Source organism: Onychostruthus taczanowskii, unplaced genomic scaffold, assembly GCF_017590055.1.
Source record: "Onychostruthus taczanowskii isolate IOZ18803 unplaced genomic scaffold, ASM1759005v1 scaffold2, whole genome shotgun sequence".
Classification (NCBI taxonomy): domain Eukaryota; kingdom Metazoa; phylum Chordata; class Aves; order Passeriformes; family Passeridae; genus Onychostruthus; species Onychostruthus taczanowskii.
In genome coordinates this window covers 12,966,187-13,110,365 of record NW_024499239.1, presented here as the reverse complement: position 1 = coordinate 13,110,365, position 144,179 = coordinate 12,966,187, and the positions used below count along the sequence as shown (strand labels likewise).

General features: G+C 37.7%; 1 long non-coding RNA gene across 2 annotated transcripts; it reads right to left on the bottom strand.

Annotated features, from left to right (window-relative positions):
- Nucleotides 1-57,058: 57,058 nt before the first annotated feature.
- On the bottom strand, nt 57,059-121,437 carry LOC121335153. 2 transcript variants are annotated; one of them, XR_005952521.1, is made up of 4 exons: nt 121,366-121,437; nt 63,251-63,317; nt 60,202-60,283; nt 57,059-57,124 (listed from the first exon to the last, which is right to left on the bottom strand). It is a non-coding gene; the product is annotated as an uncharacterized LOC121335153 (long non-coding RNA). The 2 variants fall into 2 exon arrangements; XR_005952520.1 differs by having other exon boundaries at nt 57,070-57,127.
- Between the last annotated feature and the right edge of the window lie 22,742 nt (nt 121,438-144,179).

Here is a 144,179-nt window from a genome sequence, read left to right as displayed (position 1 = left end):
CACAGCTCGGAAGATCACATTAGTTTGGCTTTGAAACATTTTTCATTTATGTGTGCCTTTGAATCAGCGCACTACTATCTCTGTTGATTTAGTCCAGTCAAGATGTATGTATAGTTTTGAAGCACTGTTTATGTAAGGCTCTTATATCACTGTACAGCACAGCTACCATCCAACAACTTGGCATTGAAAATTAGAAACTGAATGCCACTGGAATAAAATTCAATTCCTTTCAAAATTATTATGATAAAACATATACCAGCAGTTTGTGGCTGATATGAAAAGATTAAAGCAAATAGCTATCTATTAATTTCAGGAGTATCAGAAGTGTAAATAAGAACCTGACACACCAATTCCTTTTTGAATGCTAGCTTGTTTCTGCCACCCAACACTCTGCTGGATAAAATACTCTTTTGCAATCTGCATTTCCAAGTTTGCATATTTGCACTTGAAAGCCAACTTTGCTCTGCTTTTTTTTTCTTTTTCTTTATTTTTTATACTGAACCTTATGGGTTTAATAATTTTTTTTTTTTCTTATTTTGGCACATGCAGTAAAGCTCATATTGTAAAAGTGAAAAGTCTGTTCCTGAGGAAGGACAGCAATAGATTGATGTTTGTAGATAGTTTGTATATAACACCCAGGGTAATACTAATCCAAATATAGAAAGTAATTACCCTGACCTTGGTATCTGTCATCATTATCTTGCTTATTGCACAAATGTTTTGCTAAGAATGTCATCAAAACCACAGTTTTAGATCTATTTCCAGTAAGAAACTCCTTGTAATCATTTCTCTCCAAGTATTGTGGTTCTAAAGATACAAAAGTATCAGTGTATCTAATTGCCATAATTGTTCCAAGAAATAATAATGATAAACCTCCTTAACAGACTTCATTCCAATGGCTTTTATGTACTACTGGCAGTGCCAAAGCATTTCAAAACACTCTGTAGAAGATTATCTTGTACCTGGGGAAAAAGAAAGGAGAACAAAAAGAATGATTTTAGGGAGTTAAAACACCTGAAGTGCACTTGATTCTTTCATAGGAAAATACGTCAAAAATTGACAAAACACCCCAATGTTTCCCAACTTGTAGGAAACATTTCTAGTATACAGGGCACATACCAGCAGCTAAATGTAACACTAGCCCCTGAGAAACAAGAGGCTCATACATCCACACAAAGAGAATAATACAGAGTAATTCTCAGTCTTCTGAGAACAGCAGTGGACTACTGGGCTTATTTCATGATGATAAAGGCCTCATAATCTATGATTGCTGCAAGCAGAAGTGATTTATTGGAGTGCTCTCACATATGTGAGATAAAACTATAACTTGCTGGCAGCTATTATTTTTAAAGGAGGGTATTAAAGGAAGGGGCAACAGCTTGCTTACTTCATAGCCTCAGAAAGTGATGTTTTACAGCTCCAAAATATCAGTTTTGTTGAATAGTTGTGGTGAAATTATAAACACTGTTTAACAATGAGATAAACTTTCACCTCCATGAGGAAAATATAGACTACAAAATCTGATTGTAAACAATCAATGTTTTATATTCTTCCCTAACTGAGCAATTTTTGAATTTATGCCAGTCCGACAAATGCATTAATAATCTTTAGCCACTAGGTATTTGTGAAAGAAATTGGAAATTATGTTTAATTTGCTAGTGTGGTGAAGCAATAAGACACTGATTCAGGAAGGAGGAAGAAATGGTAGTATGTGTTTGCTATTTTCGTAAGAAAATACAGAAACATGCATACAAGTGTGCGTCCTTTTACATATATACACATTCTCCCACACAAAGCAAGTAGAGTGAATAGAGAGAAGAAACCATAATCAGTTGCTAAATAACAAGGAAGGAAAGTATCTCAAAAGCAGAAGAGTCTCTAATGAGTTATGAAGCTCATTTCCTAAGTATCAAAGACATTTTAAAGATTAAATTTATACTTGATATATAATTTTAATTAGTATTACTTTATGTTATTATTGAGTTTTCTTCAACTTTTTCATCTATAAAATATAGTGTAAACCACACAGCCTATTTGCTCTGTATAATCCATGGGAGGAGGTCTGGGAGAGGAATTTATTAAGGAATTAAAGAAAATGGTGAGCTGCATTTTAAAAGCTTTGTCCTGTTCACCTTGATTTCAAAATCAGTGCAAGAATCCCATGCAACAGGAACAAGGAAGATAATAATAATAACAATAATAAAGAAAAGAAAATCAAATTATCTACAGACAACTGCTTGAACAGGACTCTTGGTTTTGCCAAACTTAAACACAAGAAGCAATGTGTTACACTACTCATCTGAGAGCCACAAAAATTCTTCATGTGGAAAATTTAAACTGCTTTGAGATGCCTTATTTTAGTGTAAATAAGTCTATAACCTGACATGCATGAGTACTTATTGCCAGTTTAAATCCCTCCTGTTAAAAAGGCAGGATACCATGTAGCTGTGGAGCATAGGTAATCTGGGGACTGAAATTAAACAGGAGGCATTCTTGAGTTCTAAGTCCCCAAAGACAGTCTCTTTGAAAGAAAGAGTGGTGAGTATGAAACAAATGAAAAGCCAAGCAAGAGCTCTGAGTAAGGTTTATGCATTGAGTAGTAGTACTTAAATGATCATATATATGAAGCAGACGAGTTATATAAATGGAAATCTAATCTGCATTAAAGTAGAATGTGAATGGGCAACAAGCTTGTGTGTGGAAGCACTCATTGCTCCTCAGGTGTGTGACTGGTTTCTCCAGTGCCAAGGCTGGGCAGGTTGTCCTACCTTTTTAATAAGAAAAGGGGGAAAAAGTTGTCTCTCTTGTTCCTTTCAGAGTCCTTCAAACTTTTGGTACCTTAGAGAGCATATGTTCATTTGTTATGAGATCTGTCACAATTCTCCTACTCACAAATATAATGCAGAATACCTGTTTGTTCTTTGATGCTCTGTTCCAAGCATATAGCATTTGCAAGTGATTCAGCTGCTTTAACAGAGGTATCTAATATTATCTTGAGTTACTAACAATATCTTTCTGGAAGTGGCAGATGAGACCCTGGACTCACAGCAGACTTTTCTACACTGACAGTTAGAAACCACCTGAAATGCCATTGTATGCCTATGTTTGCACAAATTCTTTTTTATCATGGGTGTTCAAATTCATCTGGATTCACTGTGGATTTTTTGTTTGTTTGTTTGTTTGTCTGTGTTTGTTTTTCATTAATTGAACAAGATTTGGTGCTCTTTTATGTAGACTGATTGGTTTCAACATTTACCAAGGGAATCTGAAAGCTCAATGGTCCCTTCTACATTATAGGTATTGAATTCATGTAATTCTTCCCGGAGGACAATGCAGACAATAAAGATATTTAGGATAGGAGAACTCACAAAGCTTCCTCCTCTACCACACACAGAAACTTTAGGATTTGGTTTTATGTTGTGAGAGAGCAGGGAGAGGGTGGTTGAGGGCCCCAGGCTGCAGGGGTAGGTGGAGCCTTTCCTGCCAGTTCAAAACCTGTGTCTCCACCAAATACAGAAATGGTCCTGGGAGCAGGATCCTCATCCATAGCTCTTCAGCTCATCCCAGCAGATCTGCTTCCCCAGACACGGCTCTCAGCCTTCAGCTTTAGCTCACACAGTGGCTGCATGCCAAGGTGGAGAAAGAAGAATGGAAGAAGCAATTTTGAAAAGTGCCTTTATCACCTTTTTGTGAATCTTCAGATTAATATTTTGTGTCAGAAAAGTCTTGTTCAACTTTCACATGAATGTATTGGTTTCAGTGCAGTGCTCTTTGTGAAGGATTTCCTCAGACACTATTGCTGGTGTGAAGCAATGTGTCCTAGAATAGGCCGTTACTTACTAGAGACATCATTAACTCTTCATCTGTATTAATTGCAGGATGAATTGGAACTTCTGCATTACTATATCCAGGAAAATACCTTAACCACAAATTCTTCTGATATTGGCATTTTTAGCTTTTCCCACCTGATGCTGTTCTTCTTGATATGATTGACTGAGTTTTCACTGTGAAGGAAGAACTAAGACTAGACTAGAGTGTACAACACTCAGACAGTGGTAAATGACATCAGGAGTACTGGAGAATCACCTCAAACTGAGGAGTTGCATGTATGATTCTGTAGGTTATTCCAGGACACCTTGATCTTTGACATTTTGAAAGGTATTTGAAATGTCTTTGTTCTATCTGAATGCAGAATTTGACTATTGTCTTAATTCCCTCTCCTTTTTTTTTTTTTCTTTTTTGGAGGGGGGGGGTGGAAATATGTCTGATACATCTCAAATTATTGGTATAAATGAAAATTACTATTTTTCACCCATGGATCAAACCCTTTGGTTTACTCCATAAAAGAATTTAGAGCTCTGCATAAAACAAAATTAACGATAAGGAAAACAGAAAATGGAAATACTACAAAATTTGATTAAAAGGTGAAAACGAAATGATTTCTAATAATTAAAGGTCGATATTGTATATAAACCAAAAGAAAATTAGACATTTCATTCTTAGGTCGAATCAGGCAAATCATTAAACAGTAAAACAAGGTGAAAATTAAATGAAAACTAGAGAGTGACTGAATTACATGTTTTCTAAAGATGCCATGAAATTTGATCTTCAGTCTGATTTACTATCTGATGTAATTTGACTTTTTTGTTACTTAGTCTCTTACTATTCTGTCATTTGATTTCAAAGCTTTTATGACTTCCAAATAAATTATTTTAAAATAAATTTAATCACAGGCAAGTTAAATAAAACATTTGTTAGTTTATTCTTGTTTTATGCTCAGATGCTTTAGCTTAATTTTTATCAAAGCACAGGATCATATTCTATGAATAGAGAATCCCTCACAGCCATCTATTGCCCTTTCTTTTGGTCAGAAACCAAAAATAAGATTAATTATGTAAGCTTCCAAAGAGAGATTTCCAGTAACACTTTAAATGAAATGCTCCCCCCTTAAAAGGATTTAACTCAGACTTAATGAGAAAGTTATTGTATGTTAATTAAATACACACTGATTACTATGAATATTTATCGAAGTGTAACAATAATTTGCATGAAGATAGATGTTGAACAACTGAATTTCAGTAAATATGTTTCTAATAATTATTTAACATTCACTAAATTATGCAACTAAATGATTTTTTGGCAAAGATATTGAGTATTTATTATATATTATAAGCCCAATTGTATCATTACCTACACAGGTGCAATCCCATTTAATTAAAGGGGAAGTTGTTGTCACATAACTGAGGGCAAGATGCAATCATATGTACCAGCTGATTGCTGAGCATATTTAATGACACTGAACAGCAGTTCTGAGATCTAGAGAAGCCATTCTGTTCATTTTTTTTCAAAAACTTATTGAAAATTAAGCTGAATGATCCAGCCAGAATCTTTCATTTGTAATACACCATGTACCCTTCAACCAGTTCTAGTTTTAGGGTCTTTGCAGTCTGTGGAATTTCTTGCCTGCTCACTTTTGTATCCTGTTTTTTAAAGCTTTTACAGCCTGTTTGGTTATACATGTATGCTACCTGTACTGCAGCACTGAGCCCTCATAAAAAGTGCAAGGGAAAATTACCCTAACTCTGTTCTTTTCTAATGCTTCTCCTCTATGGAAGGCTCTTTGTGTCCTAATCTAATTTTCCTATGGAAATATTCAAAGCTTATTTTGTGAATTACTAGTCTTCCCCCTTCTAGATGCAGTATAGATGTTATACATGGCATCCTTAGTTTCATAGTCCAGCATCTGCTATCCTTCTCAGCTGGAGGAGTTTTGAGATAATTTCTACAATTTCTTAGGAGAAAGGAACAATCTTCAGGCTACTGTCAGGACTGCCATTTTCTGTGCCTCTTGTTCAAGCCAGTTTAGTCAATGATTCAGGAACTGAGATTAAGCATAAGAGACAACCTGTTTCTGTAGGTCAGTGGTGACAATGTTCTGTTGGGACAGGAGAGATTCCTGCCCCTAATATAATTTTGAATTTCTCTCTAGTGTCCCTTAAATGCTTACTCAGTACTTGAATCCTTTATCAGGAGAGAGATTCTTCATCCTTAGGCTTGTTTGTAAACAACAGAGAGAAGAAATGACACAGATGTTTTTGCAGGAATGGCTTAATTCAGAGCAATTTGGGAGCTTGCTGCATACCACTAATACTAAAAGTTTCAAAGTAAATCAAACAGGACAGAGATAATAAAGCCTGTAGTTATGCCTTTTGCACTAATTTGTCAGTCCACGTCTATATTTACTTCTCATGCCACATCTTTTGAATCAGCACAGTGTCATAAATTCTCTCCCGTACATGTGACAGTGAAGCATTGGAATGGGGTTTGGGATTTGCATGCTCGCTGCACATGCAGTGCACTTCAACCAGAGGTGGGAAGGGAAGACAGAACTTCTGAGGGAAAAATCTGTCAGTCATGGTGCAGTGGTCGTCCATCTCTTTCCTTGCTATCTGTCAGTACTACAAGATACGTGGAAATAGATTGTGTCTTTGAAACCTCAAGGTCTTTCTAAGAGCTGTTGGAACACAAAAGGCTCATATTCTTAGCTTGAAAGTCCATCTGGAATTTTCTTCTCCCTCCAGTGCCAAATTCTTCAAATGGCTTATTCACTTAAGAGTAAGAAATTAATACTATCAAGCAATCCTGTTTTAGAGCTCAAGAAATTGCCTTGCTTTCTGACCTGAGTCTAATTCTTAAAAAGCTAAAAATGGAAAATATAGGTGTAAGTTTCATTAGAATGTGACATGTAGAGGAATGACCCTGATATTTAAAAAAGCTAATGGCATTATCCACTGGATGGAAAGAAAAATAGAGTTATGAAAAGGGTTGCATAAGAATATTACCTGTGTTTAAGAAGTCTTCTACAATGTTAGGATTTAATTGTACTATCATCAGTGTAGATGACAAATGATGATATAGCTGATGATGTTTCATGTGTGGTTTTTGTAAACAATAAAAATTAGAAATTCTATATGTGACCATATCTGAGTTAGGACTGCGTGAGAAAAAAAATGAGTCTCTGAAGCAAATATGATAGAACAAAAAGGTAAACTTAAAAAAGTACTTATTCAGAATATTCTTAATTTTTGTTACCAGCACTAGGCTACTTTATTTTTCTTGGTAGCAATAGAAGCATAAACAAACTTTTAAGTATAAACACAAATAACAAACTCTAGTCAGCCTTGTCTCCCAGGATGTTTTCATGAAACATTTCAATAATAAATAGTGGTAAAAGCAAGCTAATGTCAGTGGCTGACTGCTTTTAATTTTTTTTTTTTAAATTAAATGTTTAGTGATAATCCTAGGAAAAGTATCTACCATTAGTTACTAGTAACTAGTTAGATTCTGATACATGATTTGTCAGTCAGCAACTTTCATCAGAGCTGTGCAATAAATAAGAGGAAGGCACAAGAAACTACGAGCTCTGTCAGACTCCTTGCTGTTACCCTCTCAACTGTACTTTCCACACACCAAATCCCGACTCCAGGCATTACTGACAGCCTCTCACTCCTCAGATTTTTGACATTTTTTTGGCACAAAAGAAAATCTTTCAAGCATAACCCTTAATTGTTTGCTTCCTAGCCCAGGAAGATGAAAGGTGTCATAGTTTCCATCCAAGAGTTCCCAGAAGGGTTATTAGCTAATGTCCATTTCTATTATAACCTCCAGTACTGTAAACCCTCCAAGTGGGAGGAAACCTCTTTCCGACTGATATCATGCAGCCTCTCAAGTCCTCATAAGAATACCCCTGTTATTGATAAATTCTATAGAAAGGTGATTTCAGCGATACTTTTTCTAAGTAGCTGAACATGTCAGGCTTCTATTTTAGGTATTTTTTCAAGAGGGAAATGTTAATTGTCCATATTCCTGCAAGGGTCTTCCTGCACTCTCCAAGTGGGGATGCAGAGAGAAACAGAAAAGAGGAAAGAAAGGTTTCAGTCAAGAACTGAAGTGTTTTGAGCTGTGCTACCATCCTGCACATCCTACCTTCTTTTTCTTTTTGGTTAGGATTTATAGGCATAGTAGTCATTCTGTACCACCTCTGCATGGTGACTGACAAAATGTTTCTTGGATAAAGATATCCTCCTTCTTGGGTAAAGATATCTTTCCTTTTGGATACAGGTATGCTCAGAGATAAGCAAAGCTGCAGTGTGGGGCAGTACAGCCGTGTGTGTAAAAGCTCCTGGAGTGGGGCTTAGGATGAGGTTGGGCCTCCAAACAGAATTGCAGAAAAGGCAAACACATACTCCTAATTTTCCTAGTTTTGGGAGACACAGAACCTTACAAGCACTGATGGATGTATTGGCTAGGGACTAAACAGATGCAAATACAATGGTCTTAGACGGTGTTGTATCATGTTGTACACATTAGAGGGACTAAGGACTTCTTGGGGCATCTTAGCAATAATTTTGCAACTTCAGAGGAACAGAAACAGAGAAAAAAATTACTGAGTGGTGACTACAAGAGAGATTTAAGCCTGTAGATCTATTTCTTTCTTTCCACCACCATCCCCACTCCTCATGCCCCTTTATTGTAACCTACTTGATATTTTATAAATGTGGAGAGGTGTTTTATAAATGGAGATGTAATGGAAGAATCTTTCTCTGTCAAGACCAATTCTTCCCTGTGTTTTGTTCAAGAAAGAGCACCAGGCTTTGCCTCCCAGGGGCATATGATTCTCTGTGGCTGTAAGCAAGGGTTTTGTGTCAAGAGCTGATTCTCTCCCCCGTGTACTGGAGTCTACTGAAGAGGATCCAGACACATAAATCCTTTTATGGATTTGACCTTAACCTTGTCAAGTTCTGCATCTTAGTTTTTGTCAGCTCCCAGACAAAGAGGACATGTTTAGATGTGTTTATTCTCTTTATATCTTTTTTCTATGTAAGACTTCTCTTCTAAATCAGACAATTTTGGAGATGTTTACTTTATGTTGTCATTTCCTGGAAGAGAGAGGCTGGGTGCTTACCTGATCCTGGACTTGCTGAGTTGTCTAACTGAATAGAAAGATCCCAAGTACTTAGCAATTTTGTCACTAGTCTGCAGAGAGAAGACCAGAGATGTCCAGGGCAAGAATTCTGGTCCCAGAAGGTTGATGGCCAGGTGTCTGAGACTGATTGGAAAAACCTTACTGCAGTCAAAAACAAGGCTAAAGGTGCAATTAACTCAGAAACTGCTGCAATTTGTATTTCATTATAAGTTGTAAATCAATACAAATAGTCTTGCCAGACAGAGTCAATTGCATTTTTAATAAAATAAAATTAGTAATGAAAGAGAATGCAGAATGTGTGACAAATATATGTTAGGGAAATTTTTCATAGTGTCTCATGAAACCTTAGCCTGACAGGAGTTACAGAAAAAATAAAATAAAAGGCTTTCCTTACATTTTTCTATACTTAGATAAAGTAGAGCTTCCATACCAATAACTGATGTGTGCAGTGAGTAGTATAGTTTAATTTTAACATGATATTCCTAGTGTGCATTAGACTTCATGAAAATCTGGAGCAGAAAAGAATCTGTACTGAGAACAGCAATTAATAAAAGATCCCAGTAGAGTCAGATCATTGCAGGGATCTCCCAAGCTCATAAACTACACACTGAGTAAGAAGAAAGAAAAGGCAAGCAGCTGGAGGGACCATCCATTTATACTCTGTTTGATTTCCTGGATAAGAACCTCGGTGCTCAGGAATGAGAGGGTACTTATTCTTATGCATTGTGATCAATCATTTTAGCCAAAAATCTGCTGGCATTCAACCAAGAAGATAGTCATAACATTAGATTTTAAATGTCCTTGATATGGAGTAATGTTAGACAAAGTATTTCTTCTCATAAAATGCCCTGGAGTTTTATGTTCTTAAAATAGCCGTTAAAAAATTAAATAAAATAGCAAAATATTTTAATCACTTTTAAAGTCTTTTTAATGTCAATCTCCATCACTACAGTGGAACATTATTTCAGGATGCTGCCATGGCTGTAACATAGCCCAGGGCAGGATGGAGGTAGGATTGTCCCTCTGGTGAAGCATCTGCAGCTGGGATTTGTGACACAGAGGGAGAAAAATCCCATTGATTGGGTGGAGCCTTGATGTCTGCCCTGTGTAAGCTGTCCAATGCAAGTACTAGAAACACCCAGGGCAAGGAACATATACATACTGTGAATGACAGAAACAAGTTAAGAGATGAAATAGGAGAAGAACCTGAGCAACGAAGCAGCTATGGATGCTCTGGAAGGAGCCCAGACAGTGCTAAAGCTATTTAGAAGCACCCCTTTGTATTCCAAAATTACAGAAGATATTTTGTTCTTTTATCCCTTGAGGCCTGCATGCATAAAAGTAATTAAAGATCACGTTTACCTTTCTTTATCCTGCTCTACCTTAGTCATTGCAAGGGATTTTTTTTTTTTCTTTTTTATTGTAGAAGTGTAAATTTCTGCAGGGTTGAAATAAGTTTATGAATACAGTGCTGATGTTCATAAACATTGAAAAACCACCCAGAGTTTGTTACTGCCATTGTGAAAGATGTCTCACTCTACTATTATCTTAGCTTTATGATATCATGTTTTGTGTAGGATGAGCATTTGCGCATATATTAAAGAAACAAAGACAATAATTATTGAATCAGCACACCAAGAGCAAGGGTGGTTCTTTAATCACACTCTATTCCATGAATACTGAGTGGAATACTACAGTAAAAAACGTTGATATTTTGACTGAGACATAGCAGAGCTTTAGTGCTCATAATACTCTACTTTTATGGGGTCATATTTCTGTCTCAGATATATTAGTAGATTGTGCCAAGATTTAGGCTGTGCAGCTGCAGGAACTTGAAAAGTTGCCTCTAGTGTATCTGATACAAAACACGCAACATTAAATTTTGTGAACTATTGCAGTTAGCTAAGTGTATGATGTCTCTTTAAGGAAGGAGATTCAAATCAGGTTTCAACTAGGGCCCACTGAAACAACTGCAGATTTTGGTTGGTTGTAAAATGACCAGAGTTTCAGGTCTTTACCAGAAGAATGACAACAAGAACAAGATAAATCATTTGATGCTCATTCCCAGATGTTCAATGGAAGAAGATACTGCCACAGAAAAGATGACCTCTGTCTAAAGAGAATTAACAAGATAGAAGCCTATTAAGATTGTAGATATCAGCTGTTGGTATAACTTCTATACCATATGGTAAAAGGGATTATTAAGGAAAAAAAATGAAAGGATTATTTGGTGTTTTAATGGGATATATTAGAAAGCTGATTTAACTCAACTTGATATTTGTAGTTTTATTCTGATATCTTTTGGTAGCTAATAGGAGACCTAACAGGCAGAGATGGGCTATAATGCAGAATTTAAAATGCCCATGTACTCACTGTGCTTGTTTTCTTATAAATTGAGGTCAAAGAGTTTAGAAATTATCTGGGGATGCTGTAGGCAGTCATACAATAATAAAACTGTTTGGGTTGGGGAAAATCTTCAAGATCATCAAGTCTAACCATAAACCAAATATTGCCAAATCTGCCAGAGCTGTGTCCCTATGCACATCATCTACACATCTTTTAAATCCCTCCAAGGATGGTCACTCGGCCACTTCCCTGGGCAGCTTGTTCCAGTGCTTGATAACTCTTTAAATTAAGAAATTTTTCCTAATATCCAGTCTGAACCTCCCCTGCTGCAACTTGAGGCTATTCCCTCTCAAATAATCACTTGCTATATGGGAAAAGAGTAATTCCACTAATTTACGGTTTTACTAATAGCATGCATTTCTTCTTTTTGTAAGGATGACAGATACATATTTGGATAGCAACACATAGGAAAGGAATTTTCATTTGCAAAAGAAGTGTACAGAAGGTACCATGTTCCAATGGTATTTTAAGACCACATCTCCTTAAACTCTTTTTAAAATAGGCACCTAGAATTTTATAGAAATTCTGATATTATTACTGATACCATGTGTTCCAATACCAAGGGCCAAATATGTTCAGTCCATTTTACTTTTCTTATGCAGTTTGTAGAATGCATTAATTCCTTTTGCCTAGGTCACTTAGGTGAAGTTTTCCACTTGCATCCATAGTGTGAGGAGGATATGAGCACATAGCATTTCATTATCCATGGTTTTGGTAAGTGTGATTCCCAGGAAATTACTGGAGCCAAAAAAGTCCTGAGAAGTGGAGTAAAAACCTAAGAAACAGGACAAGATACAAAATATTTGCTCAGTTAATAGGAAGGTGCATTTGGGGGAATAATAAGTGATTTGGTCTAAGGGCAGGTCGGTCCTCTGGAAAGCGATACTAAAGTACTCAATAAAAAACACTGTATGGAGAACAGATCATAGGTGAATATTGCCTTTTTGTGCTGTTTGTTGGGTAGGTTCTACCAATCTTTACATCTTCTTTCCAACTTTACACTGTAGTGGATGCTAGTTATGCAGGATAAATTCAAAGAGCTGTCAATATCATTTGGCAAGAGGCAAACATCCAACGTCAGATGGAACATGTATGGGTTGTAAATAACAGGATCAATATTTTAAAGTCCTGATTCTTCAACTCCACTTCATTTCTTATACAACAAACAGTTCATATACCTTCACATTTGGCTAACTCTTCTTGGCATAAGCAGATAAAATGGTTGAGAACCTACTACACAATCATGGTATGCTCCAGAGAGCAGTGGTATTTCTGAATGTGGTAAATAATGCAGAAAGGGCACAAGATGCAGAGAGGAGATAAATATTTAGTTTGAGATTGTCAAAGCACGAGGGAATTAGAGCCCTAAATCCCAATAAAATTTAACAGGAGTTGGAGACCTTAATTCCCTTAGGTGCCTTTGAAAATCTCATTTGTATTTTCATTTTAAGCTACAACAATGATTCTATGTAATATCAATTTCACTAAGACACCAGTCTATTTTCCACACTTTTAATTTCAAAAAGTATGATTTCCAGCATTGTAAACATACCATATCCAGCTGGTCAGTGAGTCAAAATTTGACTTGAAGTGTCAGGTTACTTTCTGTACTGATTTATCCAGTGAATAGCCATACTGTTTTTTGCTTTGCTTTTGTTAACTAGCTGTGTTTAGACTATTCCCCTGATATTTCCTACTCAATCACTTTAATTATGAGATAAGGACTTACTATTTCCAGCTTTGATAGGAATTGCTCACCTCTGAACTAAGTTGGAGTTAACGATGTTTTTCTCTATTTTCACATTAATAGTCTTTCTTTATTAATTCCTTGGTTTAGTGCATTTCAGTGCATTGAGAAAAAATAAAATTAAATTAGGTAAAAAGAGCTATACTGTACTAAACCAAAACCAAAAATCCTCAGTGTTATCTAGCAAGTCCATAATTATTCCTATCCCTGAAACCTTATTTAGTGTAGCATTTGCTGTATTTTTTCTATTCAAATCCTGTACTTTTCTGATTTATAAAGTAGAAATTGTTGCATTAGTTAAAAATTTAAAGAAATATTGGTTCTTTTATAAAGGAGAACCAGGTCTTTCCTCTTCCCCCTTCCATGTTTGCTTTAATTTTAGTTTCCTGGGTTGTTTCACTCACCAATATATTCCCCCAAACTGGGAAAGCAGTAGTTTAAACTTATTTGGCCTTGGTGGATAATCCATCCCTCTGACTCTTAGCTTCTTTCTGTATGTTTTCAGACATGGTTACTGAAAAAACCCAGTGCTATTAGACAATACTTTTGGGGATGCAGCTGCGTACTAATTACCTTTCCAGCTTACCAGCATAAAAATGAAAGCAATATAGTGTAGTACATTAATTTTACAAACATTGGGGCAGATCTTCAACTGATGTAAGTGGACATATCTGATGGATTTACTCCTGCTGGGGATAAGGCTTCCTTTATTGACTTTTCAAAGCATTTCCAGATTTCAGGCCAAGCATTGCAGTACATTTTGATTATTTTCTCTTAGCTTGTGTAGATCTTGCCCATCTTGTCTGTTGTGGAGATTATACTCATCCTCTATCTGAAGTGTAAGGTTCCTATTGTATTTTATTTGCTGTGTTCTGTAAAGCTCCTCAATGATTTTTAATCCATGAATCATTCTTATTTAGCATTACAAGTAGATTTTCAGGATCTTAACACAATAATTCCAAAAATAATGAACTACTGTCAGCTGCAAGCTTTTCAGTGTAATAGTAAAATAATCCTGTATTTTTTTATTTCAAACAATACTGGATAACCTTAGATTTTGTTATGATGGAAAGCATGGTCTTCTTTTTAATGTTATTTGTGTGACTGCTGAGAATATTGAACAGTTCTTGGACACATTCAAACCTTGTCTTTCTCCTTTTCTCTTTCCCTTAGCTGTAATGAGCTAATCTCTGTACACTATGGGCTGAATGCAAAGTATGAGGAGGAAGGTTTGCAGAAAGAAAAGGAATAATATTCATTGTTGATGTTTGCTAATTTGGAGTTGCATGAAATCTGTAACTTGAAAGTGCTTTTTAAATAGTGTTAAATTGAATATGTTTCTCAGAAAGAAAGTGAAATTCAAAGGAACCTGGACCAGCAGGGATACTGCCTGTAGTAGAACTATTGTGAAGAACTATTTGATAAGCCCACCCTGAAAAAGCTCCGCTGTGAAACCCAAGGGCAACATTTCTCATCCACATGGTGCCACAAAGTCACCAGACTCCAATCTGTGTTCAGGAAAGAGGAATGGGGCATTTTGTATCAAGCCACATGAGGGATAATCTAGAAAGGCCTTGTCACCAGAAGAGGCAGTGGCAAGCTGAAGCACAATGGCTGTCCACAAACATTCTCTGCTCTGAAATGGAGATGATCCATAAAGGAGAGGAGTCACTTCAAAGATTCTCAGAAAAATCACATGAATCTTTCCCAAACTGTCCCCAAAGTCACCTCTTTAACTGAGCACCATAGACAACTACCTCACCTGGCCTAAAGAGCAGCCTGGAAAAAAGGTGGAAGGAAGATAGGAGGCAGCAAAAGAAGCAGAAAGTAACTGCTTCATTAAATATTAAAACAAAAAAAAAAATCTCTTATTTCATGCCCAGGAAAGGAAGAGCAAGAGAATTTTTTGTACCTGTAAATTTCATAGAAACGGCAAATCTTATTTCTTAGATTATTCTTTTAAAATGAAAAAAAAAGAGATCCATTCAAACAGATAACGTATATTAAATAGCCATGGAAATCCAAAACAAATGCACTGCCTAACCAAGATGAAAGACCAAGAATACTTCTGATGTTTCAATCTGAAAAACAAACAGTTCAGTATATTGATAGGGCTTAATTATATCCTTTCTTACTTAAATGACTTTCTATATTAGTACTGTAGATATTAAATTATGCTAAAGTAAAATATTTTTTATCATAATTTAAATTTATTTTATATTTGTGAAACTTTTGTGAGGTTAGTTCATAAATCTACATCAAGCATTTTAATACAAAGACTGTTGACTTAAACTCATCATCTGCTTAATCAACAGTTTTAGTTTATTATCAGAAAGCATCAGTAACCTTGATGCACTTTATCTTAATTTATGCTTTCATCAAATAGAGAGAGAACTAAATAAAGGGATCACATTAGAAATGCATTGGAAAATGTACACCAGGAAAAGAATTCAAGAACATTTGACAGCAATTACTATCTCCATGCAACTAAATGCTGGCAATATCATTACACATTCCTTATCAGAGCCTTCTTCTGTGCAGGTCTTGAAACATGTATTCCATCTCCAATTATGACTATAATTCATATACACTGGCAGTACCACTAGGTTATATTTGACTCCCAAAGTCAGTACTATCATTCTGAGGCATCTTTTCATGAAGACACCCTTCCCAGAACCTTCTCTGAGTCCTTTTGTATAGAACCTTGTATATAGTCCTTGTGACTAGGAGGCAGTTTTTGAAGTGCTCTGCAGCACATCAGTCAGATGATCTTGAAGACACATTCAGATTTATATTGGCATGCCTGAAGAAAACACCCCTGTGCTAGCACTGGGCAAGTGCCGAAGGCAAAATATAAGGGCTACCCTACTAGCATGCTCCCATGGAATAAAGAATTATTAAGTGGTGTTTGTTTGTAGTTTTCATTTTTCTTTTTTAGCTGCAATCTTCCCAAAGAAGGGTTTGTAAGGGAAAACTGCAACAAGCATTCACAGGATGTCTATTAAAGATGCCTTCTCTACAATGTTAATACAATAGTTAAAAATATCCAAACCAGTGAATTAAGTGTGAAAAGCGTGGGCTTTTTTTCCCCCACATAACTACACAGAACAGAAACACAGGGGACCATTAGCTTACATGGTAACTTGTTTGCCTACTTTAAACCCACTATTCATTCTTATAAAATATTGAACATACCAAAACCCAGGGGATGTTATAACAAGCACCACACTGGTTTTCCATTCTCTCTCAGACATGGTTGTGGCAGAAGCAAATCCTGGGGGCATGGGTTGTATTTGAGATTTCTCAGCCACTTTGCATGTTCTGAAAGCCACTTCTCATAAATGTGTTTCAAAAACTCATATACTTCAAACAAAACATTTAAAAAGTCCATAATCACTGCATCCTCCATTGTCAAGAATGCATCATGGTGTGGCAATTATTTCCAAGGAAATTATTTAAATAAATATATGGAGTAAACGTGTATTTTTCCAAAAGCATCAGACATTTAACAATTTTTTCCAAAGTTGGACATTTTCTAGAACTCACAACTTATTTTCTGCCATTTTTTAATTGTCTAGACTTCTACATCACTGATAGTGTCCTTAGTTTTGTCCTTCTGCTTTAATTTTCCCTATTCCATTGATATTTTTCTTTATCAGTTTCCCTGATGAAAAGCAAAGAGTCATTTACAAAAAAAAAAAAAAAAAAAAAAAAGTTGTAAATATCATTACAATTATTAGAGAAAAAAAGGTATAAATTAATGGAAGGAAGAAAGGTCAGATGATATTCTGGACTCAAGTAAGACAGAGAGTCAGATCTGATGTTTACTTAGAGTAAAACAAATTTCCAGGCACAGAGAACTCACAACCCAAATGTTTTCAGCCAGAATTGGGTTTCTCGAGATCATTTGGTAAAACTGCCTATTGGGGACCTTCACTTACTCATGTAAGTGAAAACAGTTTGTATGTAATATTAATTCATATTATCATTACATGGAGATGAATAATTAGATGTTTTCATGATCATTCCACAAAGGCTGCTTATGCTTTTTATAGAATAAAAGCCAAATGAAGAATTCAGCCAAAAACAAGCAGTAGATTGCAATTTACCCATGTTCAAGCTTTAGAGCATCCCAGCCAGGGGCTGGAAGAAACAAATGGAAACAAACGTATCGGCTGAATATTGGATGTCCAGCTCTTTTAGAAGTCAGATGCTTCTGTTCTGAAATTAAACTCAAACTAAAAAATTGATTCTCTTCTGCTCTGAAGTGAATTGTAAGGTAACTTCATGCCTGTGATATTTGTTTAATGTGGCCTTTGCCTTTACAATACCTTTTACACTCTTGGATAGTGAACTCTGTGGCTTTGAACAGATTATTAATTTTTTGTGCCATTCCCAAAAGAATAAAGTATTGGTCTTGGGTTTTGTGTGTTGTACTTGATGAATGTGTCTTTCTCCATGTTATTGTCTTTTGCACTGAGAACATTTTCAGTAAAAATCTTGCTTAGGAACCACATGAAACTGACACAAAGCATATGCATCCCCAGATTTATTTGTCTTTTTGCAAAGTGAGTTTCTATTACCATGTGCACCCTTTTAAAAGCTGCTGAAGTATAAAAGCTTTTACCATTTGGTGAGTAGCTATTTTGCATTACTACTTTATGGAGTCACATCATAATCCGTCAAACTCCCCTTTATAATTATTAGTGAATTCTAAATGACAGAATCATTCCTCAACACCTTGTATGACAGTGAAAAATAAGGTTTTTCACGTAAGTTCCTTGCAATGTAGACTAATTGGTGTACTAATTGACTTTTACTATAATTTAAGTTTGTTGTTTATTGCTTTTAGATGATTAGCTGACATTCATTTTTCTACTAGAACACAGTAGATATTGTTTTTGTAAAGGCAAATATGCTTTAATTGTACTATACCAGTGAGATATCCGGGTTTTCTTTTTGAACAACCTGTCTGTACCTAAGATGATTTTCTTCCATGAGTTTTGTCTCCAGTAAAGAACAAATTGTATTTTAGTCTGGTATATGATCAACAGAGTATATTGTCATTATACAGGTAAAGAAATTAGTATAGACCAGATTTTGCACTTTCTGCTGAATGTCCAGTCTAAACTGAGCTAGCATTATTCAACTGTCAGGAGCTTTTACATTCCAAGTCACCATCATTAGTGTGTGTAGTTGTGGCCCTTCAGATCAGGTTTACCAGGTTAATTAGATTTGGTTCCTTCTTTAATACCAAAATGAGTTTAAGTAACATTAAGGATCTGTTCTAGGCCAAGAAACAGGAAAAAATTGTAAATCAAGCTTGGAGCAGTCCTTTGTAGACATATGCAGATGAGAAAAAGACTTGGTAACATGACTTAGAATCAGTCTTAGGTTTATATCTATATTTTTAGATTTTACAATGCTGACATAGATAACTGGCTACATTTTATTAAAAGCAACTTAATAGTTATGATTTATACATATACTCTGTCAAGGGATCTAGATTGGTGCATTCAAATGCCTCTAAAAAGTAGCACAGATTTTTGTATTATGTACTAATTTTCAGGATGTACTACTGACCATTGCCTGGGCTCTATTTAGATTTTTCATCAAGAAAGACTTGCATTTCTTTGACACCATCAATAAAATTAGCCTATTTCATTTAAAGCATGCTTTGTTCTGTGGTGTACACAAGTATTACATCATCTTTACTTTTTAAAGATCTATTTTACAATAATGTTATTACCCATAATAAGTTTTATACTGATAGCGCTGACTGCACTGAATGTTCTCCTTTCTTCATGTACACAGGCAAGCAAAGTTAATTTTCTCAAAATTCAGTCCAATTTTAGTATCATGCAGAGAGCAACCATGATTTGAGCCACATTTTATACATATGTGTCTAGGTATCCAACAGTAAATTACAGTGATTTTTATTATATAATAATAGGGAGTAGGTTTCTTGATTGTTCCAGGAAAAAATTTCATCATTTCTATGAACAAGATGCAGATTTCACAAATGCTTCAACAACTTGTGGAAGATTTAAGTGTGATAAAAGAAAATGTAAGTTAACTTCAGAACATGACAAATAAGAAAAAGGGTAACTTTCCTGTTTAGATTTTGAATATTTAATCAAGAAACATTCATTCCAACTTGTGGACATATATCTTGCTATTCATTTTTTTTAAGCACTAACAATCAAAAATTTTTAAGTGGAAAAAGAGTCAAGGCATAGATGGACAGAGTACTTTTAGAAATGTTAAATGGAACCTCACTTAAGAAATTATTGACATTGCCAGAGAAATTTGTTGCTCAGAACTAGTCGTTTTGTCATCTAGTTAAACCTGGGAAAGCAGCAGGCAAAGACAGACTTGACAAGGAAATGCTGAAAACTAGTTATGATAATACTCCCAGTAAAATTTCCCAAAGTTTCAGTGAAAGAAGGAACCAAAAGAAAACTCAGGACAAGATGTAAGTCGTACCACATGGCTGCTGAAGTATTACAGTATTACTTTAGAGGACAGACAAAGTCCCCTGTATTGTCACATTAAGCAGGATAAAAGCAGGAGAAACTATGAGAGAATAAAGATACGGACGGTTCATTTAATAAAACAAATCCTTAACAAATGCCAAAACAAAGATTTGCAAAGTTTGTGCAGACAGAAGACAGAAATATGTCTGGCAAGTGTCCAGTATCTGCCACAACAATCATGCCATCGTGCCTAGGCTGCTGGTAAAGCAGGGAGCAGCTAACTCAAAGATGTGAACCATCTGAAGTGTTTTGAGTGAAGTTTGGTTTCATTAGTACTCCAGTTGGGAAGAGATATTCACAGAAATCATTGCTGTAACAGGGCTGGAGGCCTCCCACTGTGGCTGAGTTCAGTGGACTGTCTCTCAAAAAGACATTTTACATTATAGTGAAGTTACTTGGATAAATCAACCTTTTAATTTAACTGAATAATCAATGAATTGGGGTCACTTTTAAGACTGCAGAAGCAGAAACAAATCTTTTGCTCTATGCTACTACAAATTAGAAAAAAATATTGTCTTATAATCAAAGACATGTAGACCTTCAAATATTCTGAAGACAATGAAGCATTATTATCAACTTTTCTGCTCTTTCAAAACATATAGTATCAGAGAAAAAATAGTTTAGTAAAACATGTATTTTTTACTATCTGCATATCTGAGTCACTCTTACTTGCTAAAGTTGGCTATTTTACTGTGAAATCCTTAATTCTCACCCTGTGAATTATAGTTTTTTCACCACAGTGTAGAATGGGAGCAGCCTGGCCTAAGAGGTGAGGTATGGAGTTGTTGAGGAGCAGAAAAATGTCAGCATGCAGAAAAAGCTCTTAGTGGTACATGTCAGCTCCTGGGAGTCCCAGGGAGAAGGAGAGGCAGCAACAAACTGCACAGGTGAAGCACCTGCTGCCAGTGGGGAAACTGAGGAAAGCAGAGGGGCAGCTGAGGCACCTTGTCAGGTGTCAGTGAGGCAGATCTGATGTGGAGGACGACTGAAAGCAGGAGGTCACTGAGAGAGGAGCAGTGGGACCAGGAAACATGAAGAGAGAGAAAGACTTTCCAAAGAGGAGAGAGGAAAACTTCAGAGTCCTGGCAGACAAAGTTACAGAAGTGGGTGGATGGTGATGGAATGTGAGGCACAGGAAGAGACGAAAACTGATTTCACAGGACTTCAGGACATGGCACACAGAGGTGTCAGAAGGATTAAAATGAAATTCAGAGATGCTGAATAGCAGGAAGGAAGTATAATATGAGTGAGGCTGGGATTCGTGATGATGTTTTAGGGCCAAGCAAAAATATTTGAAGGGGAAGAAAAGATTGTCTCCCTTTCAGGAGGAAGAATGAGTTAAAAGGTTTGGAGGTCAGAGGGGACACAAGCAGATAGAGAAAATTCTAAGGAAGGAAAGAATATTGAATGTACAAAAAAGAGAAAGTGATGCATGAGGGAATTCTGAGTGGAATTCTTGAGGGCAAATGGGTAAGGTATAAGTGAGTCAAGAAAGATGTTGATAGGGAAAATATATCTTGTCTCTCTTCAGATATCACAGACTACATAAATTTCTGTCTTCTGTTCAAATAAATAGAAAATTACCCACTGACTGCAGTGAGGAAATCAGTTCAGCTGTATGGATGTGGATTCTGAGTAAAATGTCAGCCTAGGGAACATGAAGAGGAGAGATATTTTTCCAAGAATTATATTCTATTTGGACATATTCTAAGTTTATGAAGGTAATTTGCTTAGGGAGAGTGTGGGTGTGTTTGTGGGTGTGTAATTCACCAGTTTTCTGTGTGGCCATACAAAAAAGGAGAGATGAATCCTCATGAGAGCTCATCTCTTCCAAGTTCAATACCTTGATTACTCACTTAAACTGATTATTCCTTACAATCCTAATTTGTCCCATTGCAGAAGTCTGTGTCAGGATTTAAATTTCACCTTTTAGAACTTAATTTTGGTGTAATAAAATATCTCTTGTTAATGTTAATTGACGTTTGCTATCTGAATCCTTGGACTACAACTTCAGATTTTATTCTCAGTTTTTAGTCCTGACTTACCATTTTAGTCCTGACTTACCAAGCTCACTGTGAAAGCTACCTCAGGTTGTCAGGCAAATACTCTTTCTAATTAATTAAACCTTAAAAATTCTCTTTTGTTACATACCCAGAGGCATACTTATTTAGAAAAATGCCCCACTGTGTTTATAGGATATATGAATCATTGAGTGTCAGCTACAGAATAGTTCCACTCTGAGATACCACTCATGAGTGGTCTACTTGCCTTTCTTAAACCTTCATTAACCTTTTACCATTCATCTTCTAATTTCCAGACTTAATTATCATGGCAACTTTCTGGACTAATTAATAATTCCTCCTGCCTTGGGACACTAATAAAGAACAAGAACACATTTTATTTTTTTTCCTTCTGTTTCGATCCCACACATTTGCTTATAACAACTGAAATCCTTCGAGAACTGCTATGTATTTTTGAAATTAATTCTTCCTCCAAACATAATACTTGAATACTTTGTTGAGGTTTTGGTGCAAATTCTAGTTCCCTCAAGCACAGGCTAAATGCCTGTAACCCCTGTGCACTTGCAGTGTAAAATATTTAAAAATTCTTCTGACTTTGGATAATTTTTTTCCCATACTTTTTCATCTAGCTTGTACAATTTCCCTCTATAAATCTCTTTAATCCTACTTTTGCTATCTCTAGTTTTAGATTTTTTCAGTCTTTTTTACCCTCAACACACCCTTGGCATTGAATGAACTTGTTACAGGCTTTATGGAGGACTCTATTGTCAGCTGAAAGACTTCTCTGAATTGCCAGGTACTGACAATTTCAAAAATTGGTTTTAAATTTATTTTTGCTGCCTTTATGTTTGCCCTCATTAGTCATAGATCAGGATTTTCATGGTCTCTCTTTTGAGCTGCTATCTCCTTTCTGACATGCTCTGTCTCTGATTTCTGAATCATCTCCATTGTTCTTAAATTTTTTTTCACTTTTGTCCTAATCATGCTTCTTAAAAAAACGAATTACTTAGCTGGGACAAGAACTGTCCCAGCTGTAGAGGTAACACACTTTTATAATATACTATACTGATCCCCTTTTGGATGTCATGTTTTAGTACCACACTCAGAGTGGTTTACATTGACTGTACAAATGGTGTACTTGCTCTCAAAATTTTCACTTTACTGCCGGGTTAGTGATGGCAGCATTTCATTAATATCAGAATGTATCAGAGTGTTCTAACAGAGTCTCTAATTTTACTGAAAATACTTACAAAATTGAATCAGTACAAACGTCTTCAGATTTTCGCTGACTAGAAGTGGTGAGCCATATGTCACAAATGTTTATCTAGGCATTCTGTACTCTGCTCACACAACATGGTATGTAAAACAAGCATTTCAAATGCCTGGCTTACATAGTCCAGAAGCATAAGGCTAAAAATAATAATAATAATAATATATCTAATATAAAATTACTTTCTCATTGTTTTGGTTATTAATCCTTCCTATCTGATATTAATAACATACTTTCTTCTTTATTTCCCTCTATGCATTTCTTTATAGTCCACCTCAATGATATTCAGCTTTTATAACAAAAGTCTTGAATATGCTTTGAAGATTCAAAATGTCTGCTCTTAATTTTCAGGGTTCTGCCAACAAAATAATTTAACCTAAACATTCATTTCACACTGCTGAGCCCTAGGTTTGCAGCTTCATTTGCAGTCACTCTTCTGTCTGAATACATCTCTTCAGTTCCACCATTTCATCATTTTCTTCTCCCTGTCCCACTTCATTTGTGCTCATTTCATGAGGCATAGCGTATCTTGTAATGCAGTATATATTCTCTGCCTCGACTTGTTTTGTGGTAAGCATGCAAATGCACTGGTATTGGTAAGGTTTCTTGATATCTTTTCTATCATTGCAGTTGTGATCTAGTCAATATATATTTGCAGAAATTTAAAGGTTAAGGAATCAAAACTTCTGGGTATTTTGTAATTTAATGGAAACCAGTAATTTTACCGAAACGGGCAAGCGATATGTTTCCATGTAAACTCAATTTATTTCCTTAACACTGGCAGTAATTTCTTACTGGAACACATTTCACAGCCATGATTATTTTGGTTTGTGAAGGCTTCTATGTCACAGAGAGTATTTGTAGTAACTTTTTTGTAAACATCTATCGAATTATATCTACTTAAGCACATTTGGATAAAATTGCCTATTTTCTTTTTCATTCTTGGTAGGAAGAGGTATGTATTTGCTTAGTCTTGAGGATGAATCCTTTGAAAGCATGCTGGTGTGATTTAGGCTTATGAAGGGGCAATTATTACCAGTGAGCTGCCATTTGACCCAGGTGTGGGTTTATGTACAGAAAAAAAAAATTGTTATTCTCTCTTCCTTCAGTTTGAATGAATGAATTCTCCCATGTTATTTTTCCCTTTGTTTCAATAGTGCCTTTTTTGTACTTTTTTTTTTTTTGAGACTCAGCTGCAACATACCAACATCTTTCTTTGTGCCCACATTCTGTTTCATTTCCTTGTCCCCTCTAAGTTACCAGTTTTTAACAAACCTGTACAAATTTTTCTAAAGGTTTACTTGTCCCACAGGAATTTAGCTTTCATTTTGCTTTCTCTAATACATGTTTCATACCTTGTCACTTCAGTTCCATTAGGGCCTGTCATTTATATTATAATAAGTCATTCCTGAGTTAATCAACATTCCTACTTACAATGCTTATTAATGTGACACGTTGTGGTGTTCCTTCTTCTGTGACCACTAAATTTTAAACTTCTCTCATAACTCTCCCTCTTTGAAAGTGATTTTTTTGTATTTTACTCTTAGTTTTTTTCTTTTTCCCACCCTCAATGACATTTTAATTTTCTTTACCTTGCATATCCTTTTCAAATAAGCCTAATATCATGGTAGTTGCTTTCCATTTTTCTTTTTTTTCTTTGCAAATAATTTTCTCAGATGCCTAAAAGTTCATTTATCCTAATGGCATCAATAATTATTTGTATGAAAGTAAAGCCTGTGGGACCCAGTCAAGTGAACTCCTATTATACTGAGTGCTGTGCAAATAAGTCTCTTTGCCAGAGGTCAATGGGACACAAAGTTATGATTTCAGTAGCACATTTAATTTAAGAAAATAGGCAATAAAGTATAACAACAAAGGGCAGGATAAGGAGAGTGAAGGACACCCCACGCCAGAGCAGTAGATACACTTTGTCCTGATCTCATTAATTTTCCACTCCTCTGTGGGACATTCAGTTGAGTCCAGTTACCCCAAGAGCCTGCAGAGCCTACAGAGAAACCCACTGGAATTTGGGAGCTATCCTCAGTGTGCTCCTATTGCCAACATGACTCAACTTACTTCAACAACTCAGAACACCCAGAAATCCTGGAAATTTACACTCAGACTTCATATAACTTGGTGCCTCAGTATATGTGCATCAAACCCATGCCAAAATTCCTTTTCTGTTGCTAGTACCCATTGCCATTTGTAAAAACTCTTTGTCAGTATAGATTGAACAAATCTGACACAAAGGTAGGAAACACCAGTTACTCAGTGCTCCCATAGTCTTGACTGAGATATGCAATGAGAAGAGTGGTGTTTGTCATGTTTTCCTTGTCCTTACAACAAAGAATTGTGCTCAAGTCTCATTTTAGGCTTAATTTTAAAGGCAAATTGTTGAGTTTTTTATCATTTCTTGTGGAGGATCATTGTCAGGATTATTGCCTAATACTGAGATGAAACATTTGCCTGAATTATCTTGTGAACATACACAACTGTGGAGTCTGCCACCTAAAATAAATATTCTATGTTTTTCTTCTACCAGTGTTCTTCAAACATTAGCGGAATATCAACACATCTTTTCTACAATTTACTTCTGTATCTCAGTACACAAAAGTATACTTTGTGGTTATAATATTGCATGCCTTTTTACCTTCTTCCTGGAGAAGTGACAAGAAATTTCTATTTTGATTCCCACTTAACCTAAGTGTTCAAACCACACCAGTGCAACAACTTGCAAACCCTATTAGCTAGGGAGTAAAATACCATGACCACACCTACGTAGTTCTTTCTTCACAGGTCAGTCCATCCACGTTACTGGTATCTTGTTACTTGTCTCTCAAATGTCAGCAACTTAGTGACAAAATTTTTATAATGCAACGCTTATAAATAAACATATTTTGAGCTTATAAAAATTCACAGAAGATGTAGTTGCATTTGCCTTTTTACTGACATATACTGTAGATTTGTCTACTTGACTTGTTTCTACAGAAAAAAGTCTGTCCTTGAAAGTTATATTGCTACAGTTTGGATGGTCTTGTGATTTAAAAATAATGCGCACTACATGCACTAATATATTCACTAATAATGTGAACAGAAGAGCGCAGATGTACTTTATATAGAGATTGCTTAACTCCCATATGTGTGGGATATTTATACCTTATATAGCACCGCTGTGTCTGTGTGATCATGAGTACTCAAAGAAGATTGAACAATTTTTTATATATATCTTATTGTGGGAGAATTTGCTGTTTAAGATGAGCTTCTTTGGTTCTTCTAGTCACCCAGACCTTTTTCAACCTTAAAGCCATCCGAGTTTTTCCTTCTAGCTAAATATTTGTATTGCAGATCATTTTTTCCCCTGCAGTATATTAGCTTGCATTTTTCCCATGTTAAATCTTGTGGGTAATTAGCCAACTTCATTATTGCTCCTTCTATGGCAGCTTTAACCCTCCCTTCACCACCTGCTTTCTGAACTCTTCCTGTTAGAACCAAAACAAAGTCTGGAATATAAATACACACAACTAAGTACATTTTAAATTCCTAAATGTGCTTCTTTTTCCCACTGAAAACTGGGAATACCTTTGCTTTCTTCATAGCTTTACCAAAGTAATATTTCTATAAAATTGCTTAATGTGAGTGAAGAGTCAGGCATCATGGTCCTGATTTGAAGTCTTTGGTTGAAAAGGCCCCTATTGACTGCAGTAGGCTTGAGATTCAGCCATAAATCTCTAAGACCAAGTGAAAGGGTCAATGGTTTTGTACTCTGTAAAATTTCACTTAATAAATAAATGCAAAATTTCATCAAAAATGTCCCCATAAATTTATACCTCTCTTTTCTCATTCTTTAAATCAATATAGATGAAACACAAGGAATGTATCAGTGTCAAGATATCAATAGCTCTGCCACTGCTTTCTGTTGGTTTATATGTTTTTCCCTTTAAAGCTAGGAATATAAATATCTCTATGTTGTTCATTTTTTATAACTATATAAATTCAAATTCATAATTTTTTTTCTGGTTTCATTTCAAATACAGCTTAAAAAAAAAAAAACAAACCAAAAGCGACCAAAGTAAAAAGCTCTCACTGAGAGAAAAATAATCTGTCTGCTAAATTTTAACCCAATGTGATGTGACTTAATGAAAGAACGGTGTTAGAAACCCAGAGAAAGGAAGCTCTGTAGCAGCAGCAATGACAGTGTTAATGGTGCTACTCTGTCATACAGAGTCTGCAGAGGGCATATAGACCTTCTTCAGAAAGATACAGAAAGATGTTGATGGATCTCATAAAGCTGACAGGTCATTGCTATCCATTGTCTTGCAGAACAGATTAATAGATTCATTGGTTCTTACTAGACAAAACTGCTCACAGAAGACAGAATTTATCCTGAAAAGTTGCTGCATTTCTGCTTGCTGGTACAAAATGCTCTTTGGCTTTCCATCTTTCAGTTGTTGGCAGGTACTTAAATAAGAAACACAGAGAACCCATTTACAGTTATGGGTCTCTGTCCTCACTCATAATTATAGTTATTAAATAGATCTTAAAAGCTCGTTTTGTCAAGAATAGAATTCTACATAGACTCTGGTGGCACAATTAGTCACCCTCTAGATATGTCAGCAGCATGATACAAGAATTGGTAAATTTAATACTATTTTTTTGTGTTGGATGGAAATCAAAAGGGAACTATTTGGCAATATGCCTCAGATCATTAAAAAGTTGTCAGTGTGGCACTCCAACCTTGACAGCCACAGATCAGCTCTGGAGGGAATTAGCAGAGCCAAAGGGAACCTGTAAAATCAAACTGATCTGCATTCTGTTATCCTGAATATTTTCACCTGATGCATTTGCTTTAAAAATAAAGGGGAAATGGAAAACTCTAATGTCTTTTACATCAATGAAGCAAATAGAACAGTAAATTGATGAATACAAATATTGGTGAAAGGCCATTTGTGTGAGCATTCCCTTTGATGGGAGTGAGTGATGGGTCATAAAGAGCACGTAGGTGTTATGGTCTGGCTCTACATGATCTTGGAACTGGTCAAACTGTTTCATCACAATCTATGTATCCACTTTCAAACTGCACGCAAAGAAACTGCAAAATCCAAAATGATGACAGCAAATATTCCTAGTTTATACCCTGCTGTTATAAAACAAATGTCAGAAGAATATATGTTGGCTCAAAAGTTAATGCTTTTTACAAGTGTGACTTTATATATGACTCATTCCAGAATACTGGGAAAGGTCTGTGCTAACTCTCACACAGTATTGCCAGTCTTGCACTGTTATTTGAGACAATGCCTGAAGTAGGCTTGATTACTGTGATTGCTTCTTCTTATTTGAGCAGTATCTGTACCTCCTTTCATTTAACAGAAGAGTGTTTGCAAGCTGGAGTCTGAAACTGTTTCACCATATATTTTTCTTTGATCCTTGACTAGCAAGGATGCCACAGTTGGGTTAAGCCTCCTCTTTTCAGGTCCCAACGAGTCATGAACAGAGATGCTCCTTGGTTGAAGAGAAGCCAAAACAGTGCCAGCTGTATTTCATTGTCTTTCCCAAACTAAAGCAGAAACCAGCAGATATTTGCAAAAACAAAATAGTATTCTGATTGCTGGGCTCTATTGCCTACACAAATGACATCCATGGACATCATATGGGAAAGCTAGATCTTGTACTGATTACAGCAAATAGAAAGGTTTTGTGACAAAACTACATCAAAAACTGTCGAGTCTATGGATTTTCTGGGAAAAAAAAAAAAAAAGAACATTCATCTCGATTCATCATTAAATTCTCCTAAGGCTATTGGCAGGTGACTAGCTAAGTGGTTGTAAACCAGGGTGAAAAATGGATTCTGTGGAGGCAGAAGGTACTTTTGATGTACTTTGTCTCTCTTGAGTAGTTCCATTTTGATGCATTTTGATTGCTTTGAGCAATTTTTAAATGCTGTTTCTTTTTTAGTGAGAGATCATGGTCAAACTATGGCCATGGATCAATGAATTGGAATACAGTGTACAAAATTTATGAAGACAGAAGATTTTCAGACTGCCTTTTTCTATTTTTCTTGTAGGTGGTGGGTGTGAAGAAAGTAAGACGTCCTTATTCATGAGAGGTTGGGATAGAGCTAAGAGTGTCACAGTTGTGTACCTCCTTGTCTTCTATATTAAGACATATATGCCTACATTACAAAAAATTGAATGGGAGTATCCCTATGATACATAAGTGTATTGCAATACTAAATTATGATAGTCTGTACTGAAGTGCCATAGATGAGGGACAAATCAATAGCAATAAGGTATGAGGGTGGGGTAGAATTTCTAACTGAGGCGTTTGATGCCATTTTAAGTTTTAGGTCAAGCAGGCTCCAATACATACACACTCACTCTCCAGTCTGCCACTTCTGACCACTGTGCATTTTCCTCATCAAAACACACAGCACCATGGCTAGTCAGAGTTCTAGGATTACCTTAGGCTAACCTTAGGCTTTAGTGCTAGTTTTTTTTCCACTCCCTGAGCTGCATCTTGCTCTCTACCATTAGAAAAAGTGAATATATGATAATCAGTTTGCTGTTTCAGAAGCAGAGGGGAAAAAAGGGAAAGGATGACTGTTCCGTGGGGCTTCTCTAGTTCCTTCTCCTACCCAGAAACATTAATCTTTTAAACAAACAGAAATGCCCGAGTTTCTAACACTGGAGGGTAGCACCTCTCAAAAGGTCTTACACTGTCCAAAATATATTTTTAGTTTGAATGTTTAAATTTAAAAAAGAAATGTAAAATCTCCTTATTCCTGTACTTTAGCCCTCAAATTACTGTACAATAGCTCGATTTCATGTAAGTGTTTCAGGCAGTTTAAAGGGATCTAAGTGCTCTTTGGCATAGCTTGTCCATCAGCAGGCTACGTACCTCAGCCTCTCTAATTCAGGTTCAGGGAATGCAGAATGGCTAATTCTTCCCATTTCTTCACTTTCTTCCTTTTCAGTCTATAAGGTGTATATAAGGTATCAGCAAGGCTGTACTTTGTTAAATATCTGTTGGGTGAAGGCTTTAATGATCCCACCTTGTCCATTATAACTCTTCTACCAGAAAATATTCCCATTGGATCGACTTCTTATGACCCTCACCCATTTTGGTCATAGCAAGTCAGATAAGTGAGGCCTGCTGTTTAAATAGTGTGAACCAGTCTGGCTCATCTTCAAAGAAACACATTAGGCAGTGATTAAATGAGCAACAGAGTCGGGTGATGGGGGGGCTGAGTTGAGGGGGAGGGAGGAGGAGAAGGAGGAGGAGGAGGAATACGAACAATAATCTCTAGGTCAGGAGGGAGCTGCTGTGGACACAGTGGTTGCACTGGCATAGCTGGGGCTGAACAGCTGCAGCCATCCAGTCCTCAGAGGTCACTGTGCAGAGAGGGGAGACAAAAGATGTAGAATAGGTACAGGGGGATACCAAAGCAATTAACAGCACCCCTGGTTTTGATGCCAGGTAATTCAGGGAAGGTCCTGTAGTATGCCTCAACTCAGCTGGCAAGAACATGCTGTGAGGGCTGGTGGAGCCAGCTGTGCAGCCAGGCAGGGAGGCTTTAGCTTGCTGCCTGCAGTGGCAGCTTGCCTCAGCTGCCTGCTCCTGGTGCTCTGGCAGGGAGGCTGCTGCTCACAGCACACCAGAGGGAAGGGCCTTTGTGCATGTTACTGATGCACTTTGCAAAAAAGGGACATTTAAGCCCAACCAGTTGACTTTGCACTGAAGTATGTAAGAAATGCCTGCTGTTGCTGCTAGGAGACTTGTATTCTCCTCTAGATATAAAAGAACAGGAAGTGGCTTTTTGAATGTCCTGCTGGTTTTTGTTGGTTTTTTTTTTTCAGTGAACAGCTGAATAAAGCTTGACCCATTTATTTCTAAACTTCTTCCCTGCCACCAGTGCAGTGGTGCAGCTCTTTGGTGCAGAAAAACCCAAACTGATCTTTATGGCATTGACTGCTGCACTTTAGAGAAGACTCTTTCTAGAAAGAACTGGAAGGCAACTGAGGTGCTGGCAGATTTGCCAATGTCATGCAAAATATGCTTTTGCAGAGGGTGATGTGAAATGAAAGCACTTGCTCAGAGAAGTTGTATTTCAGTCCTCTGTGCTTCCTAGTGCCAAAAGGTGAGCAAACATATTGCAGGCCTTTGGCTGGGTCGAATCTCAGGCAGGTGGAGACTCAGATGATTCTCTGGATGAGCCACAATGTTCTTGCACTATGAACAAGGTATTGCAATGCCAGGAGTGTGACTACAGTATGCCAGTGTTTGAGATTTTATTTTCTTTAAAGAGTGAATAAAAGGAAATAAAACTCTTTCATTCTCTCCACGTCTCTCCCCTTTCCAATATTTGTAAGTATAGAAAAAAAAATCAAAGCATTTCAATGTATTAAAATATGCGACATTGAAAATATGTGACACTGAAGATATGAATTTTTGTCTCATTTTCTTCAAATTTTCCCTTTGCCATATTTGTGCCCTTTTATTAGTGTTCCCTTTGCTTCCTAATTTCTTCATAAGTCCATCATTCTCTTTTCTCTCTTGCTTCTTTTCTTGTCTTTGACACATAACCTTTCTATCTTCCTTTTCCTCTCAATGTATGAAATTCCACTTTTCTGCAAAATTTCTCATATTACAGGAGTACTGCCTAAATGCAAATATATAAGAAAAGACAAAAGAAAATTTTTTTTCTCACCAAAGTGTAAATTCATTTGGCTTCTATATTAAGACAATAGCAGCTAGCAAAACACCTAATAGTAAATCTTACTAGAATTTTTTTTTAAAATTACTAAATTTTGATCAAAAAAGAAAGTTTTAGTTTGTATCTCCCTTATGAATTTTCTTTTTCTTATTGCTTAAGGGAATATATTTTAATATTATATGTATTCAAAAAGTGCCCGATGAGACCACAGTAAAATACAAATCATCCATCTGTGAAGCCTCACTCGATCAGTAGGCTTGGAACGCCAAAGCTCCCATTGTCTCCTCCTCTACAGAGCCCTCTGTTCAGAAATTTATTTATATCACCTGCTTATGAAATGCATTCAAAACAAAAACATCATAATTAAGCCTTTATGCCAGAATTTCAAGATAATTAAAATTCAACTCTTCTCTATAATTTTAATCTGGCTAAAATCAGAGGTAATTGCAGAGCTGAAAGAGGGGGTTTTTTTTGATCCTATGATCTGCTTTTGTTGAACCCTTTGATAATATCATGTGAGATGAGCTGATTTTATAAAGAGATTTCCAATACAGGACTGGTAGTGACAGTGATAGGCACCTGGAATTATCTATGATAGATGGACAGAGAGGTAGGATAAGCATTTTTAAATCAGTTTTGTTTTCTAGGAAATGAAATCCTTCACTCCTACAATTTCCAGAGTAGTTTAATTTAGTTTCCTCTGAGCAACTCATCTCCAACAACACCCTTTACTTCATGGGCTGAGATTTAGGCAGCAAGCATTTTCATGGGAAGGAGTGACACCCTTACCACTTGCATTTACAGAACTCCTCTGGCACCCCAGCCTGGCTGCACTTGGCTCTCACTCCATGCTCAGCTCAGGCAATCACAGCCCTCAGGGTTCAGAAGAGCACTTCTCCTGTGGCAGCCTCCTGCCTTGCTGCCACACCTTCTCCCTAACTATATGCCATTACTCTTTGGGCAGGTGCTTCTGAATGGCTTCCCAGGCCGCAGCAGTGCCACAGAAGCATCTGTGCAGCACAAAGATCACACTGTGCTAGGAAACTCACAACCTACCCAAGGGCTTTCTGCACTCCAGCAATATATCCAGGCTCCAAAAGTTCAGTGGGTAAATTGGAGATGATTGTCTCTAAAGGGACAAATCTTTCATGTTTCACTCCACCTTTGACTAGTGGGCTTACTTTTGCAAGAGTACTTCACAGCGCTTGCCTTCTCACATTCTTTCAGTTTGGAGAGTGTGATGGTCCCATTTGAAAGATAATGACCCAAGGCAAAACTGCACCATCTCAAAAATTGCACCTACCTTGGTGAAGTCATCTGTCTTGGCCAGTGGTTCCTTGGCTACAGGCTGAGTGACAGACTGTACACTTCACATTGCCCTGATTTAGCTTCCTCTAGAACAGGGGATTAACCAATGATCCCTTGTACCCTTTTGGTTGCACGTGCTGGCCTTAATGCATACATCTCTTTTTTGTCTCTTTTTCACTTAAAATTGCCTAAACCTAAGAACTGTCACAGCTCACTAGAGTGATGTTTCTGGCATGCCCGCAGTATTTCTGTTCCCAGGCGTTAGATTTATTTCCTTAGACATTCTACATGGATAAATTTGCAATATTTTGTAAAAAGGTACGAGGCAAACTCAGTGCTTGTCTACATGGCCTGCAGTAAACTGCCGCTTGAGGGAAGCTCTCTTTTGTTTCACCTAAATTGGATCTTAAAGAAAAAATATTGAATTAGTCCCAAGGAGTAATGCAAGGGCAAAATAACACAGACAAGCAGTGTTTGTTGATGATCAGTGGCCCAGGAGCTGTGAGTGAAAGCCAAGTCATTTGAAAGTGTAGCTGCAATGCAGATATGCAAGACACTTTATTTCTGTGATTCTCAATGGGAACCTTAATCTACATAAGGATGTTGGTTTAAATTGTCTAAAGCAGTGGGCAAGTTAACCTGCTCTTCATGTGCAAGACGTGACTTAGAATCACTACCTAGCTGAAGATCTGGGGTTTATGCTATTTCATTGGAAATTATAGGTCAAAGATCAGGTTCAGTGTTCTGGTGTTCTGCATGATGATTTGCAATACTAAAGCTGGCAAGAACTTGAGGGCTGTGCCAAAATGTCATCTAAGCACATGCACTGAAAATATCAGTCTCACTTGTATTTCTGATGGACCACAAGCACTTGTTTCCTGCTTTTCTCTTCTCATTATGTCTATTTGAAATGCAGGCAGACCAGGACAAAGAAAGCAGCATAAGGCTGGAGTACTGCCTGGCATCTTCCCAGACTGACACACTATGACTACTATCATCTTGGACTGTCAACCTGGGATGCTTAGACCATCACTGAGATTTTGAGACCCTTTCTGGGAGAAGTATTCTCATAAAAAAAGAAATTTCCTTCAGTTGAAACTTGGAGACTGTGGAGTTAAGCAAATGCTTAGGGCAGTGGAGGGGAGAAAAAAACTAAGTCTAGTCCTACTTTGCCAGTTAGTCACTCTAAGTATATGTCATCAACACATGTACTTGAATTATGGTCACAAAGTGTTGCAGCATTTTACCCACTGGTGGACAGGGTAGAAGCCAACAAATCTGTATTTTAAGCATATCCTAAATCAATAAAAAGTTGCTGAAAAAGTACATTCACAAGTGAAAAAACCAAACATAAGTGGGCTGACCTCAGGATATCATTATTTATTGAAACATTTTTCTCTTCCTTACGGTTTTAGAAACAAATGGCAGGTGCAAACAAAGAATAAATTTAGTCATCATTAGTTCTTCAGAGTATTTTTAATCATGCAGCTGAGATCTGGATAAATAATTCAGATTTTTCTCTGTAAATATAAACCCAAAATCCATTTATAAACTGAGAATTCTTATTACTCTGTAGCTCTCAGCTTAAAAGTTTTTGTCAATTACCCAAGTAGTCTTGCATAGCTGATAACCACAATTCATGTTTCAGTTCCTTGGTACAAAAGCAAAAGGTAGAAACATACAATTTGTCTGTTTCGTACTAATCAACTTCTTTATTAGATTATTTGAGAAAATGACAAGCTGGGGGCTGAGTTGAGACAATTTTCCTTTTAAGACCAGCAGACTTTCAGGGTTTGGTATATCTTTCCTGATACCTGGTCTGCTGTTTGAGGCTGGCCAACACTTCCAAATGCTGCCTCATAATTCAGAACCTAGTTTTTGACTTCTATTTTAATTTCTGGCAAGTTCTCACATTTTAGAACTTCATAACACCTGAAGGTGTTGGGATTTAAGTGAACTGTACAGTCTCAGCTGTGTCAACCTGGAAGTCATTGGAGACCACTGTGAGTGTCTGATTCAGGTATTTTTGACTGGGGAGACACACCTTAACAGTGATATGACATGCTGTGCTGAGCTCAGCAGCTCTTTCCTCCTCTTTGTGATATATTTATTCCTCCTTCAGAGGTGATGAGGGGATGGCATGGGGATATCCACAGGTCAGGTAGAATAGACAAAGGCATTGGATGCACAGCCACACCCAAAGCCACTCATGATCCTCTCTGCTTGGGTTTGGTGAGGACCGCACCTTCAGAGCAGCATGCTTGGTCCCACTGTCTCCTCTCAGCACTTGAAAGCCTCTCCTCTTTCCAGCTGCATATCCAGGAGCTTCCTCCAAGTCCTGATGCCTTGACATAGATCAAGTTAAGCTTCACAGACAAGCACCATTTGCTGATTTGCTGAGCTATTTAAATGAACCAAAATGAGCTGCTGAGCTGCTGAGAAAAAGCAAGCCAGTGAGAATGTAGCCCACTGACAGAACCAATAAGTAGTAACTAATAATATTTATGATAAATAGATTTACATGCAAACAATTTTCCTTGGTAACTTCTGTATAACCTTTAAATTCTTTCTCAACATATCTTTTACCATGAAATTTGCTCTTGGCTTTAATACTTCAAGTAAGCGAAATGCCACCAATTGGCAAAGTATTTCACAGCCCAATAAGTCTTGTGGTTAAAAAAAGCATGCACTAACTCTTCTTTGTATCCCCTTTGCTGCCAGTCAGAATGAGCACCTTTGCATGACATTTTGTGCTTCATTTCTAAAGATCAGAAATAACACTTCTCCTTTTATATATTTGTCTAACACAGGTAAGTCACCAGTTCATCTGAACACAGAAGATGGGCTAAGCTTCCGTAATTCTCTGCTAAATATTTTGTATTTAAGCTCTTTGAGTACTTTTTGTTTCAAACCTTAATGTATGAGTCTCTGTTAGCCTCTCAGTTCTGTCTGAAGTTTGGGCCTAGGTACCAAAGCACTCACAGTAAGAAGAGTAAGGAATTATATTTTCATTGGCAATAGCACTTCCTATTACAAGCTGCTTGTACTCTGCTTGTCTACCCAAAAGCCACATTCTTAGGAGCTTACAGCTTGCCTCATCAGTTTCAGTTTTACCATCAAACCATTACTTGGAAATCCCACCATTAAAGATGCAGTACTACCTGCAGGTAATGTATAAATACACGGAAGAACACCAGAATTAATATGGAAATGGTCTTTAAATTAGATATTCAAAGAGGTTTTGGGTGTTTTGAGGAATGATGGACCAGGAAGCCTTATGGGTGAACACTATGAATTAGCTGAAATAATAATTTAAAACAAAGTAGCAAAACACTTGGGACACCATGACCAAGTAGGGGCCAATCAGCACAGTTCCTGCAGAGGGAAATATTGTTGTGCTAATCTCCTAGAACTCCTTGAATATGTTAATAAAGAAGAGCAGCTAGCGTAATTTATTCTAACCTCTCTGGGCCACTGACAAAATTCTTTGCAAGAAGCTATGAAGGAAGCTAAGTAGTGATGGATCAAGAAGTGGTGGGGAAAAGGAGGTGAAGGGCAGGATTAAATGGTCAATTTCATCACGTCAAAGGATAACAGCAGTGGGCCCCAAGGTTCCTGCTCATCCACTTATTTATTAATCGTCTAGGAAGAGGGAATTGCTGTGAGGCAGCAAAATTTGCAAGGGATAAAAAATAGTTCAGTGTAAGTTCAGAGATGTTTGTGTGCAAGTTCTGAAACAAACAGAACTGTGTGACCTACTCACTCTGACAAATGAATTATCAACAAAAGCAAAGGAAGGTATACCAGGTGGAAAAAATATTAATTACTCAACACCTCACAGAGCTCTAAATTAGCGTACCAGCTTTAGAAAGGGACCTAGTTATCCTTGTAAATTACTTCAGTAAAGACTTCTGCTTAATGTGCAGCTATACAAGATAAGCAAACATATTAAGATGCATAAAGAATGAGAACTAATAGAGAAAGGATTAAACTGCCAATGCTATAGTCTGATCTGAAATACTCTGTGCAGTACCAGTGACTCCATCTTATAAACAATAATGCTGATTTAGAGAGGGTTCAGTGAAGGACAATGGGAATGATCAAGAGCATTAAAAAGTGCTCTTATGAAAAAAGATGGAAGTCACTGGGGCTGTTGACCATGAAAAAATGTATGTCAAATTTACAAACTGTAATGAAGGCTAAAGTGAATGTATGTCTTATAGAACACACACAGAAAAGGAGGGACAAGGCAACTAGAAAGAAGAAAATGGACAAAAGTTTCATACTCTGCAGTAAGAATCTGAAATTAGAAAACTTTGGGGCCAAGAATTGAAGTGGATTCATAAAGAGAGTGCTAGACAGGCATAGAGGTTTCCAGAATTTCAGGGGTAACAACAGATAGAACCAGCCTTTATTTCAGCCAAACTCCATTAGGGAGGGCTATTGTGTCACAGATTTTCAGACATCCCTACCCTTAAGTTTCTCTGAGCACCTCCCTCATAATCATACTAGAATCCTGGAGAATACAAAGTATCACATAAGATTAATTCCAGATGATTTCTAAAGTTCGATGCAATAGTTACAAATGCCTTCATTTTATATTGGATCCCACTTGTAATTCCTAACTGTGCTTTATGCATTAGGAGATTTTTAACCTATTTCATTAGTTTCTTACACTGATCTGTACTGAGTCTATACAGTGCTATTTTTAAAATTTGTAATGTAACAAATGTGGTGAAATTAATCACAGAAATCTAAGTATATTATGTCAACAATTTATCACCCAGACTTAGCTGATCTTATGAAAAAATGTTAGCACATTTTCTTGAAAATATCTATTTTCCATAAAAACATATTATTTATGCTAAAATCAGAACTTTTTACTGGTTGTGTCCCATACAAGACCTTCCATGGTTTTAAGAGAAGCTGATATTAGACTAAGTAGCCTTTATGTCCTCATGTCATCTCATTTCACTCTTTTAAAAACAGCAGCACTCTTTACTAGTCTGGTGGAACATTTTCCCCAGAAATAAAGATTTATTCAAAATCAACATTAATATTCAGAGAGCTCCTAAACCAATTCTTTAATACTACCGGGTGCAAGTTATTGGGCACAGTAGATTCTAAAATGCTTAATGGTTTTTGCTTCACATCCTTTCCAGTTACTAATAGAATAGAAAGTACTTAATTAATCACTTTAAGAGAGGAATACATCATGCTAATGATGAATACTTCTGTTTTTCTTGCATAGTGATTGACAATTTTGCAGTCCTGGTCAAGTTCTGGATCTGTGCCATTTGAAGGATTTCATTTGTTTCTGATTTAGTTAAAATATTCCTTCTCCATCCCATCACTAATACATTCTTTTTATATGCCTTTTAACTTTCCTTGTTAATTGCCTGCTTTTTCTGACTGCTAACTTGGGGCCTTGGGTGAAGTGCTTCCTTGTGTTCTCCAAATGCTGCATGTGCTGCTGGTCTTGTGGCAGCTGTTTTCACCTTCCACAAAGAGTTCTGTAGTCTTCTGGCTATGTCAAGGGAAAGGAGTGATTCAAGTAGAGCAGACCTATGAGAAGCAGCAGCAGGCACGGACTTCCTGGCATTCACACTGCGTTTCTCAGGTGTCCTTCCTTAGGACTAATTCCAGCCAGGACTCCGTGGCAGAACAGGACCCAGGTAGGTTTAGTGAATGGGAATGATCAAAAGGCTCATTCCAGGAGCACATTACTGACATGGGTTGATATCCTAATGCAGAGAACCTTGTAATAAATAAAATCCTTACTAATTTTTATAGGATCTGCCTGGCTCTCTGTACTGGGTCTGGCTGAGATGGAGGTTGTTTTCCCATAGTAGCCTTCACAGTGCTGTGCTTTTCACTGGTAGCTGGAAAGGTGGTGATAACACACCGGTGTTTTGGGTATTGCTGTGCAAGCACAGCATCAGTGCTGCCTGTCAGCATTCTCCCCATCAGCAGGTTAGTGCTGGGCAAGATCCTGGGAGGGGACACAATCAGGGCAGCTGACCCAGATCAACCAAGGGGATATTCCACAGCATATGACATCAGCTCATATGTAAAAGCTAGGGGAGGGAGGAGGAGAGGGGGGCATTCATTATTTACAATATTTGCTTTCCAGAGCAACCACTGCAGGTGCTGAAGCCCTGCTTCGCAGAAGTGCCTCCACATCGCTTGCTGATGGGAAGGAGAAAAAACACTGCTTTTTTTCTCTCTGTTTGTGTCCACTCAGCTTTTGCTTTTGCTTTAGTAAATTGCCTTATCTCAACCTGTGAGTCATTTTCCATCTTATTTTCTCTTCCCTGTCCAGCTGGGACGGGGAAGGGGATAAGGCTTGGTGGGGGGCGCATGTGGCATTCAATGAAGCTACCAGCCAACCCACCACACTTTCCTTTTTCAAATAACCATTAAAAAATTAGACAATTTATCTTTTTGTTCTAGTTGCACATATGGTGGAGATACCTTACTATTTCTTCTCAAGAAACATAGTTTTCCTTACAGAATGAACCAATGAACCAATACTTTTTTCCTACTGAATCCAACAGAAATCAAAAGTATCTGCTGAAATAAAGGCACAAGAATATGGCCAAAGGTAATCTGCAGGGAAAATATACTACACTCTCAAAATTGCAGTTTGGGGGGGTTTATGTTTAATTAAGAAGCATGAGAGTTATCAAAAGAATCTAAGTGCGGGAAAGTTTTAAGAGGTTATAATAAGCAGCTTTTGAGTTAAAGGTAGCAAAATATTAAATAAGTAAATTTTCAATCAAGGTAATTTTTAATTGACCTCTAAATTAAAAATAGTTTGATTATACACTGTTTGAAGAAAATTAATTATCCTTCTTTTCCTTCAAAGTATGGAAATTTTAAGGCCAAACCAATTTCTAAGCCAAAGTTAAAGAAGGGCAAACATAGGATTTTAAAAGCTAGGTGCAACCTTAACAATTGGGAGAATACCGCTGTTCCATAATGAAGAGAAGCTAGACGTGACAAAACTTCCTGAGACAGTTACAGATTTGATAATGAGAGGGGTAAAATAAGACTGTAAAAATCCCAGCACTTACAGAATTTATCTGAAACTCCCTTGATGTGTGGTATTGAGTAGTCTGAAATGGGACTAGCACAGGGAGCTGCTCCTGGGATGTGCTGCATCTCCAGAGAAAACTGCAATGCGCTGCTGTTAGCTAGGAAAGCATCATCCAGAATGGGGCACTGCATTTCCTTCTCTCTGAGACATTACTCTGTAAGTAGAATAGAAAGCTGAATGTTTTCTGTTATTATAAATTCACCAATGCAAAGCTTGTTTCACACATGAAACCACTGCTTCTCAGTCCAGCATCTTAACTTTTCCTGTCAGTTGGTGGGGGACCTGTTAGATAAAGATAAGATGATGAAGATTCAGTCAAGGTGAAATAGCATGTTACAGCTTAACTCAGACTTCCCTGATACCATCAGGGCTGAACTTAACTGTTGGTTGCACTTTACTTTCTGGATGTAGTGGTGAAATGCAGTCATTGAATTACCTTGAGTCAGCCAGTTGCTGGGCAGTTCAGGTTTCTATAAAATGTGGTTATGTAGCTGCAATACTAGAGAAAGTCATATATCAGCAACAGAACTGGGTACATAATAATTCATTTGTGATGAGGGGCCTTTTCTATTTGTAATTTCTGCATTTTCTATTTGTAATTTTCATATGCAATTATCTGATTTTTGTTAAATAATTTCTATAAATATTTTTCATATGCAGGTTATTGGATGGCAGTTTAATCAAAGTATCTGGTATTAGAAATTCAGAAGGGATTTTTGCTATTGGATGTATCAGTCATGTGTTTTTTTCCTAATTGGTTGAGGATATCTCTCAGAATCTGCCTGCTAGTAAAAATAATAATAATTACAAATGCAAAGTCATCAGTGCATTGATCATTCATGCCAATAAACCAATATGCTGGAATATTTGTGGAAAGCAAACACAAAAAGGATGTGAATAGTTAATTACAGCTCATTCATTTGAGCAACTATTTGCAAAAAATGCTTGGGAATGTTCCACAAACAGTAGCCACTGTTATCTTCTTCCCTCTCCTGTCTTTGAGCCTCTTTGTCTGTTGAAGGGCAGATGCTGGCATTCAGTTGTCTTTTCAGGACTCATCAAAAAGCCATATGCAATGTGAAAACTCAGGTAATAATACTTAAACAGAAATATAAAATAATTAAATAGAAATCCAGTATAGAGTACAGAATGATGGTTTGCACTGCCCAGTACATACTATGTTCTTGTAAAAAAAAAAAAAAAAAAAGTTAAATAATTATAATATATATATTAGCTAATTTTACAAGATACAGATATTCAGCTCTGGATAGATTTTCCCCAAATCCCTGGTGACTCCTTAAATGAATCACAAAAATTAAAGTGAGATTTATAGCAACTGTCTCATAGTTTGGAATTCCTAGTAGAAGATGTATATCCCTTTATTTCAATGCATAGATACATGGCTTCTCTGATCCTTTTTACAGATGATTTCCAGTTAGCACATGGCCTAATTCAGAGAGTTATCCACTCTGCTTCAGTCATTAAAGTAGAATTGGAAGAAAAACTACTTGATCTCCATCCATACCCAAACGCTTCTGCCTCGCCAGCAAGAATTCACTGATTCTTCTGGATAACTATATTATAAACCTGACTACATTGGGCATCAAAAAAGCTGAAGATACAATCTGCATGACATTTACATATATTTGCATACATTTGCCTGGCCAGAATATATAGCTATTCCGATTTTCATGTTATAAGAGAGCTAATGGAAGTATTCTCTGTTTCTTTGGTGCACCTTTAGCCTTCTTTTTTTTTTTCTTTTTCAGGCATCACTTTGACCCACAAACTTTCTAACCTGGCCCTGTGTCCCAGCTCTGCTTTTACTCAACCATCTTCAGAGATTATGTTTTTTCAATTTTTGTCCTTACCCTGACTTTACCCTCTCTACACAGCTTTTTCATCCCAGCAGGATTCTTTAAAAACATCCCACTTCACCATTATTAACCCATATGGAGCATTTGCACTGTTGTGGTGAACTCACTCAGCTTTGTCCTCCACAGTCCTAGATCTCCTCTTCAGTTCTTCCTCCACAGCTTTGTGTGTTTTACCATCACTGTGAAGGCAGAACAGAACAGCAGAATAGAACAGGACAAGATTGGTGCTGCGCTCCCTGGACTTTGGTTGGCTTCATTTCGATCATTTCAGTAGCTTTTCCATTTTCTGTCAGGCCAACACAGCCATCACAAAAAGTATGTTCAGTGACATCCAGCTACCATCACAGGTTTCTTTGACTGAGCACAAAACCTACAGAACTTACCAAGGAGTTGTTGGAGAATGGAGATAGAGTTTCCAAGTCTATCTGTGTAGACAAATGCATTTTGTGCAGTTTTTACTGCACAGAAATTTAAGAAAATTTCCTAGTTACAGTCTGGTCAGATGAAGAGGTTACTACAAGAGAACCAACCCTGAGGACTAGCATATTAGAGGGGAAAAATCAGGGAAAGGTTTCTTCTTAAAAACTAGGAAAACCCCCCTCAGGATTTCAATATCTGAAGTCTATGCTAAAATAAGGAGAAAGTTATTAGTAAGTAACTGTGGTTATTGTAACCTGCATAGGAACAGAAAGGCAAAAATTAGCCTCTGAGTCCTTGGATTCAAAATCACAATGAATAAGATTCATAATTTCTGTACAGACGTCCATACCGCAGTTAGAGGTGTGCTCTGAGTTAGGCCAAGAGCAGCAATATTCTTTAAGGAAGTCTGTTTTCTTAGCCAGGCCTTCAGCTGAGTCTAACTGCCAAAGCTAATCATGTTGTTTTTCCCCTAGAGCCCTGATTCAGTCAATTCAGGGGCAAAGATTTTGTATAGAATTTCTTCCCCAATTAGAGATTTCCAGAGACTGGTTTCAAGTGGCTAATGAGAATGTACAGGGATTATAAACATACTTTCTTCTGGTTATTTTGGGTATGATTAATCCTGTTTCCTGACTTAAGAGCACTAATATGTATATAATTAATTCTTTCTACTGTTGTCCTCATTTTCGTTAGATTTCAGGTATGAAAAATGCGGTAAAAAATGAAGTTGATTAAAACTACATTTGGCATTAAACAATTGGGTTGAAGTCAGGAAAATGGCTTTGAAAGGATTTTTCTGTTCACAAACTACTTGAACTTACAAAATAGCCAACGAAGGCTGAAGAACCTTATGGCAAATTCTCTGCTGAAAGCAGGTTTATATATTCCATTTCTCATACTGTCACCAAAAGTGAATGTATGTATTCTTGCAATAACAGTTTAAAGGCAGACTGAAGCACAGCTGCAGGAGAAGCAGTTATCAAAGTTAGGGTTAGATAGCTTGTTGCTGCTAGCTCTGCAAAAAGATTGTGCCTAGTGTTTGTTCTGTTTTCATTTTAAAATTATTTCTTAATGAATTTAGGTGAAATCTGACCAAAGAATCCCATGTAATCCTTATCTAAAGAAATCAAACCCTTTAAGCTTGTTATTATTGGTAGATCAGGACCTCTGAGGGGAAAAAAATAATTATTGTGAAATAACTGAACTGTGTGTAATGATGAGTTAGCCCAGTCAACAGAAGTACTGAAAGAGTGGCATAAATTCTACTACTTGAGAATGTATCACCTAAGCATATATCTGTTTAGGGAAGAATTAAAAATAATTTAAGTGCCTATATACAGCCACTTCCGCCTTTTGGATGATAGGCTTTCTTAAAGATAATTTAGGAAGAAGTGTGTATGATTTTAAAAATATATTTTCCTTTTAGAAAATGTCTTGGAATCCTTCCTTGTATTATTTTTGCTTTGGGAAAAAAACCAAAAAACAAACAAACAAAAACTCAAAACCAATCAACGAAACAAACAAACAAAAAAATCAATTTTTTGTTTGTATGGATATGCTCTGTACTGAGACAAAATCAGAGAAGGTTTTCTGCTATTTATTCTGCTTGATCTTTTCTTCCACCGAGCTATAACATCAGCTGGTGTCTTCTCCCAGTCTCTAGTCAGGACTAAGTGAAGGACAAAGAGGCTGTAAAATGCCTTACTAGCTAGAGCTGTTAATTTTTTTCAAGGTAACAGCTTTAGCAGATCTAAGACTTCAAGAACAACTGTTCTGTTTGTATGCACATATGTTTCTATTTTTCTCTGTATACTCAATACTACAATTATGAGCCTCAATTACTGTTACTTTAAAAACTTAAACTGAATCCATGGATCTACTCCAATTTTTCGAAATCTAAAACTGTCAGCCAGTGCTTAAATTGCAAACTCTTTCTGACAAATACTCATTTATGAGATACATTACAGCGTGGTTTACATCCACCTTCAGAGAAAGAGAGTGAAAGAATCTAACTGATTGCAGAGGTTAATTTGGTCCACATACTTTTTCAATAGCAGGTCTAAGGAAAATTAGCACCAATAATTACAATGCTGGTGTAAGTCATGAATCTTATTAGAGTGATTTTTAGCAATTTAAGGACTGAAGGATCACATATGTCAGGACTTCAGTAATATCCTTGGCTTTTAATAAATGTCAAAAATAGAATTTAGAATGTTTTTGCTTGCAAGCTTAATCATTATACAAGAACATAGAATACGCACTGATCATTTTCAAGACCCTGTTACAAAATTCAAATTCAAGCCAAATTGGATGTGGGTACTATTAGACTGTAGTTTTTATAAAAGGCAAATATGGTCTGATTTTCTCTACGACATCAATCAGAAATAATTTGCCTTTCTTTTCCATTTGAATGCCTGTATATGTGTACTAGTTCTGTCTGAGATGGAGTCAATTTTCTCCACAGCAGCCCTCATGTCTCTGTGCCGTGCATTGGTATCTAGAAAGGTGTTAGTAACACGTGAGTGTTTTGGATACTCCTGAGCAGTGCTCCCACAGCACCAGCGCTGCCGCTCCAACATTCCCTCCTCACCAGAAGGCTAAGGGGGGGCAAGATCTTGGGAGGGGGCATAGCCAGGACAGCTCACCCACAGGAACCAAAGGGATATTCCATGACATACGGCGTCTGCTCAGATAGAAAATCTAAGAGAAAGGAGGAGGAAGAGGGGCTTTCGTTATTATGACATTTGTCTTCCAGAACCACCATTAAATGTACTGAAGCCCTGCTTCCCAGGAAGTTTTTGGATGAGACTTGATGAGAAGTAGAGAATAAATCCTTTGCTTTCCTTTGCTTCTGCACACAGAGTCAGCTTTTGTTTGTTAAACTGCCTTTATCCCCACCCATGCGGGGGAGCTGCTGCCTCACCCTGCTGAGGAGGGGAGGATAGAATGGCTTAGTGGGCACCTGGTATCCAGCCAAGATCCATCCACCACCAGATGCTGCCAAGGCACTGGGATTGCTGTTTCTCATACAGGCCCCAAAAAAAGAGGGCTCATTTTTATTGTACGATAACATGAAGTAAAAGATCATTCAGCTACCAAAGAACCTGTTGCAAAACTGGTATGTCAGAATACAAGCTGTCCAGCAACTTCATGAGTGCATTTGTGAGACAAGTTTCTACATGGTAAAATATAAAAACAATGGGACGGATGGACTTCCTGAAAATGCTTCAATCAACAGAGGACTGAGGCAAGCATTAGCATGGAATGGTAGAGTTTAAAATGCTTGGGGTGGGATAGCACAAGTAAAACCAATAGATTTCTAAAAATACTCTAGTGTGGTACTAGTGATGCAGAGAATGAAGCTCAAGGAGAACCAGCAGATGCTTCAGACACAGTATTACAGCACAAGCACAGAGGGAAGCTAGCAAGGGCACTAGAACATAAATTTGACAGGAATATAAATTTGAACGTGAGCTTTCAAATCAAATATGCAGTAGGAGAATTTACTTAGAAAGTAAGCTTAACTATAGAAGTGCAGCAGAAATTTTGGGCCAAAAATGAGAAAAGTGTGGAAACAAACTGAAATACACATTATAAGGAAAACTCACAAGCAGCAAGCAGTAGGACAAGAGGAAATGGCCTCAAATTGCACCATAGGAAGTTTTCATTGGGTATTAGGAAAAGCTTCTTCACCAAAGGTGCTCTCAAGCACTGGAACAGGCTGCAGGGGAAGAGGTAGAGTGACTGTCCCTAGAGGTATTTAAAAGATGTGTAGGTGTAGCACTTAGGGACGTGATGTGGCAATGCACTTGGCAGTACTGGGTTAATGGTTTGACTAGATGACCTTAGAGGTCTTTTCCAATCTAAACAATTCCATGATTCTACAGTGTAAGGAGATAGAATTCATTAAAGATGTGAGTATTCAAAGGCAAACTAGGTAAAAAAAAATAGTCTCCTATTGAGTGTAACAGAAAAGCTACTTATTGGACATACCAAGAGGACTGGCCACAGTTTTTCATCTTCTTAGATGGTCCTTCTACTTATTTCCAGGGTTAAGGGTATTCACAAGATCTAGATAAGATGGGTATTTTTGAGGATATGTCACTTACTTGTTGCCATATTTGTTGTCAGTCCAATATCACTCAACATTTCTATTACTAGTGTCTAGAAGTACAGAAAAATTATTCTATTGGTATGGTACCAAGTGGGGAAGGACTTCCAGCATACTGATGTCTTGTTTAGAATCCAAGATCAATTAGACCTGAGTTGAATAGTATAGGAATTGCCTAAAATAAATTGTTTTAATAAATAAAATGTTCTAGATAAATGTGAAACGTTTACAAAACCCAGGTTTCATAAAATTAGTGTGTTGCAGCTGCCAGCACTGTAAGTTGTCATGAGCAGATTAAACAAAACAACAGACAGGTACCACTGATCCTCCCATCCAGATGCAAAAAAAGCCTCCTGAAGTCTTTTCTGGGTATGTAATTTGTTTTAGTCTCAACAGTGAATTTATGAAGACATGAATGGAATAAAGATGCGGAGATCCTCTGCTTGCTGTCAGCAGAATCCCTACAGGCTTTATAGAGTTCTGCTTAATATAATAAACAGCTTCAACTTTTCCAAAATCAGTCCTTCAGGCACAAATGGTTCATTAGTATACTAACATTTACCTTCATCAGCTATCTATGGAGCCTGCCTCATGCTCACAGCAGGACCCTTGCCTTTCTTGTACCCTTCCAGGATTTCTATCTATTAGAGGATAAGAGAACTGATCTATTTTTATTCTGAGTTTCAGGCTTCTGTCTTACTGGCTTCTCTAGTTTACTGTTCCAATTTATAGATGAATTTGCTGCTTCTAAACACACAAACAGCACTATTGTTGACATAGAGGATGAAAATTTACATGTATACCTGTGATGGTAAGTGTGATGTCTAGCATTGGCTTCGATTTGTCCACAAAAGATGGATTTCCTTGTTTCATTTTCACATACAAGATTCACAGTAGTATTTGCCCTACCCATAACTTTTATATTCCTACAATTGTAAGTTTGATTTAGTGTTACACTTGAATTTCTTCTTGGTTTTGTTTTTTAAATATATCACCTCTTTGAATAAACACTGAAGTCAAATCTTCCCAACTAATGTTGTCTCACATGAGGTTATGATATCTAATTTGATAATTTTCTGGTATACAAGCCCTAAATTTTGGCTCTTGACTTTGAATCTTTTGCATTCTCTTAGTCTTACAGGATTTGGGCTTACCCATTTTACACCTGCCCTTCAAGGATTTGTATTTCTTTTATTTCCCGATACAGATATGATGTTATCTCTAATTTAATCTTGGACTGATGTCGGATTTTTTTCACAACAGCTGTAGAGTATATCTGCAGTCGCTTCAGTTCAGAGCTATCTCTTATAGATAAGACATTGAATTCTTTTGCTCTGTGATTTAACTGGACTCAGAAGTGTTTCAGTAACTACTAATATTAAGCTTTAGTGTGATTTCTTGAAACAAAAAGGATTCCTTAGAGACACAATCCCTTTTATGGGTATAAAACCAGAATGAAGTGGTTTTCAGATATTTGGTGCAGTTGTGGGAATTACAGAAGAAAAATGGAGACAATGAATCGTCTGGCTGGAATCCACGATGTAACCAGTGTCTGACAAACATATTTTAAAACCTGCTCTTTTTCTGTTTATTTCTATTTTTCTTGCAAATAATACAGTTTGTCTCAGACTTACAGATCTTCATTGAAAGGGCTCCCTATCAGAGAGCTGCACCTGTACTGGGAAGTCACTCTTCACTAAAATTCTGTGTGAGTATTAATGCTCTGGTTTGGAAAGTGCTACTGCAAGAACAAAAGTTATATGGAAGTACCTCTAGTAAGAAGAAATTGAAGGGAAGGGAAGGGAAGGGAAGGGTCCTCTGACAGTTCAGGGTTGCTGTTATGAAGTATCCTACCAATGACACTGCCATTTAGATTTGCCAAGATACTTGTTAACATGTCATACCATGACACCTTAAAAAGCATCATTACAGTTTATCATTATAAGTTTGGTAGAAAAATAATATGTGACAGTCATTTCAGTGGAGACCATCATGACCTTAGTGTTAATAGGAAAATCACAGACCATTCATGTGTATATTCTCTGGCATAAACAAAACTTAATGACAAAATCAAATGGGGAAATATAAATGGTTAAGTGGACTAATACATAAACTTGTGTTCAAATTTGAAATTTTTGTAACACCCCTCTTCTTCGTGTGTGTGTGTGTGTGCCCGTGTGTGTGCTTTCAAATATTTGGAATAGACCCAGCAAAATGGATCACTGAAATCTGGGTTGAACCAGAACTATTAGATCACTAAATTTTTGCCATACCCCTGTTAAGATATTTACTCATCTGTTTGTCAAACCACATCCATTTCTGTATTCATGTCACTTGGGAATTCTCATTATTTTTACTTCATATTCATTTTCTTGCAACCCCAAAGTTTTCTATTGCTAATTCGGCAAATAACTGGCTTTAGTATTGTATGCTTCCAGTTTTTCCTCCTTCAGAAGGCCCCTGTGTATAGAACGAGTTATGACATGCTCCTGAAGAGGTACTCCAGAAACATGCATCTACTGGATGCATTTGGGAGTAAATGCGTTATTTACAGATCATTTTGAGTATGCAATAGTCTAAAAAATAGGCATTCTACAGGCTTCAGATGCTTCCAGTTTCCCTGTGTCCTTCTCTGAGTTCAGCGGAGGGGGAATAAAATTTTGTTCACAAACTGCATGTTAGCAAGGCTGAAGCAGACACTTTAATGAGCATTGAATGCCTTTATTTTGTGTTTTCTGGAACACTAAGCTGGTTTAGTACCAGCTTTTATGGGATAATTTGTTACACATAAGTTTTGTCATAACAGTAGATCCACTGCTTTTTTTCATCATGTCTCATAATCTTTGAAAAATGTTAGTCTTAAGGAGCTACAATTGGAGCCAAAACTCATGAGTGTCTGATTGAGATACGCTCTTGAACCACCCAACAAAACTGATGTGAAAACCTAGGAGCTATTTTACTGGTCAGCTAAAACAAGGCATTTTATTTTGGAGAAGCATCTGTGTACTACTTATTTTGATGCAAGTTTCTCTAGTGTGAGCAAAGTTATCTCCTATTTTTTTAGCTTTTTAGCTAGTGATGTTACTGTCTCTAGCTTTACTAGTGCCAAGGAAAATGTTGCAAGAACACAGAATGAAAAGCATGTGTTCAAATGCTGAAGGATGTAGGCAAAGCCAGTGGTGACAAATAGAAAGAGAAGGAGTTCCAGGAAGGAACAGAATGAAAAAGCTTTTTGAAAAAATGGCAAGGGGTGTATTCATTCTGTGCATGATTTTCACTTCCTTACTTTATTCTATTAATTTCTGTATTTCCCATTTCTTCTATGGAAAAGTACCCTGAACCCATTTCCTCAGACAATAAACTTTATAAAAACTTTCATGCAAAATTATCCTTTATTGTTACTGAATTCCATTAAATACTTCTCAATTATTTCCCAGTCATTAACTGTCTGAATCCAAACAATCTATGTGGTAAAATGTAAATAGGGATTTTCAGCCCATAGACTGTTTCTGAGGGGCCCAGAAAACTGAGAACGGACATGCTTGTTGTCAAAAGGTTTAAATTTGTCATCCAGCACCCTTCACGTGAAAATATGCGGAATAACAAAAATGTAAAAAACACGGGGTTATAGAAAATATATATTTTTATTTATATTATTTATTTATTTTATTATTATTAAATAATATGTATCTATAATATATATTATATAATATATATTATTTATTTATATTATTTATATATAAATAATATATCAAATCTATTTTATTTATATATATAAATTATATATTTTAAGAAAGAAAGAAAGAAAGAGAGATTAAAATAATTGATGTAAATTGTACCAGAAGCAGCAATTGTTTTGTTTTGTTTTGTTTTTGGTTTTTTTTGCGTGGCTAGGGGCATATTCTTTTTACTTATTATTCCAGGTTCTTTGTGAAATACCAATAGCTGTACTTGGCATTGTACAATACTCACAGAGCCTCTAGAGAAAAGAGCAGGCATTGACAAGGAGGAAGAGGCAAAATAGAGGCTGTGTCTGGAGAAGCACAAAGGGACTGAAAAGTAGGAGGGTTGAGGTTTTTTTCTCGTATCTTTTCTGGCCATCATCACAGAGAGGCGCTGACTTTGCACGCTGTGATGGGCCGCTCGGAGGCGGTCTCGGTGCCCGGGCTGCCGGCCCGGGCTGCAGTGCGCGCTCGGTCCCGCTAGAGGGGCCCGTTGTTCGCGCCCGGAGCGCACCGCACCGCACCGCCCCGCACCGCACCGCTCCGCCCCGCCCCGCCCCGCACCGCTCCGCTCCGCACCGCCCCGCTCCGCCCCGCACCGCCCCGCACCGTCCCGCACCGCACCGCCCCGCTCAGTGAGCGAACGAGCGCGCAGATTATTTGCCTCTGTACCAAGCGAACACGCGGCTACCGGACTTGCGTGAACTGCCTGCTTTACAAAGGCCGCAGGAAGGATCCAAGCTGGGTGGCTCGTGCGGCCATTCGTACAGCTTGACTTCAGGATATGCTCAAAGCTTAGCGCCTCTTCCACCTTTGGAGATGATGTGCTCGTTAGGGGATAAATTGGAAGATCTGCCGCAAGAATTGTGATGTTAAAGGCAGGATTTTGAGGATGCCACTTAAAGGGACTTTACCTGGCACTAGAAGCATCCCTGCAGAAACCGAGGTGATTGAAGTGAGCACAACCTGCCTGAACATCTGCACATGCAATAGCTATCCAGGGTACCACAGTCACAAAACACTTCTGATCACTTTTAACTTACAGTATTTTAAATGGTGCTATTTGCCTTTAGAAAGCTGTCAAACAACCCCGAGTCCGTAATTATAGCTTTGCTTTGAGAAGCAGTCAGTTATAAAGCAGCCTGGTAGACAGAGACATGCTAACACTCTCTTTGAATTTGGGAAAGACGTGGGATATGGGCCCAGATTTCCTCTATTTATTCCCTTTGCTTCTCCTAATCTGTTCTTAACGGGGCACCTGCTGCAGCAAATGAGAAAGCATCAGAGGAAGAGGAAATGGAAATGTTGCAGTGCAAAGTATGGTTAATAATATTTTTTTTATGCATGCAGAGAAATATTGAATTAAAAAAATTAATGGAGGTCAAAAGCCAGCTTCTAATTCTCTTCAGGCAAAAGGAAGAATTTATTAAAAAGCAGAAAAGGTATCCACAGAGAAAATTTCCCCATTCACTTTATGTACATGAAATATAGACATCATCTTGACATTCAGCTGATGAAAGAGTAGAAAAGACAGTGAAATTACCACTCAGACAGTTAACAGTAGCCACAGTTTGGGAGGGGGGCAATCTTGGCACACTGTGTTTGACACAGGATGTTCTAGTGATCTGTTAAAGTTTGCAGAGTGCCATTTCCTAAGAAATCTTTCTACAGAACCAGCTTTCATCATACCATATCTTCAGTACACATAATCTTGGCATGGCATTATTTTACACACTGCAGTTAGCTGAAAATGTGAAGAAAGGGTATCCAGATCTTCTGACTGTACGGATTTGACACAAAAAATGGGAACATAGAGGAAAAGAAGCATGCATTAAATGTGCCTTTTTTTTACTGGCGGCATCTTCTCTGCTGACAAAAATATTTGTTTAAGTTTTTGCATCAAGACAAGATCCAGGTGTAGCTGATCAAATAACCTAAAGCTGCCTGATGACTAAAAAAATTCCCTGAAAGCACCCTAAGTATATTTTCATTTTCTGTGTTCTGTGTGCTGAAAACACGATTCTCAGTATGGTTCCCCTGCATGACCTGTGATAGGACAGAAAAAAGAAGATTATTTGAATCAGTTGGTACATTTTATAGAGAGATTTTGTAGGGGGAAAAAAAGTAATATGTGTTTTTAAAATGTCACAGTTCTGCTGCCACTAAAGGCAATTGCAAACCTCCATAGTTTTCTCCCAGAGACATGCATAAAGGCTGGGCACTGCTGGTATGTTGCATAAGCTTTGGAAATAAGAGATCTTGTAGAGGCTTTGGACAGGTGCCTCTGCACATGGGTGAATTTCAGGCAACAAATCAGGACACTTGCCTCAAACACAGTATTTTAGGTTTTGTTGGCTTTTTTTTTTTGGTATTTTTACATGTAGCCTTCCTGTATTAAATTCCTTGTTCTTCGCCAGTCTTGTTAAAATCTGACATTATTTCCCCTGGTATTAGCTCCCAATTTATCATTTACTCAAGACTGCACAAGGTTTCATCCTGGGAGTAGGTTTTTACTTTATCCATTTCCTTAAAAACATAATTATCTTTTTGTAGGAATTTTCTGTGATCAGAGGTGTTCCTGGCTTCATGAACACAGGAACAGGAAGATGAGGATCTTACATTCTAATTATAATTACAAACAATTAAATCGGAGATTTGAGACTAGGAGCAGACCTTTAAGAGTCCAGAAACAACTGCCAAAAAACAGAAGGAATTGCAAGTAGCACTCCAAGTTCAGTCGTGTATAAAATTTACAACACGACTGAAGGGCAAGTCTATCATTTTCACTTTCTTCTTTGGCTTGTATTATTTAAAAAGTTATGTTTTAAATCTAAAAGGATAAGGTCTGCATTCATTACCTTACAACATCTTTAGCAGGACCTTTTGTCTCGAGCTCAGTACTGTGCCAGCACAGTTACACAGCTCCTGCCCTGGAGCTGGCTTCTGCTTTGGCACTTCAGAGTGCAGAGGGAATATTCCACTGTGTAGGCATCTCATGGAGGTGTGTGCATTCTCCACCACCTTTTCAGTCTCTGGATGACCTCACCCCAAAATACCGAACTGAAGGCTATTATCTAGCTAATCAGCAAACAAAAGTTTCTCCACAAAAATTATCCGAAGAGGTATGCATAACAGGCTCCCTGCAAATATTCCAATCCAATCTGTTGTGTAAATATTACAGCTGGGGCTGAGAGGGAATGCGTGTGCATTTCAAGTGATGATAAAGCCGGAGCCTCAGCCTGGATGTGTGCAGCTGTATGCGCCATGGAAGCCTTGGACAAGGGCAGTGGGAAGCTGGGAGTGCCACCAATGATGTCAGGGGGGGCATTTTAGGGCACAAGGAAGTGATCTGAAATCATGCTTCTATGGCATTTGCCAGAAAAACAGTAACTCTTGAGGCTTTTCTGCTTCTGCAGCATTGTACATCACAAAAACTCTAGATTATTCCTAATTTGTATGTACCGAGTGCTTTTTCACAAACAAGGCACTTTTGCACTCTCATGTATCTGAAGATGTAATGTCAGATTAATAATCAGAACCAGGCTAATTTTATTTTATGTCTATTTTCCAACATCTGTGGAAATGTGTCAGACAATGAGATGAATACCATATATGCCAACAATACAATTCATTAATATTTTTCTTGGCTTTTGTGTAGTTTCAGAAAGCAATGGCGAAGTCCTGCAACCTGCTTTCTGTATAGACCCTCTGTCAAGCAACTGTAGGTTGCAGAGTAAAATGGTCCAGGAACAAAAAGTCAGGCAGCAAAAACAATATAGTAGAGGAATGTACGCGCTACTTTTGTCCTATATCCCCCATAAGAGATACTCTTCCTGGCTCCAGTCCAGAGACAGGATGCTCCTGCTGCAAGACCCAAAATATTTAGTGTATCTGACTTTTTGCACATGGCATTGAGAGCAAGAGAGACAGTTTTTTTCTACTGCCAGTGATTAAAAAAAAAAAAAAAAAAAAAAAAAAAAAAAATCCAGAGAAAGTAGAGTTACAATGATACAGAAAAATATCCAGAGAAAACAGAGACCAAATGGGCAAATGGGTTACCCCAGGGCCTGATGGTGTTGTTGACCTCAGGAGTCATGGTTATTTCAATGGGCCCTGTGCACAGAAGCAAAATTCATGTTCCAGCTTTGGAATCTATAAGACTATGAAACCTGAGTTTCATTTTTGAAAGAGGCAAGGATGTCCTTAGTTGGGCAATGCACAGAAAAAAGAAAGCTAGAGTAAATCATAGTTACTAACTAATTGTGTCTGCATGTGAATTGATTTTGTATGTGTATGAGTGTGTGTACAAGCTTTCCTGTTTAACTGCAGGCTATGAAACTGTCCCATTTCATTACCCTGGGATATTATTTTAAAACACTGTCTTGCCCCAATTTTGAATTGTATAACTCTTATCAATCAAATAAAGGCAAGGAAGACTTTACCTTTCAAAATCATAAATATGAAGAGGAAACATAGTCATCTAGCCCAAGATCTGCAAATACAGTATTGGTGGGGAGGTAATTGATACTCATCCTTTTCCTACTGTTGGGGTGTGTATTTTCCATTACTCCAATGAAACAGACATGTGGGATGCTCTGTCTGGCCTCAGCTATTCTCACACTTCATTGCCTCCTCACCCTCTCAGCTGGGGGTTTTGTTTCTTTGACAGACCCTCAACAAGATCATAAAACTGATTAGTATGGGAAGAGCCCTGGATATCAATGCTGGACCTGAACAGGGATGGATTATTCTGGTACTAAGTAACTCATGATAAAACACTGGACCCATTTCAAGCATTTTCATCTATGAAGGTCACTAAAACACCCCCAAACCAAAGTTCTAGTTTTGGAGATTTGCTTTATATTTCAGTAGCCTAGCTGCAGAGCAGAAGGTTTTCTTGCCATTTGCTTTGGGCTGGTTTTTGTATAGACTGCTTTACATTTTTGTCATTTCCCCCCCATGCTAAACCTGTCTTCTCTATAAGAAAAAACGTAAAGCACAAAATTTTAAAAATAGCTTTCATCATAATGTTGTTGTGGTTTAGTCCCAGTCAGCAACTAAGCCCCACCCAGCCTCTCACTCACTGCCCTCAGTGGGAAGGGGGAGAGAATTGAATGAGCACCAGTAAGAAAACTCATAGGCTGGGGTAAAGACAATTTAACAGGTAGAGCAAAAGCCACACACCAAGCCAAGCTAAACAAGGAATTCACTTACCACACCCTAATGACAAGCAGACGTTCAGCCATCTCCAGGAGAGCAGGGCTCCATCTCATATGATGGTGGCTTGGGCAGACAAATGTCACCCCTACAAATGTGCCACCCTTCTTCCTCCAGTGGTATGTGCTGAGCATGATGCCACAGGGTACGGAATATCCCTTAGGCCAGTTGGGGTCAGCTGTCCCAGCTTTGTCCCCTCAAACTTCTTGTGCATCCCCAGCCTTCTCACTGGTGGGGTGGAGTGGGAAGCAGAAATAGCCTTGGCTGTGTGTCAGCCCTGCTCAGCAATTGCTAAAACATCCCTTTGTTATCAACACTGTTTTCAGCACAAATCCAAAGCATAGCCCCACATTAGCTACTATGAAAAAAAAAAAAAAAAGCAGAATTCTTGATGAAAAATCATTCAAACTTGTAAGTATTTCAAATAGCATTAAAGGTTTTCCACTGTTAAACTATGTAAACAAAAATTTATTCCAAACATAATGTAAGGTGTCCAAATTATTTTCTATTTTAGAAATGCCTTTCTTTTGTTTTTGAGGTTACGAAATATTTCTGAGGTACCGCAGAAAAAAAAAAAAAATTACTATTTTCCTTCCAAAGCCCCCAGACTGTAGCTTCATTCTGTCCTAAGCTGAAGCAGTTGCCCATGAAATTTCCTTGGCTGTTCCTTCCACACCAGAGGAGAGGTTCCTCCTGTGAGCACATCCAAGCAGCCCCTGGTCATGGGAGATGTCATATCAACAGCCCTCCTCAAGGTTTTAGTTGAACACCTCTAACAAACTTATACACACCCCAATCCATCCCTAAATACCTTTTCTTTTAGTCTTTATAGCCCTGGCCATACTAGAAAGAGTTTCCCACTCAGAGTAAAAAAGACCTTATATTTTGTCTTTACTTGCCTCCCTCCCAATAGTTTCTCATTTTATGTTATTTGTCTATAATATTTTGTAATCTTACATTCTATAAAATTATATTTATCATCTAGATTATAGACTGTGTTCAAAGAAGGACAATGGTCCTAGTAAAGAATCTGGAACACAAGTCTTTTGAGGAGCAACGGAGCTGGGGTTGTTTAGCCTGGAGAAAAGGAGGCTCATGGGGGACCTTATCCCTCTCTACAACTCTCTGAAAAGAGGTAGTGAGGTGAGGGTCTCTTCTCCCAAGTAACAAGCAATAAGACAAGGTGAAATGGTCTAGGTTGCACCGGGGGAGGTTTAAATCAGATATTATGAAAATTTTCATCACTGATAGGGTTATCAAGCATTGGAACAGGCTGCCTAGGGAAGTTGGGGAGTCACTGTCCCTGGGATATTTAAAAGATGTGCAAATATGGAGCTCAGGGACGCAGCTTAGTGGTGAACTTAGTGCTGATTTAATGGTAGGCCTCCATGATCTCAGACTTCATCCCCAACCTAAATGATTCCACGAGTGCATGATTCCAACATGTACAAGGAATTCCAGCATTTTTTCATTATTTGCAAGTTAAGTATTCTTTTGTGGCTTTCCTTGGTATAGGCATTTATGTGACCTTCTAAGCCACACTCACTTTTTGACTGATTTCCTTTATAATTAACCCCCTCTCCCTGAATAAACTGCTTACACACATGCACACAAATACAAACCCTTACCTTTAGTCATTTCTTCATGTCTTGAGGCCATAGATTATTTTACTTTGGTTTTTTCTTTCCCATCAGCTGCTGGTAAATTAATGTTATTAATGTCAGGTCAAATACCTTCCTCTCTCTTTCTAAATTGGATTGCCTATGACAATAGACTCATGCAAATTTCATCTGTTTCATTTCTTTTTCATGGTAGAGTCCTTTATCATATCAGCACATATATCCATACAGGGAAGGAGTTACAGGTTAATTAGATATTTAGTTGTCTGCATTTGGATTTTGGCATTTACTAGTGAGTTTTATGAATTTCCCTCTTTTGTTCTCCAGGGTAGAATTCTATGTTCTTCCTGTGTGTAAATTTTCCTTTTATGATCTCGGCAGGTAGGCAGCACCAGAGAAGGGAAATCAAGTGATTTAGGGATTTTCTTTATAACACTTTGCAAAAATGGCTGCCTAGCATTTATTGCCAGCTCTGCAATCTACTACTTACATAAATGCCCTAATTTTAAAATAGTAATTATTATTGTTGAATATCTAGCATCTTCCACTAAGTGGAATGATCTTAAATTCTCAGATCAAACAGAATTACATAAAAACTCCAAGGTAAATGCTAGAATGTATAACTGAATCTTAGCAGAAACCTCAGATATACATATAAATTAGTGTCACTATATTGAGTTCTCTGACTTGAAGTAAGATCCTATTTAGTGAATAGATTTAAATACTTACACATGCAACAGTGGTGTGTTAATGTAAGCCATTTCTAAGTAAGAGTCACCAAAATACCCATGTCCATCCCAAGTAAATTATAAAATGATGTAGCTTAAACCTTTGTCTGTATCCTTTTGCAATTACTTGTATTTCATTTGGCACATAAATATTTGTTTAAAAAAAGTTGATTGCTTCCCATTTGTAAGAAATAGCAAGAGTGTTTCAATTTGACTCATTTTTATTTATTAGGACTATCTTTAACAGGTATCTTCTCAACTATATCCACAGTTCCTCTTCAGATTTGAAAAAATACTGATCAGGAAGACAACTAGCCCAATGCAGCACAGCAAAAGACAGACACAATATGAGTTTATAAGTGGTGGCAAAAAATAAACTGCAGGTTGTTTTCCCTGTATACCTGTTTGATGAAACATTTGTTGAATTATGTTTACTTAGCCTGTTGGATTTGTTTATACTTTGTGTTTTGTTCTGTTTTGTGTTTCATTTTGGTTTGTTGTTTTTTTTTAGAAATTGGCTAAAATTTCAACAGGAAAAATAAGAGCAGGAATTTTAATAAATTGCATTGTTCATATGTAATCTTACAGGCAAAGTCCTCTAAGGTATTTAATAAAGTAGGCCAGAGAACTCTCCTTTGTGGATAAAACTGTGTTGCAAGTTCCAAGATGTTGGTGAGATAGATCTATTACATTATTAGCTCTGGGGTAAGGTTTCCCAGTGCTGCTAAAATATGCTCAATTTAAATTCTATATTATATCACCCTGTCTGAATAATTTTATATCTATATTTTACTTTTAAATGCTTAGCTGACTCATGTATTTTAAAGAATTATAAACATATTTTTACAAAAAAATAATATACATCTTTATGTTACATTTGTTGTTTATTACATTTAACTAGAATAAAAGTGGATCGAGGCCAAGGTTAAAATCAGAGGTTGCACTATATTTACATTTTGTTCAATACCAGCACTTAAGAATATCAGCCAAGCATTTAAAAATAGGCTGAAGGGGATGAAGAGATTTAGAGGGGAATGCCTGGCTGTCTCAGAAACTACCAGGTGAGTCACGGCCCTGCCGCTGCACTGAGCTCCGGGCAGGGAAATTGGTACGATTTAGCTCGGGGAAGGGAGACAGCAAAAGACAGAGGCAGAGCAAGGCTGTATTTCGATTGTGTTAAGAAATCCTCCCCACTCTGAGCTGCATCTACAGAGCCTCCCAGGACCTCTGCAGATCAATAGAGGACTCTGGCACAAGCCTGCAGATTTCCCTGGCAGCACAGGACTGTCAAGGTCAGAACTGGTCAGTGGCTCAGACACTGCCTCCAAATCATTCATCTGCACCTCTCCTGTCCCAGAGGATAGGGACAAGGCAGACTCTTCTGTGTGGCCATTTTCCAATGCTCTTGCAGACCACTGAACGTAGCAGTATTCAGGGAAACCACACAGTAAGCAATTTATGTCACTTGTCCCCAGAAAGGCTACAGGGGACAACATACTGTAGTTGTGCCAAATCACCCTGAAATTAAGGCAATCTTATAAATTCATAGGGTTGCATTTAGGAAATCTTAAGTGAAATATTTTTCTTTGCTTTTAAATACCGATGGAATTGGTGCCTATGAAAATAGCATTGGTTCTGACAGTGGAAGCTTTTTTTCCTTCAATACTTTCAGTGTGAGTTATTCCCACAGAGACTATTTTCTTCAGGTAAAACTCCAATCTCTGTACAGTAAACTGAGTAAGCTGGTATTTCTGGTAAGAAAAGACTATATATAAATTTAGCATTCTAGCTAAACTTGAGCCCAGGTGAGAATACTGCTTTCTTACCCATGCTGACTCTCACTCTCAAAATATACACTCAATCTCTTTTTCTGTATTAAATTATTTCAGATTACTGCCCAAAGATGGTTATGCTTTTGCTTCAAACAAACAAACAAACAAACAAACAAACAGACAAGCAAAAAGGCTAACAGCTAAAATACATGTTCAGACTGGTCTGGGTAAAATGGCACCTGCAAGAAATTGCCCAAATTCCCACCTAAACCTCAGAAGAGTGCTCTTAATCCAGCTGCCTACATCCAGGGTCTTGAATAATGATAAATGTGAGTTTCTTCAGACACTAGCTTTCAAGTCCAAAATGACCCCTGTTTTCTAAGTCTATATCAAATAGAATAAAGGGCATCTTATACTTGAGTAGAAATTAAATAAGTTCTCTCTTGCCTTATACTTCACGTTGTTAATAATTTTTCACTTCCTGGGGCTGCTAGTGGCTAATTCAAATTTTTTTTTGCCATCTTTGTCTTTTTTCCTCTTTGTTCCAAGGGGCTCATTCCCCACAGGCAATGCCAGTATTGAGTCAAAGTGTCATTCAAGCTCACAAAGTCACACATTTTCAGCTGGGAGGTGGGTGTGATTATTCAATTACCTTTTGACATTTCCATCATCTCCTTTGGCACCTAGGTACAATAAGTTGGGCATTTCAATATCTGTCCATCCTCACTTTAAACCTGTTTTGAAAATACAAAAGAACCTTAAGTGATCTGTCCACAGCATTGAAATACCAACTTTAGTGGACACTTTGAAAACTCAAAGGCTTTATAAGATGAATAGCAAACTGGGGATGACAGCTCCTGCGGAGCCATTATTGAATTGCAGCAGTGACGACTGCATTGCTTTGGATTTAGATAAAAGACTCCATGCAAGACAAATGGTAGGAGGACATCAAACAAGACTGTGTCCATGCAGTGACAGAAGCAATCCAATTGAAGAAGCTGTTGATTTCCGCAAGGTAACTTACTATTTCTTCTTAAGTAATCTATATTAAGGAACTAAAAATTGTATATTCATCTTCTATTTATGCTTTTCTCTAAAAATACTGCTTCTAGTTGTCAAATATAATTTTTGCTGAAACTATTTGCCAGAAAGGAAATGCCAGCATCAGTCGTTGTTAATTATTTCTGCATTTGTGTTTCATTTAACCATAATGTCACTGTGCCTAAAGGTTATAGATTGAGAGTTACAATCAATACTGATCAGGTGAAGAGATTAGTCAGCAAGTGAATAACACAGATACCAGCAGAAAACACTGTGCACTCAAGACAACAATGAATTCAAAGGTTACAGATAAACATCATCACCTTCATTTAGATGAAAGCTGATTCTAGAACATTTCCACTATCTCGTTAATAATACACTAACCTTTTGGAACCTATGCACACAAGCATAATGTAGATCTTGAATAAGTGTCAAGATGTGACATGAAGTAGCTTTGTACAAAACCATAGAATTTGGGGTTTACTGAGAGCTATACAAGCTGTACCCTGGAAAGGATACAGGTGTTTATTTAACTTCTTGTAGAAAGTCTACATTGGCTCATGTGACTCATGTGAGTCTTGCCATTCCCATTTACTGTGTCTCACTGGTTTACAACATTCAGTGGATCTGGATCACTCAAGCCAGCTTTATTCATAAGAAGGTAAAGAGGGAGATATACCCTGGAAGAACACATTGTGCACTCCACCTGGGAATGGCCATTCACCCCACAGGGCTGGACTACAACTTTTCCAGGCAGATCTGACTGAAATGTGTATAATGCTGCCAATGGGTCTTTAATGCACACTGGTTCACTCCACAGATCCACTTTTATTTGTCTGTCATAACAACTAACAGAGACAAGGAATTAGTCTCTCAGAGCACAGCCACAAATGAAGGTCAGCATTTAGTGTACTGTAGCTTCTTTAAAATGTATTTTTGCAAAATGTGGGCATTTTATGGACATGAAGAGATTAAATACATTTACACACATTGAATGGCTTAGAAGCCTATAACATGTCTGGTAATTCAGATTTTTTTTTCTATCTGCCTTTCTTGTATCCCATTTTGTATCACTTTGCAATTTGGTATGCTTCCTTTATATTTTGAATCAGGTCTAGTTTACCTTTATTTTCCCAAGCTCTTCTTCTTAAACCTAGAGTAGATTAAATTGATATTAAAACAAATAACCTTCAAAATATGTGTTCCTCTTTTCCTGGTCCTTCTCCTCCCTCCCACACAAACTGCCTGACAGACAGACCATGGCCAGCTGTCATAAGAAATTTTACCTGACTTGCCACCTTGCCAGGAGGCATGGTCCAAAATCCCTCCTCACCCTGATACAACATTTTCTGGATGAAATTTTAATCTAAATGCCCAGGCATGTAATTTCCTAAAACCATACCCAGATTTAAATGACATTAGAGCAAAAGGAGTCTTTAGCCTGTCATCCCCTCACAATGAGAAAAGGGCTCCCAAATCCAAAGAGTTTTGGGAAAAAAAAACCTGAGTAGCAAATTTTTTGCATAATCAAGAAATAGATCCCCTCCACCCCACCTTCAAATTCCTAATTTAATGTGTGCATGTGAGTCTCTGAACTCCTTGCAATGATCTTGGTCTCGGGAGGCATTATCCGCATCTGCTCCTTTCCTTTCAGGATCCTGTGAGCAGTATAGCAGAGAATCTAAAAGCTGAGTTTGTTCTGAGAAGATTCATTGCAAAGAACAGGTTTCAATAAGCTAAACTTAAAAATAGCTTCAATAGTGTCTAATCTGTGATTCCTGCTTGGCACTGATAATTAGGACAAAAAAAAGGACAGAAACTAACATGATTGATCTCAGTGAAAACAGTTTTGTTTTGTTCTCTTGAAGCTACACTCAGAATTCTACTTTGCATGATTACTTGCAGTATTTTTCCATCTTCGGATTTACTTTCCAGAATTGGCTAGTTTGTCTGAGACTATTGAATTCAATTGCCAGCCTAGGGATAAGCCTCAAATTAAATTTTTCTCACTTACTCTTTTTCACCCATGCCCTGATTGGAGCAAAGCTGCCATTCTCATTATGGAGCTGTTACTGCTAATTATCCTCATCCTCTGTCTGATACAGACAGCACTTTAGCCCTGGCTGGGAGGGTGGAACACTTGGCACCTCTGTGGCAGTTCTCTTGGTGAGCCAGTTGGAGAATGAAGAACCAAGCCAGCTCTGTCTCTGCAAACACAGGGTTGGTACGTACGGCTTCCCCGACTTCACCTGAATTTACGGCTGCTCAGCATCTCAAGAAAGCAGGCCACAACAGCTGCCTTTATGTCTTGTTGTCAAAAACCAGAGACCTACAGGCTGAAGCTGTTTTCTCCCCTGTAGGAAATTATACATGCAGAATATCATCCATGGGGAACCACAAGGTTTTCCTTAACATCCACATGTTCACTGCTCCTTGAATATGAGGAACTGTGAGAAGGATAAAGTCAGGTACCTTCTGAATAATTTTTCAAATAATCATTTGGAAAGCAGAAATTTGTTTTATTTTCTGCTGCAGAGGAATCCACTTCTTTGCCCTTCCCTTTTTATTGCCCATTTTATTGGCAACATTCCTTTTCTTTCTAAAGTGTATTTCTAATGTGGATTTTTTATTTTGGATTCATTCTTCTTGCTGACTCCTACCTGATTGGGTTATTCTGATCCAAAGAACTGAACAGAAACTCCCTGAAATTCCTCTGCAGTTTTCTCTCTGGGAAATGACATTTTAAAAAAGAAAGAAAGAAAGAAAGAAAGAAAGAAAGAAAGAAAGAAAGAAAGAAAGAAAGAAAGAAAGAAAGAAAGAAAGAAAGAAAGAAAGAAAATAATCAAATTAACACCATGCCACCAGCCCCAACTCCAAAAACAAAATAAAATAAAATGAAACAAAATAAAATAAAATAAGAAGAAACAAACCACCTCAAAACCAAATGCAGGTCTTGAAAGCATGTGTTGATTCCGCAGTACAAAGTCACTTTAAATCTCCTAGTCCCTCATTTCCACTCCCCAAGAGGAATCAAACCAAACAGACAACAGCTTACATTGCCGAGACCTGGGAGCTTGTTGTAAGAATAACTAGTTCTTGACATTTGAAATTACTCTGGTTCAAACATTTTTTTGATCTTTCTTATTAGCCCTGTGTCTTGAGAAATAAAAATATGATAATCAGAAAGTACATAATTGGGTTCAGGGTATTCTGTGATCACCCTTCTTTGCTCTGGAGATAGAGGCACTTTGAAAGATTATGTGCGGATATCTGGAATTTATTCTGCCCAGTCTGGGAAATGACAGATCTTTCTTCTTAATTACACCAGCTATCGGTCTAACACCTATGGTTAACCATTCAGTCCTAGGAATCTCTTCTGATACCCTTTATTCTTCCTCCAGGAGCACAGCAGCTGAATGGCACGTGGATGCTGAGGTGTTTACTGGCACGGACACGGGGGCTGCCCCGCATCCCCACAATGGCACTTTTCCACCGTCGCCTTCCCAGCGCTCCCAGCTCAGAGGGGCCTCTGCAGAAGGTGCCGCCCCACTTGGGAAGCATTATGGACTGACAGCTATAGCATTGCAGAGTGTTTGGAGAGAAAGAAACGTGCCATAGCCAACCCTCACAAGTTCTAATTAGCTGTTTTTGGGAGCAGCGCTTGGTGGCTGGAGCTGCCCTGTGCATCCCCAGAGCCGTCGGTGCACCCCATCCGTGTGGCCCAGCCCAGCCACTGCTCTTCCTTAAACCTCCACCCAGACCCCTGCTGCAGCAATGAATCACAAGCAGAGGGTTTTCCACAACCTGGGTTTATTGAGCTGTGTTACAGGAAAATACAGCTCAGACAGCCCCACTGCAGCCAAAACAATCTATCATTTTTAATTCTTCCTGTCACCTCATTAGGTATCTAGCTGGAGTGACAGTAAAAAACCTAAACAACAAAAAACCATCAACAGCAAAACCCAGAATGCGTTTCTAAAACTCCTGCTCAGAGTTTAACATAAATATCAAGGCAGCAAAAGATTCATTGACCAAACATATGTGACTTGGTACTATATATAAAAAAGTGACATGCAGAATGGTCTCAATAGGCATATAAAGCAATTAAAATAACTGTGCTTCAAAGCATTGTACTATAACATAAAAGGTCATCCCTATAAACCTGAAAAATATGACCGTGTTTTTTTCCTACATACAGACAGACACACTAATACCTAGCTAGAGATTCCATTCTAGAAGATAATCTTTAAAAATCTCTGAAAACATGCCATGTCTTGTATCATTCTCCCTCAGACCATGTCTTTTCATCAATGGTTAATATTTTAAGTGAACACAATAGGAAACATTATTGAGGCCAACCGTATGTCAGAAGAAAATACTGTACTAAGTACAAAATATTTACCCTGTGCATACACGTTAGTGAAGGAAACCCTGGCTAACTTTCTGTGAAAATGAAAAGCCTTTCTTTTTTTCTCCTAGAGCTTGCTTGTTCTCACATTAACGCATTAAAGTTGTATTCCAATGGAGACTGCAGAGAGTACATTTTGAGGACTCTGATAATTTTTGCAGTAACACTCTGAGTTTGTGATAATAATGTTTATGCACAGATGTAAAGAATGTGCTGACAGATTAAAAAGGAGTCAGCTGGTGTTTGCACAGTGTTCATTTTTATTTAAGGGGAGGAAAAAAAAAGAAAGGAAAAAAAAAGGTACTACACCTGGTTTTATTTAAGGGGAGGAAAAAAAAGAAAGGAAAAAAAAAAAGGTACTACACCTGCCTGTGAACAAACAGCTTTTACAGAAGTGGAAGTAGTTTGGCGTATTGCAACTCCCTAAACCCTTCCTGCATTAATTCGAAAATTCAAGTTATGGGCACATCACAGAATCACAAGGTTTTATTTTTACTGCAATTAAAGAATTCACTTTGACTGGTTTTCCTACCTATATTAAAAGGATTCTTAGCCCAGAGAACAGTATTAAGTAAGGAAGTGTTAAAAAAAGAGTTCATTAGTTGCAGATACAACCCTCACTATGGAAACCCTTCTTCTTTACATATTTAGGCTATACACACATTCTAAATGTACTTGTAATGCTGTAATGCCCCCAGAGGTGTCTTGAAGGGTACTGAAGGTATAAATGTAGCATATGGCAATAGGTATCTGCTACTTCTTAATATGCAATTATAGTATTTTGAAGCTAATTGATGTACTGAAACCTCGTATTTTACAATTCTGTAGCATGAGAAAAGATGACAAGTAATGTCATTTTCTCTCCAGACAATCAGAGACACTACTGTGATCAATACCTGCAGAAGTATGCAGCAGCTACCACTGGAGGAAGCATACTGATTCAGGTAGAAAAAAAAAAAAAGAAAACATGAAGAGAAAAGGAGAAGCAACAAAAAATATTCAGTTGGAAGAAATACTCATTTGGAAAGCTGAATCATGCAGAAACTGTCAACTTCACAACAGACTCCACAATTGCAATGGGTAACCTCAAGCCATACTTCCCTTTTCTGAAGGATTTGCCTCTCAACCTAATTAGAGCAGGAGCTGAGCGATCAGATGTCCCTTGCTCCTTTTGAAAAGCGACTGGGAAAACTCCATGTAATCAGGCGGTATTTAGGATTTCCATTGACTTTCAATTTTCTTGGTTCATCTGTTCCCTTTCAGAACGTTTGATGCTAGTCTGTTCTAAACTGTATGTTGAATTTGATTTAATCAGATGTCTTTGTAGCAGGCATTAGGTCATTTACTGTTTGATTTTTTTCTGTGAAAATACAGGTTTTCTCTAGTTTCAAAAGTGCCCTTTGAAGAAACCTGTCATACTCCAGATAGAGGAGAAAAAAAAAAGAGAGAGAAAGAGAAGAGGGTGAGGGAGGGCAGTGGGGAGCAGGCCTGTGTTTCTGTTCTTGCCCCACAGCAGTGTTGGGGAATTGTGGAATTGCGCAGTTGTGAGTGTCACCCTTTTGTACCCAACACTGCCCCCCCAGCTCCTTTCTCTGGCGATCTGGGCTCATGCACTGAAGCTGATTAGCATAAGCAGAGCTTAATGTTCAAGTAGACAATTGCATACACTGAGTGCTAGCTCAAACAAATGCCCTTTCTAGTTTTATGCCTTCTGTCTGTGGAGCCTCCCGCAGCTTTTCTGCCCTGTAACTCTCAAGCCCCTTTCTTCAAGTTCCATACCTGTTCCTGTGTTTAGAGACTCAATGTCACCTTACTCCCATCCCCAGATTTTAGCTCTTCATCCAACCCCACCTTTCTGATGGCCATTGCAGCCACCTGAAACTCCAGCCTCTTGAACTGTCTCTATCTGACTCTTGAATCAAAAGTCCTGCTTCTCACAAGGATATTCTAAGTGACACATTTAATGAAAAACCACTTAGCTAAGGCCTGTGGTGAGGAGCAGTCTCACACAAGTCAGTGAGCATAGTTTGGCTTAGGTGGGCTGAATTTCTATTTGGAATGGCAAGCCTGTCTCCAATGCATGCAGAAAGAGCCCAGGGTAAATATGCTCCTTAGCTCCTAGCCTAGCAAGCCTCAATGAGGTGACTAAAGTCAAGTCTCAATTTATTTGCCTTTAAAGTTTATCTTGAAAGAGTATGTTAAACTAGAAAAGTTTGCTGCTATACTTGGCAGTGAGAACTTCTATGAAAAGTCACTGTCAATGAAAAATATAGTCCCCTCTAAAAGATACGTCTGCTTTTTAGAGGGAACTCGCTCTTATATTTAAAATTCAAAAATAGTAGTAGGTGCTGAACACCATCAAAAAACAAGCCATAAACCATCTTGAAAATCTATTTTAATTGTTCTAATACACATTTCTAAGATTAATATCTCTTTACATGGATTATGAAGCTGTAGGAGCCGTGGTACTGTTTGGAACATGGAAAGAATAAATTGTGTAATGCCAACAGAAAAGGTGCTGAGGTAGCTGGTAATTGACAGAGTTAATGAAGTATGTTAAGCAGGTACAATATAGATGAAGTTGTCCCCTGCAGGGTGATTGGCCACTGGGGAAATAATGTGACAGTTGTCTTTGTGTTAAAATAATGTGGTACTCCTTCTTTGCCAGATCCTATCTGCAATGAGAGATGAAAGAGGTCTTGCAAGGATACTCAGGTCCTCCTACAGCACATGCTGTGCTTGAATCTGGCAAGTAAAGAACAAGATAAAGAGTGGGTAAAGAGTGCAATGGCTGTCTGCAAGTAAAGCCATTAGGCTGTTTCCTACAGCCCACACATGAATTATCCACTATTGAAAAGTAATAATTTGACACTGTTTTCTATAATCCTCCCTCATAAACTACAATGCACTGGTGCTGTCTGGGGATGAATGGGAACTGAATTTGGCCTGCCAATTTTTGTGGAAGTTGATTATTTTTAGATATTGTTTTAATAATTAGCTAACTAATTATCAAAAGAGTACAATGGATTTAGACAGCAAAATATGGTTTTGAGAGTAATATATATTTTGTGTTATTATCTCTTCCTATTGTATGTGAATATTATCATTGAAACAGTAGGGAAAATATCAAATAGGAATGGAGCTCAGCCTCTCAATTATACTAAGCTGTGTGGTCAGCACTGGTTCCAAAAGAGGTGTGTAGAGCATAGAGTAATGAAAAATCATTGATAGCATCAGTTTGGTGTCTAAATAATCTATTGTACTCTTCCAGCATTGTTCTTACTAAAACTATCTCAGAAGATGAGCTAGCCTTCCTTGGCCATCAGATCTCAAAATACTCAAAGCTTTCTTGATTGCCTCAGGTGCTGACAGCGTGGTCTGTCGTGGACACATGACAATTACACAGTCTTTTATTTCTTGAAGTTGTAGCTGTTGACATTTTCAGAGTTGATATTTATCTGCTTATAGTGGAAGTGAGTTAGGTGTTATCGGACATTTAAGATTTTCAATATGGTTTTATTGTTGTCAATATATTCTAAATCCAGGAGTCCTTCTTAGGTTTCTAAAGAGAGTGATATTTGAAAAGAGAAGTGATTCTTAGCAAACTTCTGATTGAGAACATAACGTAAGAAAATATTTCTAAGCATCACATGGCAAACTATTTTCTAATTTTCAAAATGCACTAAAGAAATCTTAAATGCAAACACTAGTTCATTATAGAAGTTAGGTTTACAATAATCAAAATCTCTTTGCCCAATCTTTCTTATTGCTCTAAGATTTGTATAGCCATTTGTTAGTATGTTATCCAGAACAACAACCTGGACATAAGAAAATTTTCAACAGAGCTTCTTCCTATGGGAATTTGAAAAGCACTTCCTGAAAATTTATCACAGACCACAGTTTAAAATATTTTTGTGCCCAAAGAATCTCAGGTGATGCCATTAAGACAGCATAAAATACCACAAAATACCAGGAGAGCAACTGACTAGCAATTATCTAATGCATTTTTCTGGTATCCAGATCTGCCTTTTGGGAGTGCTAACTCAATAAATTATCACTATACATAAACAAAGTATGGGCTATAACTCTCAAAAAACTTAGGATTGTCTTCAAGGTGTTTTGCTTTGTTTGACAAAATACTCTTTGGGGATGTACTAATGGACAAAGCTAAAGATCCAAAGAAAGGGAACTTGATCCATTTGAAAGAGAATAGAAGGCTGAAGCAAACAAATGCAAAAATATGCTGGTACTCACTCAAAAAGTGCTGACTTCCTGCTGGAGGTCACCTCACCCATCCGCCTTGTACCACAAAATAGGGTAATTAAAAAGTGCTGATTCTCTGTGCTAGCAAGACTTCTCTCTTTTCAACCCATGTTTAGGAGTAACCAACAAGACAGAATACATTATGTGTGGGTACAGACTGCCTTAAAAATAAGAGATACCACAAAACCCTACAAAATCAGATCAACCAAAGCACTCCTAAGCTATTAGTAATAATTAGCAAAGTCTGAACTTATATTTTTTATCTCAAAGCTTTGTACATATATCCATCCACACGATACCACTGTAATTAACTACAACTGACACGGGTGCAAACTGCATGTGCCTGAATGAGACGCTCAGATCCTCAGGCTGACAGTGTATCCTACACAATGCAATGCATAAAATTGTTAAGTATCATGACCATTTTACAAACACTAGCCAAAGCCAGAGACTAGTCATCTCTCCCTCCCTTTCATCTCCTCACTAAATACACTACCTTTTCTAAATCTCTGTGCAAGTATTTGAAGTGCAGCAAGTCTGAGCTGGTTGTGAGGGATTAATTGAATTTACAAGGGGATTGTGCTGGATGCAACATCTCAATTAACTTACTTGTTAAATAGGTAATGGCACTTGACTGTTAAGTTGTGAAGGAACTTGTTAAATGGATATTGCTGCTTATTTAAAGGATATGGTCTATGGTCTGGCTAAATAATTAGGACTCCAAAGTTGTAGGAACCTACACAGTATAACAGGCAAGGATAGATGACAAAACAAACCCTGTCTCCTCGTTCAGATACTTTCATCTATTACACAGTACTTAAATGAAACAATTTTTTTTCTCACATTTGAAACACTATTGACAGAGAAGGAACTATATGCAGAGAAGGAACTCTGCACTATATGCAGAGAAGGAACAAACCACATTCAGATGAAAATTATCAGTTGTGATGTCCTATGAAATCTGTGGAAATTTGCATTTGGTTTAAGATTTTTTTGTTTATCTTTGGGGTGTGGCTTTGCGGTGGGTTTTTTGTGGGTTTTTTTTGTTTTCTTTTTCCAGTTAATAACTTTCCAGACCTCTGCTGAACCAAGCAAGAGTGGAGATAAGCTATCGAATATATTTCTTGAAAAAATCAACAGCTTCATGTTCCTCCTTAAAGGTACTTTTTTATTTGTCTCCTCATTCCAAAAGTTTCCCTTACATCAGTAGCTTCCTTAACAATAGGGATAACAGAGCTTGAAAGGGTTTTACTCTGAGATGTCAATGTTGTTTACTTCCTCTGCTCTTCATTTCAGCATTTTGGCCTGAGTTTTCAGATCTTGGTCTGTGGGAATCATAAATCATGGGGAATAGATACATAGAAAATGAAATAGTATGGTCCATCTACTTAGTTTTCAAGGAACTTTAAGTCTATAGCTCCCCAGCTGTCAGCACCAAGTTTTTGTGCAATCAATTCTTTTATTTTAAAGGAAGCTAGACCAAAAGGAAAAAAAAAAAAAGAAGAGAGAGAAAGACAAAGAAAAAATACTACTCTGTTACCTGTTTTTCCCAAAGTTTGATGAGTATGTTTTGATCGGGAGTTCTGCTTAAGAACATGTCTAATTTTAATTAAAGCAAACTGTTACAGAATGTACAGGCTGCAAGTTTCAGTTTGATTCTCCCTTGGTAGACCATCTTATAAATACAGTGGCATCTTTCTGAAAGTGAGACAGACTCTCTAACCTCTTGTAGAATGCATAAAATCCTGCACATATGTCATGTAGCTGCCACCTTACCTTCTCGTGGGACAGAAATTCCTGGCAACCACTTCAGAGCTTCAAAGAATGTGGGGGTTTTATGAAGGTTTATCAAGCAAAAACAAAGCTTTACATTGCTGAAAGCATCATCCAAGATTCTTCTTAAAGGATAAGTTCTTTCCTCAGTACTTGGCTTATACTTCTCAGCTGGATACAGAGAAACTAAATGGAAGAAAAGGAAGTATTTTCCCTGTAGATTGCAAGAAAGACAGTGCTTCTGCTTAAGAAATGACATTGCTTTAGTGGTTTCCACTTACTCACTCCACATTAAAAAGATCAGGGAAAAGTTTGTTATTGGGGCATTTGCAAAATTTTCTGTGTCTGGAACTGGAAAATATCTGTGCAGAAGATGGAGGCTGCTTTTAGAAAGGCCATTTTCAACAGGTGATAGCTTGAGTAGCAGGAGCTCTGTATCCCCCAGCATGATTCTGTAAGCAGGGGTGGCCCTTGACGCTGCAGTGTTGGCTCTGAAGCCAACAAAGCTGCACCTGAGGCCGGGAAGTCCCACAGATGTGATTGCAGAACTGATGGTTACAGTGTGGCTGCTATTTTTGCAAGGGTCTGACATACTTGCCTGCGTGGGTTATGGTCATCTTTTACATTTCTGCATGTAATCAACACAAGGGGAGTGGAAGAAGAAAATTTCACTCTCACATGGAAACAGAGGCAAGCATTGAAAACACAGTGCATTTCAATAAGCTGTAATTACAAATACAAATTCATCGACTAAACTTGGGCATGCAATTAGTAGACTAATTATGCTGTAATTGTAACTGAATACCAAACCAGATGACCATGTGCCAGCCTCCATCCCACCCAGTTGTCTTTGTGTCATTGCTCCTACGCACAGTAGTGTCTATGCTCTTGTGTATCTTCTGCTGAAAATAGGAATCCAGCTGATGGGTAAATGCTATCAGTTTCTCACTTAAGTCGCCAATTCTTCCAATTCTATATTTAGATCAATCAGCTTGCTTTCATAATAACTGTGTCTGAGACCCTGTTGGGATGTGTTGCCTCAGCAGAAAGTCAGAGATGGTCCCCAGCCCAAAAGCTTAGAGTCAAAGAAGACACACTCTGGAGAAGTGCTGCTGTCCTTGTTCCGTATATCTGTGGATAGATAAGAGGTGTGCTGATCTCCATGGGTATCGAGGTGCCTAATTCTCTCTTGTGTTGACAACTTGTGCAATATCAGCCACCAGTGATAGATTTCACCAAACTTGAAAGGGGCGTGTTGGCTGTACACTCCCAGAATAATCCATGTACTGAGACACCTCCACCGGGTGATTGCACATGGAGCATGGCTGAGCAGAGAGGAGCCTGCCTTACTGTGCTAGTGCCAGCTGGGAAACTCCAGGCCTAAATTAGTCCTTAAGGACTTCACTCAAGATCAGACAAATATTGTGTAGCAAAGAGAAGGAATAAACACTCAGCCTTTTTTCACTTAGAGCAAATTAACTCCTTGTTTTATATGGTTTTGTGTAGGTTTTCTGATTGTATTGATGAGCAATGTCTGAATGTCAGTATTTTGATTACTGTTAATATGCATAAGTTTCAATAAAATTAATTTAGCTAAGAATGAAAATACCTTTTATACAAGATCTCACAGGTTTTGGCAATGTATTGATTTAATGTACTTAGTTCAGTGAAAAATCTGTTGGTTTAAGCTATCTGCCATTAGTTTCAATTAAAATATATTGATCTGAGTAAATGTTCGTTAGTAAGTTTTGCCTGACTGTGAAAAAATATTTGCTTAAGCAAAAATTGTATGAGTATTTAGACATGTATTTTAGGCTGGGGACTCTCCTAGCACCAGTGGAACTGTTCAAGTATCAATAAATTTCTCTAAATATAAATGAAAATATTTTTTCTGAAATTAAAAAAGCTGATTACAGTAATATTGGGACTGGTATGCATATTAATTCAAGTAAACTTGGTTTTGAAAGAGTAAGCATTCAGTCAAGGATGATGTAACATGAAAACACTGAAAACTCAAGCTCTCTGTGAGGAAACCAGGCTTTCACATGGAAAGCCAGGCTTTCTTCTTTAACCACAAAGCCAAATAACCACAAAACAATAATAAAATAATTTCAGTAGCCATGGGTAGTAGGAAAACATGGGAGCAGGCTAGGAAATGCAGCTGTTTTAAAGCACCATATGCACATAATTTTTGGGATTCATTTTAATCCAAAACATCCAAAAATATACATAGAAATAAAAAAGCGTACAAGCAATAAGCTCATACACCAGTCCTTTATTAGTTCTATAAAGACTGGAAGCCTTTGGGACTCTGGTCTGCAAGCAGGAGAGTACCCTCACCTTGGGATAAAAGATGGACATGCCTGCCTGACTCTGTCCTCAGCTACCTGCGCTCACACCAAGATCATAACTACCCAGCACTGCCAGCCAGAGAGCTGGTTAAATCTATCCCACAGTGGTTTGCTCAGAGCCTTGCAGCAATTCAGCTTTAGGGTTCAGATTAAAAACTCAGGAGACCTGGAATGCCAGTTGTACATTATTCTTCAGAGAATAATGCCTATTTGTTAGCTGCTTACACTAGGGCTGTTTATTTTGTTGGTGTTCCTTCTTTTAATCTCATCTATTCAAGTTTAAAAAAAATTACTGGGTAGAAAGTAGCAGTTTTATCTTTGTGGGTTTGTCTGGGGGAACAGTACTTCCAAGTTTCCCTCTCTTTTCCATGTGTGGGTGTGTGCAGAGAAGAAATAATATATTCATGGGTTTTTTACCTGCCACCCGTCCTGTATTTCAGTGGCACACTTTGTCTGGAGAACTGCCTTGCCTGGGACAGTGTAGCTGTGTACACACTCCTTTCACAAGCAGGAGACTGGCAAAAGCACCAGCACCACTGTGAGGCACTCTTTGGAAGGCAAGGGCAGTTTCCACTGCCTCAACAGCACAAGGAATGGCCCAGTGTTCAGGAGTATCACACTTCAGGTAGGCACACACCTTCATTTCTTATTTTATCACTCTCATTTCCTTGTTTTTTTTTTTTTTTTTTTTTGTTTTTTTTTTTTTTTTTTTTTTTTTTTTTTTTTTTTTATTTGGGGGTTTTTTTTTTTTTTGATCATTAATTGGAGGCTTGACAGTAAAAATCTCTTTAGCTGTGTGGTCACAGTTGCTGGCCAGAGGTTCCTGTAGTTTTGGCTAGCTGTTCCCATAAAGTTCTGGTTTTAAATGAAGAATGCCTACTCATTGCCTCCTACAAGTTGTTCTCTTTTTTAAAATCCTGTAGTAACAATAGTTAAACCCCACTACTACATGCTTACGTAATCTAAATAGAAATTCATAACTGAAAATGTAAAGTATATAACTTTCACATTGAGATGGCCCTCTAGGACTGTATGTCATATAGCAATTATGACAGCCATTATCCTGCAAAAGAAAAAAAACTATGCAAGTGTGAAAATGAGAGATGAAATCCAGGTGCATTCCTACAATGGAATGCATGGATCAGTAAACAAGTCTTGGGGCAAGACAGGGTAGGAAAACCAGCCATAGCAATGAGCAGTCAGCACCATGAACAATACTTGATTACCAGCTGTTAAATGAAATTAAATTGAGAGCTTCATAAACAAAGGAAAACACAGATAAAAAGCTGAACCCTATGATCCAACACCTTTCTAGGGCTGGGACACTAACAAAAACTTTTGTTGATTTCCTTCAACTCTAAGTTTAATTCATCACAGAGTAGAAAAGAAGGAAGGATCATTCTATTCCTTGATGTTCATGTTTTCTTTTATTTCTTAATGTTCTTACACATTGCCAGTATTGCTGAACTGGCAGAGGGATTTGCATCAAAACAAATCTCAGCTGGCTTTTTAACCCAGTAACATTAAGAGATTGCTTCTTTCCCATTTATGTGCCTATTTGCCTAGAGCGAGTTAACACTGCAAAACCAGAAATCTTTCAAACAGGCATTTCTGATTCAAAATATACAGGGACCTTGGCTCTCCCTCCCCCATTCACCTCAGTGGGAGTTTCTGACTGAATTATTAAAGACAAAGTTATCTTCAGAGGTTGAAGCATTAAGTCTGCTTTTGAAGGAATGAGATAATGGGTACCCAAGAACGTGGAGAACAAAGTTGCTTCCAGCATGATCCCAGTCACTTAGGGGGTAAGCCTCAGAGACACAGAAGCACTCTCAACAAAGCCAGCCCCAGTATCCAAAATCCCAGCAAAACACAGATGACAGAGCAGAATACAGAAAAGCAAATATACTTACATCATAGGATTTACTTTAATCCATATCATAAAACTAGGTCAGGTGGCTATCTGAGCAGGTAACAATGAAATGAAGAACAATAAGTGCAATAAATAAGAAAGAAGAGAAAGTTAAGGTGAAAGAGCAAGGCAAAGGAAATACTGTACTAGGACAAAGCAGCAAAGCATGTGCACAGTGCTGCTGGAAGTTTAATATGCAGTACTACATATGTGAGCATAAAACTCAAGAAAGGTGTCCCATAAGGCAGTAGAGGTGGCATTTATGTGGCAGATTTATTGTATTTATTTTTTTCATGTTTACAGTAATAATACGTTGATGCCATCTATACTAGTTTCAGACCAGGAATACTGTATTTCCTGACACTATTCCAAGTAATTCATGGATTGTGTTTTGCCCAGCAAGCTGAGGTGATGTAGAGTATCCTATTTGCTGAGCCAAGGTTCAGGTGCAGAAGTTCTGCAAGGTAAATCAGTTGTGGGATCATCCAGACTGTGTCCATGAAGGGTATGTATTTTACGAGACTATTAATTTGCACACACTATTATATTTTTCCTAAAATTTCAAGTTCCAGGAAAGTTTTTACAAAAATTAAGAGAGCAGAGAGTGGGCAAACATTCATGAGAAAGGAAAAAAGTTATTTACAGCGAAGCTGAACTTCGTCAGATAAGTGACTAATAAATGTTTGACTTTTCTCACCCACTTTCTGGAGAGAGATTCAGGCTTAAGAAATAAAGTCTCTAAATTAAGAAGCTTAATAATTTCTGCATTTAAGATGACTTGGTGGCTTGTGGGAGTGCTTAAGGTTTTGCTAGAAATTCCCTTGCATCCCAGGGATCAAGAGTAGAAGCTGATAAGATAACTCGAGGCATGGGAGCAGCATGTCTCACTCCACTGGCTCTGTCTTCAGAGAACATTAGTAGCTGGCATAAGGATGAGTCTAGCTTTCTCTGAAAATCATAAAGGAAACCAGACAGCTACACTGTACTGCCTCTACGTGCTACCACACACTTCCCCTACACACAGAAACTTATTTCCATCTCTCCAATGGTTTGGTTTTTTTTTTTTCAGGTTTCCTCATCATGGTAGATTCAGTGTCAGACAAGGAAGAGGAAAAAACTTTGTCCTAATTAGTATCGATCATCAAATAGCAAAATGGAGATTCCACCTGAGATGGAATCACAGATGCCACACTGAGAACTGGAAAAGCCCTGAAGGCTTTCAAATACGTATATTTGATCTTTCTGGCTTTCTATGCTCATTCCTGACAAGCAGTGACAAGTGACCAGGAGGCAGTAATTGGCTTCAAGGCAGCTTCACTGTGACTGAGTAAGGAAGTGGGATCATATTTTCGCTGTGCAAACCCAAACTAAGGACTGGCCCAACTGAAGACACATTTTCTGAGGGCAAAATTCACCTGTTCTATGATGATATCTTGTATAATAATATAACTACATTGACTTGTATTATTCTTTTTATCAGTTTTAACCCCTAAATCCTTTCTAAAAGGGCAAGTAAACAAGAAATCCCACACCATTTTCCCTTCTACTTTAGGATTTCTCTTTCAAAGATGGGAGAAGAGGGGCAGGAGATTTCCAAGCCTTCTTGCACCTGTTAGGCCACGCTGCATTGCACCTGTGAAGCTGCTTTTCACACAGCCTCTCTGCTCACCTGTAGAAGGAATATGCTGAGTGCAACACAGCGAAGTGTATTCTACAGCTCAGTTACTTAGATACTGCATTTGACTAGAGACACTTATTCCCATCAATTAATGGTTAGCCAGTGTGACTGAACACCGGAAAATGCTCTCTATGAACATTTGTTTCAGTTCCTAGTGAAATTTTCCTGCAATCACATTCCTTCTGCCTACACTTCTCACAAATGAGCTATTCATTAGTTTTATGCTGGGCCAGGAATATGCACTGAAAGTGGAGCTACTCGAAACAATTTCCAGTTCAACACTGAAAACACAAAAAGGGAAAGGGTGGGTGGAAATTTAGTCTGTGTTCTCAGGCATGAAAAGGAGTGAGAAATAAAAATTTAAAGTGATTTTGAAATTTGTAACTATGGCAATGGCAAGTTTCTAAATGGCAGAGACTGTGAGCAGGTAGCACTGTCCTTTGTGCTCCATTGAAGTAGGGGCATCATTGCAGGTATTTAACCAACTGGCCCCAAAAGGTGTCTGAGGTCATCCAGGGTGTTACAGGTTCAAGGCAATGGCTTGAAGTTCTAAGATGAACCACAGGCATGCCAAAAAGGAAGTACAGAAGTTATGTTCTCTATTGTCTTCCATCCTCTTCTGCCTTCAGACTGTAAGTGCTTCAGGACATAACTGTACATTTGCATGTTCTCATAAGATAAAAGCAGCAGAGGCAGGAAAAAATTATAGTGTGGATGAAAAAAGTTGATCAAAATATTTGAACAAATACACTTACAAGCATATTTTTTATCTTCAAATTATTCATAAAATGCCTGGCAAGGAGCTTCAATTTCCTTTCAGGAGGTTTTGCAGCCAAAATTTACCTTGAGAGCTGGGAATAATGTGTCAAGAGGAAGAGCATGGCAGCAGCCCAAGGGTTAAGACAGCTGCAAAAAACCATCCAGGAAGATGGTTACTCAGCAAACACCTACTCAGCAGAGTGTTTAATGCCAAAGATCAAGTTATGGCATGTAGCTGGTAATATTGCTGAGGTCAAGAGACTGCAAACTCTTTTATGATGGTTATCTCTATCTTTCAGCTTCCTATATTTTGACTTTATACTCCATTTTTCTTTCCCCAGGCCTCATGGTAAGTGCCTATTTGATGGCTATTCTGCTTAGCCTTTAAGAAATAAGGGTAAGCCCCAGCCAGCATTTCTGTGGTTTCTGTTTCCTCTGTCAGCAAATAACTCTGAGCAACAAACACATTCCAGAAAATCAGGGTCTGTTCATAGACAATTTGCAAACATAAGACTCAAAAATTCAATTAATAGCTGACTTGTTATGAACTATTGTCTCCACCTCCTGTTTGCTGCTCAGCAAGCAGAGTACTCCGTGTGTGGCCAGTTAGGCCAACACATGACCCCAAAAACATGAGACACATCACTTCTGACCTTGTTCTTCCTATGACCTTATGGCACTGGCTTGCAGAAAGAATATGTGTGTACAAATATCCTGGCGTAACTTCAAGAGCTGTTCAGTAAGTAGTTCACAACTGCTGACCATCTGGCTGTTAGATCTAAGAGGGATCTGTTAATGTTAGAGCTAGAACAGTGCCAAGCTGCAGCAGAAAGTGCATGACCAAAGTGCATGCAGGCTACTCTTAAAACCCTGACAGAAATCATTGCAATTGTTTTATCCACCAATTTACTCAAGTAATGTCACATTAGTGCTCATGCCGTCGCATCCAGAAGCACCTCACAGGAAGGAGCTCCATTATTTGATAGTACAATAATAGGCAGCCTCTAACAGCTTTAAATCTGGGTTTATGTCTTCATGATATACTGGAAAAGACAAATTTTTGTGCATTCTCTAGCTCCTTCCTGCCCTTTGAGATGATCAAAAGCAATGGAATAGACAGACATAGGTGCTGTTAACACAGTGACAAGCCTCAGGTAGAGGCAACATAAATTAAATGGAGCTCTGCATTGTAGGGTGGTTTTACTGTGCCCTTGCTCAGCTTAAAGGCTGGTAGAATAAGTTTGTGTCATCCACCAGTTTTACTGCATTGGCAAAATATACAATAAGCAAAGAACAAAGGGCAGGGAGCAGGGTGGGGAGATAAATGAATATATACAGTTTATGGGTCGATTTATGCATCATGGAAGCTGATGTACAAAATCTATACTCAGACATCTCTCCACACTTCTATTTTGTTGGTGTCACAAAAGAAATGATCCTGAGGGATTTGCCAGTATCATCATGTGTGTCAGTTTACAAAGGCCTTTTCATTTACTGGAAGCAACAAGAAGTAAAAGCTGTGAGGAGGATAAAAAAAAGTATTGTATTGACATTGCTGCCAATTTTGCAAAACAGCAAGTAGTAATTTTGGAAACAACAAGATTTAATAAGAAATTTTGCATTTTTTGTTAAAGAATATTGGGAAAACTGTCCAAACACACATTCTTTCTCTTATGGATATATTTAAATGTATTTGGAATGTGTATTGGGTCTCAGGGACAAGACTAAAATTAATTTTCTAAATATTTTCTCTTTTTTATTGCTGAGTTGATTTATCTAACTTAAAATATTGCCTGTAGGTATTTTTCCCTCCCATGTAAGCTTCCAAAGAGCAGATCAGTCTATGAAATTTAGGAAGCTGATCTGAACTGAATCCAGTATAAAAACCTTTTGAGGTTTGCCCATCACTGCTTACAATGCTGTTTTGAAAAATAACCTCAAGGCTATTTAATTAATTGTTCATTCTTCTAGTCTCCCAGCCCAGGTAGATTAATACCTATGCTGCCCATGGATCAATGAGTTCTGGAGTTACCTACAGATTAGCACATCTGTAGTTTAAAGCCATTTTGCCTTAGAAGGAAAGAAAGAAGCAAAGAAAGAAAGAACAAACATATTCCCGAGAGGAACCTTTCAGGGATCAATTCATAAGCAAAGGAAAACATGCTATTCTCAGCAAGGAAACAATGTATTTTTTGTCCGCTATAGTGATTAATAACTTTCTACAGCTAGGGCCTATTTAAAAGACTCCATCAATTCATGTAGGCCAAAAGCTGACCCATTTTAAATCCTTAAAATGCAATGAGAGTTGCCCTCAACATTTTTTTAAAATTAAAGGAGTAAGGGGAGGCTTTAGAATTGCCACCAATTTCCTTCATCAAAAAAACTTAGTATCACTGTTGAGCGCATTCAGAAATAGTGGCATAAATCCTAGAGCTCTAGGGGAAGCAGCTTAAAAATCTCCAAATCTCAGGGTAGATAGGGACCACAAAATATCATGCTGTTGGGTTTTTTATGTGTACAACAATTGAGAACAAGGATTTTTTTTCCCCCAGTTTTAATTTCAAAATCCCCAACAAGGTTCTGCCTGTTTTCTGGCTTCAAGGTTCATAATCAGATAAAAAAAGCAAAGTTATGTCTGCCTGTTTCTGTGCAGCAGAGATGGTAATGTTTTTCCGGAACTGATGAAATAAATTCAATATCTATAGGCATTTAGGAGCTCAGAGATTACATTTTAGGTTTACAGTTAGTAGCTTCAAACCTCAGCCTTGAGCCTTCCCCCTTTCACATTAGCTGGAGATGGGTCATGACTCTGAAAAGGACGAAATCCTTGCAGGTGATGATGTTTAGTCAGTAGCCCAGAGACTGCTTGATTGTCACAGATCAGACCCCTGAGCTCTCCTTCAGAAAAGTACACACATAGCTTCTCAGATGGTGAGTAATTTTGCTGATATTAGTAGAACTACTCAGATATGCAAAGTCACATAGGGATTTTAGTGGGTAGGGGACCTTCTGAATAAATAAATTCATAAATCCTCAAAGAATAAGAAGGCTGAAAAAATAATTTAAAAAAAAATCATCAAAATCTTCAGTCAAAATAGATAAGAATCTCATTTTTTTGTATCTAGTCAAGAAGTGCCTTTTACTGAAGACAAAAACTGAATTATTAATGTACAGCCAATAGCCAAACATAAGATAGAGTGTATGCTAATTTCAGAGTTCAAATAGGCATTTATGATCCTAAATTTAGCCTCCCATTAAAAAAAGTACCTTGGCAAAGCTGTTTAAAAACACATCAAACCCTCTAAGAGCAAAGCAGATAAAAACAGTGTAGTGCCTTCAGTCTCAGAAAACCAGGCAGCCAAAGAGCAGGTGAGCAGCACCTCCACCCTCAGCATGGCATGGGTAGCCTTGCAGTAGGAGCTGTGAGCCACCCATCCCACCTGATGGGATGATTGACAAATAAAGTCAGCAGGGCTGATGACAAAACCAAATCCTTGGTGTAATATGGAATGGATGAATAATGAGACAAATTCTTGGGGCCCAAAATCAGACCAAAATATCCTGCCATGAAAAGAGATGTGAACTAATGGGTGGGGAAGTGCAGCCCGTGTCTGCAGCCTGTGTGTGCATCTGGGCTATTCCTCTTGCTGTCAGACTGGGACTCAAGCAGGGCAGCAAGCAGGGCAGCAAACAAGGGCTGCTTGTTTCTGTGCTCCGGCATGCATTGGTCTGGTCCCTTTGGTTCATGGGAGTCTCAGATTTGTCTCTTGGGAACAAAGGCTTCATGCTGTCTTTGCTCTCTTTTTCATGTGTAACTCGTGGTGCTGTAGGACTCTTGTCTTCAAAAGATTCAGGGCAGTTTACAGCACCTATATGTGAGGCCCACAGCACTTTGAAAACTGGGGAGTTTAGGCTTATATGACTTTAATGTTCCCCCTAGATATGGTCCTGGCAAAACACACTGAGGTTGACATCAACTGCCTGTAGTACATAATGAAATTCATACTTAAATGGCAAGTAGTTAAAGTGCTTTTTCTGTAGTATATCACCAATGATTTTCTCACTCTAGTTATTACTTATTTCTAAAACCTTCATTACAGAAGCGGTTAAAAAATAACTTTCTCCTTTTAAAATGTTGATTTGTTTTTCTTGCAGAGAATATGTTGCAAAATGTCAAGGTAAGCATTAGTTAAAGGGCTACTACACCATGCCAGCAGGAGCAATTTGCTTCTTATGCATATATTCCTGAATATTATTTTGTTCCCTTTCTTGTTGTGAATGGGAACCACTTCCTTACAGCAGCCAGGGGCTTTCCTCCTTCCTCTCCTGCCCTTTCTTCACCAGCTCAACAGCAGGGGCACATTGAGGGCATGGGCAGTGGAGGCACTTGTAGCAGATATGTACATTAAGATAGAGTTGCCCTGAATAAATGCAGTCAGCAGGCATCATTTCAGTCTGAAAACCCAACATTTTCTATGTGTTAAAACTATATTAAGCCATTTAATTGTTTTGTGATTACCAGAACACTTACCTTGTGAGGATATTAATTATCTGAGCATAAAAAGACCAAGTTTTTCTGTAAGGAGAAAGCCGGTTTGGTTTCTTTTTTTTTCTTTTTTTTTTCTTTTTTTTTTAAGTTATTCAAGTTTATTTTACTCATTCCAGCTAAATAGATCTTGCCTGGGAAAGAGGAAAAAAATTGGGTCTAAATGCAAATTAACATTACTGTTTAAATATCACAGACCATTTTCTCTGAGCCCAGTTACAATAACTAGTAATTATAAAAATTGCTTGCCTTGGGCTTCTGGCTAAGCCAATGCTAAACTTGTCCTTTTATTAGATCTGTCAGACTGAGTTAATTATCTTTATGATAATAGATGTGCCTTACCTCAAACAAAACAAATACCCTTATAATTAGCTTTTTAGTTAGAATTTTAATTTATTTATAAAGACTGTTTGTTTTGTTTCTTTTTTTCCCTTTAAAAAGAAGTTTTGAGCTTTAACAGATTACTAGTCAGCTTAGTAGTATTTAAGAAAAAAACAAAATGACCAAAATATTTTGGGGTTAACAATGTTCCCACCTAGCCACTGTGGAATCTGTTGGGTTATGTGAACATGCAGGTGTATATTTGTGGAGTGGACAAGGAAGAGGGGGAGAGGAAGAAACAAAGCACGTTCTTTCATTCCAGAAAGTTTTCTCTGAGCTGATTTTCGAAACAGCACATTAACCAAATTTAATAGTGAGGCATGCTAGCAAACACTAATCCTGGTTGCATGTTTTCTTTTGAATCCTTTTTCTGAAGTCAGAGATGAACTTTTGTTAGACTACTGAAAATAGAAAGCACAGTCTGGTTTAATATATCTCTGTCTCCACAAAATCCCTTTCAATCTCTCTCTCTTTCTCTCTTCTTTTTTTCCTTCTTATCTTCCTCATATATTCTCTGAACTGATCCTGCAAGCCCTCCAAGCAGAACTCCTGGTATGAACAGAGGGTTTGCAGAATGGGGTCTGTATTTTATTCAGCATTTCAGATGCATTTATTCCACTAAATAAATAAAAAAAACCCTATTCCTTGTGCATCAGGGCTACCTATTATTTAAAAAAAAAAAAAAAAAAAAAAAAAGGAAAATATTTTGAATTCGGGGCTGGTGGAAAATGCAATCTACAGATTAATGAATTAAAGAACATGGTTAGGAAACAAGTGCCTTGTGTATTATTTTAGTCCTGCCACACTGATAGGATCCAGATTAGATTTGTCAGATGAAGGCTGTTTAAATCAGAGCCACAGTGTAACTTCTCTTGATCTGATTGTCCCCATGGAGCAAGGCAGTCCTATCTGACAACATTGTCAAGGTCTCAGGTCATTAATATTTCTGTCAGAATTTGAGATCCAAGGAATAGTTGAGGTTAACTAATACTGTTTTATCATCTTATTCCCTCTCTATCATATCTTGTTCCCTCTCTACTGAAGTAGTGGAACAGGTTTGATATGCAACAAATGTAAGGGGAATGTGGATAAAAATGGCAATTACAGTAGGAGGAGACATTACCAATATTTACTAGTTTTTCAATTAATAAAGTAATTTGAAAAGTAAACAGCTTTGCAACCAAATGAACGCAAATGCAGCTGTTTGGTAATGAGAAAATCCAACCCATTACTATGCACCTTGTGTAAGCATGCAAAAGGAAAAAAGGACCCATTTGAAATCAACAGACATATATCTTTCTTCTCTATATAACTTCTTTATAATATATATTTTCTATATAACTAAACATATAAGCACCTCAGAATTACAGGAAATACTACTAAACAATGCAAATATACTATTAAATTTAAAAAATAGTGATAGCTAGCATTAAAAGCAACGCAATATTGATATATTTCTGCTTGTGATTTAAAAAACTTCTTTTTTTTTGTAAGTTAAAGTTTTTTGCTGAAAACAAATATTTCTATGCCTAATAATTAAAACTATCATGACAGAAGGTTATGTTTGCCTAACTTTGTACAGTCTATTTGACTCTTCTAAATCATCATTAGGCCTATGTTTATTCTATATTTTTGAAAAATAGCAGGAGAAATGGGAAAAGGAGGAAAAGAAGAGAGGAACTCAAAATAGAAATGGAAATATTTTAAATGTAAGAGTGGATGAAATATAATCTCCCTCCAACAGACACTGTAGAAGTAAGGTCCTCTTGCCAGCCATATTTGCTTGCAGTTCTAAAGTGGTGTTAAATCTACTATTTAGGAACCGAGTTTAGAGCTTTTTGAGTCCTTCTGTAGTCTTTCACTAGGCCCCTTGCAATTTACAGGGCTATGTGGCCACTTCTTTTTCTGGCCAAGAAGACAGGCAAGGAGACACCCACGTCAGCTTTCTGGAGGAGCCAGAGCCCCTGGAGCCAGGTCTCTGCTGATTTCCCACAATAGCTGACAGCACCATGGCAGGGTTTCTGCACACACAAAGTCGTACTGATCCTCCTCAAAACTGAACATAATTTGTTTTTCAGCACATGTACTACAGCTAGAAAAAGGTATGAGAACTACAGATAACCTCTCCTCCCAGCCCCCAGTCATACCCAAAGGTGGCATTGTGTTCTTGCTAATGGAGAAAAAGGATTCTGATTTGGTACTTCTCCTGGAGTCCCAGAAAACCCTTTGCTGCTGCAAATAAAAAAATGATCTCTGCTTTTTTCTTAGGAAGTGCAATACCACACCAACATTACCAAAAGTGAGCTGATGCTTCTTCAGTCACCCCTCATTCCCAGCTCAGCTCCAGTCCTGTGCGTGTCTGATCCTTTACTGAGATGGTTCACAGAACTAGCAGTAACTTATTCCCTGATTTAGTCTTATTTTCTGATTTTTAGCAGTAGCATGTTTTTCTGGTTTTCAGTGGCTCTCTGACCCACGTCCCTGTGGCATCAGGTGAGTGCTGCTTGCAGGACAGGTGGGACTATGAGGCTGGAGGCGAACTTTCCATGGCTGCTGCTCACAGGTCTGTGACGCCAGGCATTGCTGCCACAGCTATGCACCAGCTGGGTTTTTCAGTGATTGCTGGGATTCTCTTTACTCAAGCCAATATTTTATCCTTCCTGAGTAGTTTCTTAAGCAAAACATTTTGATCTATCTCTCTGTCAAGCAATACAACACAAAAAAATGCCTCACATAACCCAAAACACTCTAGGTAGATCCCAGCTTTCTGTACATTTTGGGTGGTTTTTTTTGCTTTTGTTTCTTTTATTTCAGATGTCCTGGTTAGATGGAGAGAACACATTTTGGACAAATAAAGAAACTGGGGTTAAATTACACTGTTGACACTATTGTTTTTGCTTGCACTAGAGTAAAATTCTGTATTTTCTGTGGCCATGTTTATGCTTTCTTGTACAAAAAACATAACACCTTCTATTCAAGGAATGATATTTTTCAAGGAGATGCTATACTTCAATACTATCTAAGATTTAGATATTCTATACACAACCCATAGTAATAATAGAGGTTATAATATGCAGTCTTTTTTTAATAGTCCTAGGGGACTCCACATGAACAGAAAAATATATTGTGAAATCTATCAACATAAACAAAATCTTTCTCTACAAAATTTTTCAAAATTCTCATTAGTCGTGATCACATTTGGAAGATTCTGATTGAAATAGAAAGAATATAATTTCCCTACAAACTAATGCACAATGCCCTAGAATCATCTACTCTTACAATTACATGATCAGTTATATAAAAACAGAAATCTCCTTACCATTGAGCAGACATCTTCAGGAAAAGGCTCAGCTGTACTTGACTCTGTTCTGCTCTTTTGTGTGTCTGATGCTCTGTCACCATCCAGCAAGGACAAATACACTTCAACATGGGCATGGCAGGGTTAGCTCATAAAAAGACTTTAGAATGGCACTTTAAAATTTTAGTATTTTAAAGTGAACTTCAAAATGGAATGCATTTGTTGCATATTTGCTTTACAACTGATTAATTAATCCCTCCAAATATGAATGCTCACTAAAGCAACAGGAACAGAATATCACTCAGTTTTCAAATTCAGGTCTTCCAATGTTAGGAAATGTCACAGTTAAGGCTTCAACTTCAACTCCACCCCCTTGGACAAATGCATCATGATACAAGTTTTAATTAGTTTATAATCTCTACTTTTCCACAGTACTACTGCTTTACTGGATCGAAGCACGGTATGCATCCCTTCTGGCTGCCCATAAAATATAAAATGATGAAAAACATTGTTACACCGGCCAAATATTATTACTAAAACATCTCAGTGAAAGGTAACTGGTGTATATAAATTCTTTGCATTTGTATGTACTGTACGTTATTGTGAAAGTTACTCTTCTCATGAGAATAATAGTGTCAATTAGGCTGTCAAGGATGAGCGAGCCCATCATGTGAGCTTTGACAGAATGCTTGGGTTGATTAGCTTCATGCAGTTATCATAGCTTAATATTTACATTTGAGTAGCTAAAATTTTACAAGGTCTCTTTGAATCTTTTCTGCTTACAAAACTGCATTCATAAATATTATTTGTCTTGAAAAAGAAACATCATCACATACTGTACATCACTTAAATATGTTCATTTAAATAGGTTGCAGGCATCGTTATCAAATCAAGATTGAAGCAACATTTTCCTTACTATATGAACAGGTAAAAAATGAAGCAAGTCACAGTGCTTAGGATTGTTGAACATGAGGCTGGATTTCTCATTTCTGTATGTAGTTTCTAGGACTTGTCAAAAATGAGTGATATTTACTGCTTACACCACTAGGAAAAGTAAAATCTTCTTCCTGTGGAAGAAAAAAAGGCAGACAATGTCCTGTGGGCTAGAGTGCATATCAGTCTCAGCACTTGGCTTAACCCTTACAAGAAAAGGAAGGATTAACTAACCCATCTCTTGGACACTGTGTCTCTTTTCTTGGGGTGCCCTTCCTTCCAAGCAGACATCTTTCAGCTTGGGAACTGGACAGGAACTGATCTTCCCCTTCACCTAGTGATAATGGAATAAGGTGGACGTACAAAGAGATGTATTAAACACAGGAGCTGGCAGCACAGCTCCTGCTTTGCTCTGCAGTCCAAAGGCAGAGCAGGGACCAGCAGGATCTGGAGTGTGCTTTTTCCCAATTCATAAAAGAGATCTTAATTTTTTTAAACGATAATACAAGGTGTCAAAGACAGATTTCCTTCAGAATGTCATATATTGCTCTCAGCAGGGTCTTTTAGTTTTCAATGACTTCTGTTATATATGCCATCTGCTTTCAGTTGCAGCCTGACCAAATCTCCTCCTGGATGCTATTTCAGGGCTGCATATCTTGGACATTGCAAGGTCAGAATTCTAGGCAAGGTACTATCACTGTGCCAAAAGATAAACACCTTCTCAATTTTCATTTGGTCTCTAGTCAAATTAACCTCTCATTGACTTCAACTCAGGACTCTGGAATTTCGCCCAAAATAATAGTTCTAATAAAATTAAAGAATATCTAGTATGAAAGATGATTCACAGATGGAAGCACAAAGGTATGCAATGTTTTATAACATTTAATAAAACATATCTTGTCCCAAGTGCCTCCTTCACATGGTGTCAAATGCACAGAGTAGGTTTTCTACTTTGTAGCAAGAGTTTTCTGAATTCTTTCTTCTGTTTGGGTCCTGTGTGTTCTCCAACGAGACTGAAGGGGATGGGTGCTGAGCACCTAAGTGCCAGGCTGTTATAATCTCTGTGTAAACTTTAGTCTTTCCCTACCTGCATCTGTCTGTAGCATGAATGAGGACTGCCAATGGGCTAATCTCAAGCAAAGTAGTTAGTCGTTCTCCCTCATACTGTGACATTGAAGGAGATGTCATAGGCTCACTAAGTGAAGGATAGAGAGGGCTAGTAGCTCCTATGCTGGGTTTTCACCACATCAAATCCTGCTGTGTCAGGGATACTAGATCACTGTTATGGGAATTAGTAACTGTGTGGGAAAAGACAGGATGGAGAAGTGTATTTTAAAAGAAGGCTGAAAGAAACACCAACAGAGGAAATGAATAAAACATGACAGAAGCAATCAGAGATGTAAAGGAGACAAAAGAAGCATTAAGATGAAAATATTAAGTTAATGATAAGGAGGAAAAGATGCATGGAAAGTAAAAATGGAGATCTGGGATAAGGTTAGGTTGTTAGGGACTTGGCCTGTTCAAGTCACTAGCTTGAATTTCCTCATTTCACATTTGCATTGCAGCCATGTCAGGAGCCCAGACAGCGAGCAGGAAGGTAGCATGCAACAAAACACAGCTTTGGAAGTGAAAGAAAGAAGAGACTTGTCTGGCACCTTTAGAAAAACAGTCACGAGAGTACGTCTCTGATAAACTGTTCTTGAATATACTGCCAGAAATATAAACATAGAGATTGATCTGAACTCCTCATTTTTCACAAAAAACCTCTTTCCACTTCTCAGCGATTAGGGTCACTAGAGAAATGGTGGAGGAGAGAGAGAAAGGCTCACATTAATTGCAGATTTACTATGTCAACTTCATTGTAATATGAAAGAACAAAGGCCAGTGCTGTGAGACAAGTAGGGAAAGCACATATAAAAACTGGAAAGGTCTGAGAAGGCATCTCTCAAACTCCATATCCCTTACTGCTCCCTTCACCAAACAGTAACCAGGACAAAGCTCCAGTGAGCTGGAGGCTGTAGCTGGGAATAAGAAATTAAGGAATAGAGTTCTCTCTTCTCTTATTCAGTATTGTGGACCATGCTAAAGTAGAAGATAACCAGAAGGGGATCATGGTAAAGAACACTAACTGCATTAGACTCACCCATACCCTCCCAGGTCTGGCAATGTGACCAACCTGATAAGGGTACAAGGGACATATTAGTGGAAGGTATGCAAAGATATTGTAATTTACGATCTCGTTGTTCAATTCCCCAAATAAAAAATTACTTACAATTCACAAATTACTTGAGCCCATCTTTACAGATGAAGGATATTTTCCAGAGGGAAAAAAAAAAAAAAAAAAAAAGTCACTGGATTATAGTTATAACAAAGCCAGAGGGGAAAATTGCACTGTAAAGCAGTATATTTATATCTACAGAACCATAGAGAGCAAGCAAAACAAAATAAAAATAAAATACTCCTAAGCAGCCGAAATAGCATTGCAAATAAAACTTTATATTAAGAGATACATTTGCATACCAGAAAAATTAGATGTGAAACATGCAGTAACCACAGATCAAACCATTAAAAGTAAAAAGGGGTCTGCAGAAATCTTGATGGGGTGATGACTTAAAAATACTTATTAAGGACTTCAAAATTTGACCTAATAATAGGACTTGCATGTCCAGTTTTAAAATTAAACCCCATGGAAGTAATTTTCCCTTGATACATACACATATTTCAGTCTGTTCACAATAAAGGAAGAAATGTGAACACATTAAGGATGGAGTATACCGTGCAAGAGTCCCAGAAGGACTTAGCTGAGTTTAATTTAGATTAATAGGATACTATATAAATACTTCTTGCTTGTTAAGTACTTTTTATTAAGATATAACCAATTTCTAATAATTTTCCATCATTCACACTCCAAAAGCATAAAGAGAATAACAATTTCAAAAGTAATGAAATTCTGTTTTCAGAAAACCAAGACATTTAAAGCTGGATTTGTTTTTAAGATTGTAGAAAAATCATCCACCTCCCAATTTTAGTTCTTGAAAGGACAGTTTAATCTTGTAATTTAATCTAGCCTTAACTAGCTCTCTGTGTTTCCTCTGCAGTCAGTGAAAAGCAGCAAATACCTCCAACAAACAGTTCATCCATTGTAGAAGAGGAAACTGGAGTAAGTGGATTATGTCACCCTCTGTTTATGAATGTCTCCTCATTAATACTGATGTAAATCTGAACCCAGACTGGTACATTTACACACCTTAAAGGAAGTTAGATGATCCTCATCTCACAGTGGAGTTTTCAAAATCTCCAATTTCACATTGCCAATTATTTCAAAATTGTAGGCACATATGCCCTCAAGCACCTTTGGATGGGAAATTGGTTCTCTTAAATCATCTAATTGGTTTAGATTGTGTATTTCCTACTGTTTAGAAAAACTATTAAATCAGCATGAGGACTGGAAGATGCTTGGGAAAGAAGACCAAGTCCTAACTTGTCAGTGTTTTATGTTAAAAGAAAAGTATTAGCAGACTCCATTTTGCCAATTATTGTGACAAGATATATGTGATTATTAGTTTACAGAAAGAGGACACTCTGCTTCTTTACCCTGAGCTGTGAGTAGTACTGATCACTACCCTTTGAAAGTAGTGAAAGCTACACATAGTGGGATCCAAGTTTCATATTTGTACCTCATGGATACTCAGGAAATAGCAGCTATGAACTAGAGCAGAGAGATTATAAAAGATAGGAGGAAAACCACAAATATTTAATTACAGGGAGAAATGTAAAGAACAGTGGTCACTAGTGGCAGAGAGAACTATTTGCATGTACATTTTTCCCTTCCAAAACTGTTGTATCTGTATATTTTTTTCAAAATTAAGTGGTATATCTTACACAGTATTCTGGGATGAGAACTATTGTTTTCACAGTGAAAAGTGAGATTCAGAGAGATTAGAGACTTCAGCCAGAAAAACATTAATTAGTGTGCTAGACTTTACTGTCAATAGGAACTGTGAGCTTGACACATGCCTGGAGTTTTACTCAATCCAGACCATAATTCTCTTCTCAGTTCTTCAAGGTAGCTAGTAACTAAGATAGATAAAAATTGTTATTTAACTGTGTAAAAATTATAGCATTTCCATAGAACAAGATTTATTATGTATATAATCCTGTTTATTTCATCTTTATTTAACTCCTTTAGAATGCTATTGAAAATTAAAGAATTCAAAACCAGTTTATTCTTGCATTCAAAATCCACACGGAAACAGATTATTTTTGACACTTGTAAAATGTGTGATAAAGTCTTAAAGATACACCTTTTAATAGCTCCATAGTTACCTGTTGTCAGCTTGAACAGAGAGAACAGAAAACAAACCATCACAATATTTCTACTGGCATAGCAAAAAATCAGTGAACGTTCACTCTTGTCCTTTTCCAAATCCCCTGCTCCCAAGACATAACTTAGAAACTGATAAAACATCTGTCGGATGATAGATATTTCCTATGCAACTGGTTACCCAATTGGACATATATGATGTTTATTTTTCCTGTTGTTACTGATCCATAAGTAAAATATCCAATAAACCTGTTAGAAGGAAACCTCATCAAACTGCTTACAACCACTGAGTCTCAGTAGCTAGCAAGTTCCAGTCTTGCCAAGTTTAAACATTTTTGGAAGAGGATCCACATATCTGGATGATTAAATAATTTAAACCTCACCTATTACTCATTTCTTTTCTTTGTATTTCTTCTTCATTGTCTTGTTGGGGGTTTTTCTTGAAGCAATGGAAATTCTCAAGGCAAAAGAGGATGTTCCTAATTAGTAGGCTAACAGTAAGCATTTCTTTTAAAAATTACACTTTACCTGAAATAAAGAAATATGGGGTAAAATTCTGATTTCAGAAAGGGAAGTAGTGTGAAACCACCCATGAACCAGATGTAATCAGTGTGGACAGAATAAAATCTTCATTGTTTTGTACATTTCCAAATACCATGGCTCCCTTTTTTTACATGTATCCACCTATATTTAGGCACAGCCCTTTTGCTTAATGTTAAGGGATGCTTTCATCTGATGAGTTTTGGTGATCTCCCTCCAGTTGAGCAAATATCACTGATTACAGTAAACAGAATATGATGAAAGCTTTTTGCATCACTTACAATCTTCAACAACAAAATATTGTAATCACTGTTTTTCCTAAGGCTCATTCTCCTGCTCAATGTCTTAATGGCATGTGTTTTAATCCTAGCATTTTCAGTTTGTGACAGGGTTCAGCTAACCACAGTATCCTCAATTCAACACCACCCACGGCTCCTATCCATTTTGTACTGTCAGAAGCACATCAAGCAGCCTCTGAGAGTAATCACATCAAAATCGATTTTCATGGCTGAGAGAAAAATAATGGAAATTTCTCTAATGTAGAAAATGTATGTGTTCCTTTTGGTTAACCAAAATAGACCATATATCAGGACTGTCAAAATTAAGTTTTCTTAATTCAATGGTCTTCTCCAGACTTGTGTACAAATTACAAGCCCTCACTACAGAATGTCTTTAAAATTATATTCTGTTGGACTGCCTCAATGTGGTTCCCACAAAATGAACAGTCTACCCAAGTGATGGACTACAGATCATTCTCCGTAGCAGATCTACAAGCAAATTAATCAAGGGATTATAAAAAGAGCCCCTGAACCTATACTGAAATGGCCAGCCAGGACTCTATACTTCCATAGAGCCTCATGATGTTACCAACTGCTGCACAAAGCCAACAGCAGGGTATAGAGGCCACACATTACATCATAGGTGAATTCTGTGCATCTATAACCCCTCAAGAAATGTGAGATTCTATGAAATATCATGCAAGCAAAGCTCTACAAAATTTTCCAAAAGAATACTTCAACAAGGACAAAGGAACAAGAGCCTCTTGAATGTAACAATTGTTTTTAATTGTTTGACAGCATTGTTGGAAAATCGTGTTCAAATGTGAGTTAGCAGCTCTGAATATGCTGCTCGTCTGTGACTGCTCTAATCTGTTGTGCAATATTATGTTCCAGAGTTAGATTTGCTTGCCTCCTTTAAATGGATTTGAAATGTTAGAGTGGATGTTCATGAGCTTACTCGTAGAGATTCTGGTAGGAGCCATAAAGAGAGAAAAGGCTAAAATAGCTCATGTTATTTCCTGAGGTTATCTTAGAACTAGGTGCTAGAGAAGAGACTGGCAGCAGTAATAGCCAGGCACATGTATTTGGGATGCAGCAAAGGCATTTTCTGTGGAAACACATGGGCATTTTCTGCAGGTAATTGCAGATCACAATAAATATTTATTAAAATTTGAAAATGGATATGGTAGTGACCTACATTCTTCAAACAGGATTAGTTCATTAATCTGAAAATTGTTTTTAGTGGGGTATATGGAAAAAAATAGGAGTGGCAAGTTCTGGTTTAGAAGGCTTTTGTTGCTTTGCTAAGGAGACATAGTCCAAATGAAGCTATAATGTCATGAGTGAAAACTTGGGTTAGAGAACTTTATCCAGAGAGTAGTTCTTGGATGACATTCTGCAACAGTCTACTCTGGATTTTGTCCATTGTCACTAACAGTTCAAACAATGGAATAGAACATATGTTTATTAAATCTGCAGCAGATGCAAAGCTGGGAGGGATCACACACACATTTAAGGACAGAATTAGAAATCTAGATGGTTTTCATGAAATGAGGAAAAAGTCTGAAAAATATACGGTGCTGTTTGGTAAGCAGGAAAGATTCATGACAAGTCAGAATGAGCAGCTGCGCAAGAATCAGAGAAGCTGATCAGTTCAGGAACTGAGGGCATAGAGGGCTATAGGGTGAACATGGATAGTAATGCCAAGCTGGTATGACAAAGCTTAATATCACATTAGGACACATAAACAAAAGTTTAACATTAAGGGATACAGTACGGTTCTCCTTCACACATCCTCCTAGTTAGGCTGAGTCAAAATAACACCTCCAGATTCGGGTGATGTGCTTCAGCAAGAAGAGAGACTTGGAGAGATGTCCAGAGCAGAGCAATCAGAATGAGCAGAGCCCTAGGAAACATGATCTAACAGAAAAGATTGAAAGCCTGAGTTATTAAACTTAAGAACAACTGTCAGGAGACCTGACAAGGCTGTTGCACAGTGGAATGGAACAATAAATTCTCCATGATATCTCACAGGCTAAGAAGAGATGATCGTAAATTACAACGCTGAAGACTCAAGTTACAATTCAGGAATGATTTTCTAAATATGAGGCAGTGAGGAGATGACTGAGCTTTCACTGTCAGGGACCTTTAAGATCAGGCTGAGCAAGAATGGCACAGGTATAACAGATCTCAGCCATAACCAAAGGAGTGGACCAGGACCAGAGGAAGTTTTTTCCAGCTCTATTTTTATATGAGCTGATGACTGTGCACTTAAGCGTCTGTGCAAAGTACTTGGACAGGTCTAACCAATTAACTTGGTCATGATGGTATGCAGCATCTCTTAGTGACAGAAACACCTGAAAAAAACATCAGGTGGTGTTGTCAGCTCCTGCAGTTTTACATTGGCTCAGCTCCTGAACTCATACAATAACAAGAAAACCTTTCTTCTCACAGAGAGGAAAAAAAAGTAAATTTCTAATCTTGCCTTTGTGAAGAAGAACTTGAAAACTTGTCTCCAAGTAGCTTAAAAAATCAGATGACAAAGAAAAAGGGACAATGTTTCTACACCATTAAATTCTCATGGTTTTGGGGGGGCCTGACTCACAGTTTTTCAAAGGAGTTGGTATTAATGGTAATGGGCTAATTTGAATAGACAAATTTAGAAATTGATATTCCTGAACTTCCTATTATAGAGAAGGCAATACTGCCTGAACAGCAGGTCTATTTCAGGAAATTAAAACCTCCCCATATCCTTTCAGATGACTTGATCGTTTCTACATTTCAGTCAATGTTACACAGGGGACATTGCACAATGCTTAACATGGTGGCAGAAAATTCACCTAGCAGAGAATTGTGAAGGCACAGTGTGTCTGCTGAAAGAATCTCCAGCTGGGAACAGACATAATAGAGGCACAAAGAATTAATTTTTGGGCAATCTCTGTTTGGAAGTTGTTGTCTCTTTAACAGTACTTCTTCCACAGGGTGGGAGAAGGTAGAAACTGGATGCAGAAGAGCAGCTCTCTTTTGTAACAAGCAGGTTCAGACATCTGCATTCTCAAAAGACGTATGAATTAAAACCTATTATAGATGTCAAATGTGAGATTTGTTTAAGTGAGTGTTTAGGTAAGTGTTTCTTCCCCCAGAAACACAGAGAGCTCAGGATAATGTTTAAAAGAACCTAAATCGACCAATATTCAAGATCTTTTTCTCTTGAATAATTGTGATCTTCATTATAGATTTTATTTTCTTTCTTCCACCATATGTCCTTACTGACTGTTTCTATTTCTACTTTCCTGGAAAACTGACAATTTGTGTGATCCCTTCCCCCCCCCCAACCCCAGACAGAGAGATGTGGGAAAACCAGCGCTGTGACAGATCCCTTTCACAGAATGAAAAGAAAAATAGTAGAAAAGACCTTTCTGATTAAGAAGCCAATCTCTTGCAGCACTTCCTTCATTATGACTTGGACTAAATGTCATGCATGTCTTACAAAGCTCTGATTATTTTGTTATCATGATTGGGGCATTTTAAAATGCTACTTAGGCTCCACTGGACTTGGTCAGTCTTTACATTATCAAAGCTATGGGATCTCCTCTTTCCACTTTCACAAACTTCTGTGAGGCTCAAGATGCAGACACACCACAGAGATGTCTTGACTGCTGCCAGCTTCTACCTCCTGAGAGTTGGGGGTTTTTTCTGTACTTTTATCTCTACACTTAAAAGGTCTTCCTGTATCACATATCTTCCCCAGGCATTGCTAATCAACTTGTCCTTTGGCTTCTTCTCTGCTAAGATGAAAAAATGAGTGCTGCAATTCTCTCTAAGTGAGCAGTATTTTTCACACTCTGAAGCATTTTCTGTAGCTCTTTTTTTGAATTCTCACCCAATTTTTATCATCCTTCTGAAAACTCAAACTTCTCAGAAGACTCCAGCTGAGACAGCCATTCCATTTTGCTCCTCTTTCTCCAACTACCATCAATAAGGCCAGAAGCCACTGAAATTCCCCTGACAAGCAATAGCTGTCCTGCTGCTTCCACTGCAATTGCTTGTTTCTTGAACTTTTCAGTTCACCAAAGAAAAGCAAGAGGATCTCTGGAGCATTCAGAAATGCAAAGAAAGGGAAAGAGAGATGTTCTTCCTTTGGTGGGTCAGAGAAGCTGACCCACACCATCTCTAAGCCTAGTATCTTCTTAGAAACAGCTGTGATCTGAAACCCTTACAGAGAAAGTATAACAGTGGGAATTTGGGCTCCACAACTGCAGAAGGAGGAAATTCTTCCTGGAAATCCTTGGAGCACAGCATTTTTCTCCCAGAGCTGGATTTACCCACTGAATGCAAATATGCCCTTAAGTTACATCTAAAGATGAGGATTCTCCTTGCAAATGTTAAGCACAGTTGTAATGATTCGTACATAAAGGCTAGAGACCACAGAGAAACATCTATTATTGTTGCTGCAAAACACAGTAGCAACTCATGAGAGTTTTACTTTTATTATTCATGTTGCTATTAGGAGTTGCATTATTACTAGATCCTAGCTGGCACAGATGGCTGCTGTGCTTTGAGGTCTGCTTTAGTCATGTTTTTAGCCGCTTTTTTCTGCAAATTTTATAGGGTTTGGGCTGATTTTAGCTTCCTTCATTTGCTTGATAATTGTTTTGGGTTTTGTTTCAGTTTTTTTCTTAATTAGCAGGAATATGTTTATGTTTATAGTGTGCTTTATTCACTCTTTTTGAACTTGTGGTAACTAGAATCAGCAATGCAATTATACCTTCTGTTGTTTATGTGGGACTGGCTCAGGCCAGATGCTTTGATGGGGGCAGCAGTTTTCCTGGAAGGTCAGTATCAATTTGCTGGCACTGCTGGACTGGTGTTTCTCACCTGTTGATAGATCTCCACCTTGTAAATCGTTTTTCCCAGCTTCACTTCACTTTACTGCTAGAGCAGGAGGGAACCTCTTACCCAAATGCTTCTGCTCCCCTGAGACCCTGTGTCAAATCACTGTCTGAGCACTGGTGAGGTTTCACACTTGCCTCAGCCATCACCTCCACTGCTGCTGTATTTTTCTTGCCTAACAGGTCATCTGCATGCAGTACCTTCTGCTTCCACTTGCCTCCCAGCTACGGCCTTAGGAATAATGAGAAACATCAGGAGAGGTTTCCTTGCATTGCTGTACATGGTCAGCTCTTGTTTTAGGTATGACTGAGCAGAATCCACTGGTAAATGTTTATGGTCTGTTAGGCAGAAATTCAGGCTCAGTCATAAACAGCTGTGCCTGCACTGCAGTTTGCTTTGGTTACATCATCGCAGCTCAGTGGTAAGAGATCTGGGTGCAAGTTCCAGCTTTCCTCTGAAAGGGAGCATGTGAGCTAGGGAACAAGGTGCAGTGTGCTCCCATATGCCTTCTGCTCTGCAGGGTCAGTATGTGACCCTCAAAGTCAGACACAGACTGACTTCTAGACCTGAAATACATTGTTTAGTCATCGTCATGTAACATTTCCACACACTTGATTTCCATACTGCAGTCTTCAGTTATTTTCCATAGTCTTGTTCTTTAATTGCTAAATGTGTAAGGAGGATTCACAGAAAGCTTCAAGTACTGCCCATGGTTCCACTACTTCTTCTCTTGATCTCCTCTAAAGATCACCACCCCTTTTTGATAGATAAATAAAGGGTTTAAAGTACAAAGTTTGGAAGTAAAATGTTTTAATTTTTTTGAAAAATGAGAGCTTGTCAGACGTATGTGGTAAATATTAGTTTTGAAAATCTGAGTGTCTCAACTCTCCAACTGCAGGAGATTTTTACTAAGATCATAGGATTGTTTTCAGTATTATGACCAAAGGAAAAATAGCTCACTTAGGATGCACTAATTTACAGTAATTGGCTCCTAATATTTTTCCATAGGATTTGAGTAACTCATCTTTAAAGTCCATGGCAGTGGTTTGTATGCTGGGGCAGGGGGCTGGGTCCCTTAGCTTTTACCTGCTCTTCACTAGCCTGACTAGAGTCTGTGAGCCAAAACTACAATCCCAGTTCCAGATGCCCCCATAATTTGGATCTGGATAAGAATTTAGCAGATCGGGCCATCTCTAATTAGATCAGACAAATTATTGGATAATTTCTTCTGCTTTATCTTTGCAATTCACTGGAGCAGTAAATTTCTCCAAAAGCAGGCACATCCTTTCTCATTAGGAATACCTTTTTGGCCTTTTTCATGTGAGTTTCTTGTATTAAAAACAAACACGTGTGCACACACACATACACAGTGTTTCGCTTTTATTATATTAATCCCACCTAAGAGAATATGACATGCTTAACAGAAAGTTGGCTTTAGCCATTAGGTAATCTGCTACTTTATAGAAGAAGAGGAATTACATTAGTCCATATGTTTTCATAGGACAGACGTGGTGGGCAGCAAGGAAGAGCTGGAAGAGAAAAGGACTGATGACAACAGATTTGAGTATCATTTTGTGGTGTCATGGACCACAAACTTCTGGCTTCTGTTTTTGAAGTTCCTGTTTCTCTCTTGCATACGATGGAAGTGAGGTATTCATTGGTTTCTAACTCTGATATTTATACTACATATTTCTGTTCACTAAAGGTGTAACCCAAGTCATTTTGAAGACCTTAGCTGAAACATATTTCAGCCATCCCTAAGGGTACCAAGAGATGCTTAAGATACAGAGAGGTCACAGTCTGGTACAGACTAAACAAAAGCAGGAGCAGGATGTTTGTGCTAGGTGGAAGTGCCAGGCTGTTGTTCTGTGGTCACCCAGAGGCATGGTCAAACATAAAGCTCTGGATTCTTGCTTCTTTTCAGTGTTCTCTTGCGCTCTTTCCTTTCATCCATATTAAAAAAAAAAATCTACTGAAAAAGAAATCATGTTTTCACAAAATATCCTGGGAAAAGAAAACTTAAATACTATTCTGCTTTTCTTTATTTATTGAATAAGCATTGCATTTTCATTTTGAAATGGGGAGCCCCAGGGGTTTAGTCTGAGATGTCTGGGGGACTAATAATGGCACCTATACATTTTAAAGCTGTTGATTATGATTTTCTAGTTTCAAGTGTTAAATCAACATTATTACTTAGGAAGTTCTGGCCTCTTGACTGAGCTGCAGAAATGTATGCCTCTCCATTGCATAATATTTTGGAAATGCATGCTTCATTGAAGTGTCATTGATTTTCAACTTAAGTGAAAATACCCTCATTTAAAGCTTTCTTAAGAGAATTACAAAGGAGGCTGGAGAGGGTTTGGACAAAGTCGCTATTAATTGCACATCACAAAATTTGGATTTATGTATTTTTAATGCACAAATTCTTCACAGCTCCTAAATCAAAATGCTGTTCTAAAATTATGTCTAATTTTATAAATGGAAAGACCCTATTTTGTTCAAGACTTTCAAATTAGTTTGCTTTGTTCAACAAACCCCTATACTTGCTGTGAGGAAATTGCTGATTGCTTTGTCAGCAAGACCAATGATATTCAATCTTTGATTTCTGATTCATTTGCTTCTTCCTTCCCTTTGATGATGAGAATAAACGTCTAGCTTTTCCTCTCCTTTCAAAAAAATTTCTCTCGCCTCTCACTTCCTTAGTAGCGAGAGCGTTTTATGTGAAGCATTCTGCCTGCCTTTTGGACTATCTCCTCCTCTTCACTGAGCTCAGAGCTGCGTAAGTACTTTACGGTCTTTCATTAGAGAAAACAGACCTTTTTCTTTTTCTGCCATTGGCTCTGATGTCAGGGTGTCAGCTTTGCCTCTGACCACAATGCTCCCTGGCTTCCCTTTGGCTGTTTCCTCAAGTTCTTGCCTTGGCATTTCTCTCTGAGGTGTCCCAGTCTATTGCTATTCTGCTAGGCAATGGGTAAGATGTTCTGAAACAGGGTGAACATGAAGGAGACTGTGAGATTATGGAGGGAATCTTGGAGCAGGGCCTAGCAGTTGCCGTAAATTAGGCCTGTTGACCTTGGTGTTGGCATATAAATTTCTGCTAGTCTCACAGGGTGAGGCCACAGCTTAGTTATGAGCACAGAGGAGCACCTTTAGTGTAAAACTCACCATACACTGTGAAAGTGGTGACAGCACCCTCAAGAGGGTCATGTGGTGAGCAAAAGAAGTAGCAGTCCGTTGTCAGATGTGGCAGCAACTTGACAAAAGCCAAGCAAGGACAGGCTGTTTTCTACCTGCTCCAACGTGTGTCAGCAGCCAGAGAGCCTGGGGATCCCCCAGCTTGGCCCTGGGAGCACCCACCATGTGTCCCAGCCTCTACACTGCCCTCCGTGTCTTTCCCCCCAGAGGAAGATGGTCAAAAGCCTGGAGAACCTGCCCCATGAGAAAGCACTGAAGGAGTCTGGTCCTTTCTCACTGTCAAAGAGAGGGATTATCACAATATTCATACAGTTCAAGGCCAGCTAAAAGGAGAACAGAGGCTCTCTTTTCACAAGGAACCAAATGGAGAAGACAAGAGGCAATGGGTATAGATTGCACCAGAAGAGGATTCATCCTGACATAAGAAAGGAATTTTTTATGGTAAGAACAGCCGTTCACTGGAATGACCTCCCCAGAGTTCTTGAAGGCTTCAAGATGTAGTTGGACAGGCTGCTAGACTTAATCACCTAGGCTGCATTTCACTCAGAAGGATTTTTTGAGCTCCTTTCCACCCTCTGCTATTCTATAGTTTTTTGTCATGGAAAGGTGACGAGGTACTGGCACAGGGTGCCCAGAGAAGATGTAGCGTATTCTTCTCCATTCCTGGAAGAGTTTAAGATCAGGTTTAAGGGGTCTTAGAGCAGCCTTGTCTAATGGGAGGTCTCTCTGTCCATTGCAGAGGGGTGGAACAAGACAATCTTTAAGGTCCCTTCCCACCACACTATTCTATGAATCTATGAATCTATGTATGATAAGTGATTGATTACCTTTATCTGTCAATGAAGTGTTTTGGTGTCTGAGTCCATGTAGTCTCCACTCTGTTGTTTGGTCTTAACTCTGACTCAGGCTCCTGAAGTTATATCTTATTAACATTTGAGAAAATTCTAGAAACACCATCAAACTCAATTCCAAATAAACATGTCAAAAGTCAGTTCTTGTCTTCCTAGGTATGATTTAAATCAAAATAATGTAGATAACAAAAGGGAGAAATGCACTACCAGCATCTCTGATTAAAGGTGGACAAGGCGGGGCTCTGTGAAATCATGGAATCATTTAGGTTGGAAAGACCTCCAAGATCATAAAATCTAACCTTTGACTGATCACCACATTGCCAACTAGGCCATGGCTCAAAGTGTTGAGTCCAGTGGTTTCTTGAACACCTCCAGGGATGGTGACTTCACCACCTCCAGAGACAGTGATTTCATCAATGTTTAAGATTCCATGAAGAAATTCCTTCTGATGTCCAGCTTGAACTTCCCCTGGTGTAGCATGAGGCTATGTCCTCTCATCCTGTCACTAATTGCCTTAGAGAAGAGGCCTACCCCCATCTTGCTACAATCTCCTTTCAGGTAGTTGTAGAGAGTGATAAGGTCTCCCTGAGCCTCTTTTCCTCCAAGATAAACAACCCCAGCTCCTTCAGTCTCTTCTCATATGATTTAGTCTTTAGAACCTTCACCAGCTTCATTGCTCTTCTCTGGACGGGCTCCAGCACCTCAATGTCTTTCTTGAAGTGAAGGACCCAAAACTGAACAAGGATTTGAGGTGCATCCTTGCCAGTTTGGGGAACGGAGGGCAAAGAGCAAACTTTTCAAGGACTGGGCAGCATGCCTGAGAAAAGAGTTAAACCATCTTATGATGTTAGAATTGTTAAAGCTTGCCATATTTGGCAAAAATGTTAAAAGCAGAGTTCACGTGATCTGTAAAAGAGTTACCCTATATTGTAGCTAATATGAATTATCAGCTACTAATGGTTTAGATAGAATAAGATCTTTGATCTGGGAAGTCTTGCCCACTATGCTTAATTGCTTTGAAAATGTATGGGATGCTTCGTCTGAAACACTGAATACAGCTATGCTCCACCCACCTCAGTAACTACTCGCCTCAACTGAAAGAAAAACATGCCTCATCTCATACAGAACAAGTTTCTAGATTTGGATTTGCCCCATCTCTGGACAATGAAGAGGTGTGAAGGCCCCCTTTTTGTCATGCATCTCACTGGACAACACAAATATGGTTTAGGCACAATTCTTGCACCAGGATTCATTAGTTGTGCTCCTAGAAAACCTGCTGATTTCATTCAGTCTGTAGAAGTGTGAAGGAATATGTACTCAGAGGTCTGCAGGTGAGGACAAGATCAATGGTGTATCATAACTGATATGTTTTTATACAAATCTCTTCAGTGTGAGGAATAAAAATCTAAATATTGATTGCAAGGTTTGATCAGTTGAGCTTTTCAGAGGAAACTTCAGTCTGATTTGTCATGATATTGATTTTTTTTCTTGCTTTTTGAGTAATTATTTTCAGTTATTCTTAGCTGATTACCTCACTTTGAACTAGTATCAGATATCAGATTTAAGGGATTTTATTTAAATCTGAGAAAATATTTATTTAAGAAGGATTATAAACTCAGATCTGAAAGAAAAAGCTTGTATGTGTCTTTCCAGGAAAAAAAGAAAACAGAAGCACTTTCTACTTTCCTGTATGGCAAGTAAGGCCATTCAAAAGTGTGAAAAAAGTTGAAAGTGTTTTATTGTGTTCAAAGGTGCAAGATAGCTTATCAAGCCTGTAATTCATCACACGCTTTAAGTGCTATTTACCTAGAATCATCTCAAAATACAGTCAGAACATTTGTAAATATGTAATGACATATCTTTATTGCAATAAGTATTCTACATGATTCAGCAGGATATTGGGTAGAATATTCAAAGTTTGCAGCTATATCACTAATGGTTGGTAAATCTGGACAGATGACATACTGCTCCTTACTATCTTCATATCCTGTTCTTTTTTTTCTTTCTTTCTTCAAAGAGTGCTTAAATTATCTTAAATGCCTCCTGAACATTGCCCTTTAAAAGGGCAATATTGTCCTTAAAATATTGTCCTTAAAAAGGACTTGTTCTGAAATCTGTGTTTATTTCCACTTTTGCTATACCACATCTATAAGATGACTCTGGCTCCATCCTCTCTGCAAGGTGTCTAAGGCCAACAGAAGGGTATCCCCTTGTCTTCACTTCTTAAGGCTGAACAGCCCAAGTTCCCAGTGTTTGCATCAAAACCCTGAGCTCCCTGAGTAATTTGACTTTAGAACTTCTCAGGGTTATGAGGACAAAATATGATAAAGTTATTTTTCATTATGACATAACTAGGATTTCTTTAATGATGCTACAGAAACTGATAAACATGATTGTGTTAAGAGAATTGAAAAAAAAATCTTATATTATGCTCCTCTGATTAATTACAGAACTGAGAAAAATAGCAGTTTAAAAAAGATTTAAGGTATTTGCCTGCAAAAGCATTACTCAGAGCCAGCTTTATTTTTTAAGTATGCAATTTTTCTGTCAGTCTATAATGTGGTACTGTGACTGGGTAATATATCTTGAGGCTTTAAAGACTCTTGGCATCACATACTCTTTGAGACAGTAGATCTTAATAGATCCTTCTGCATTAATCCTGACTAATGAGAAGACGAATAGTTAATTAAAAATGCTTCACACGGACTTTGACACAGTAGACCATTTCAGCTTCACGGTGTTTTTTGCTTTGTCACAGATGAACACAACCTAACTTTTATTTTTCCATTACCTCACCATGGTTGAAAAAGTTCCATTACAGTTTACCAGATCACTGATCTATGAACTAAACAGTATTTAAATATTTCCAGATTTGATTTAATATGGTCTATGATCTCCTGTGCCTTCACTGAAACCACATAGTAAAAGAGCCATTATGTGATATCTTCAGTCACTGATCTAGCAGATCATTAAGAAGTTTTTCCTGCTGTATGCATTAGGCATGCATTATGGGCTTGATTTTTTTCTAGTGTTCTGATGGTTCTCTGCATGAGGGGAAGCACTTTGACATGGGTGGCTCTTCAAGTGCAATATGGATGGCTGGAAACTATATGCAGCAGCCCATATTAAATTAAAATAGGGTCTTTTCCAAAGAGAATCCACGTTTTATCTCCTTATGCAGCTTCTGATGACACTGCACATTTGAAAAGTGCTGGCAGGTGTAAAAGAATGCAAAATGACAAGAGATTTGAGTCCACTCCTTACTGAAATCTCTCTCAATGAGCTTCACTTGTGGGGCAAACTTCTGCTAATGACCCATAGAAAACCACGAAAGAACTCTAAATAGAATGGGAAATGTGACTGGTCTCAGACATCTACAGAATTTGGATTCAATCACATCAAAATCTCAGTCATTGTAAGACTAATCTTTTGCAACTTAGTATTTAAGACATTTAGTCTTCAGTAGCAAAGGAATGGTCAAGTCTTTACAGAGGAATAGAAAAGACTCTATTTTCCTTTAAAGAAACCAACTGTGTTCAGGGAATAATTATCATTCTAATCAGCAATAATTCCATCTTGTTTCACTTAGCCAAAAGCACATTATCCTTTCTCCAGCCATGAAATTTTAGGCTACTCCTTTAAAAGACAATATGTTTTACAAAAGGGTTTTCTCTAACTTTTCGAATTTCTGTGCACAAATTCTGCACACAAGTACATTTAAGCAATCATTATTATTATTTTTAAACCATCAATATCGTATTACAAAAAATGCATCAAGCTACTATGCTTGGTCAAGCCAGTCACGTGGGATAAGATCCTTTGCCATGAAAATGCGAAGTGCCATTTGCCAAAAGTAGTGACCAATTTCAGTGTTCATGGTTTTGCACAAAAATTCAACCAAACATTTTTCCCTTCAAAATTTTTTATGGCTAGAAAAAAAATACTAGGTGCTCAAAGTAAACTGCAGGAAATCATAAAGAGGATGACTGAGGGAAAGCATACCCATACTAGACAATTCTTTCTATAAAACATTGCTTAGGTCAAATATGTAGGTTAAGAGCCAAAATTTACTTCCTTTTTGGAACAGATTTAAAATGTGTTCTATCTAGTATAACAGTACTGTATGAAATTTCATCTGATGCCTCTCAGTGGAATCAAATGACCAGGTTAGATTAGGTGAGAGTTTCTTGTGAGATATTTGACCAACTGTAAAAAGATTCTAGACAGAATTACCAAACTGGTAGAAATTACAAAGAAATCAGTCATGGTAATTAACTTCCTTCAGGACTCCCATGTGTCAGAACCTAGATGTTACTCCTTCATAGATTTACCTCAGGTATAATATTCTACCCACAGCTGATAGAAACAAATGCTCTATTAGTAAAGCAGAATTTTTTAAATATTATAAAGTTGATGCTCAAGAGAGCTGAACACCCACTAGGGCTGATTGTTGTACTGCTTTGATGCCCAAGTTTAAGGCTGCCTATACAGCTACATTCCACTTTATTTTGAAACTCAATAGGAAAAAGAAAAATATCTTACTAGCAAGTGGTATTATTTTCCATCCAGTAACGAAAAAATGCTACACTGGAAAACTACAGGGACACTGACCAAAGAGCAATAAAGAATGATCAGGAGAACTTCTGAAACATTAATGATGTCCTTCTGCCAAAGCTTGTAAAAATGTGCTAAAACTTTGAGTATTCATGAACATGGCAGCTTGAGATTTACCTCATCTCATCAACTCCCTGGGCTAAGTTTTCACTTACCCAATATTTTTCCCAGACGGGATCTCGGTAGGATTATGAGAGATAAGAGGGAAAGACATGCATTCCTTAGCCAAGAGATAATTAAACAGAGTCATCAAGGCCAGACCTCTGACTGGGCTGTGATATCTACTGCCAGATGTTGCAGATACATCTGTCTAAGTACTAACAGGATCCCTTTTATCACAATATCAAAGCATTTCACAAATATTAATGGATTTTCTCTCTGGAAAAGGACTGGTTTTCCATACCAGCATAGGACAGGACAGAGACGAACAAATAACAGTCACAAAGTGGGTGTTTTTTGAGTTTTTCATTTTGCTTTATAACTTTTTCTATTTGATTTTTTTTTTGTACATAAGTGAAAAAAACACCGCAAACTCTATGAAGCTTGAAAATCTAGAGACACCTAGTTGCTTCCACATAGCAGACTCTTTCCTCCATTATTCTTAGCTATTAAATAATAGAGCATTAGCAAATGGTGAACCATATATTCATCATTCATTTCACTATATTTTTAGATCTACAAGACTTACATGAGTACTGGTAGATAGCTGTGGCCTAAAGACTGAAAAACTGAAAGAAAAATATAACAATCTTATATACACACATACATACATACATACACATTTACACGAATAAACAAAAAGTAACTATAATTAAATTGTGTATTAAAAATTAAATGCATATGCAAGTTTATGTTTTTGTATAATTTAAAATATGGCTGAATGTACTTATGATTACACACATAGGTACCTTTTATTCCATCTATTTCATAACACATGGGAGTTGTCTTATATATTTTGAATAGCTTGGGTTTTTCAACCTGAACTTCCTGCACTAAACTGAATATGATGTGTGAGAGAGAGAGAAACTTCTGCTTCTTACATTACTTCAGCTTTTATATATTGCTGTGGGTTATCATCTGCACTGTGCACAGGGACAAAGATAATGGGAAAGGAAGGGTGGGGAAATAGCATTGTACTTATACATTCTGTAAGAAAATTGCCTTCCTCTCCACAAAGATCCAAGCAGGCTTTCCTTACCTCCCAGACCAGTGGAGAAGAACTTGTATCCACATATGACAGCAAAAATAGGACACTTCCATCAGGTTTGGCATTAAATAACCAATAACTGAAATACCACCTGCTGGAGACCAGTAAATATAAACAGCCAGGTTCTGCAACAAAATGCAAAACCATTTGTTTAAATGTCTGCAACACTGCATTTCAGCAAATTAGTACATCATAATTAGAGATTTTCACTGAGATTGTACAAGAAATGTGCTAGTAAGTGAAGTTCATTCTTGTTGACAGTGGAAAATGTGCAGGTTACACTAGTTGCTGCTATGAATAAAAAGTGTGTGTTTTCTGTCAGCTTCTGGTGTCCAAAAAGAGGTACATTTTCATGCATTTACAGAGTTAAACGGACTTGATCAGACTCCACTTCAGACATGCCAGCCTTCTCCAACAGCTAAAAAGAGAATCCAAATTATCATATTACAGAGCACAAGTTGTCTTTAAAAGCTAAAGAGCAAGGGTAGGGAAACTTCCCTAATTCAGTAAAATGTGAATTAAAAGCCCTTTGAGGAGAAGTCAGAGTAACTTTCTGCTCTCCTTGGGAGCTGGGGGAGTGTCTCTGTCCTGGGGTCTCCCATGAATGTGCTGAGGTCATGTGTGTGACGGATGCGCTGGCTTGGGACATCTCCCCACTGGCAGCTGTGGCAGTTGTCAGTCTCTGCCAGGTCTCACCCTCCACTCTGAGCAGGGAAGGTCAGTTTACAGTGTACGAAGATTTGACTGAAGTATAGTAACACATCATGTGTTTTCCTAAGGATTGCATGCCGCTTTCTATGATAACATCACATATATCACATACACGCAACTGCTGCTGGCTGAGCTGGCATTTCTACTGCTAGCTGAAGGTGGAAGCTCACATGTTAATTAATGATGCCACCCTTAGTTCACAAATATTTTGGTTTCATAAAATTGCTACAGCTGCATTCAGAGTTAAAATTTTGAAGATGATTATAGATAAATGACAGGGGTTTATTAATAATTTGTTATGTACACACTGTATATAACTGTACACATAGTTATTATATTCCTGGTGAGCTCTAGATTTTGCCACTCTGTTCTTATTGATAAAATAAACCATTAACTTTTTTGATCTTTTACTAACATTTTGGTTAGACCCTGTTGGAAATTAAGAGACTATTGAAAATAAGGGGTTTCTTTTAACATTTGAGTACAAGTTTTACCCTACATTATATTTTTAAGTGCATTTTTTTTTAATTCACTTTAGAATATTAATTATTTTCTGGCCAGTAAATACATTAACAGTTGCTAAGCATTTCCCTAACAACTGGGAAAAAAACCCTGCTATGGGTCCATTAAGCTGTCAGAAAACTCTGATGCTGACAGCAGAATAATAGTGATATACTTGTGATATTGATGCATTTGAAAAGTATATGTACTTTGGACCTTGTGGCTTTTTAAAATACACTTCCCAAGATTAGTTAAGTGTTTCCTGTGATGATGCATAATACAATTGATGTTAAAAAGTACTTTACCGGGTCTTTTAGGCACTGCAAGGACTTTTAGCACCAGTATTTTCCGACTGTGTGCTGCCTCTATGCTCTCTGGTCTTTTCAAATCAGAAGAGGAAAAACAGCCCATGAAGAGCTGCATGTGCTGGGAATGACACAAAAGCCATGCTCACTGTGCTCTTGGAGGCAGAGGTAGAATCTTGCTTAGTGTGTGCAGACTAACTTGTCAATTCTTTATTTAAAACTTTTAATTGGTGCCAGAGAGGTTGGAGCCCTTGGCTACATTCCCCAGCAAAGCAAACACATAAAACAAAATAAGTGTGGTTTGAAGAATATTCAGTGCTTTGCATAGAAATATGCCCTAGTTTAGTGCTGATCTTTGATTCCCAAAGCTGTCTGATTCCAAGAGGATCAGAAGATTGCCCACATATCAGGCTGTTAACAATTCTTTAGGTTTTTTATCCTATTTATTTCTCTATATTTCCAGTTATTTACTGATGAAAGAATTTATACAGTCCTCATTAATGGAAATATTTTAAGATCTGTGTTAGACCTAACCCTCCACTGTGATCCAATGGCTTTGACTTGTTAGAAGCCAAATCACATCAATTTGCTGGAGCAGTGCACTGGATGATTTGGACTGCTGTAAATATTTCTTTACCCACATATAGTGCTCCAAACTGAACAGTATAAATTAATTTCCAAAAAATGCATACAGTACTTACTTGTTCATATCTTAACATTCTCTTCATTCATGTGCAGAGATAGCTCAGACAAATCAGAGGTTTCACTAATATTTTCTTCTTTCAAAAAAATTCAAAATGGCATTTAAGAAGAATTTTATCAGCTAAATTAGACTTTGCCAGGGACACATTATTTCTGGAGTCTTCTTCTGTACAGTAAATAATGGGGCTTTTATTATGTTCCTTGGGAAAATTTATAACAATTTTTTGTATTTTATCACTAACAAACTTGTTCTGCTTGTCTAGATTATTTTTTCACTCTGTTACAGTTAGTTGTATCTTCCTACATTTTACTGAACAATTTTTTCTACCCTTTATAAATATTTCTAAAAATCACTTAGAAATCTTTTTCAGAATAGTTTAAACATATTTTAAATAAAAAAGCTGAGTCTCAAGAAGTCATCTTTCACATCTCTTAGCCATATGTTTTCATAAAATTTTCTGTATTAAACAGATCTGCTACTCACCAAATATATTCTATTCTCCTTTTTAAATTGCTTCATCTTTGCAGATAGAAGATGCATTAATTTCAGCTCAGAGCAGTCATCAACAAAAAGTCATTATTCTCATGAAGTTCCTTTTCTCTGTGTATCCCAGAGTTTATCATAGATATTATACTATTAATTCCTCCTGTGCCTCACTGGCAAAGGTGTGTAAGGCTCCACTGGTAAAGCTGGAAAACAAAGCATCCCTTAGGACTATAAAGTACTATTCTGACTTGAATTTGCTCAGTTTGAAAATCCTTGAAAATCAGGCCACATTGTTTTCAAGCAGGGTATCAAAAATGCAGGTCAAGGAAAAAAAAATTTACAGCCAGGCTGTAATCTTCTTTTGTACTTCCAGATTTAAAATCAAGCAGACACATGCTTACATGTAAAAAAGTTCATAACCTATTGATTTCAACAGGACACAAACATGTAAACACATTTGTGAAGAAAAAGTACATTAGAACCACAGATTGATTAGCTTGGAAAAGACATCTAGGATGATGGAGTCCAACCACTAACCCTGCACTGCCTAGCCCATGACTAAACCGTGCCATAAGTGCCACATTTGCATGCCTTTTAAATACCACCAGGAATGGTGACTCAACAAAGTCCTGCCTGCACAGGAATACTCAAGGGTGCTTACTACACCAATTCACACATTTTTGCCACATGAATAAAATTATAACCTTGCTTGATCACAGAAATGTGAGTGTCCCATTTCTAGTTTTAGAGAGGAATTGAAAGGGATCAAAAACAATGGCCAGAAGACTCATTACAAAAGTCTTTTTCATTCATAATTTAAGTGAGCCAGAAGTCTGAAAGCAAGCATTGAGAACAAAGTGGTCAAGGTTTCAAGGCTAACTACATTAATCCTTGGTGAATGACAAGCATAAATTCTCATCACTTCTAGCTGACAAACAAGAGAAATTAGGGTGATCCATCTCTTACTTTAAGCAAGCATTCCTCACCATCATAATTGATGTCCTGTGGTTATTATTGTACGTATTTTAAGAGATACTCCCTTAATTAATTAAATTTTGCAGATGTTGCTTACTTTCACTGCAATAATTCATTCTCAAAAAAGCTATGGATTTTTGACAATACAAATCAAAAACCTAAAAATTACAATTCCATTTCCTAGCTGTCCTGGAGAATTAAACAAGCAAAATACAAAATCCTGCCTTGAGCTCACAATTCCTGCAATTGTTTCCCCATTTAAGCAGAGGTCTGTTTGCAGGGGAGCAGGCTAGAAAGCCACAGTCACCTCCTACCTGTTCATGCATTAGGCTTATATGTCTCATGGTTTTGGACCATGGGCCATCCTTGAAGAGCCTTAGCTACAGTATGACAGTGATCTGTTCTGAGAGACTAAGGCATTTGTGAGAGAGGCAGGGCTTTACAAATGAGCTGATGTAGCAGCAGTTATGCCATGAATTTAAAACCAGAAGACAATAAAATATATGTTTGCAGAAATTGTATAGATATGCTATTGGCTGCTATAGAAGTGGAAGAAGACAGTTTTGAGACACATTTCCAGAACTACATTTAGCATCTGGCACATTAAACTATTCATTATCTAGAGATTATTTTGTCCCATGGATTTATCACAGGCTGAATACTGGCTTATAAACAGCTAATATAAACAGCTAATATAAATATATATGTTCAATATACATATAGAGAAGTCAATGAGCATGTTCTTAAGCATCATTTAAACATTATTTATGTGGTTTTAATTGACTGAATTATAGCTCTGTGCATGGCTCTCAGCCATGACAGTGAACATTCCTTCAACAAATCAAGATACAACCTGCTAACTGTCTCATAAAGATAGGGCTACCTGCTCCTTTATTCATTTCATGCCTCTGAAGATATTATTAGAAAAACATTATTCCTCCCTCTTTGTAGATGTGCAGAGCAGAAGTCAAACAAGATCTAAGCTAACTTTTCATTTCTAAACCAACTGAAACACAGAAACCAGAAGAACCTCTTACAGGCTGGTATCACAAAACCTTCAATTTGGCAGAACAAGATAAATAACAGGAGCCGAAGATGCCATCTTGAGAAAACAGAGCATAAAGACTGTCTTTTAAATATATATGCCTTTATACTTCAGTCAAATACTTCAGTCCTATCGCATCTTTGTTTTTAACTAAATCATACCTGCCATTTGTCTCTCATCTTATTTGTTTACTTCACTTTTGCATTAGCGTCGTTAAAATGGTTCATTATTTTAATGGCCTGACCTTGCAGTGTCTTAACACATATAACAGATTACCTTATTTTCATAGTGTTATAATAGAAAGCAAAATTGCCCTTTCTGGGAAAAATATACATGTACAATCTTGCCCACAATTCATTCACTTCTGCTATGCAGCAAAAGTTCTAATTAACCAGGCCTCTCAGGGGCCTGGTTAACTTCTACTTGCACAGCTATATTGCTGAAAACTGTAATATGGTCAACAACTCCCTAAAAAGAAGAGGCTTTGCACTTTCTGGAATGAGAGAAGAAGTGGTTTTGCATGGATCAGTAAAGATAGCAATAATTGCCATAAGGCTTACTGCAATTTATGCAGAAGTCTCTCAATTGTTCATAGTGGACTGTCAGATGTGAGACAGCATGCAAATGGAGCAGATCATAAAAATAATTTCTAGCTTGGATTCTTAGAACAAAACTCTTGAAACTTTCTTTTATTGCTCAGAAAAGTAGGAATAGAGAAAACAATGTGATTGCTGGAAACACAACAGAAGTGCATATTTTATTATTCATACTTTTTTTACAGAGCTACAACAAGCTAAATAATACAGTCTCCCAAGATTTATGCACAGCTATATATTGGTTGAACAAAAGGTTCATAAATTGCCAGCACTGTATTAGTCTTCTTTCAATTTAGAAACAATTAAAATCTTTGTTGAAAGGTTATATCTTTTTCTGTGGCCACTGGTGTTTCAAGACATGGAAATGCAGAAAAGTTTCTGCTCGTTTTTGGATACTATACAGTTAAGTATCTTAATGTCTTATTCGGCATTGTCTGTTTGATTAATTTCAAGACAGCATTGAAAATACATTAGGAATAATTGGAAAAGTAAAAATTATACTGAAATAACAGTCTGAACTTTGGCAGTTATGGTAGATGCTATCCTTCAATTTTTGCAAAGCAGGAAATACTTGCTGACAGCCAATTGTTACAGCTCTTTCACTGAGCACCTCAGCAGAGGATGGTACATATAATATTCAATATAGTGTTTCAAGCACTAGCAGTCATTTTGTGTCACCTTCCCAATGGTATTCAGTTTTCCAAGACATAAGTCACTTAGGTAATTTTGAGGGTGTAGAAATACTGAAGCATGTCCTCCCAAGATGATTACCTCCTACCTGGAACCTGAAAATATCTTTAAGTATTTTTTAGCCACCAGTGTTTGTCTATATGCATTAGATGTAGGACTCATCTCACCAAAGTCTAATGGTATGAAAGTATAGGATTTCTAATCTAAACTAGTTGCCTAATGCAAATGTCTTAGAAAATCATCATCTTTCTTCTGTCAGAGAACAGTTTATTCCTCATGCTTAGAGAGTATCTAACATGGGTTTGAAGTGGAAAGAAAAATGTGGAGGAATAAAGATTGTGTTAGTGTAAAGTTCCAACACTTCCTGACACTGATAGTTTTACAACACCTCCTGAACCTTTTCCTCAGCCATTTATAGGCTTCTCAGAATCTTACTTCACTCAAAGCAAGAGCCTATTTCTTTGTGAATGCAGTACAGGCTGCGTTCACAAGTCTCTAATCTCAGAATTTTGCTTAGGGACTTGGTATGTCCAAAATAGAAAGACAGACACCTCTGGATGGAATGACTACAGGGATTCCAGACATCCCTCATGAGTACCTCACTGAGACACCTAAACATGATGATAGAAGGCTGGTGTCTTCCACTGCCCAGGTTCTTATAAAGGTCTGCTGCTATTGACTGTGAAGGAGAAGGCACTGACTGCCTAAAAAGGAGCTCCAAAATGTACACCTCCAGTGACCTATCTTTTTTATAACCTATGTTACGGAGCAACAGTAGACATCCTTCTTTCTTTTTCTTTTTGGAAAATATATTTCTGCTTCACCTCATCTTGTCTTACTTTACTTATCTTTGGGAGTTATGCCTTGGAGGGATTTTCTGTGCTATTGAGTTCTTGACTGCTGAAGATCAGCAGCTTTAACATTTGCCTGTTAATGGCAGTTTTTGTAATCTCATGTTCCATACTCCAGAGTGCTGGACGTTACAGCCTTGACATTTGGCCTAAGATTGAGGGCTTGCTATTAGTATTTCCCCAGGAAACTGACACTTGATGGACAGGTTACATAATCCATGCTTGGATACATTTCTTAGTGAATTGATCTCCATTTCAAATTGACATGGGCAAAGACACAAATGTAGTACATCACCATCTATTCCCCACCCATAATGTATTTTAATAAAATGCAACATGCATCACATCATAAGCTGTGAAGCATATAAATCTGCAACATGCAGTTTGAAACTTGCTTGCAAAATACCATAAATGCCTTCCACATTTCCCTTGTGTTTGTTTACTTATGCAGGAAGTCTAGAAAAATATTTTGATGTATTGCATGCCATAATTCTTAACATTACTCAAAATGTTCCAAAAGACTTTTAGTGAAAGTTAACCCACATCAATCACGACCTTGACATGAAAAATTACTGCCAACCTTTAAATAAAAGAAGAAGGAACAAGCACTCTAATACTCCTGGCTGATGCTGAATTGTTAAAAACATTTAGAGCGTTATGCACATATTCTGTCTACTGTGGAACAAAATAAAAGGGAGCCAATCATTTATTACCTTGGCAAACGTAATTAAAGATCTTTTATCTTCTCAACTTATATGATCCCAGAATGTGCATTTTATATAGGGAGAATTATATTTAGTAACTATTGTATTAGTAACTATAGTAACTCTTTCTACTTTAGATTAACATAGATTCCAGTGAATTCCCTAGGAGCTTTTCAAAGTTAGTAAAAATGTGCATTCAGGCCATGACTTTGTCTCATACGTTGCACCTTCCCTATTGTATTTCCCCAGCTGAAGTTATCCAAACAAAAGGTGATACTAGACTAAGCAGGTTGACCTGATTTTCTGGTATTCCTTTTTATGAGGGAACAACAAGGAATACATGCCAAGATCTGATTGTCTCAATGGATCTGGATACAGAGGTCTTTTTATTCACGGAAAACACAAACAGCATGGTCTCCATCTCTGTGCCAAAACTTCAATAATGTGCCTACCAAGGTGGCAGATGTCCTGTAGCTCCTTCAAGAAAAGTAAGCTTTATTAGAAGTCTAAGACTTATGTCATCATGTCAAATTCCCTGCATCTCTGAAGAGTTTTGGCCAATCTGGTATCTTTGGACACAGAATTAAATATTATTCAAATGAGGAAATGTTTCTTTTCTTTGTTATTATGGAAAACTTCAGCCTTGAAATATTTTAGCTGTACATTCCTCTAGACTGTATGCTTTATAAAACCTTGTTATTACAAATCCAGCTTATTTCAAAGCCTTGATTCGCAAAGCCTCTTTATATACAGATTCTGGTGGTTTTTTGAAGCACATCTAAATCGTATCATCTAATTTATTCAAAGTTCTCACTGTGGTTTTCTGTTTCTTGCAACATTTCAACAAGTTTTGCAAACTATGAAATGTTATGAAAATATGGCATTTACCTGAGGATACGAAAACTGCTCTGCCACTACATCTTACTTGTTATTCTACTCTTGCAGTGGTCAGATTCACCTATAAGTGTTCTATCACACTTTTAAATCATGCAATTCTGTATCTCTTAGGGAAATACATGAAGGCAATTTCCTTCTGCTCACAGTGGTAGCTTTACAGGCTTAGCTTGGACTCTTACTGTCAATGAACTAAAGCTAAAAAGACTGAGCTAGTAAAAAAAACAAAAAAAAAAAAAAACCAAAAAAAAAAAAAAAAAACAAAAAAACAAAACAAAACAAAAAAAAAACCAACAACACCAAAACCTGGAAATTCCCAGGATTTTTGAAATAGTTACCCCACAGCATCTGAGAAAATCAGTTTCCAGAAAGTATGAACAATGGTCACAAATAAGAAAAGAAATGTAACCAAAAGCAGATTAAATTAATCAGGAGTTCTTTTCTGTGATGTCTTCTTGCTGCTTGAGACATAAATGTAAATTTAGTATATGTCAGCTGTATAAATGAAAAGCACTAGACTGTTTGTAACCATGAAACTTCAATACAACTAGTAAATTGAAAATGTTAAAGAAAAAACCTTATGAAGGAGAAGATGAGATTTGTGTACATGTTTCTCTTTGTCTTATTTCTCACCAGCAACTGCTGGTTCAACCAGATAACTATTGCTTACCAGCATCTTAAAGAACTGGTCAGCATTACAGCTCAATTTTTCAAAGGAAAAGACCGGTAGCAGAGACACTAACCATTTTCAATCAGTCTTATACTTGATTACCTTTGTTTTAAAGAACTTCAAAGCCTGTAATGAGTTTTAGGTTTTTAATTTGTCTTCTTTTGTGGAAGATGCTTGTGCTGGTTTTGACTAGGATAGGTATTTTTTTTTCATAGTAGCTGGTATGAGGATATATTTTGGATTTGGGCTGAACAGTGTTGATAGTGTAGAGGTGTTTTAGTACTGCTCAGCAGTGCTGACACAGAGTTAAGGCCTTTTCTGACCTTCCCCATCACCACCACCAGCGAGGAAGCTGCGGAGCCTCAAGGAGTTTGGGAGGGAACACAGCCTGGACAGCTGACCCAAGGGATATTCCATATCCTACTGCACCATGCTCAGCATACACAGCTGGGGCAAGAAGCAAGAAAGGGGAAATGTTTCAAGTGGTGGCATTTCTCTTCCCAAAACACTGCTACTTGTGACAGGGCCCTGCTCTCCTGAAGATGGCTGCAGCCCTGCCTGCCCATGGGAAGGGGTGAATGACTGCCTTGTTTTGCTTTCCTGTGAGCAGCTTTTGCTTTACCTGTTAAACTGTCTTAATCTTAACCACACTTTCTCCAGCTTTTGCTTTTCCAATTCTTTCCCTCATCCCATTGTAGGGGGACTGAGAGAGCAAGTGTGGGACTTGGCTGGTGGCCAGGATTTAACAACGACAATGCTGAAAGAATCTCTTCTCTTCTCCTGCTTGTTTTCAGTAATTGCCTTGTAATGGCAAGGAACACTTCAGGAGAATCTATTGGCCATGTTAGGTTATGTCTGACCACTAGACTGATGCTCTGAAGTCTATAACTCATGGGATTCTGTGCCATAATTTTTCTTCCACTTCATTTACAATATTCCTATTTTTAGTATCAATGTGAGACAGATACAATTATACTTGAAGTTCAGCAGCATGTAATAGGTGTCTGAATTTGACTCTTGAATTATCCTAATCATCATTTTCACAATTTAACCTAATTTACACAATGCTATTTAGTTTTCAACATCCTGGACTCCAAGTCCCCGGTTTAAAATCAGGTATTTTCAAAAAAAACCCCAAACATAAATTATGAATAAATGCATTATAGTCAAGTACATGTGACATGCTATGTTTAGCAAATACAGAGTAGCATGTGAGATTATATTTTTAGCAGCTGTATTCTCCATTAATATTTTTTCTGAATGCTGAGAACAACCATCCAGAGTGAACTTGCACTCTTTATGATGTGGAAATTTGAAAAAGCTGCTATAAATTTGCGTTTTCCTTTCCCAGCTGTATTTTAACCCAATTTCTACCTGTGTTTCATCTCATTTCTATTGGGTCCTGTCCTCCAACAGCAATTTCCAGTTTCCTTGCAGCTAAGCTCCTCAACATTCCAACTGCAATCAGGTGGGGACCTGGAACCCTGATTTTTTTCTGACAAGTTCTTTCATGAGAAATAGTAGCAGTGAGTTTGAATTGTTACAGAACTATTTTGCAGATTCACTATTTTGCAACTCACAATGGTGTGGTAGAATAATGGATAAAAAATATTCTACAAAAGCAAACAGGAACTACTCAGATAGGTTTTCATCTGTTTAAATAAATAATAAATCAATTATAAAACAAAACACACCAAAAAATCTTCACCAAAATACTGATATATTCAATCAACTTTAGTTAGGCAAGCTACTGGGAGCAGAGACAACCCAGAGGAGTGGAGATGGCCCCACCAAGTCACGCTTTGCATAAGATTTACAGGTAGCACATTTTACAAGAATTTCCATTCTAAAAATATTTTTAGTTTAGAGCTTTCTGGACCCCTTTGGAGTGTAACTTTGAAGGTCTTAACTGAGTCATAACTAGAATTGTATCTAAAACGTACTCCAAGAGACTAAAATGTCACTGCTTCTTTCAAGTACAGATGTGGAAAACATCACTAGTATTATCCTCACAGAACCTCATGGCAAATTTTGACTTGCATATGTGTATCTAAGTACTGTATACTTATATCCCATTGATGTCAGTAGCATATCACAGCTGAGACCTGCTGTGCATATCTGAGAGGAAATTTTTGTAACTGAAAAGATTTCTTAGTGTCTAAAAGATAAAAAATTGTGATGAGATGTGGTCATTGTTCCCAGAGCTGTATAATTATGCTTAAATGTTCTAGTTACAGTCTTGCTGTGCATTTGCATGTGTAACTCCTGGTGATTAAAGTGAAACATGAAGAGCAGAACTAAGCTTTTGCTCTTTGGGAAGAAATATATGAAACTCTGCCCACTGAAATCACTAGGAGTGTTTTCTTTTCTTTCCTGGGTCAGGATTTTCTGCCATGTCTTGTTAAGTGCTCAATAGATTCATTTTCAGAGACTCTATTCCCTCTCCCTTTTCTCCTGGTTAGATAAGATAAAGTATTTTCAAGAAAAAAGTAAAAAGAGAACTAACCCAAATAAATGCATAACCTCGATATCCTACTTCTCCTTGGTATAAAAGGAGAAAAAGAGGGTTTATGTTCCTAATGTAGTTTTATTCTAAATCCAATGTAAATATAGAATGAAATGTAAATCCGTTGGGGTTTTGTGTGGTGAATTTTACAACATTTTTAATATTGATTCATCTATATGCTGGAAAGTGTTTTTCGTTAAAAAATCCATAAGCATTTGAGAAAGGAGTTGAGGTGATGTCTTTGTGTCTGCCAAAGTTTAAGCCCCTCTTGCATATAGCCAGGTGAAATCCAGAAGTGGGCAAAATGACGTAAACCATGTCCTTCTCTGATCTCCAAGATTTTATGACACGCTTGCCTTTATACTTGTAACTCCTTGGTTATAGTTCAATTGAGTTCTGCCTCACTGTGTCACTGACTTAAGTATTTTTCACTTTTCTAATGTCAATAGCTCTTCTGTTGAGAGGACTCAACAGGAAGTGGATGCAGGCAGTTTGAGCTCTGATGAGATCCTTTAATCCACCCCTAATCCCCCTCAATTAAAACTCCATTGATGACAGAAAAATCATTAAGTGCTGAAGAACAGGAAAATGAGTGAAAACAACACTGCATGAGAAATTAGATACACAGCTTTTAACAGGGATGTCCTGCTCTTTCCCCAGCACACCTCCTTTCTGTGCCATCCCTGGCAAGCCAAGCTCTTAACTGCTACAGCTGAGCAGGTAAAAACACACACCCCGGCTGGCAGCTTAAGTGATGCACCTCTCACTGTTCAGGGACAGTTGTGCACAGAATACCCAACCACACATCCCACTGGTGGGGAACCTGAGAGGATCTGGAGGCTTCAGTGAAAGGTCCATTCAGTGACTCTTTTCTTCTATAAACACATAGCTGCAGTAAACTGCGCATGCCTGTTCTACTGATGCACTGCTGCTTACCTGAGTATTTCTGTAAATAATTTCTTGAGACGAAGTTTGCAGATATTGAAGGAAAATGGCAGGTAAAAATATTTTTTTAAATAATTTTGTCTATAAATATAAAGTTTTAATAATATTCTTTCCTATTTTCTACTGTGAACCACAAAGGGTATTTATTGTTTGATACTTTTACAATTAGTGTGTCCATTTTTCTGTCCATTTTCTAATGAAGTGGGGGAAAAATTAAGCCAAGAAAGCAATATCTAATGTTACCTCTCCCCTTTGCACATCCCTCTCCTCTAAAACTTTCAGATGGTTTGTAGGTCATAGTGAAAGAGGAAGCATAGTAGAAGGTGTACAAAGAACTAAGGAGCAGCAGGTCTCAATGATATTTTCCACTGGGAAACCTGGGAAACATATGCTATAAATGTTGAGTACAGTTAATGTGGCTTGAAGCAACATTAAATCCATTTACCCTGCATGAGCCCCTTCTCTCCAGAGTGCACACATGGGTCATGGAGCCAAAAGCAGTACAGAAACCAGCTGGACTTCGTTAAAGGTTCTGGTGGTAGCCTGTAGGAATGTGCCCCCTAATGACAGAGTGGCAAAACTAACCTTTGTCCCCTAAAAAAGGAAAGAAGCCCAGAAGTTTCTCTCAACGATTAGGTGAAAAGCCACCTTATAGGACCTCAGGGACTTCACCGAACACTAGAGAACATCTAATTGGATAGAAGCCAAAAAGTCCCGCCTGAACCATCAGATAGAAAAGAACAGAACAAAAGAGGGGCTTTTGTGAAGTGGTTTTACCAGGAGCAGACCTCTGCACCTGGCTCGAGTTTTTCTGTTTGTTATTTTGCCTTTTATTAAACCTTTTTTGTTTCTCACACCGCAGCAGAACCCATCCTGCTTATTTTATGCCCCCAAAGCAATAGCTGAGCTATCCTTGGGTGTATTAAGTTTCTTTTGAGGGCTTATGAGAACTGGCCCGAGAAAAACACTTAATAGTAGCCAAAGGAAAGCTTTTGATAAAGGTCTTTTTGCAAGTCTATGCTGAGAATCTATAGCATCGCAGTCTTGATTTCTCATGGATTCCCAGCCTTTTTGTTCTTCCTTTCTTGGTCGGAAATTACTCTATTTGTAATCTCATAACCTCAGAGACAGCAGAAGGGTATGAGGTAATTCATAGAAACTTCAGATCCAAGCAACTGTACTCTTCTTGGGCTTATTTTGTTCCCTTGTGTGATTTTACTCTGTAAGGGAGTATGTAAACTTCCATCTTTCTTCATCACTGCTTAAAAATGGAATGGCCTGGTACTTTTCCAGGCAATCTGTGTGTACCTATAAACTGAAATGCAGCTCATAAACATTAACCATGTTGAAACAATACATTCGCTGCTTGCAATCACATTATAAACAACTTAGATGTGAGACACAATTTGTAGGCATCTGTGATGTCCCAGCACATGGAAACCCAACCTCCACACCTAAACCACAGAGAAATTATCACATATATATTTTGCCAGGCACATAAGTTTTCAACCAATATGTATATCATTCCTATGACATTGTTTTTAATAAGTATGTCTTTATGAAATATTGGTGGTATTAAAACTCTGACCACTTTAACACTCCTTTAATGCCTCCTCTATTTCCTTGGTACACACTGCTGTCTACTTCAAAGTGCAGATTTTCATAACATCTTTTCTACATGTTTAAGTGCCTCGTTCAATGCCTTGTATTCTAATTCCCATGTAGTGCCCCTAGGGATTGCAGTAAAAACAATAATTCACAGGTCCTGATCCTTCAGATACTTCTAGTACAAGTAATATCCACTAACTCTGGTAAGCATGTCCAAGAACAGGCTGATGATTTGTGCACTTGGCAAACAGAGGCTCAAGAGATTCTTTAGAGGTTTCACTTGATAAACAGGAGAATGTTGCCAGGCATGTATTCCCTGACATTTATTTTGATACAACAAAAAGCTTTTGAAAGATAGGCAATTTCCAAGTATTGAAGTACCTTGCAAGTTGCTTGTAGATCTCCCTCAGACAGCTGGGAGTCTTCCTGCTTGCACTGCAGCCACCAGAGTCAGCTGCCACTCGTCTGCTGCAGCTGGAAAATTACAGGATCTGCAAATCTTCCACATCTCCTCCAAGTTCTATTTATAGACGTTTACTAGGATATACACTAAGTGGTTCTGGTTCCATTGATAATTTTAGATGGGACTTGGCTGGTTTCTTCCACCTCTTTTTTTGAACAATTTTGATACAAGTAAACATAAGGTCAGAGTCAAGACCTTGCAGAACAATTTTATTACAATGCAAACTTGTATGTTTTAGCACTTAGTGCTGTTGCAGACTAGTCCACTAGCAGACACTCTCTGTCAGTTTATTTTTGTATAGTGAAATAAATAAAAAAAGGCACTGTTACAAGCTTTTCACAGGAGAAAATGCTACATAACTTGATTAATCTTATGAATAATACTCTTGACTGATTTATTTTCTTTAAGTCAGACAGAGAATTTAGTTACACAGTCTTCCTCAGGAGTCAGAGAACACATATGGGGAATGTGATGTTCAAATGGGTGCCTGAGGTGTCAGTTCCTTTATCAGCTCTATTGCAGATATCCTGCTTTCTATCCTCGTAGTTTTCCAATCTGTTAGATATGGTTGAAGTTCCTGATCAGTTGTATGAAGACACTGAGGTCTATAGGTAGTCAGGCTACTTTGCCCAGATAAATTATGGTCAGACTTCACCCTGCAAAAGATCCATTTGCCTGATGGCAAGAGGATATTAGTCTTGATGTGTAGAATACTCACATAGTGTACCTTTTCAATATTACAAATCTAAATATCTAAATATTCTTAAAGAGTAAGCCTAGATCTCCAAAATGAGATGTGTTCATGTATTCAACATCTGCTGTTCCTAGATACCAGGATCTGTTCACTCATTCCAGCTGTTTGACCCTGCACTCCTTTGGGAACAAAAATTACAAATGATGAAGCCACATGGGATCTTTTGTGATCACAGATAAGGACTTAAACCTCTACGCAGCACCAAGAAAAACAGAACAAGCTACAGATCCCTCCATGTCTTTTCAATATGTCCTGTGTGTGAAGTGAGGTGCTCAATATGCTGCCCCAGGGAGCAGACCAGGAGAGTCTGCAGCCCAGGAGAGACCCAGCCTGTGCCTTCCTGGCACCTAGGGGATGCCACCACTGCTGCCAGGGCCGTGTCTCAGCAAGGCAAAAGCAAGTCTGCAGCTTTTCTCTCCTTACTTCCTCACTCAATTAGCCTGCATAGAGAAAGTTTTGGCTCTAACCAGACATCATTTCCCACCAGCTATTGCAGTTGATGAAAAAGGGATTTCAAAGCACTTGATTAGGTATGCAGGCTGAGCCTCTATGTAGGCTTGTAAGACGGGATAACAGGTTGGTGTGTTTCTTCCAAGTGATTTTTTTAAGCACAATTTTGCTAAAGTCAGCATTTCTAGCCTCAGGCATTTGTGGCCAGCCCAACTAGGAAAACATCTACGCAATTCCATGACTGTGAAAAACATTAGTCAAGGGAGAAGGAAGAGGTGTGTACTTGAGAGACAGGCACTATGGCAAATCAGAAGGCTGTAGGAAGGTCAGAACAGCAGGCACCAAAAATAAAACATTAATCATAAAGTCAAAATTCAGGTCCTGTCTAGTGTCTCCATGGAAGAAAGCACCTTTTCCAGAAACAGTTGATGAGGCACATTTGACACCATTTGAGCTAAGGAAGACAGCCCAGCACTCGTTGCTGATGGGCAGCACAATGGCAGGCTACCAAGTCTCAGGTGCTTTTCTCCCTGTCACTGTAGAGGTAAGACTGGAAGTGATCTAGACAACATTTTGAGATACTACCACTCACACTCAATTAAATTAAAATGGTTTAAACTGTTCCTAAAATACATTCACTCGCTGAGAATAGAAACAGTGGGTCACTTTTGCCTATGTTTTGTTCTCATTTCATGCAAAGTTAGCACTGCAAGTTCCACAGACCCTGTTTTCAATGAGCAGTGAGGAAGCAAGACCACAGCCTCCATCTAGCACCAACATCCTAAGTGCGATGTACTACTTTATATCTGCCTTGGTTTCCAAACCTTGTTTAACTCAGGAGAAATACAGAACTGTAACACTGCTCTACTTGTATTCACTGAATTCCAGCAAAATTGGTCTTGTGAAATTTAGCTTCAGCAGAGAGCAGAAACCTTGGAGAAAGATCTTTCCCAGGTTCTTTGAGTTTAACCTTTCCTCAGGTCTACTTGATGAAATATAAATTCCACTGAAAAGGTGAAGGTTTCTAAGAACTTCTTAAATAGAAAAAAAATTTAATTGATATTATTCAAGAGGTAACTGCCAAATGTGACTTGCTAATGCAGAAACATCCAGAACAGTTTCTTAGGGACTGCTACTGAGTTTTCATGCAAATTCCTAGCTCCAAGTTTTATAGAAAAAAAAATCACTAAAAATAATTTTGCATATTGCATAGTATCATTATTTTGAAAATATTCATTTTGTTTGGACTTCAAATATCAGGGTTGAGTGACGTAAAAACAATGTACATCAAAGGGCTTTGGATACTTTCTTCATGTACTAATTTGGAAAAGCAATTTTCATATTTCTTTTTTCTTCTGGAACTCACATTCTTCTGAGAAAATGAACAGAAGTCAAAATTTTCTTTCCAGAAAAAATGTGGGGTTTTTTTTTAAGTATGCTCTTAGAAAATATTTTGGGTCTTTTCTGGAGAAATGTATTTACTATAAATAGCACTTAAATTATGTCCAGCTATTAGAAAAAAAAATTATAAACATCTTTCCAATATAAAGTCATATACAAAGACTAAAGGGAAAAAAAAATCACAAAATCATAGGTATAAAAGACAGCATTAAAACAAAACAAAAAAAAGAATAGCTGCTTTATTTGTTCTTATGGATTGTGCAACTTGGCTCTTTATGAGCTCTTGAATGACAACTTAATTTGCAAGTGGGAGAGCAAAGAGAATAATGTGATAATTTATCTCCAAATGAAGATAGAGCAGTAGCATACACAAAATGTATCAACCCCCTTCACAGACAGATTTTTTAAAGTCTCCTAGTAAAAAGTATTTTAGCATTTTTTTTAAAAACAGCTGTATACAGCTGAAATTAATTTCACTTGTGCTTTTAAAAACCTTTTACATGGGAAACTAATGCACCACTTGCTACTTGATAGGGCAGAGTATGGGTGTATTTAAGTTTGAGAGGAGAAGGGGGTGTTTTAATATGCAAGTCTAATAGTGCTATTGGGTTTTCAAGAATCAGAATTATCTAATTGCCTCCTAAAGCGCATCTAAATATAATGATATTCAGAGAGATGTTGTGTATTGTTAAACTTTTTTCAGTAATATATAACAAGAACACAATAGCTCCAGTAAATCAAACTAAAATGAGTGATTAAGTACCTGATTTAATACTGCGCATTAATTTTAGTTCAGATGGTCCTTGCTTTGTTTTATAATACAACTGCATTCAAGACTACATCATTTGCATGCTACTGGAAGGTACATTAAAAAATAATTTTAAATTATCAACAATGAAAGGGAACAATTGTTAGGATACAGTGCCCATATATCAAAGACGAGTCTTTAGTGAGCTTATCAATCCTTATTTAAGAACACGTATTTCATTGCCTTAGAATTCTTCAGTTTTTCCTAAAATCCAGTCAGGTTGCTTCCCTTCAGGTTTCTAGACTCTTAGCCATTACTGCTGCACCTGCACTGTCTTTAACCTCTCACTTAGTGAGTTTTAAATTCTCCTGCATCTATCTCAAAACTACAGGTGTACTGTATCATATCTTTCCAAAGGGTTCAGAGCCAAAAGGAGAATTTAATTCTAAGTTACTTCTTTAAAGTTCTGTAGATCCACTCATCTATCTGCAGGGTCTTCTATCTCCATTCAAGTGATTATTCCACCTCTCAGGCTTTTATCTTGGCTCCTAGTTGTCCATTGCTCCATCTGAAACCCACAAGTGGCTTTGGAAGAGAGGTAAAGAGTTCAGAGGTAAATACAGGGTGTGTAAGTTATACTGGTTATAAATAAAACAAAAATGGCCTATTAGAAAGTTAGATGATGTAAACTTTCTGAGTGTTATGGCCATGTCACCGCAGGGAGCCAGTCCTGTGCCTGTGGTCCTGCCTCCCTGTGATGCTGCTGCTGCTCATGGCTGACATGAGCAGAGTATGGCAGAAAGCGCAGCATCCATCAGGAAGAATTTCACCATTATGTTAAAGAACCTGACCTGTCTATTTTCCAAGCCATCTAAGGTCCTTTCACTGTGGATTTCTTAAGCTGCATCTAGTCTTTTCCCAGTGCTGAAAAAGGCAATAAAAGCCCCTTTTCATTCAGACAGTGGAAGGGCTCCTCCTGGAGCCTGAGTGTCCCTTCAGTGCCTCCAGGAATAACCATTCAGCTTGGTAAGAGCTGCTGCCCTCCACCTGCCACCTCAGCGTGATCCTTGAAATGCAACAGAAAGGCAAATGCATTGGGCTGTTAAGCTGAGAAAAGAAGGGCCTTGTTGATCCAGTCTGAGTGCATGGGCCACTAAGTCAGTACATATGTTCTTGTCTCCACGTGGAGGAGATAATTTAAAGTGAGTGCCAGTGGCAGCTCTGGCTACCAGCTGATTGCAGGGCAATCCATAATATGGTATAAGATGGAAACAATGGACAGTCATGGGAGGTATATAAACCCTTAAAAATTTTGTGAAGAAAGATATATAGAGATATATTGTTTGATGCTTATTAAGCTACCTAAATCTTTACTTATTAACAGTTTTATTTACAGTAGTACTGAGCAAACAGATTAGGAAAGTATTCATATTCATCACAACTCATCATCCTCTGTGTATGGTCATCCCATTCTCCATCTTCTAGGTAAAAATATTCCAAGAGCAACGTGGAAAAGAGAGCAATCCAGCATTCACAGGAACATGCCTTATCACTCTGGGGGAGAGCACTGCTTCATGCATGGATCTGTTTCTGATAAACACAAGGATATTAAGACAAAAACACTGATGACCTTGTTCAACTGCTGACTGTATTATAATAGAGACAACAATCTATACTGATACACACAGATCAACAACTTCAGCTCTAAAACATGAGGCTTCTTTACCCTTGTAACTCTTTGGTAGTAAGGCTGCAAAACTTTATATGTTGTTCCTGTTCATATGGACACCCAATGCCTTTTCAGTCCTCCCAAGGGTTTTATTTCAGCCATGTCCATAGTGGTGTTTCCACCACTGGCTGGTTACACACTACTCACATACATCCTCTTCTGCCTGAGTTCGGCAGCATTAGTGGTCACTTGGTACACACCATTTTCCAAACTGGAGGAGGAAGGTGTCTGATTTGTGGAGATCTCCAGGTCCTACTGTGTTCAGCTGGAGCTATGGGGTACTGAGACTGTCTGTAAATCAGCCTCTAAGTGGAATTGATTGATAAAATATTAAAAGCCTGTAATTCGTGTATAAATTTTAGGTAGTTCCACAGTTCCTCCAGTCAAACAACATAAACTTTTGAAATTTATCCATAACTATGGATATATATTTAGGCATCCTTAGATGTTTCTTACACTTTATATATCTATATTTGTGTAATGACAATTACTAAAGAAATAATATCTAGTAAGGGATACTATTGAGTCTGTTTCATAGAAGCAGCTTCATCCCTGTAAAGAAGCTGCCAATTTAGCTAATAGAAAGCCCTCTCATTAGCTTGTTTTCAGTACTTCTTGCTTGAGAAACTTCCTTTGTTCTCATCAATGTGACTTTGAAATGAGACTAAAGGGAAAGAATCTGGCTGGAACAGAAAATTCTTACACACTACTCCAAGCCTTCATAGAAGAATTTTTAAAGAAGACTGCAGTCTTAAAAATCACCGGTGTAGTTGAATGGCTTCCTAGAGATGCCAAGTGTCCAAAGTAACATAAATTTAAAGGTCATACTTTAAAAACATATAGACCTCTAACCTCCTTAAAACTGTGATGGATTTTACCTTAAATTAAGGATTTTACTTTTTTTGTAAAAATATCCCATATGACTTTTGCCAAGTTGAATCTTATTTTGTCACTCTTTATCCTCTTGAGATTCCGATTTTCCTAATTTAATAAAACCTGTGAATGCAATCAGCAGGCTACTCTTCTGCTCCTACATCTCTAATAAAAGATGTTGTATGAATCTATATCCAGCAAAGATCCTTGTATCACACTTCTTGTACCTCCTATGCATAATGTCTCAGCAAAAAAAGGCTGCATACTTCTCTCTCCTGCATATGGAAAGCCAAATTGGAGATGCATATGTGTAAATTCCTTATTTGACCCATATTAGAGAGGAAAGTAACAAAAAAGCTGGAACTGGTTTCCCTCTTTTTATAGCTGTTGTAAATAAGCCTGTTCTTATTTATGTGTGTTTTCCAGCACTCATTTTCCTGTACTCAGTTCCCACTAGAGATCCTCTAGCATCCGTCTTTGTTTCTCTCATGTTTATATATTAATCATTTCACATAACAATGCAAAATATTTCAGCAACAATAAAAGCTGACTGGAAAGCAGCTATAGCAAGCATAAAGGACCAAATTCTAATCCAGTTATATTAATGAGCTGTATGCTCCTGTCCAGCAGGACTCTCTTTTAGCTTGGTGTACTGCCTTATAGATTTTAGCAACAGAATAAATGGTGCAAAGTTTCTTCTTTGTTTATGTGAGCCTCTCTTAGTGCAAGTTCATGACATCTAGCAAGAAAGAAATATTCCAGAGCACCTCAAAAGTCTCGTAGACCTCAAAAGCCTCATTTGAAGACTGCCTGCTGAGGGAGGGAACAGGCTCCATATCCTATGGCAGAAGTCCTGAGAAATGAATGGCCCAAGCTAAAGCTGGCCTCTTTATCCAGTCTAAGAAAAGCTGAAGGTAACGTGACCTTCCTCTCCAAGGACATACCAGGCCCTCTGGGGAGGCACAGATTTGTTTGGTGGAAGAAAGTCACACCCCAGCAAGGGGTCTGCATCCTCTCTCCTAAATGATAAGTTAAAATCCATAAGTCATTTTAAATATGTCATACACAGAATTCTACCCTACAGCATTAAAATAAACAGCATGATACTGGTTTTGTGTTGTTTTTCTTTCAACTACTAAATAGTTTCTGTTAGGCACTCCAATACTACAGTAATGGGCTCTAGATAATAACTTAAACTCAGAGTTAGACTTTAACCATATTGCAGTGTTTGTCCTTAAAATACCACAGCACCATGGCATTTTTCAGCAAAACACAAGGGAAGAAAGCGAGAATGAAAAAATATGATTGCATCATATTAGGAAACAATAAGCTAAATACCAATCTTCAGGCATTTCTAAGTGATATCCTTGTGTTTAAACTATTAGTTCAACTAACATTACTTGCTTCAAACTGAAATAATAACATGAACAGAACCGTTTGTTCAGCCTGACTACTGGAAAAGGAAAATGACGTTGTGTGTAGAACTGCAGGAAATTATGTTGACTGATAACAAATATAATTATTTCTGAATTATTATGATTGTGTCACAATCATTCCATGAATGCAAAAGATTTTTTTTCCTTCACTCCTCCTTTTCCCCCAACAGCACCACTCCTTATCTTCCCTCTTTGTTCCTACCTTCTGCAGCAGTTGCAACACTGGCATTGTGCCCCAGCACATGAAAGCTACAGTATTGTGGATTATCAGACTTTTTGCCTGGAATAAGATGGATGCAGAAACACTCAGTTTAACAAAGGTCCCACGTTATCTTTGCCCAGGCTTCTTCCCCCTGCTCTTGGAAGCTTTACTAGGGTGTATTGTGTCACAGGGCAGCATAAAGGGTAGCTACTTCCTGAGGTGGTTTACAGGCTGCAGAATTAGTTTGATTTTAAGAAAACAACCTTAAAACAATAATTCATGACAGTGTCACTGTAAAAAGGCTAGTGATTCAGGGCTGAGGTGCCGGTTGGATGTGAAGGTTCATTAAATGGATTCTAACAGGAAAATAGTACAATAAGGAACAATGATTGGAGAAAACCCCCAAACTGGTAAGCTATTGTAGGAGACTATAGCTGGTGATGTACACTATAGCAGCTGAAGAGAAAGGAGATTGATTGTGGAAACTAGACCTCAATAAGAAGCAAAGATCTGGAAAAAAAAAAACTAGCAAACTATAACTGATTTACAACAGCTTGTTAAATAATATTGGAAAATGTTACCCAAAATACAGGAATAGTTCAGATGCTGAGTTCTGGTTTTGCACTAACTGAACCATGGGAAAATTTTTTGGATGAGCAGTTATCATGACCTGAGATCTGTTCCAACTATGCTCATGGGGAAAAAAAAGGTGACAGCTTCAGTTGTTAAAATCTACAGGCTATTGTAGAGAAAGCCTCCAACCCACTGCACAACAAGCTTTTAGCAACACCTGGACTAAATACCCCAAAGTGAAAAAATATCCAAAAACACTGCTAAGCTTTCGATAGATTCATCTGCAGTGACTAAGCAGCAACAAATAGGGCAGGTTTACAGTGAAAAATGCAGTGTGTGTCAAAGTAGAGTACCAGCTTCTGTGTAAAAAAGACCATTAGTCAGTAGCAGAGTCCAATGTCCCACGACATGACATGTTCTAGTAGTCCCCAGCCACCCTTTTGCTGTGCTATGAGCTGTAGGAGCTGGAGGATATGAGGCAGGTTGGTTTATTCAATTGCTGAGCTGCAGAAGGCTCGCAGTGAGCTGCTGGCACCGGGGGGTGGTCACTCAGAGCCGTGAAAAGACTTTTTGAAAAGGGCAGTCACGACTGTCTGCCTCACACAATGTAACCAGTCACATCTCATCAGAGATGTCTAATGTCCTAACGATGTCTGTACTTCTTATTGACTGCGCACAAGAGAAAAGACTGTCTTAGACAAGGAGACTTTGTCCCAAGCACTAGCTCTGGACTGAGTCTACTTAAACAGGATTTAAACAAACTCTTGCGAATTCCAGCAGAAGATTGCTGTTTTGAAAAGGGCTGTGTTTATCCTGGGCACTTGAGTGTCACATCTGTGTCTTTTCTTTGACTGCCAGGATGTGTAAGCTTGAGATCATAGCAGCAGCTCTTAATCGGGCTTTCCAACTTGGTGAATCACTTTTTGAACTAATCCTGTTAAAAGGAGGGTTTCAGACAAAGCATGAGGCACAAGTCCAGCTACCAGCCCTTTGAGACCCTGTTTTTTGTGGAAAAATTAAAAACTTCTGTATTTTCCTGGGATATAGATTCTGCTTTGTAATAACTAGCTCAGAAGGGGATGTGCTACAAAACTCCCAAAACTCTCAGGGTGTCACACAGAAGGGAAGCAACCACTGTCTGATCATCCCTTTCATATAACACACAGACAAGTGGAATAACACAGACATCTTGATTTTATATTAATCCATTAGGTCTCTGACCAGGCTTCACATCCATTCCTCCATTTATAATGCTTCAGCTACAAATGTCCTGGCAACATTCTGCTCTTCCTATCTTCATAAAGATACATGGCAAATCTACTTTTCTTTCTCTTGCCTTTGTAACAGAGTGAAGCCTACAGTATTGTCCCCAAATTGCCTTGCTGCTTTGATTCCTTAGGCTATATTTTACAATATAAATACCTTGCAGCACACGAGATGAACACGGGATTTCCAGTATGTATAAGCTATTAGAAGTAAAACAATATGAAACATTCTGAAATAAGTATGTCCTCTTGCTCCAGAGAGCAATGTATTAAAACTATCTTAGCTGCAACTTGACTCTGTAGAAATTATCACAGGGTCTTATATAGGGAAACTGCTTGTAAGCAACATTAAGGGAGATGAGTCACTAACTCCCCAAATAACAATGTCTTAAAATAATGAAAATGGAAAAGAAGAAACTTGAGGCATCCAAAACCTGAAAGCTTATCTTGGTAGATAAACTACTGTTACTAGCTACCTATTGAGCCAGCTAATGTTTAATTTCACTAACCTTGAGTGAAGGCCTGTGTAAGAGGCACAATCAGACAATAGGTGCAAAAAAAGAGATAAGGAAAAATGTACAAAGATTAGCAAGGAGAAAGGCTAGTAGGGGATTTTGTCTGCTACAAAAAGAATTATTGGGGGGAATAAGACATAAAAGAAAGGACATTAGAACACACTAAAAACAAGAGATCTGAGCTTTACACAGTGTACTATGCAAAAGAAGTCATTAATATACATTTCAATATAAATATATATATATACATATATGCATTTTGCAGAGATATGAAAAGCTTTATGCCTTGAATCATGTTCCAGTCATACTTTCACTTTCTAAAATATGCATGCTTTGATGTTGGCAATGGGATAACACTATTTGTGTTCTATTTATCCATACTGGATAAAACTGTGTAAGATATATATTATGCTACAGCCAAGGCTTTGATACACAGGAATATTCCCTCTTTTAAATTATTACCATTCCTTTTTACTCATCAGGAGCTTCATCACAGCTACCTGCCTCGAAGAGACCAGATTTATTCAAAATGTCCTTATGCTTTATATTGATGTTCCAGGCAATTCAGAAGTGGGACATCTGTCTATGAGCACCTGGCAATAGTTTGCTGACATGAGCAAAGGACATAAAGAAGCATTGTTCTAGACCCCATCAGAAGAGCCAAGTACAGAAATGGAAAGAGACTGGTTCAGGCTTCCTTTCTCAGCTGTAAAACACACAGAGTAGGCAGTCATAGCTGCATTGCTGGCTAGTAATGAAAGCTTTGGGCTGCTGCAGCAAGTTTTGATGTATCAGCCATCTCTGAAGCAGATCACTAGCTCAGGCAATTTCTGGACTCTTTGAAGGAAGTCTAAAGATAGCATTTCTTACTGCCTGGATATTTCTTAATACCTAAGGCTTTCACTGGTTAGTGGAAAACATGAGGTGTTTGGAATTTACTGGAATTTTCAGCATCCGACTATGGTCCTATCTCATAAATCCTCAAAGTGCTGAAAGCATACAGAAGGAAAGAATTAAAACAGTGGACTTCTTTTTGTCCAAATTGTATCAGTCATTGTTGTGACCAGAGAGCAAAAGGAGCTATAGCGCCCAAGGAACACTTCATTATATTGTGCACACTCACATTTTGTCCTGCATGTAACGACCACAAGGCATGATTCTGATCCTAGTACACATGTCTGTGTTTATATACTTCTCTATGTATGTATGTAATATATTATATACATTTTATATAATGTTTTTAGTAAACTTGTATACCGCATAACAATTCTACTGCTGACACGCATGTATATACTAAAATAGAGATACAAGATAACGTTAATGTATGTAATGACCAAGAACAGTAGCAGTAGTAGTAGAGTAAGTAGAGCTAGGGAATTTTTTGTAAGTTTTAGACTAAAGAAGTATGTGAAGAAAAGACAACAACGAAGTCTCCTAAAGGAGCACACTGTATGTGGGACACTCAGGCCAAGCATCATGAGTATAACAATTTAAGCATTTCAAGTTGTTGGGTTGTTTGAAGATTTTACAGTCCAAGTGAGTTTCAGCCTGGACTGTTTCCTTTATCTGTTTGAAAATCTAGCATAAGCGCCTGTGCTGAAAGAGAAGGAAGAGTGGGCATGGGGTGGGAATGAGCAGTCTAGGGAGGAACTCCTTCTACCAGCTTTGCTTTGAAATTCCAGCCCTGGCAGCACCTGGGAGTGCTGTGCAGGCAGATTATAAGAAATCACTTCTGTTGCTGCATACAACCAGAGCCATATGTGCATATCAGAGCATTATAAATAATGCATTCTTTGAATCTTGTTACCAAAACAAACAGACCATTGTTGAAACACCCTGCCAGCATCTATCTCTTGTTTCCACTAAAAATTTTCCTTGAACTTTCAACTTGTAACTGTCAGCCTTATAAAGCAAAAGGCAAAGGTCTCTGAACACTTGTTAAGGAAAAACCTTTAGTGGAAACTTCAGGGTAAAAAGTGTTTCAATACCTCACCTGTTCAAATCATCTTTTTCTTGTATTTCAGGGTGTTTTACTATGAGCCCACTGGCTAATAATAACTTCCTATGTGTTTATTGGAAGATGAATGTGTTTTATTTGCCTGTTTAAGTTCCAGAAATCTGCTCTATTTCAACCACATATGAAGATAAAATATATTTCTTGGTGAGGTATGAGCAGGCATCAGCAAGGGCATAGTCTGCTGGGATGAGACATTCATTCTTCCCTTAAGGGGATATATCCAGTACGTTCCAAGTTTCCACAGGTGCTTATGTTGTAATGAAGACAGATATTTCAATTTCTCCAGCTTTTAACGAAGGCGAAATAGAAGTATTATGGTTAAAGACCCTTTCTGAAATTTGTATATTAGTTTTGGGCAAAACCTTTAAGTCTGTGCCTAAGGTTAAATCATCATAAATGGATATGCTCAGGGAGTCAAAAAAGAAAAAAAAAAAAAAAAAAAAAAAAAAACCAACAAAAAAAAAAAAAAACTGATTTAAATAGAACACTGGTCATAGAGGACACATAGAGGAAAGGCAGGAAGGTAAGAAGACTTATCATCCCTCTTTCCCTTTAAGCACATGTTGTGAAGCCTTGGGGGCAGCCATCCAAATTACTACTGACAGTACCCATTCTTTTATAGAGAGGATCTGGGGGTGACAGAGAAGGAGTGTCCCCCTTTCTCAGTGCCACCTCTGCAGGTGTGCAAGGTTTTCTCCTCAGGTAGGTATGCATTGCTAGCTGCAATTTAAATATGGTCTTATGTTACTCCCAGGGCCAGATGATATTCCCCAAACCAGTTACAGCTGCTTTGTTACTGTTTGTTTATACTGCAGTACAAATAGTAGTGCCTCTCTGTTGCAAGTATTTATATAGTCCCTATCATTGCTGAGCCCAAGTCCCTCCCAGTCTTAAGTGTGTTTATTCTCACAACAGTGCTGTGAAGGCAGAGCTGTTAGCCCATGCAGAAGCAGGAAGACAGGACACAGGACAATAAAGGTCTAAACAAAAGCATGCAAACATCTGACTTCATTGATTCCAGTAGTGTTTATACATCTAACTAGAACTTCGTGTCCATGCCTATATAGTCAGCACACCATCCCTTGACAAGTTATGAAGCAGGGAATTCAAGTCAGCTCCCACCACCTAGCAGATGTCTTTCTTTTCTACGGGGAATGTGTCTGGTGAAACACGGGAATAACGCTGCATAACAAGGACACTGCCTGCCCTGAGGGGTAAATACTGTGGTCCCTTATTGCTGTGTAGATGATTTTCAGAGATGGAAGTGGAAGAACACTAAGGTAATGTAAAAGAGAAGTCATTGTGGAGTGAAAAGTTAATCACTTCTTCCCACAGTCTCAGAAATATCTTTCTAAAGTTACACCTCCTAGAGGCAACTTTTCCCCTGGTGGGGATCCTGGTAGGAGAGTTACATATGAGTGATGGAGTTTTCCTGCTGTGCTGTGGGTTTTCTTGTTCAGGACAGTCTGTGGTTCTGAATTTTTCCTACCTAATGACTACAGGACTCTGTTTTTTAATTGGTTTCTGTCTATTAATTGCATATGAAAAGCTAAGGTATTTATCTTTGTAAAGCAGTTCTGAATGCTGAATAACCAACTATTTTTCACAAGGAGTTTTACTATACAGGCTGAAAGGGAATGCAGATTTATACGATAAATACAACTGCTCCAAAAGAGATGAGATTTATCTTAGCAACTGGCTAAGTCTCTCTAGGATTCATCCCCAGCCCCAGTCTATCAGTCAGTGTATCTTTCTTCTAAGGTTTCAATGCAATAAACCATATTATTTTATAAATTATAAAAGTTTTATTTTTTCAGAGACATGAGGAATTCCTTCATGTGAGAGTTTTCATCCCTTAATGAATCACATTAATAGCAGTAATATTAATAATTTACTTTTTACCCTAATCAGGATTATATCCAAATTATTAGGCACAGCCTTGAGCATAAATGAACTAGGGCAGGGGTAGTTTAGGGTTACAAGGCTAATACAGTCTCTAGACCCAAATAAATAAATAAATAAATAAAAATCTTACCAAGAAACAGCAGAATCTTAACAATTGTGGAGCCAGCAGGACGCTGGAATCTTTGCGAGTTCACCCTTTGCGGCCCAGGAAAAATACATTGTTAAGCAATTTTGTTGTTCCTACCAGCAGACCTTGAAGTGGAAATTAACGAGTGGTGGTATTGTCTCACACCCAATCCCCTGTACGTTTGCATTCATTTGCATATGAATGCCCAGCTAATTGTTTTGAAGTAACAATTAAGAGAACAATAGAGGAAAGAAAAGGGACTCCAGGCAGCAACTGACACCTGGGACTCTGTATTAAGAAAAGCTTTTACATATTTGAATTAAAAATAGACAAAGGAACAGAAACAGGCAGGCATAAAATTCATTACTGTAAGGAAAGTAGCACATCACATCCGCGCACGCTACCGTGCTCCAGAATATGTTTCACCCTCATCCAGCCAAGAGATGTACAATGCACTGGATGGTGGAGGAGGTTTTCCCTTCTGGTGCACATTTTAAAAAAAGTTGTTTTCTCACATTCCCCATATGCCTAAACCAAAGAGTTTGAGTTCAGAAGGAAATTATTATTTTGCCAATTTGGCATCAATTTCAAAGTGGATTAACTTTTCCTGAGAAGTTCAGATGTGCATGGATTCAGCAGTACCTTTAAACCATTTGCCTGCGGTTAGAACTGGATCCATTGGACTATGATAATAGAAGTTTCATTTCTGTGTAACACCATCAGTGCCATCTGAAATTATTACTCAGGCTGCATTTCCAGTAGGGATCCAATTATCCGATTGTTGGTGCAATGTGATTTGTTAGACGCAGTCCTCCCTCCTGGTAATGATGATGTAGCTCTTTTTATCTGGAGCAATTGCTGTTGCTAACTGCATCACTGGCAAATGTTTAGGCTCTGCTGTCCCCTCCTGAAAAAAGAAGCTTGGGTTTGAGAAGTAGGCTCGGAATGGAGCTAGGCACAGTTTCATTCAGTAATAACCCCTGCTACTAAAGAGGTTTATTGACTTCAAATTACTGATCACTAAAACCACTTTTGTACCCAGTAGGATCATCTGAGCCCTCCTGTAGTGAAATAATGCCAGCACACAGCAGAATGGAAGGAAGTTTGAGGCCACAAGAAAAGTCCACATCAGCCAAAGAAGTGGGGAGCAGTAGGACTGCAGAATGGAATAAAACTCTGGGTGAAGAATGTGCAGTAGTGGGTTCTCTTGGGGAGACAGACACGAGCAGAATCCTCATAAGAGCTGCAGCCCAGGAACTGCTCACACAGGCCACTATTTTTAACCAAAAGCTCCTTTCAACAAATTTTCTTTTATGGAGCAAAGAGGAAGTTGTATGCTGTGTGCATGTCAAGAAATTTTAAAAAAAAATAAAAAAAAAATTAAAAAGCAGACCCCCCAAAAAACATACAGATTAGCTCAGAAAACCCAGCTCATGACCAACTATTTGTGATCCAGGTGAGACCATAGTGTGCAAAGGATGTCTGGGAGACACTCTTAATGCAAAGGTGAAAATTGTAATCTGACATAAATTACATTTCTCAAAATGCAAAATTACTTAGCCTCGAATAGTTGTGAGCTATTCTGCAGGTAATAGCATCTTGGTACTCTGGTGGTCATGGGTGGCAAAACTCTCCGAATGCACTGGGCCTTTTTAAGTGAGAGGTCTTATTATTCAGAACAATAAAAACTTCCTCTTTTGCAATTAAATAGTTCATTTTAAAAAGAAGACACATACAATCACAGGAGCAGGTAATCTAACTTTTTTATTGTCCTTCCTTAAATATCTGTAATTTCTGGTTTATTTTGATAAAAATTATTGTGAGATAGCATACATTGTACAATTGTATATATCACACCACAGCTAAGGCATGTGAATTTACAGCATCATGTTTGAAGATGATCCTAATCATGAAATGAAATATTCATAACACACTCTTTAGTATTGTCATGTTCTAATTGCCTGAATTGCTGGAAAATAAATGCCATATCTGTGTAGGTCTACAATGGCTTTTCTCTTACTTGATCACAAAGATAAGTAAGATAGACCCATTGAAAGGCAGATAGAACTTTCACTATAAAGGATTTGAAAAATGTGGAATAATCCATCTCTACTTTATTTTTTTTTAAATGATCTTCCTCTTTTAACTTTTCCTGTTTTCACTTTTCCTGTTTTCCCATTCTTTTCATGTACTTCTAATACATTAAATAGAATGTTATGAATTGAAAAATAAAGGTCTCTGTTATGGATGAATTATTTTTTTCCATCAAGTCGTCTGAAGGTTAGACAGTCAACACCTACAAATTACACAGATGTGTCATATTCCTAAATGAATTGTATTATGCTGGCACACCTATGAATACTAAAAGAAATCTGCCACAAATCTCAGTATAAAATGCACCCCTCTAATTCATCTGGGAGTACACTGAATACAAGAATATTGTACCACTCTAAAAAGCAACAACATGCTGTGGGTGATGTTCTTTAGCAATTAGTTCTTTATCTCTTTATTTGAATAACAGGCCTCTTTTCAAATTTGCAGATAAGGGAGTCACTATGAATTGGTGACATTGTTACATACCTTTTATTTTAAAAGCCAACCTCATGTGTGGTGTATGAAACAAGAAGACAGAAAGGAAGATACTAGCAAGAGCAGGGACAACTGTTGCCTCAAAACGTAAAGCTAGATGTATATTTTCAAAAAGTCCTCCCTAAAATATTATCTAATCCCCTATCATTTTCTGTAAATGATGTGGAAGGAAAGAGTTGCCATTTTATAGCAGCAACAAATGATAATACGTTATGCAAGGGAACCAACTCTGGAACTGTTGATTGAGGAGCCGAGATAAGTGGCAGTGTGTTGATCAGCCAAAACTACAATGGGGACAGAGAGAAAAGAGCAGCTTAGCAGTCTCAAAATTTTCCTTCAAGCCTGGTGAGAGCAGCAGTGGACAATGTTCCACCAAAACCAAGGACATTGCTGTTGGGATCAATAGGGGAATGCTGAGATGTGTGAACTAGCAGGTCCAGAACCAGGACACTTATTTTGACATTATGGGAAGATTAGATGAAGAACAGCTTGAAAATAATATTTTAAGAGTATTTACTGGGACAGGTGGGTAATGGAACACGTGGAAGTGGTAGAGTTTTAAGGGTGATTACAAGGATTTTGGAAATTGATCAAGACTGGTACTTAGGCAGGGCAGGAGGACTACAAATACAGATAAAATTGTTATTCAGTGTCTAGCACAGCTGGGCCCAAACTTTAAGGTTCTATCCCAATGCAAACAATACATAGTAATAATAGCTTTCCATAGAACTCATTATACCAGAAAATGTTAAACACATGATGCCATTATGACTGGGGTTTCTTCTAAAACATAGTTATTTCAGCAGAGGATAGCCTAATCTTCTAATTTTATGCCATTTTAACTTGTTAATTTAGTATTCAGCATGCTATGAATTGACCTTCTATTTCATATTTATTGGTGAAAGCTAACCTAAATTGTCACAAGTTGTAATTTTGTGGTGGACCTGGTGAAAAGTAGATTCTATTTTCAACATTCAGCTCCAATGGCAGTACAGTAGTAAAATAATTAGAATGTATACATGAAAGCTGAAATAAAATGATACCCAGAGGGCCAGTGCTAATGCATATGGTACTATAGTAGAAATACATAAAGAAAGATTATACACTAGGTAGTCCAAAGAGATTCTTGTCAATCTACCATGAACAAGAATCATAATTGCCATAAACCACAGTAAAAAGTGCACCTAGTCAGAGGTCACTTTGTAGCACAAGGAGGACAAAGATAATGAAGTGTGGTCAAATAGTAGAATCCACCCTGCAGGGCTTTGATTAGGGCACTTGCTAATTCTTTAATCTTTAATTGTGCATGTGTAAGGTGTATGCTCTGCCAAGACAATTCAAAGTTGCATTTTCTTCTGTGTGAATGTGTGAATCAATATTAGTGATTGAGTAAGACAAGCTCATCTGTTCACTCTGTCTTGAAACATGACTTATGTGGTGAGACTACATCTAGTGGGAGGGCAACTGAAATGCTTATAGCCAAATGAGTGAGAGCTTGCCAAACAGGTTTTCTGATCTGTAACAAAAGCATCTGGACAAGAGTTAGTGCTAAAATTGTCATTTAGTTTGGGATCAAAGAGGTCTGCATTTACCATAGCTTCTGCTATTTTGTTGCCTCAACTGCCTTGTTAAGTGAAAATCAGATGTGTCCATATGTCTTCTTGCTGTAGAGCCATGGAAGCAACAGTTTAATGTTTTAATTGTTTATAGACACCTGTGGGTTGTTGTTTACACATTTCAAAGAGAAAAGCAGGTATAATATAAGACTAAAGTATAATATAAGACTAAAAGAGAGTAGTTTTGTGCTCAAAGTTTATGAAGTTGGTATTTTCTGTTCTTGCTCAAACTTATTTCCAGCACTTCATAGTCAACAGAAAAATATGCAACTGTGCAGAGCAAATGCTTAGCCAACTTCTGGAAAGATCTCATAACTATTTCAGATTCCCAGATTTTGAAGAAGAAGAATACTTATTTTCTGTTAGCTGCTGGATGCTGTTTTGCTAAATTATACCCTGATTTACAGAGAGAGAGCAGGGGCAATCCCCCCAAAACAAAAGACAAAGTCAAACTCAGAGAGTGTATGGGTAAGAGAACTACAAAAAGTCATTAAATATGGTAGATTAAATGTTAACACATCCTATGAAACTCTCAGTCACTTTATATTAATTGACAGTTATTTGGCCATTTTATTTCTGCCTGTAAGGCCATCCACTTGAATCATGGCACATGGAAAATCTGTTCTCTGAAGGCATGCTTTCTACTCCTGGTGTTGGTGTGGTTTCTTTTTTTGCTTAGAAGAGAATACATGACTGATGATTGTGAATTAAATGTAAGCCAGCGAGTTGTCAGTGACAGATATGAATTACGTACACTAGTACTAGCCCAGATGTCATTGCTACACTCTACTATTTTTCCTTTAGCAGCTTACAGCCCATAATTAAGGTTTAGCTTTCTTTTCAACACTTTCAGATCTCAAGGTCCCATGTAATAAAATTGTATATTAAGGTTAGTTATTTGAGAAGAGAGTGTAGTGACACTAATAAATATGCAATAATTTTGAAAAAAATACTATTTTTTAATAAATGGAAACAGTAATTTTGATGAGTATAACAAAAATGGAAAGGAATGCCACCTCCCAAGACGTGACACATTGTAATTTGTTTTCTTTTTAAAATGTTTACGGGGCGAAAATCTTACACTAATCTATAGCCACAAGCACTACTCTCTGGATGCATCCACTTCTCCTCTAGCAGCTTCTTTTTTCACCTATTTTTAAACCTAGTTTATTGAATCTATAGCATTAACCCCTGTGTTTGCCAAATTGCACGCAGCATTCTAACAACATGACTCCCACTGACTGTAATGAATCTTGATGCTGAGGATTATGTAGTTGACTGATGGCTGCAGTCGACATGTGCGGTATGCAGTCACAGATCATTACACTGCCTTGTCTCTCTTGCGAGCTATAAGCAGCAGCTATAGTCTCTAGGCAATCAGCTTAATTTGCAATGGGTTTAATACAAAATATAATGAAACTGGAAGGGGACATTATGCTTCCCCACCCCATGCTGAAAGGAGAAGACCTGATTTCATTTTATCTATCAGACTAAAGCTACCTTCCCTCAAGAAAAAATAGCATTTCTTGTTTGCTTTGAGTTGAGAAAAGGCTAAAATTTTAGCCAGTCCAGCTCCCTAGGTCCCAGCAAGTTCCTCTTTCTGTGATTGCTTGTTTACATTTTTCAAGTGAAAAGTTTTCAATTCCAGTCTAATCCACTATCAAAGGGCAATGTATTAAGAGAAAATGTATCACAGTTGTATTGGTCCTCAGATTTTCCTGTCAAAAATGGGTAGGAAAGTGGCTATTTGTCTGCCTGCCCCTACTGTCCCCTTGGAGGAGAGAGGAGAAGCAGTGAGTACATCTGGAAAACAACCCCATGTTCTCAGACAGAAAGCCTGACACGTGGCTCTCCTGGGACTCTGTGAGAGCACCAAACTCAAAATTATGGTCCTTCTCTTTCTCTTTTCTTTTTTCATCCTAGCTTTTTTTTTTTTTTTTTTTTTTTTTTTTTTTTTTTTTTTTTTGCCATGTCTTGAAAAGAAAGTCTGTTTGACAGCAATACTCTTGTCTTCTTTGTTCTCTCTGACAGGAGAGGAAAAGTATCAAGTGAGTGAGGGCTGCAGTTGGTGAGTTGGTGCATTAAATCATTAAATTCATAAAATGAATCCAGAACAAGTATCCTGCTTGATTCTGACACTTTCCCCTTGACATGGCTCAGTTGCTTCAGTAAAACACCTGAATATTTGTATCTTCAGCACTAGTCCGTGTTCTCATAGGGGACTTTACCTTACCAAATGTCTCCTGGAAATAGAATACAGCAGAGGAGAGTCTAGGAGGTTCTTGTGTGGAAGAGAACTTTCTGACAGAGCTGGTGACAGACCCAGCAAAGGGAGATGTCCTGCTGCAGCTGCTGTTTGTGAACAAAGAAGGACTGGTGGGTAATGTGATGGCTGGAGGCCATGTGGAGCCTGGCAGTCATGAAATGATACCAGTTTTGATTCTCTGAGAAGGAAGGGGTTCAGCAGAATACTTTGGCCACTTTAGGAGGCTGGTTGAGACAGTCCCTTCAAGAGGCAATCCTGAGGGGCAAAGGAGTCCAGGAAGGCTGGACATTCTTCAAGAAGGAAATCCTGAAGGCACAGGAGCAGGCTATCCCAATATGCTCTGAGCCAGATGGGAAGAAGATTTATCTGGCTGAACAGAAAGATTTGACTGGAACCTGGGATAAAAAGTAGAGTTTATGACCTCCAGATGAAGAGCAGGCAATTCAGGAGGATGAAAATGATGTCATGAGATTGTGCAGAGAAAAACAGAAGGACCTGAGTCCAACTAGAATTTCATCTGGCTACTGTCACAAAAGAAAATACAAATTCTTTCTATAAATATCACATTCCTTCTATAAATAGCAACAATATCTCCAGGAGATTGGAGAATCTCCAGCCTTTAATGGATGTGGGGGGAAATGTAGTGATAAAGGATAAGGAGAAGACTGAGGTACTTAATGCCTTCTTTCCCTCTAATAGAAAGTCCAGTTGTTCTCCAGGTAAGAAGACTGAGGTACTTAATGCCTTCTTTCCCTCTAATAGAAAGTCCAGTTGTTCTCCTGATGTTCTCCCAATGTCCTGAGCCGGAAGACAGGGATGGGGAGAAGAATGAAGCTTCTGAGAATAATCCAAGGGAAAATGATAAGTGACCTGCTACACCACTGGGACACACACAAGTCGATGGGAATGTGTGGGAATCACACAATGGTACTGAAGGAGCTTGCAGAAGTGCTCACTGAGCCACTTTCCATCATTTACCAGCAGTTCTGGTTAGCTGGGGAGGTCCCAGTTGACTGGAAGCTAGCAAAGGTAACACCAATCTACAAAGAGGGCTGGAAGGAGGATCCATGGAACTACAGGCCTGTCAGCCTGACCTCAGTGCTGGGGAAGGTTGGACTCCATGATCTCAAAGGACAACCTAATGGTTAGATGATTCAATGTTTCTAAGGTGCTGTTAGATTTGAAAAGAAAATGAAAGTTTTTATTTCCCTTCTTTTTGTCTAACTCTTCTCAAATAATTAAACATCTTTCTTCAGATTGTATCTAAATTTCCTGCATTCTGGTCTCACATGTAAGTTCACCAGCAGAAATGAAACAAGTGTAATAGGAGGCAGCAATATCCTTGTGCAACAATGTTAGCAATTTATTTAATTTTTAATTCAAAGTTGTTTAATTTAAAAAATTAGAAAAATCAATGATATTATTGCTTCTAATGAATGATATGTGAGAAGTATAAGCTTCTGTTGTACAAAACAGAATGATCATTTATTGGGATATCCTATCAAAGTCTTGCAAGAAGGATGTAACTTTGGTTTCTGGCAATGAAATAGTACCAAAATTGATCCAAAAATATTTGAGTGTATGAGTTATTATTGGTCATTATACAAAAATTTGCAGAAAACAACTGATAAATTAATAAAATTCTATGCAGTTTGTAATTTAAAAGGGCAGGTAGTAGATATATACATATATGGCCATATCCCTAATGAACATAAAATGCCAATTCATGTGGTTTGTATATAAATAATGAGTAATGATTATAATAAGCTGCTAATGAGAATATGATTAAACTTTGCTCCTCTAAATAATATTATGCAATTAATTGGACGTTATTTAAGCATTAATGTCAAAATATATTCACACAAAAAAGTAAATGTCTACAGGCATGTCTAGGCTTGGTGTATTATAAGTCCAACCTTACCACATCTCAGAGCACTCTTGCAATTAGTGTGCATCAGACAGCACTGGGCTAGGTAAGGGCAATTAGACACACACACAGATATGCTTTAAGAGTTGGATATGACGCACAGCGTAAGGAACTGGAATTCACACTGAAAGTCTGTGGTGAAACAGTGAATTAAAGGTAGCTCTCCTGGATCTCTGGCTGGAACTCTAGCCTTTTTAAGATCCTTTCATACCAGGAAACACCTAGAAATATTCATGAAATTATAGTAGTTATAAATCAACAAATGGATTTTCAATCTTACAAAGTATAATTTTTTCCAGCTGTTATAAATATTATCTTGTCTATAATGACAGAAGAAAT